Below are 144,179 nucleotides of genomic sequence, written 5' to 3' on the forward strand. Positions count from 1 at the left end.
GAGTTACCTGCCATGAACTAGGCACTACAATAATCTAATGCTCTGCTTAAAAAATTGACAGTTTTGTGAAACACTGGAGGAAATAGCATAAAATTCTATCAACTCACTAAGTTTTGTTGTATCTGAACTGGTGACAGTAGAAGTTTTCACACGTGTGTCGATACTGCATACATACATTTACGCTGCTTTTTAAGTAAAGGTAAAATTCAAAGGCGAAAATCAAGTCCAAAAACCAGTACATGATTCTGAGTCCAAATCAGTATTTTCTTCTGTTATGAGAAACTAGTGATTTATGAAGTGCGATGCAAATGAAAATCTAGTAGCTGTTTACCTATTAGAATACCGGGGAATACGTTACCAGCTTTTAATCAGATTTAGAATACGATGATGACATTCACATGAATCCAGAAAGAATATAAATCCAGAATTAAATCTCTAACAAACAAAACAAATCATAGTAAACTGACTGCAATTGCTATCGCAAGAGGAAATTTTGGCAGCAAGACTACTTGTGGAGATAGCACCAGACAGCACTAGATCGCGGGAGGATTGAAAGTTCAAATGGCTCTGAGCACTATGGGACTTAACATCTGTGGTCATCAGTCCCCTAGAACTTAGAACTACTTAAACCTAACTAACCTAAGGACATCACACACATCCATGCCCAAGGCAGGATTCGAACCTGCGACCATAGCGGTCACGCGGTTCCAGACTGAAGCGCCTAGAACCGCACGGCCACAATGGCCGGCAGTGAAAGTTCGAGAAATGGACTGAATCGTGATTGCGATCTTATACTTACGTATTAGTTGCAGTTGCTACATATGACCTGCACCCTAAAAAATATAGCCGTCCGTGTTTCACTGTTGCTAAAGCGCGTTACTACGAATAGCTTGAAGGAAGAACAGTGCAGAGATTGGCAACTTGGTCCAAATGTTCCGAAATATAAAACTTTGCACTTCACAAAACGAAGAAACATAGTATATCAGTGAGTCACTGCTAGAATCGGACAACTCATACAAATATCAGGGTGCGACACTTTCTAGCGATATGATCACATAGGTTCAGTCATGGGTAAGGCGGGTGGTAGACTTTGGTTTATTGGTAGAGAACTGAAGAAGTGCAATCAGTCTACAAAGGTGATTGCTTAGAAATCATTTGTGCGACCGGCTTTTGAATATTCCTCAGATGTGTGGGACCCATGCCAGATAGGACTGGCACATGCTATTGAAAGAAGACTATCAAGGACAGCATGAATGGCCACAGTTTTGTTTAATCCGTGGGATAGTGTCACAGAGATGCTGAAGGAACTAGAGTGGAAAACCCTTGAAGATAGATGTAAACTATCCTGAGAAAGTCTATTAACGAAGTTCCAATAACCGATTTCAAATGATTACTAATATACTACAACCCTCTATGTATCGCTCACATAGGGATCGTGAGGATAAAATTAGAATAATTACTGCATGCACAGTGGCATTCAAACAATCATTGTTCCCGCACTCCATACGTGACTGAAACAGTAAGTTTCTTGGGTTTCTTCAAAAAACCCTAACAAATGGTACAATGGGGCATACCTTCTGCCATGAACCTCACAGTGGTTTGCAGAATATAGATGTAGATTTGATTTGATTTATTATTGGTCCTGTAGATCATACAATTTGTACAGCAAAGCACATCATGATATAGGACAAGTCAATTTCACAAATTGTGTTAAGATGGTATATGACGAGAGAGGACAGTAGTGGTACATAGCTCACACAGCAGAATACATACAGGATATCTAGACAAAATATTAAAAAAAAAGGTGGTGTGTGATGAGAGATGACAGTGGTGCATACTGCACATAGCAGAATACATATAAGAGATACAGACAGAATATGAGTAACAAACAATAATTAAATTATCTTACTAAGTAGAATTATCTACAAGTGAATATACAGCTTAACAGAAACATATACGAGAAACAGACAGAATATGAGTGTAGTTGTTGTTGTGGTCTTCAGTCCTGAGACTGGTTTCATGCAGCTCTCCATGCTACCCTACCCTGTGCAAGCTTCTTCATCTCCCAGTACCTACCGCAGCCTACATCCTTCTGGATCTGCTTAGTGCATTCATCTCTTGGTCGCCCTCTACGATTTTTACCCTCCACGCTGCCCTCCAGTACCAAATTGGTGATCCCTTGATGCCTCAGAACATGTCCTACCAACCGGTCCCTTCCTCTAGTCAAGTTGTGCCACAAACTCCTCTTCTCCCCACTTCTATTCAATACCTCCTCATTAGTTATGTGATTTACCAATCTAATCTTCAGGGTTCTTCTGTAGCACCACATTTCGAAAGCTTCTATTCTCTTCTTGTCCAAACTAGTTATCATCCATGTTCCACTTCCATACATGGCTACACTCCATACAAATACTTTCAGAAATGACTTCCTGACACTTACATCTATACTCGATGTTAACAAATTTCTCTTCTTCAGAAACGCTTTCCTTACCATTGCCAGTCTACATTTTATATCCTCTCTACTTCGACCATCATCAGTTATTTTGCTCCCCAAATAGCAAAAATCCTATACTACTTAAGTGTCTCATTTCCTAATCTAATACCCTCTGAATCTACCGACTTAATTCGACTACATTCCATTATCCTCGTTTTGCTTTTGTTGATGTTCATCTTATATCCTCGTTTCAAGACGCTATCCATTCCGTCCAACTTCTCTTCCAAGTCCTTTGCTGTCTCTGACAGAATTACAATGTCATCGGCGAACCTCAAAGTTTTTATATCATCTCCATGGATTTTAATACATAATCCGAATTTTTCTTTTGTTTCCTTCACTGCTTGCTCAATATACAGATTGAATAACATCGGGGAGAGGCTACAACCCTGTCTCACTCCTTTCCCAACCACTGCTCCCCTTTCATGCCCCTCGACTCTTATAACTGCCATCTGGTTTCTGTACAAATTGTAAATAGCCTTTCGCTCCCTGTACTTTACCCCTGCCAGCTTTAGAATTTGAAAGAGAGTATTCCAGTCAACATTGTCAAAAGCTTTGTCTAAGTCTGCAAATGCTAGAAACGTAGGTTTGCCTTTCCTTAATCGAGCTTCTAAGATAAGTCGTAAGGTCAGTATTGCCTCACGTGTTCCAACATTTCTACGGAATCCAAACTGATGTTTCCTGAGGTCAGCTTCTATCAGTTTTTCCATTCGTCTGTAAAGAATTCGCGTTAGTATTTTGCAGCCGTGACTTATTAAACTGATAGTTCGGTAATTTTCACATCTGTCAACACCTGCTTTCTTTGGGATTGGAATTATTATATTCTTCTTGAAGTCTGAGGGTATTTCGCCTGTCTCATACATCTTGCTCACCAGATGGTAGAGTTTTGTCAGGACTGGCTCTCCCAAGCCCATCAGTAGTTCTAATGGAATGTTGTCTATTCCCGGAGCCTTGTTTCGACTCTCTTTCAGTGCTCTGTCAAACTCTTCACGCAGTATCGTATCTCCCATTTCATCTTCATCTACATCCTCTTCCATTTCCATAATATTGTCCTCAAGTACGTCGCCCTTGTATAGACACTCTGTATATTCCTTCCACCTTTCTGCTTTCTCTTCTTTGCTTAGATCTGGGTTTCCATGTGAGCTCTTGATATTCATACAAGTGGTTCCATTTTCTCCAAAGGTCTCTTTAATTTTCATGTAGGCAGTATCTATCTTACACCTCGTGAGATAAGCCTCTACATCCTTAAATTTGTCCTCTAGCTATCCCTGCTTAGCTATTTTGCACTTCCTGGCGATCTCATTCTTGAGACGTTTGTATTCCTTTTTGCCTGCTTCATTTATTGAATTTTTATATTTTCTCCTTTCATCAATTAAATTCAATATTTTTTCTGTTACCCACGGATTTCTACTAGCCCTTGTCTTTTTACCTACTTGATCCCCTGCTGCCTTCACCACATCATCCCTCAAAGCTACCCATTCTTCTTCTACTGTATTTCTTTCCCCCATTTATGCTCTCCCTGAAAGTCTGTACAACCTCTGGTTTAGTCAGTTTATCCAGGTCCCATCTCCTTAAATTCCCACCTTTTTGCAGTTTCTTCAGTTTTAATCTACAGTTCATAACCAATAGATTGTGGTCAGAATCCACATCTGCCCCTGGAAATGTCTTACAATTTAAAATCTGGTTCCTAAATCTCTGTCTTACCATTATATAATCTATCTGAAACCTGTCAGTGTCTCCAGGCTTCTTTCATGCATACAACCTTCTTTTATGATTCTTGAACCAAGTGTTAGCTATGATTAAGTTATGCTCTGTGCAAAATTCTACCAGGCAGCTTCCTCTTTCATTTCTTACCCCCAATCCATATTCATCTACTACATTTCCTTCTCTCCCTTTTCGTACTACCGAATTCCAGTCACCCATGACTATTAAATTTTCGTCTCCCTTCACTATCTGAATAATTTCTTTTATTTCATCATACATTTCTTCAATTTCTTCGTCATCTGCAGAGATAGTTGGCATATTAACTTTAACTACTGTAGTAAGCGTTGGCTTCGTGTCTATCTTGGCCACGATAATGCATTCTCTATGCTGTTTGTAGTAGCTTACCCACATTCCTATTTTTTGTTCATTATGAAACCTATTTGACTTTGTATATATAACCCTGGCCTTCGCCTGACCAAAAGTCTTGTTCCTCCTGCCACCGAACTTCACTAATTCCCACTATATGTAACTTCAACCTATCAATTTCCCTTTTTAAATTTTCTAACCTACCTGCCTGATTAAGGGATCTGACATTCCACGCTCCAATCCGTAGAACGCCAGTTTTCTTTTTCCTGACAACAACGTCCTCTTGAGTAGTCCCCGCCTGGAGATCCGAATGGGGGACTATTTTACCTCCGGAATATTTTACCCAAGAGGACACCAGCATCATTAACCATACATGCAATGCATGCCCTCGGGTAAAATTACGGCTATAGTTTCCCCTTGCTTTCAACAATTCACATTACCAGCCAGCAAGGCTGATTTGGTTAGTGTTACAAGGCCAGATCAGTCAATCATCCAGACTGTTGCCCCTGCAACTACTGAAAAGGCTGCTGCCCCTCTTCAGGAACCACACGTTTGTCTGGCCTCTCAACAGATACCCCTCCGTTGTGGTTGCACCTACGGTATGGCTATCTGTATCGCTGAGGCACATAAGCCTCCCCACCAACAGCACGGTCCATGGTTCATGGGGGGGGGGGGGGGGGGGGGGGAGAATATGAGTAACAACAATAATTTAATTATCTTGTTATTGTTGGTGTGGTCTTCAGTCCTGAGGCTGGTTTGATGCAGCTCTCCATGCAACTCTATCCTGTGCAAGCTTTTTCATCTCCCAGTACCTACTGCAACCTACATCCTTCTGAATCTGCTTAGTGTATTCATCTCTTGGTCTCCCTCTACGATTTTTACCCTCCACGCTGCCCTCCAATACTAAATTGGTGATCCCTTGATGCCTCAGAACATGTCCTACCAACCGATCCCTTCTTCCGGTCAAGTTGTGCCACAAACTCCTCTTCTCCCCAATCCTATTCAATACTTCCACATTAGTTATGTGATCTACCCATCTAATCTTCAGCATTCTTCTGTAGCGACACATTTCGAAAGCTTCTATTCTCTTCTTGTGCAAACTATTTATTGTCCATGTTTCACTTCCATACATGGCTACACTCCATACGAATACTTTCAGAAATGACTTCCTGACACTTAAATCAATACTGGATGTTAACAAATTTCTCTTCTTCAGAAACGCTTTCCTTGCCTTTGCCAGCCTACATTTTATATCCTCTCTACTTCGACCATCATCAGTTCTTTTGCTCCCCAAATAGCAAAACTCCTTTACTACTTTCAGTGCCTCATTTCCTAATCTAATTCCCTCAGCATCACCCGACTTAATTAGACTACATTCCATTATCCTTGTTTTGCTTTTGTTGATGTTCATCGTATATCCTCCTTTCAAGACACTGTCCATTCCATTCAACTGCTCTTCCAAGTCCTTTGCTGTCTCTGACAGAATTACAATGTCATCGGCGAACCTCAAAGTTTTTATTTCTTCTCCATGAATTTTAATACCTACTCCGAATTTTTCTTTTGTTTCCTTTACTGCTTGCTCAATATACAGATTGAACAACATCGGGGAGAGGCTACAACCCTGTCTTACTCCCTTCCCAACCACTGCTTCCCTTTCATGTCCCTCGACTCTTATAACTGCCATCTGGTTTCTGTACAAATTGTAAATAGCCTTTCACTCCCTGTATTTTACCCCTGCCACCTTTAGAATTTGAAAGAGAGTATTCCAGTCAACATTGTCAAAAGATTTCTCCAAGTCTACAAATGCTAGAAACGTAGGTTTGCCAGTCCTTAATCTTTCTTCTAAGATAAGTCGTAAGGTCAGTATTGCCTCACGTGTTCCAGTGTTTCTACGGAATCCAAACTGATCTTCCCCGAAGTTGGCTTCTACTAGTTTTTCCATTCGTCTGTAAAGAATTCGTGTTAGTATTTTGCAGCTGTGACTTATTAAACTGATAGTTCGGTAATTTTCACATCTGTCAACACCTGCTTTCTTTGGGATTGGAATTATTATATTCTTCTTGAAGTCTGAGGGTATTTTGCCTGTTTCATACATCTTGCTCACCAGATGGTAGAGTTTTGTCAGGACTGGCTCTCCTAAGGCCGTCAGTAGTTCCAATGGGATGTTGTCTACTCCGGGGGCCTTGTTTCGACTCAGGTCTTTCAGTGCTCTGTCAAACTCTTCACGCAGTATCGTATCTCCCATTTCATCTTCATCTACATCCTCTTCCATTTCCATAATATTGTTCTCAAGTACATCGCCCTTGTATAGACCCTCTATATACTCCTTCCACCTTTCTGCTTTCCCTTCTTTGCTTAGAACTGGGTTTCCATCTGAGCTCTTGATATTCATACAAGTCGTTCTCTTATCTCCAAAGGTCTCTTTAATTTTCCTGTAGGCAGTATCTATCTTACCCGTAGTGAGATAGGCCTCTATATCCTTACATTTGTCCTCTAGCCATCCCTGCTTAGCCATTTTGCACTTCCTGTCGATCTCATTTTTGAGATGTTTGTATTCCTTTTTCCCTGCTACATTTACTGCAATTTTATATTTTCTCCTTTCATCAAATAAATTCAATATTTCTTCTGTTACCCAAGGATTTCTACTAGCCCTCGTCTTTTTACCTACTTGATCGTCTGCTGCCTTCGCTACTTCATCCCTCAAACCTACCCATTCTTCTTCTACTGTATTTCTTTCCCCCATTCCCGTCAATTGTTCCCTTATGCTCTCCCTGAAACTCTGTACAACCTCTGGCTCTTTCAGTTTAGCCAGGTCCCATCTCCTTAAATTCCCACCTTTTTGCAGTTTCTTCAGTTTTAATCTACAGGTCATAACCAATAGATTGTGGTCAGAGTCCACATCTGCCCCTGGAAATGTCTTACAATTTAAAACCTGGTTCCTAAATCTCTGTCTTACCATTATATAATCTATCTGATACCTTTTAGTATCTCCAGGGTTCTTCCATGTATACAACCTTCTTCCATGGTTCTTAAACCAAGTGTTAGTTATGATTATGTTGTGCTCTGTGCAAAATTCTACCAGGCGGCTTCCTCTTTCATTTCTCTCCCCCAATCCATATTCACCTACTATGTTTCGTTCTCTCCCTTTTCCTACACTCGAATTCCAGTCACCCATGACTATTAAATTTTCGTCTCCCTTCACAATCTGAATAATTTCTTTTATTTCATCATACATTTCTTCAATTACTTCGTCATCTGCAGAGCCAGTTGGCATATGAACTTGTACTACTGTAGTAGGTGTGGGCTTCGTATCTATCTTGGCCACAATAATGCGTTCACTATGCTGTTTGTAGTAGCTTACCCGCATTCCTATTTTCCTATTCATCATTAAACCTACTCCTGCATTACCCCTATTTGATTTTGTGTTTATAACCCTGTAGTCACCTGACCAGAAGTCTTGTTCCTCCTGCCACCGAACTTCACTAATTCCCACTATATGTAACTTCAACCTATCCATTTCCCTTTTTAAATTTTCTAACCTACCTGCCCGATTAAGGGACCTGACATTCCACGCTCCGATCTATAGAATTCCAGTTTTCTTTCTCCTGATAACGACATCCTCTTGAGTAGTCCCCGCCCGGAGATCCGATCTTTATCTTACAATGTAGAAATATCTACAAGTGAATATACACTTATTACAAGTAATTAAAATATTGTGGTACATAGTTCACATAGCAGAATGCATAGGCCTATATGAGATAGACAGAATATAGATAAGATACAATAATTAAATTATCTTACTGAGTAGAAACATCTACAACTGAATAAACAGCTTCTTGCAAGTAATTAGAATTTTGTTTCATGAAATTCATGCACGGAATAGAAGCAGTGATTTAGTAGCAATTCCTTTAATTTAGTTCTCATTATTTTTGGGGTTTTGCTTGTTTTTATGCATGTTGGGAGGAGGTTGTATATTTTAATGACCATACATCTAACCCCATTCGCATATAATTTTCTGTTGTGGGCTATAATTTGTAACTGTTTTGTTTCTGGTGTCATGTGTGTGGCGGTCTGCATTTCTGTTGATGGCGTTCAAGTGCTGTACTGTAAAACAAGCTAGTTCCAATATATAGAGGCAAGGCAGTGGCAGGATTTTTGGCTGTTGAAATAGTGGTTTACAGTGTTCAGTTCTTTTTTTACATTTCATTATTCTTACTACTTGTTTTTGTAACTTGAAAATTGTGAGAGAATCAGAGTTCTTTCTCCAGAAGATTAGGCCATAGCTGAAGACAGACTCAAACAGGGCATGGTACACCAGCTTCAAGGTATCTACACCTGCTGTGTCTTTTAATGATCGTAACAGATAGCAGGTTTTACTAAGCTTTTGTGACAATGCCTCAATATGTGGTTTCCAATTTAGTGTGTTACTGATGGTAAGTCCAAGAAATTTGGTGTCCTGCCTGTACGTAATGTCATCTTTGTGGTAACTATAACTACATTGAAGGGGGTTAGATTTTGTGTAGTATGGAAGTTCATACTTACAGTTATTTGGGGGTTAGATTTTGTGTAGTATGGAAGTTCATACTTACAGTTTTTTGAGTATTTATGAGTAGTCTATTTGCTTCAAACCACGATTGTAAATGACAAGTAGTTTCATTAACTGCATCTTGCAATGTATCACCTCTACTGGTTATCAGGATATTTATGTCGTCTGCATACAGAAAGGAGCTGGCATTTGGTATGTGTTCTGGGAGATCATTTATGAACAATATGTAAAGAACAGGGCCAAGGACGGATCCCTGAGGGACGCCATTTGCTGTATGTAGTACATCTGACCTGCAGTGCTTGAATGTCTCTGATTTTCTTATTTCTACATATTGCTTTCTTTGACTAAGGTAGCTATGGAACCAATCGTGAGCTACACCTCTAACCCCATACTTATGGAGTTTCATAAGCAGCAGCTTGTGGTCGACCATGTCAAAGGCCTTGGACTGATCAAGAAATATACCAACAGCAGGTTGTTTATGGACAACAAAACTAGAGCACTTTTCTAGAAATGCATACAGAGCATTTGTGGTGGACCTATTTTTCCGAAATCCATATTGGGAAGATGTGATTATGTTGTTAGAATTTAAACACATTTCTAATCTAGTTAACATACAGTATTCAAATATTTTTGAGAAGGCAGATAGTATAGCAATTTGCCTATAGTTTGTCATGTCCGTTTTCTCTCCCTTCTTGTAGAGAGGTATAATTTTAGCAAGTTTTAGCTGGTTTGGAAATGTTCCCTCTAGAAGTGAGGTATTTATGATATTTGACAGGGGTCCACTGATGTAATTTGAACACTTATGAACTAAGAAGCAGGGTATCAGATCATGCCCTGCAGAATAAATCTTTTTGACTCTTTTTTTAAATAATATCTTCAATTTCATATGGTGTTGTAGGAGATAAGACAAAGGAGTTCAGAGGAGTATTATTTTTGAGACAAGAGTGCACAGTGTTTGGAGAGTTAGTCAGGAGATTTGTGGGAGGAGAGTGAACAGTATTTGAAGAGTTGGTTAGGAGATTTGTGGAAATTTCTAAAAAAATAGCTGTTGAATTTATTGGCAATTTTATGTGCATTTTCAGTCTTTTGTCCTTCTATATTTAGTGTGATTTTATCCTCTATCCTTAACTTTCTACCAATCTGTTCATTTACTATACTCCATATGGTCTTACATTTGTTGGAAGAGCACCTAATTGTTTTGTCATTATGAGCTTTTTTATCCCATTTGATAACTCTCCTGTATGTGTTTTTGTAATTTTTATAGTATACCTTGAACTCTCTGGATTTGCCACTGTCCAGTTTGCTAAGTCTGTGCAGCAGCCTCATCTTTCCTGGTGAAGTTTTAATACCTTTTGTGACCCAAGCATTCTGTTTTTTGTTAGTGATAGTCTTTGTTTTCTCTGGGAAATGGCAATTAAAGTAATATTCAAATATCTGCAGAAAATTATCATATTTTTCATTTGTTGTTGAGGAAGTAAATACACTTTGCCAGTCTTCTTTCTCTAAGCTACGTACAAAGTTGTTTATGTTGCTATCACTATAATTTCTACATTTAACAACTGTTTCTCCTGAGATGTGGATGCCACGAACTTAGCTGAGAGCTGTAATGCGGGTGGGGTGAGGATTTTGAGCGGGAGCTAATTTCGTCTTGCTGCCAACCATGGAAATCGTCATTGCGTACTTCTGCTTATTAGGAACATCTGCTATTTTTAAACTGCAGTTTACCTGAATCCATTTGTACTCGCAATCGATTTGACTTTAAAATTGGACAAATACTCAACAGTAGCATATATTTCTGCAGGAGATGCTAAAAGCTAAACCGGGGCCAGTGACGTGCTTACGTGTTTCGTGCAGCAATGGTGTTGACGCTCACACTGACGTATGACGCAAAATCTGGGGCGGCGTCAGATACTGTTTATTCGCAGGTAATGAGATGGCGGAGGGCTGACGATATACTTTTGTAGCAAAAGATGTTGTAACATTCTCACGTCAATTTAGAAGCGAAATCCGCCATGTGTTATGATAAAAAAATTGCAACATATTCTAAAGAAACAGGCAAATACTTGTGACGCGAAAGATACGTTTCACAACTACCCTGTTAGGATGATGACGATGATGATTAAAAATAGTGGTATCGCAGACGATAAGCTAAACAAAAGACGCAGTGAACGTAACAATTAACGCTTTGTTGGTGCTGACATTTTAGCGATTTTGATTGAGGTAAACTCACGCTGCAGTGTTCTTCTTCGGTACGTGAAAAATTTGTGCAATACGCACGTTTGTTTAAGTATGTAAAAACCGAGGTACATGTATTGCTTTGTGTAACACCGCGTGTCTAAGATGGTGTTTACTGTTCGAGTCGCTTCTGCGAAATCTTTAATTGATTGTATTAATAACTGTCTGTACTGTGAAATATTCCGAAGTTTCGAGCATTCGCGGATGCCGCGATAAACTCGTACTGTTGTCGTCATTTGTAGGCTTAAACTTAATTGTGCTGTTGTAAAATTTGTGAGAACAGTAGTAGGCATATCCTCGTTCAAAACAATCGTTCTCGTATTTTATTGTACAATTACTTGCGAAATAGGTTATTTTGAGAATTTTCGGACGCTTACAAAACTATAGTTCCGTAATTTACCGGTACGAGTGTTTTGGATACGTAATTTATTTCGTAGCAAATCAGCGTTTGTGGTTCACAGTTTAGCCAAAGAATACATCACACATGAGTTTCATTGTTGTCTACGCAGGTAAACGTGCGTTTTTGAGAATATGCGGAAGCTACCCTTGTCCGTTGCATAATATACGAGCAAATTTGTAGCAAATTGGCGTTTGTGATTTAGTTACTGTAGCAGATTTTCTAAAATCTGCATTTGTCATAAATTATCCCTGTTTTCGAGTTGGCTAACAACTATAACTAATCTTAATTTTTAACACGTTTTTGTTTTGCCTTAAAAGAAATCTAGTTTTGTGTATTATTTGCTACTTTTAATCCGTTAGATAAAAGGTTGCTAATTCCCTATAAGAATGCAACGGATTAAAAGATAAACAGCGGGCTTAATTTAAAGTTATTTGTTCACTGCCTAGTAACATATTGCACTAGGCAGAATGCAGCCCATTGTGAATACTGTTCTCAAACATGGGATGAGGTGGTTGCCACTCGTAAGAAGGTGGAAATTGTCCAGACTACTGTCAAATGATTGGCAGCTGCTGCGAATTGCTGCTGGAAGAGTTCCCGAGAGTCGTGTGTATGTGATACCTGTACCAGAGGTACCTCAAGTACTATCCTATTCTGTTGATCCTGTCTCCTCTGCAGAAAGTACAGGATCTACCATTACTAATCCACTTGCCTGTGAGTGGCATGTCAGTGGTATATATATGCATTGTGCACAGGGTGGAAGGGGGCCAAAACCCCAACCAACAAGTTTGAGGTGCTTTCACCGAAACTGACACTAACCAGTGGGAATCACTTTACCTGTTTTGGGGAAAACTCTTCTTCCCGGTGTCAGGAGGCGGCAGATGCAAAAGGGTAGGGTCTATTAATCATTGGCAGTTCAAACATACGGCAAATGATGGTACCCCTTAAGGAAATGGCAGCAAAGTGTAGGAAAGGACGTCAGGTGCAGTCAGTGTACATATCTAGGGGCCTCATTCAACATGCTGAAGAGGCTACTCCAGCAGCCATTGAGGGAACTGGGTGTAACCAACTGGAGTTAGTGGCGCACATCGGAACAAATGATGCGTGTTGTCTGAGCTCCTAAGTAATTTTGGGTTGCTCCAGTGTCTGGCAGAGAAGGTTGAGAAGACTAGCCATGCATGTGGAGTTCCAACGAAGCCCACAGTTTGAAGAATTGTCCCCAGAACTGATCGTGGCCCTTTGGTTCTGAATCGAGTGGAAGGATGGAACGAGATACTTCAAAGATTCTGTGACCAGCTAGGATGCAGCTTCCTGGACTTGCTCCATGGGGTTGACAACTGTGTGGTCCTCGTAAATAGGTCAAATGTGGACTACACATCAGAAGCTGGTGCACAGGTAGCTGACGGTGTGTGGCTGCAGTCAAGGCTTCTTAGATTAGGTGACTCTCCGTCCAATCCAGTAACAGTAGCTGTTGGATACCCAGAAACATCAGTGTAAGATCCAAAGAAATTCTTCTCACAGGTGAGAGTATTAAAATCCTAATGGTAAATTGCCAAAGCAGTCCCAACAAAGTGCCAGAGTTTGACGTGCTCGTGAAAAGCAGTGAATCCCACATAATAGTAGGTACAGAACGCTGGTTGAAACCTGAAATTGATAGCAGTGAGATTTTTGGGAAAATGTTGAGTGTATATGAAAAGGATAGTCAAATGGGAAGTGGAGGTGGTGTATTTGTTGCACTTGCCAAGAAGCTCAAATTCACCAAGATGGAAATTGAGTCTGTTTGGGCAAGACTCAGTATTAGTGGTGTACATAAAATGATAATTGGGTTTTCCTACCGCCCACCAGACTCATTTTCTGATGTAACCAAAAACTTCAGAGAAAACCTCATTTCACTTGTACTTCAGTCTCCCTATCATATTGTAATCAATGATGGAGACTTTAACAATCCAACAATCAGTTGGGAAAATTACAGTTTCGGGTCATTCCATATCAAATCACCCAATAAAAAATAAATTTTACACCCACCTCCTTAGATTTTCATGAAATTTGGCTCAAATGGTTCTAATACCATCCTGACAACACCTGCAAATTTTTTTTGCTGTATGTTTTGCGTTTTCCGAACCTTCGGAAATGGTAAATTTAATTTGTATTCAAAACTTTAAAATGGCTTATCTTAAAAACTCTTTAAGTTAACATCATGAATTTTTGCAGAAAGTTTATTTATTATATATATTTGAAAATAAAAATGATACTATTAAAATATATTAATATTTTCTATGAAAAAAAATTATATATGTATTTTTTTCTTTTTTTTTTAACGGATGTTTTGTTTTATAAGAACTGCAATATCTAGAGTCTCAGACCTGATGGAATGCTCAAATTTGTTTTAATTTACTCTTAAACATATAGGCTACTTGATAAAACAAAAATAATGATGGCTTTTTAACATGTTTAATAATTATAGTAGATTACATTAGAATTATGTACAAAGATAGTGTACTTACAACACTTATGTATAATCTGATTGCTTGAAACATTGAATTTTTTGAGTAATTTTGTCAGAATTTCTGCATCTTCTTCATCATTGAATATTGTTTTTACCAGTCCAAAGTACCAGTTACCATCATAATTTGCAGCCACATAGCTATTTATGGATGGTTCAACACGAACCCAATTAGAAGAAGAATGGAAAGAAAAGACTAAGGAGGGTTTTACACTATCTGTAGTCCTTCTAATTTCAAGGTTGTTTGTTGGAAGTGGTTTGAAGTTATGAAAACTTCTTGTTCCAGAAATGGTTCGGGTTGCTGAAAAACGTTTTTCTAGTTGTAACCATAGCAAATCAGCTTCTTTTTTGTCAATAAAGTGGAAATGAATGTTTTCAATATTTTTTTCACAAAACTTGTACACATCGATTGCTGTCATTATTTGTTCTTCATCTGAAAGCTGTAGACTGGCTTTCCTTAAAATTCTTTTAATAGTTCCTCCTAGGCCATCACAAATTGACTTCCCATGACTTGTTGCAAAAAAAGAGTGTTGGGCCTTCAAATTAAAGTCTCTGAAGTGTTCAGTCAAATTTTTAAAACTGTTTCTATTTGTGTACTGCCCAGCACAACCATCTGTAAAGTAGTGAACTGAGTCAATGTCAATGTGATTTAATGACAGCCACTTTGTAATTTCTTTTTGTACAAAGTTAACAAAACTAGTGTCATGTTCTTGGTCATCACTAATAAAACAGTGGTTGGAAACAAAAACATTGTCTTCCTTATTTCTTAGAAAAACTCCAACTGGGTGTAGAGTACAACCACCTCTATTCCAGTGGTAACTTTGGATCTCATTTTGTATAACAAAGGAATAATTTTCACTGAAATCCATCACAATAATTGCTGTTTAGGGTGGTGGGTCTTCTTTCAATCTTTTAAAGGCTGCTGATTGGGATTTTGCTATAAACGAGTGCGGGGTGAGCTTTTCCAATGACCTAGCCAATAAAGAAATGTAGTCTTCAACACTGATAGACTGTTTGATTTGATCATTTCTGCCCTGTCTGTGTTAACCCACTGACTGGTTACAATTTCTTCTTCTAAATCATAATCTTCACTTAGTTTTTCAGTTAAGTGCTTAGTTAGTGCAGTATTTGCAGGACAGCTGTGGCAATGATGTAGCATGCAGTTTTGGTTTTCCGTGTTGCACACAAGCATCTTAATTAGGTCTTTATAAGATTCTTCAATTTTCACAGCATCCACTAATAGTTTAACATTCTGGTGGATACTGCATACACATACAATGTGTGTGCCTGCAGCACCAGCAAGGATACACCATTTAGGTCTCAAGAAACAAAATGTTGAAAATCCTACTTCTACCTCAGGATTCTCCCATTTGAAAGAATAGTAGAGTTCTCTCAAGTTACACAAAATGAGTCTTTTTGCAAGTACACATTTTTTTGAACACTTACTTTGTCTTTTGTTCCAGGTAGCACTCTGGAACTTTCATCCTTTTCATAAAAATCTGTTACAAGTCTTACTGTATTTTCAGAAAGAGTTTTACCTTTTTTTGGACCAGGAGTTTCCAAAATACCCTTTTCAGATTTTAGCTTTCTAGCTTGTCGCACCATGTACTCACTTACATTAAATTCCTTCATCACTTTATTTCGACTCCAAGAATCTGGAGCCAAGGTCAGAATCTGGATTTTTCTAGACCTCCCAACAGATGAAATCTTCTCTTTCATAAGAGAAATCATTACATCAAAATCCTTTGCTTTCTCAATCACACTTGTATCTTCTTCGTCATCATCAGAACTTGGTGCATCATATTTTAATGCTTTTGAAACCGCCTTTTTTGCAGTCTTTTTCAATACTGCTAACCTCCCTTTTAAAATAAGACCCTTTGCTTTGTTCTGACAAGCCATAAAGCTTTATCGGTGTTAAACCTAAATTATCAAGAGCAATGCTTGTTTGTATGAGGGATTCATTTCTGGATTCCAATGATTCTAATTCAACAATGACTTCATCATCTGTTTCACTTTCATTGACGTCAACTCTTAATTTTTCCTCACAAAAGTTACAGCATGTTGAGCAAAGCTTTTTTCCAGGTTTTATGCTAATATTTTTTGTCAGTAATTGTTTAGAAAGATCCAAGCCTACACTTCTCAATGATTTTTTGATGAGCTTTTTGTGTTTTTTTAGTGGGTCTGCACATGTTGTTTGATACTTTTCAAAAACATTTAAAAAGTAGTAGCTGTGATGTGAACATATATTCTTAAATTCACACAGATTAATTCCAGATCGTAAGTGGATCAAATCCTTTTCTTCCTCACTCAATTCAGATACTGGTTGTAACTTTTTTGAAGGTGGGTAAGTTGTTTGGAAACAGTCAGATTTTTTAGATAACCCTACGCTACAGGTTTGAATATCTGACATACTGATTTCACTTTTGGTCTGATTACTGTTCTGGTTACTTTTATAGGATATTGGAAAAGAATCTCTGTAAACTACGTAACAGTACTTACTGAAAGTTCAAATAAACTTAATAAAATACTATCCAAGCACTATTTAACACTGTAATAATTTTTTACTTCAAAACACAGGAGTAACAAAACAAAATCCAAGCGTACATTGTTACTCCAAGAGGACAAAAACGTATTTTCGGTGTCTAAGTCACTTGGTACTTTTTATTTTTAAAATATAATTAATATTATTTTAAAAATTAGATAACTATTAAACAGGTTAAAAAGCCAACATAATTTTTCTTTTACCTAATATCCTATACAATTAAGAGTATTTTAAAACAAATTTGAGCTTTCTATCAGGTCTGAGACTCTAGATATTGCAGTTTTTGTAAAACTAAACATCTGTTAGCTAAAAAAAATATTAAAAAACTTGTAAATTTTTTTTCATTTGGAAGATTTTAATATATCTTTATGGTAATTTTTTTAACATTTAGATATAATACACAAACTTATTCTGAAATTTCATACTGATATCTTGAGTATTCTTTTATATACAAATTTTTTTAGTTGTGAGGACACGTTTAAGCTACGATTTCCGACTGCTGAAACAACGCCAAATCTAAAAATTTTAAAAATTTACATAAAAAAACTATAAGAGATAGACCAAAAAAATTTTACAAGTGCTTTCAGGATGATAAAAGAAGTAATTGTACCAAGTTTCATCAAAATCTGACATGGTTGGTGTCAAGGCCTGGGTGACTTGACATGGAATGACCCTTTCTTAGTTGTGGTTGTGATAAGACTTCCTGTGAAACATTCCTAAATGCCTTCTCTGAAAACTACCTAGAACAGATAGTTGTTTGTTAAACAGGCATTTTTCTGGTGACTCTTTATAGGGCAGTTAGTTCCTTGTCTTAGTTCATAGAAAACAGTGTAGTATGATGTAGATTAAGACTGCAGAGACAAATCAGGTACAGCTCACCGGTTAGCAGACAGAATATGATGGCACTGGTCGCCGCAGCCAACAGTGCACTGGCCACGCCACACCAACGGCGGCCAAACCTTGCTGCACAGTAGTTCACTATGTAGTAGGCGGGGAACTGGGCTGCACCCTGCGCCACTATTCCCAGGAAAGGGTTCACACTCAGCTGGCTCACTGCTATCACCGGTGAGTACATGGTCAGCAGGTGCACTGACCTAGTAACAACCAAAACATTATTTGGTCTCATTCAACAAATTTCAAAACGATGACACTCTTTTCAACACATTTTGAACATTTACTTTATTAGAAACGGGAATTACAATTTATTATAAGGCTAAATTTACAGCAACAGTAAACATAATGCACTGTTTTAGCATTATTTTAAAGATGGAACTTCTACAGTGACCTTTCCGCCCCACAAAGCGAGCTGTGGACACAGCTGTACTGGGAACTAACAAAGTCACCTAAGTAGGTATAATGATTCCAGCTGCATGTAGTGCACATTCTTGCATCACATTTCCAGCACTGAAAGTTGATCACAGAATATTCCTTTGTGAGCAGCTGTGATGACTTGTTAGTAATGTCATTAAATTTACTAACAATGAGAAGGAGAAAGAAATAACAGTGATGATGGAAAATGTAATGAGATGTGCAAGCAAAATGTTGAGTACAAGGGTGGTTTGATATACCATCTAAATTTCTGTAAAAGAATGGAATATTTTTGTTGCACCTTCGGGGTGGTAAGCTTGATTATTCCAAGGACTGTATAAAGAATTTCAACAATGTACTGCACACAGTTCATTGTTGACAGCTGTCTGAATTGGTCAGTGTATCGACTACAATTGAAGGAGGAGAAAACTTAAGTTTCGTGCTGCTTTAACATCTTCATTTGAAGGATTGGACTGCCGCACAAATCAAAACAGAATTGGATGAAGTTGACATGGACTCTGAACCATCATTGAATACTCGGTAATGATTTTAAACGTGGCCAGACAAGCACAGAAGATGAAGTACCCTCCTGCCATCCAGTTGAGGTCACTACAAAGGAAACCATTGACAAAATCCACAATATGGTAGTGCAAGAATGCCGAATGAAAATTCATGAGATTGTTGAGACTCTAGGCATTTCAACTGTGTTAGTGCATAATATCCAGCATGGAGAATTGGTTATGAAGAAGCTGTGTGCGAGTTGGGTGTGGCAATTACTTACAGTTGACCAAGAGTGCATCTGGCACAACATTTCAGTACAATGTCTGGAGATGTGTAATTGCAATCTACAATACTTTTTGCACTGATTATTGACTGTTGATGAAACCCGTATCCATCATTACACACAAGAGTCAAAACTGCAGTCAAAACACCGGCCAAAGGTGGGTGAAAGAAGGCAAAGACAACTTTGTCAGCTGGTAAGGTGATGGCCACTGTTTTTTGGATTTACAAGGCATAATCCTGATAGATTACTTGGAAAAAGGCAGACCATACCTAGACCCAATATGCTTCATTACTGTATCATTGGCTGAAAAGAAGACCAAGCTTAGAATACAAAACAGTGCTATTTCGCCAGGATAGTGCACCATCTCACACTTCAGCAATAACTATAATGAAAGTGCACAAATTAGGCTTTGAATTGGTTCCTCATCCACGCTGTTCACCAGACACTGCCCTAAGTGATGTCTTCATGTTCCTTTACTTAAAACTTTGGTTTTCTGGGAAGAATCAATGGGTATTGTACAGCGTTTGACAGGCTGGAGGATCGCTGGAACAAGCTTATATTCCTCAAAGGAGACTATTTTGAGAAGTAAGGTGAATTCTTTATGAAACTTTTTTTTTTTTTTTTTTTTTTTTTTTTTTTTGCCGTGTTTATCAAACCATCCGTGAAAGTTGATAGCATGCAAGTTACCGTACTCAGTGCTCAGCAGAGTGGGATCCAAGCATCCAGAAGCAAAGTGCACACAATAGTTATCCAAATGACTATATGCATGAATGTGTCATTAGGCAGCAATTACTACACTATTATTCACAATACAAATATCAATTGTGCAAAAACTTGACCTCTTTTGTCATTCAGAATTAGGATTGAGGGCTAGCAAGCAAACTCAGATAATTTATTCTGTGAATAGGACTGGGACTAAAAGAAGGCAGAAGAAATGAGCCATCATGTGCGAATGCAGTGCTTCTGTTTCCAAAAAGGTACATTACACAGTAAATAAGTGTTGCTACAATGATAGTCTGTGAGGAGTACTGTGAAAAATGTGTCAGTCAAAGTTTACATGTTGTGCTAGCATAGGTATGGATTCGGATTATGTGTGATCCACATCTTAGCTTGAGACTGATGTGTAATTTGCATCTTCAGATCGAAAGAGATACTGCAACCTTACATTAATGATGACTTCATACATACATTTTGATATCACAGAATTGTACACATAGCTTACATTTTATAATCTCATGGGAATATTGTTTTACTAGGTGCATATAATAACAGATTTGCTATATGTGGAACTAATAAAGACAAAGCAGAAACCTGTATAAAAGAAGACAATGTTTGAAAGGGAATTTAGAAATGGAAAATCTTGAGTAATTGTAACAAAAAGAATAATGAGCAGAGAGGCCATTCAAGTATTGTTAGTTGTTAGTTAGTTAGTCCCATGTTCCATGGATCATTTGCATGATAAATTTTAATGTTGTGGAATAAGTCATTTTACATTTACACTACAAATTAAATTGTAAATATGGCTACATATTGAACACTTGTAAATCTTTTTTTAAATGTTAACTCCACAGATGTGAGTTAGTAATTCCTATCCAATACCTTTTGCACATTACAATAATACAGATTCTTTTATGGAGTAGGAGGAGTAGTCAAGGACAAATTTTACTTTGCCGTCTGTCAGGCACTTAACATCACTGGGTAGGTTATTAGAATTTTAAATAGTGGCATTCTACACCCCTTTTTGTGTTTAAGACAACCTTAATGTGGAGTAATGAGTGTTCGTTTTCCTTCTGGTGTTGTAATTATGTACAGCATTGTCTGTTTTGAACTGTAGTGGATTATTTACAACATACTTCACAAAGGAATAAATATACTGTGAAGCAGTGCTGTAGTCAGAATGCCCATCTCTTTAAACAGATGTCCAAAGATGATTGTGGGTGATCAGCACATATTATTCTTAAAGTACATTTTTGAGCAATGGAGACTTTCTTTCTTAAAGAAAAGTTACCCTATACTATAATTTCACATAACATTGTTGAATGAAAATACCAAAATATGTCATCTTACTTATTTGTCTCTAATCAAAATTTGCAATGATCCTAAGTGCAAATGTGGATGAACTCATTTTGGGAGTTCCAAAATGTGCTTTTTCCAATTTAAATTCTCATTAATTGGGGCAGAAAGTAATTTTGAAGTTTCCATCCAATAAATTATTTCTTATCCACCCGTTACACTTATCATTGGTTTTGTACCCCTAGATGCCCAGAACGGAACATATTGTGTTTTCTTAAAATTGATGGTGAGACCATTCGCAGAAAACCAGTCAATGACACTTTGAAGAAAATTGTTTACTGTTTCTTCTGTTACACTATGTATGCCTTGACTGATTAAAATACTAGATCCATCGGCAAAATGAACTAATTCTCGTAGTTTTATATTAGATGGAAGGCCATTAGATATACATGGAACAATAGTGGACCTAAAATTATGCCTTAGGGAACTCCATATATGATTTCTCCACAGTCACAATAAAGTTCCCAAACTACATTGGTTGATTTACTAAGAACAACTTTCTACATTCTTTTGGTTGCATATGACATTATACATTGGCTGTGTGCACTGTCAATCCCCTAAAACTTCTGTTTGTCTAGGAGAATATTGCGAGTTACACAGTGAAATGCCTTCTAAAGGTCACAGAAAGTATCAACCAGCGTTGTTTTGTTATTTAAGACTTGTAAAATTCATTGAGCAAAAGGTAAATGGCATTCTCAGAGCAGCAACTCTACTGAAATCCTGTGATCTATGATTTGCTGGGGATATTGTTGTTGTTTAGGTGAGATACTATTATAGAATACACCACCTTCTCAAAACTTTTGGGAAATGATGTCAGTAGTTAAATAGGTCAGTAGTAACTGACACCTCATGACTGTGCGGCTGGTCCCGGCGGAGGTTCGAGTCCTCCCTCGGGCATGGGTGTGTGTGTTTGTCCTTAGGATAATTTAGGTTAAGTAGTGTGTAAGCTTAGGGACTGATGACCTTAGCAATTAAGTCCCATAAGATTTCACACACATTTGAACATTTTGAACAATGTCATATTTCAGTCTCTGTGGGAAAATGCCCTGAGTTAGTGACGTGTAATGTATTTCAAATAAAGCAGGGCTTGTTATATGGAAACATATAAATTTGTTAACATTGAGTATAGATTTAAGTTCAGGAATCTTTTCTGAAAGTATTTGTATGGAGTGTAGCCATGGATGGAAGTGAACCATGGACAATAAGTAGTTTAGACAAGAAGAGAATATAAGCTTTAAAAATGAAGAATTCTGAAAATTAGATGGGTAGATCGCATAACTAATGAGGAGGTACTCAATAGAATTGGGGAGAAGAGGAATTTGTGGCACAACTTGACTAGAAGAAAGGGATCAGTTGGTAGGACATGTTCTGAGGCATAAAGGGATCACCAATTTAGTATTGGAGAGCAGCGCGAAGGTTAAAAATCATAGAGTGAGACCAAGAGATGAATACTCTAAGCAGATTCAGAAGGATATAGGTTGCAGTAGCTACTGGGAGATGATGAAGCTTGCACAGGATGGAGTAGCATGGAGAGTTGCATCAAACCAGTCTCAGGACTGAAGACCACAACAACATATTTAGTAATCTATTGGAAGCACACTCCAAACCAGATGAATTTCTGTTCTTGAGAGAATACATAATTTTCTTAATTTCAGAAGAAGAATTTGGAATTCATTGATGCGAATGAATTTTATGAGACCACTTTGTCGACATACTGCTGTCATTTTTCTCTTGAACTGTTTGTCCTTGTACTTTCTACAACATTTAAGAAATGATTGTGAAATATATTTGCTACCTGTGACTCATCATTTATAGCCCTTACATGCATTTCAGTAGTGATGTTATCCTGTTCTGTGGCTGGTTGTCCTGTCTCTCGTTTCAATGTGTTCCATATTGCCCTAAATCTGTTGTCAGAATTACTAATTTCTGATGTGATCTATATGTTCCTTGATTTTTTAATAACTTTTGTTAGTCATTTTGAGTTGGTTTTGTAGTGTGCAACTACTACAGGATCTCTTACTTGCCTTTATGAACAGATAAATTTCCCTTTTCTTTCACAAGATGCAGTACTTTTCCCCTCCTCCTCACTCACTGCTCGAAACCTATTGCCCTCCATATAAATCACAGGAATTAAAAAATGGGTGATGGGTCATTGTGCTAGTGGTTGGGGATGTGGGCACAGCCTGCACAATTGACTGATTTTTCCAAGATGGCGAAACTATCACATCATATGGCAGCCAATATGTCAAAATGTTTTCAATATGGTGGCTGATCAGAAGATGGTGCTCTGTATGACTTAACTTGCCCTTATAAGTTCCCGTCCCCTCACCCTCACCCAAAGAGGAATCAGCTTCTGTACCTGATACCCACTCCGTCTACAGGCCACAAGTGGCCCATCGGGACCATCCGACCGCCGTGTCATCCTCAGAGGGGGATGCGGATAGGAGGGGCGTGGGGTCAGCACACCGCTCTCCTGGTCGTAATGATGTTATTCTTGACTGAAGCCACTACTATTTGGTTGAGTAGCTCCTCAATTGGCATCATGAGGCTGAGTGCACCCCAAAAAATGGCAACAGCGCATGGTGGCCTGGATGGTCACCCATCCAAGTGCCAACCATGCCTGACAGCACTTAACTTCGGTGATCTCACGGGAACCGGTATATCCACTGCGGCAAGGCCATTGCCTTCTGTACCTGATACCATGTTTCATTATTGTTACATGATAGAAAATGGAGGAGGCAACTAGCATACTTTTGCTAAGTAAAAATGACTCAAAATTAAAAATAGCCCAATTGTGCAAAGTAAAAATGAAGCAACCCACTTATCCCATTATAGTTTACTTGTTAAAACAATTACGGTCGTGTTTATTACATTGCAGTTGTTAAACACAGACAAGGAATAGTTTAGTGTATTAATGTAACAAATTGCTCAAGGACTCCCGTATGTGTTGTATATGCTTATTGCAGGCTGTATTTATTTAGACATTATAACAAGTTTGGCATTGGCATCATTAAACAGTCCGTATGCTTAGCTGATTGGTAACGTGCTTGCCTCCCATGCGGCAGGCCTGGGTTCGATCCCTGGCTGGGTTGGTGAGTTTCTCTGTTCATGGATCGGGTGTTATGTTGTCCTCATCATCATTTCATCCTCATCACTGGCACATAAGTCACCCAATGTGGTGTCACTGAAATATGACTTGCACTTGGAGGCTGAACTTCTCTGGATGGGGCCTCCCAGCAACAGTGCCATACGAACATTTCATGAAGGTTTCCATGTATTTGTTTCAACAAACAAACACATTAATATCCATACATCATACAGTTTCAGCCATTTGGTTGCATCTGCAGAGCTGCTCCCATTGTCTGTCCCATCACACAGGCAGCCTGGAGAATTCCCAACATGTATGCTCCACAGAGGACAGCCAGTGGATAAATGTGCTCTGACATTGGGCATGCTCAAGTCTTCCCCAGTTTCCTCTCCCCCCCCCCCCCTTTTTCTAACTTTTGTCTCCATACACCACTGACTCCCAGAGCCCTTCCTCAAGAAAGAGACACCAGCAAAAGACGAAAGATAACGAGGTGCTCCAACATCACCAACATCACCTACTTCAAACCTCAGAAACCAGGTTATGCTGGTAAAATTGTTAAAATGAGCATCATCAATAAACATATGTGTTTCATTAAGATACAACATATAAAATATAAGCATTTTCTCATGCTGATTACTCTTCCACCTTTCAAATCATTCTATCATGACTATTATAGCAGTTATCAACAAAAAACACTGAGTGGTGGCATCATGCACTATGTTAAAATGAATGAAATGTAAAGAAACATACATACTCAAATGACTATGGCATATAAAAAATATAAACAAACTTCTGCTCTTCCATATGATACATTCAGTTGAGAATTAAGACATGCCAGAATTAGATTGTGAATGATTTGCATATAATGATCTAATTTAAACTATGAACATAATAAATAATTTGGCAGATAAATTCCACAAATATTGAACATATCTTAGGAAAGGTTAAAGGTAAGAGGGGACACATGCTGACATCATGCTATGTATTCGGTGGATTACAGCTGGCCGAAACATGTTAATTAAAGTCATCATTACTCTACTAACACAAGAGTTTCAGGTAACCAGTTTATTATGTGGTTACTGTGTACAGGGTGTAGAAAAAAGTGTCAAATATTTTTAAAGGTGGTACTACCCAAAAAAGGGAAAAAAGTGTAGTAAACATAGGCTATAAAATGCATATCTTAAGAGCTATGAGCATTTGTTCCTCTTGACTTCTGTGAAATACATCTCTTTTGTTGATCATGGGCTCATAACTATTAAGTTATGCATTTTAGGGTCCATGTCTACTTGATGGTTTTTTTTTTTTTTTTTTTTTTTTTTTTTTTGTGGGTAGTACCACACCTCAAAATATTCAACACTTTTTTTAACACCCTGCAGATAAGCTTCACATTTACATATCAATGAAGGGTATAGTTGCCTTGGTTTTCCAGCAGTATAATTTTAAATGTCTGTTAAATTATAGTTTACAAGTAGCTTTGTTACTAGTGTACTAGTGGTCATAAAATTAAGTGCACTGTTGCTATGAACTCATGGCATCAGGATGTAAAATAAATATCTTTGTATTCTTTGAGAGCCCATTATATTCAATTTTAGTATTTTTTAAGTACTTCCAGTTATATTCAGTACCTGGTAGTGTCACTCACCAACAGGCATGCATGTCTCCTCCAGGACTGGAATTTCTCTTCCGTTTCCTGTCATCTATGTCACCTAATCCCGTTGTGCAATACTCTAAACTCTGCCATGTGACTTGCCCGTATTCCAGCTAAGACCAAACCAAGTTTGTAAACTCACAAGTCAGAGCCAGCTAGGCCGATTTCAAGGACAAATATTTTTCCCAAAACGGCCAGTGTTTTCCAATATTTCTTACAGTTCTCTTAGGAAACAGCACCTTATAGAAGCTCTATTAGCGGAAACAGGAAGTGGCCAATGAAGAGCTCAAATCTGATTGGCTGAAAAGCCTAGTGTTAAATAATTTCATGAAGTGACTTGGAACTGGTGATTTTCAGAAGTTGACCAGGTACCCTTGTGGGCTGTAAGAGTTGTGTGCCCTCTGGAGTGGAGGTGGTATTCTAACGTATGTTTCTGATGTCAGTAACTGGTGATCAGCTGAGCTATTTTTCCAGTATGGAAAGTCTACAAGAATTGGCTAAGCCAATGTGGATTTCTCCTCAGACATTTTCAGGTTTTTTTAGGAGAGTGTTGCCTTCAAGTGCATATGCACATGCCCAGTAGGCAGAGCCCTTACATCAGGTCATGGAACCAGTAGCTAGCTTGATGTTGGTGTTTCACTGAAGGTAACTAATTTGTTGAGGTTTTAATTTAAGCAGATAATTTCCATTTGTTTCTGTGGAAATTTGAGCATTGTCTTTTGTGAGATTTTTTCTGTTCTTGACAGTCAAATGCATTTCTGGTTTTGTTATGCGGGGATTATTGCAGAATTTGCTAAGAACCAGATGGAGATGGTGTAGAATTCCAGTTCAGTGCTTGGACCTCGAATTCTTTCTAAAGCAGTGGGATTGTTGTAGAGTTTTGATTTTTGACATTGAAGTAACTAGAAGCTTAACTGTGTCCCACAGGTCAAAACAAGACTGGTGACCCTTATTTATAGTTATCTAATTGAGTAGTAGAGAAGAGATTTAATTCCACTTGGCAAATAGACGTTTTTGATTAATGCCGTTAGTTTGTATCACACGCCACACATTGACGTGAGAGGGTGGATTCTGACCATGCCTATGAGTGTGATTTGATGCGACACAATGAAAGGAACATTTCAGGTCTTAGAACTTGTGTAACATAGTGTGAACATATATGTGCAATGTTATCTGATTTAGTATTATCAGACTTGGGATGTAAAAAGACTATACTAATCTGACTGTTATGCAGGCTATGTACTGTGGTCTCAGTGGGTGTTGGCAGCCAGACTCAGCACGAGGGAGTGTGATCTGCAGAAATGCTGTAGGGCATCTGTGATACAGCATTCTCTGTAAATACATTTATTTTTAGGATTCATTCAATGAACATGGCTTCTTCGTCCCATTGATCAAACACACCACAACACAGAAGCGAACACAGTCAGGAGTGATTGACTGGTTGCCAGTGGTGTGGCGCACTACTTTACTGAGGTACCCTTGAAGACGTCAGATTTCACAACCAGGTCAGTGGTTGCCAGTTCAACAAAGGCTGATGGTATCCATGCTGCTTTATGCCCTGGCCTCCCAACAAGAGGCGGCCAAGACTCCAGTAGCTGCACAGAGATGCTGCCATGGGCCATGGGGGCAGCATGAATGCATCTCTCCCAGACAACAGTGTGTGTGTGTGTGTGTGTGTGTGTGTGTGTGTGTGTGTGTGTGTGTCTGGCCAGCAGCTAGCAGGTCAACCTCGACTGATCCCCAGCAGGGTGCTGATTGAAATGCTCAGGTCTTCTCATCACTGGCATCAGCATTCCACAGCAGTGGAGTTCATCAGGGTGGCATGTATGTCGTGGCTGAAGTCACCAAAAAATATTAGTCATAGAACAGCCTCAACATGGATTTGCTTTAATTCACAAGACTTTCACACCAAGTGACGATTGGCTGCTGGCAACTGAATAAAATAGAATAAAATGTGCGCCTCATAAGACCCAGAATGTATGCTGGTTGGCTCATGCCAGTGATGTTATTGAGCTATGCCAATTAGTGAATTTGACCCTCATTTTGTAAGCTTGTCAGCACTTTTAACTGTTCTGTGGTATCCCATCTATGGCTTTTAATTCTTTAGCTTCACACTTTCTGCCATGTTAGCTGGCTGAAAGTCATTCTTGTGTGTGATTCACGCAGAATGACATTACGAAGTGATCATTCTGCTGTGGTCGCATGCTTCACTCTCTGGTCATATCTGGTGTGGCTATGCCCCAGTTATGTTCCTCACTGTTTGCTACAATGGGTTTTCTTCATAGTTATATTCTCATTGTGACACTGTACGCCCTGTCTTAGGTTAGCCCTGCACTTGCCAGGGAAAAGGCTTTAAAATTTTGACATTCACTGAGAATTTCTTTCTGTGGTCCAACAGTGCAGATGAGATGATTTGAATTAATAATAAAGAGAGGGTAAGAAATCAGAGAAAAAATACGACATCATCGAGTTTAAATGGTTTAACAGTATTTGATAAAAATTTTATAGCACTGCATTTCACAATCATTTTTATGCAGAATATACTGGAAAAAGTTAAGATTTTATGGTTTTCATGACAATCAGACTCTCCCTTGTAGCACCAACCTGAAGAGATTTACAAGGATTACTGAGAGTAACATGCTTGCTTCTAGCAGAACAAACAAGAGGCAGCCCGTTCTCGAGTAAGTCACCTGGCGATGATGAGGATCACGGTGTTCTTAAAGACGTTCCAGCTGGAGAATATACTCAGGAAGCCTGTCCTGTCTGCCTTGTTGTTGCCCACGGTCTGGATAACCTGCAAGGCAAATGCAGGCACAGTGGAGCCGTTGGTGGTCGCGATGTCACGCAACACTGCCAGTGCCTCCTGCTCGCGACCCCTGCATGCCAGCCAGCGCGGAGACTGTGGAAACCATCTGCACCAGAAAGAAAGTACAAGTCTCCTGTAATTACTGTTAGTAATTTGTTTATTCTTAAACCAGTCTTACTACAATGCTGTAGGTGCCAGATAAGTATAAAGAGGAGACAGAATGAAAAGTTACATAAGCCATACATTTGGGCATGTACACTGACTGCCTGACAAAAAATGTGTGGCACACAAAAGGGAATGAGGAAACAAAATGTTACTTTACAAATTGAAAGAGTATGTGATGTTATTTTAGTGATTACCAAATCAAGTCACATTTACAAAGAACTTGGCAGTAAGAGCCAACTTACAGTCTGATGTGATATCCCCACTGGCCTGGATGCATGCAATTATTCGGTTGGAAAGTCTGTCATAAATCGGTTTTATCCTCTTTTCATGCAGGCTGAGACACAACTGTTGCAACACATTCTTGATATCATCGATACTGACACTAGGATGGAGAAGGATAGCTGGTCCCACATACATTTTATTAGCGACAGATCTAGGGTCTTGCTGACCGCAAAAGTACTTCTACGCCACACAGACAGTTCATAGAGACATGAGCCATGTGTTGTAGAAGACTGTCCTGTTGAAACATGGCAGCACAATGCTGCCACATGTGAGGTAAAACATAGGGGTACAGGATGTCCATAACATATGGATGTATCATCAGAGTTCCTTCAGTCAGTACCAACTGTGACCTGAAGTCATGTACTGTGGATCTCCTCGACACGGCACCAGCGGGAACACTGCTATGTATCTTCAAAACACTAAAAGGATGGTACCTCTCCCCATGCCACTGCATTACTCACTGATGATGGTTATCTAGGACAGTGCAGAACTGTGTTTCATCACTCAATGCAATATAACACTATTCATCAGTTGACCGTGATTACTGATCACAGCAACACTTCAAAGGCAGCCATCTGTGTTGTTGTGTTAATGACAGCCTGTCTATGGGATAGTAATTCCCTATTCTGGCTGCTGGTAGTCTCCAAAAAATGGTGCAAAAGTGACACAGAATATTGCTCTTGGATGGGATGTGCAGTTGTGAAGGATTTACAGTGTGATTGGAGCACAACATGGTGGTCCTCCCCTGGAGTGGTCAGATGTGAACCTTGCCCTCACATTTCCATGCAATCCAGTATCAAGCCATTGTCACATCTGAATGCCCCACAAATCTGGAAATTACAAGGATTTGTCCAGCCACCCAAATGGAGCCCCACAATGGAGGAGTTTCTAACTCTGTCAGATACTGATAACGCTGTTTAACTCTAGTATGTCAAATCTCTGTGTCTTTCACAGTGATCACTGAACATCTGACATGCCTTTTAACCCTACCAGGCACGGTAACAATGCTAAACATGAACACTAGTGCATTCTTGTGGCCGTTCTACATCTCACACAGAATTGAAAGTCTAATAATTTAAATATCAGCAGATGGGGTGCACATCTCCGAAATAACATTGACATCCCTCCATGTCTTCTGGGTGCTCCACTTCTTTTGTCAGATACCATAATTGCTTGCACTAAAATGTCACACTCAAGGAAAATATTTGCAATGTCGCTGTTTTGTATCAATGCAAACCAAGTGAGTTTATAGTAACAAAACTAATGTCACACTATTTGTTCATATCTCATCATTGGCCAAAGCACGCACGCACACACACACGCGCGCGCGCGCACACACACACACACACACACACACACACACACACACACACACACACACACACACACACACACACACACACCAAGCATTGGAGCTACGATGCATCCCTTTATATATGAGCTAATTTTCTCTCTGTCCCTCTGAAGAACTGATTAAGTATCCCTCAGCGTTGAATGATACATTGAGATTAGGAAGACAAAAGAACAGTGGTATTACAAAACATATCTTGTTTATATGATTTCCAGTATAAATTTAAAAAATGAACATTGAGTGAAATTTAATTTAACAGAGATGAAAAGTGAAATTTGTTTTGACTTTTTAAAACAAAAGTAGTATTCTATTTCAATTGTTTCTTTATTTCAAGTAAACTTAATTTTAAATGGCCTGGCATTATTTCATTTTTCTCCAGTTTTTTTTCCAGGTTCAAATGTTGCTCAATGTGATGACCATTTGCATGCAAGTCAGCCTGGAATCATACTAGAGATGCCATTTCACAACTATTCACAGCACTTTTTGAACAGTGGACAATGGTATGTTTAGTTGTCATGACACAGCTCATGCATTGCTTGAAGACTGTACACTGCATCCAGTATTCTCTCAAGCAACAATAGCTTTCTCAACAATTTGTGGAACAATTAGCTGTCGGCCTTGAATAAGGAGCAATTCCAAAATTGCTAGTTAATTCAAACTTCCAAATCCTGTTTTTCAACACTGGTGTGAAAAGAGGATGTCTCTGTATTCCTGTAATGTATCCATACTCATGAACAGCAGCAGCCCATTACTGGTGTTTTGATAAAACTGCTTTGCGAGTAAAGCCCTGCACATCTTGTCCAGACCTGTGTTGACTACCTTCAGCTTTAATGCACAGTACTTGTGTTTCAACACTATGTTGCCGTATCAGTACCGGTGCCTAACGGCAAGTCGTATAATATGAACACTACTAACAACACAAATTCTGTAACGCACAGTCTGAACATCAATCTTAAATAGATTCTGTTTATACTGACTTAAGTAGCAGGAGTTTAATTACAACCTCCCTGTAGAATATACAGGGACAGATAGATGTTTGTGTGTGAAAATATACAGGGTGTCCCAGCTATCTTGTCCACCCAAAATATCTCTGGAACAATAACAGCTATTGGAAAACGACTTTCACCGGTATCAATGTAGGGTTTGAATGTACATATTTGGAAACATTCTAAAACGAAAGCATATGTGTTTTTAACACAAACTTATGTTTTTTTAAATGGAACTCCTATATTTTTTCTTCAGCAATCCATAGCATGACAAAGCACATACACAATGGTGTTGATTGCATCGCAATATTCCCATTACATCCCGAGATATTGAGACGTGAAGTTGCTGCTTGCAACACCCGACATGCACTGCTAGCGCACGTCCTGAGGCTCAGGCGTGAACCCCATGCTGCCCGTAATCGCGATGTGATTGACATGTGTAATCCCACTTCCATATTTATCAAGAGGTCCGAAACGAATAATGCGGTCTGCTGCCATCAACTCTCATAAGCACATAATGGTTTCCCTCTTGCACGTTTTACGTATCTACGTACACAGTATGAACTAGTACCGAGCAGTGTACACCCGTCAGGTTGTCTTATTTATCCTGCACACCCAAAATAAGGTTTATCTAATGCGTTATATGACCCATTGTGCCTGTCGCGCAGGGCCTGGCTCTACCTAGTCAAGTGTCCAATGTAGTTCCCACTACTGCCACAGTTACCACTTCGCCTTGTTTATGATTTGCGACCCATGCAAACTCCTGTACTCCACCACCCTCCGAGCATCCCATTTGTTGTTGCTTTGGCGTGCAGTACACCGCTTGCCAGTGCAGTCGTGTATCAGAGTAATCTAGTGACGGCACCGAGGTAGTACACATTGTGAATAAATGTTGTGTTGTGGAACTTATACTGTACAGTATAATGTACACACATGAAGATATGGTAGAAATGCTGCTGATCTATGGAGAAAGTACATTGACGGGAAATACGTTATGAGATTGCTTGTTTGTTGATAGTACTGTTAGCGAACATTATGGTTATTAAGTTAATATGTCTGTTTTCTACCCTACTCTACACACCTGTACTGTACCCTGTTGTAGGTGGACGAAATGCTGTTCAGGCAGAACGACTGTACAGAAGACGATTCCCTGACAAGCCATCGCCTTCGCGCCGGGTGTTTGGTTGTCTCACATCTCGTCTACATGAAACGGGAAGCTTAAATCCAAGACCTCGACATCGCCCTAGAACACGCACAGATGAACGTGCTGAAGTTGCTGTGCTCGCTACCATAGCTGTGAATCCTCAAATCAGCACACGTCAAATTGAACGTGAAGTTGATGTGTCAAAATCAAGTGCATAGCGTATTCTTAAACATCATAAATTTCATCCTTACCATGTTCATTTACACCAGGATCTTCATGGAAATGACTTCCACAATAGGGTAACATTTTGTCGGTGGGCTCAGCAAAAACTTCTGACTAATCCAAATTTTTTTGCAGAGTTTCTCTTTACCGATGAGGCATCATTCTCCAACAAAGGAATTGTCAATATGAGGAATATGCATTATTGGTCCGCAGACAATCCAAAATGGCTCCGTCAGTTAGAGCATCAACGTCCGTGGAAAGTTAATGTTTGGTGTGGGATTATTGGAGATACCATTATCAGACCTTTCTTTATAAATGGCATCCAAAATGGCAGACAATACTCCAGATTTATATGACACAATCTTCCTGTTCTCTTGGACACCGTACCTCTGAACCGGAGAATGGTCATGTGGTATCAGCATGACGGATGCCCTGCACATAACGCCTTACGGGCACGACGACTTCTGAACCGTAAGTTGCCTGGTAGGTGGATTGGACGAGGTGGCCCAGTTAGGTGGCCTGCCTGATCTCCGGATCTTAGACCGCTGGATTATTTTCTTTGGGGAGCAGTGAAGGATGCTGTTTACCAACATGAACCAACAACACCAGAGGACATGAAGCAATGCATTATTGATGCTTGTACAGCCATCAAAGAGGAAACAGTAGCACGAAGTAGGGCATCCTTCATCCGCAGAGTGGCCCTATGTATGCAAGCCAATGGGCATCACTTTGAGCATGAGATGTGAATGCTATTTTTAGTATGTAGTGCTGGTATCACAGTGGAAGTTTCTACAAAGGGCCATTTTACCCAGTGATGTTAAGAAACATTTGTTTGCAACAATTTGTCATTTAACGCATTAGATAAACATAACATTGATAATTATGTGATAATAAAACTAATTGGTTAAACATGTTTACATTCATCTTCTATGCCTACCTGGACTTCCCAAATCAAAACATTTTTACCTAAACAATGATAAAACTTTTAGTCCACTTGCTCGTTTCACTAAAACCATCAACATGAATTTTACTATTACGAGTGAATGATTGACTGTCACTTGCGCTAGATCTACAGTAAAGTAAAGTTTTAACGTTAAACGGCATTACCTTTTTAGTAATGGATTAACGATAAGCGAAGTTAACTTTGTGACTAATGTTGCGGTACACAGATATGTTACAGAACCGCATCACCCCTAGCCTATGGGATAAATACCTGCTGGAATCTACGACATTAATGCAGGATGGCAGCAGACCGTATTATTCGTTTCGGACCTCTTGATAAGTATGGAAGTGTGATTACGCATGTCAATCACATCGCAATTACGGGCAGCATGGGGTTCACGCCTGAGCCTCAGGACGTGCGCTAGCAGTGCATGTCGGATGTTTCAAGCGTCAACTTCGCGTCTTAATATCTCGGGATGTAATGGGAATATTGCGATGCAATCAACACCATTGTGTATGTGCTTTGTCATGCTATGGATTGCTGAAGAAAAAATATAGGAGGTCCATTTAAAAAAACATAAGTTTGTGTTAAAAAACACATATGCTTTCGTTTTAGAATGTTTCCAAATATTTACATTCATGGGCCCCAGCCCTACATTGATATCGGTGAAAGTCGTTTTCCAATAGCTGTTATTGTTCCAGAGATATTTTGGGTGGACAAGATAGCTGGGACACCCTGTATAGGATCAACATACTAATGCTCTAGAAAGTGTTTCGAATGTGGGATGAAGATAGCAAGTCCGGAATTTCTGGCAGCTGGATTGTTATGATACGCAAAATGGATACCTCCAAGATAGTTTACAGTCAAGAAGTGTTGTCTGGAAAGTGATCTTTTAAGTTTGTATTTTGGAGAGGTTCAACTGTAATGTTTCATTAACTTGGCTGGTGTATAAACAGTGGTAAGTTAATGACAACTGATGTAAAGTTCATTCGGTTTGCAAGTAAACATTTTTAAGTACCCATTGACGAAATTTTAACAATGGATTTGTAGGTAGAATTTATCCTTTTAAAAATATGTAGTTATAGTAGATATATGTGAAACAATGACGTATCTGAAAAAAATATTACACTTGTACCTACTTGTGGGAAAATCTTGAATCTTTTCTGTGTGATTTCCTCAAGCAACCAAAATGTTGCCTATCATTATTTACAGCCAATGTCTTCAGTTATACAAGGTGTGCATGCTGTAAGAGGTATGAGTGTTTGTTCATCTTCACTAGTGTGCAGCACATTGCTTCTACTGAACAAATACTCATAGCTCTTAAGGTATACATTTTAGTCTATATTTATTTGACATTTTTTCCTTGTTTTAGTCCATACTAGGTCCTGCCAGGGTGTGAAAAGCAAAGAACTGCTGGCAGTAGAAGAGATGTGTTTCATAATATCGAAGATGGAAAAGTGTTCATATCTCTTAAGATATATGCACTTTGTAGCCTTTGTTTACTAAACATTCATTTCTTACAAATAGTTTTCTGTTGAGGGCAACTGCAGCTGAAGTAGTCTGAAGTGAGTTTTCCTAACCATGGGCTGTCACTGTTGCTAGTTGGGGGTTTTACCTTTTCTTGTTTTGCTCTTTTCATTGTAGGTAAATGCACTTTTAACATATCAGTTTTTCAACTGGTCAATTTGAACTATGACACCATGCTTGTTGTGAGCAACAATATTTATTTTGGGACAGATGAGTACCCATCCTTACTGCATCAGGACTGATATGGTTTACTGACTTGTGAATATTTCATATTGGTTGTCATGGGAATTACAGAAGTGTCCGATTCCACCCATCTGCTTTGACCCATGACATCACCAATATGGCAGAAATGGCCATTCTAAGAGTCTCCAATGTGGCCTCTTATGACGTCATTACATAAACACGGCAACAAATACGAAAATACATGTAAATAAGACAGTAACATCTCCCTCCAAAAATAAAACCAAACTAATGGGACACCTGTGGGAAATGGGGGGTTTTAGGGTGGGGACAAATGAAATATAACAGTAAAAAAGCACACTAAGATCCCAAAACACACAAAATGATGGAAAAAATTACAACATTCCGCTACACCAATAAAATCTACTGGTATTGGACATTTCCCTTGACCTATATAGCTCAACCGCAACTGTCGATACCTACAGCTACAAAAATTGGAATCGGACATTTCCCTTGACCTATTTAGGTCAACCATAGCTGACAATACCAAAACACCAATGGCTACAACTAAGAAAATTGGAATTCGTCATTTCCCCTGACCTACATAGGTCAACAAAAACTATTAATACTAGAAAACCAACACCTACAACTACAAAAAAATAAAACAGAAACCACAGGACCTCAAAAACCCAATAATTAAACATTCCTACATAAATTAAAACACAATCAATATACTGTAAATACACAAAACATCACAACTCGAGTAGAATAGACACAAAAAAATAGTTACTACCAACAAATTCTGGCAGTGCAAACTAGGTCAACCCCCCCAACCCCACCCCCACTCCCTCATACACACACACACACACACAAACTGCCACATGTACCTGTCCCTGGTCCAAGATGTTGGAATTCTGGTTAGCCTAATGTTCTTGGGACAAATACTACACTTCACAATCTCAACAATTATTCCAAATAACTGCAGGAGTTTAATAACAGACAACATGTCCTCCCCCATGTCCGATCGTAACATGGGATTGTGTATTTCTTCATATCTGTACCCAACAACAGAAGCCACACAATAAATAAATTGTCTTACCACACGACAAACAGTAAACCAATAACATTAACGAAAACACCAAACACATAATCAAAAAATTATTGATAACTCACAGAAAAAACTTCTAAACCTTATGTCCTGAACTACAAACACTGCTAATGAGTTCACAGATCCAACACCAAAGCTTAAATGAACCCAATACAATACATTACACTCAGCACATACACACACACCACTAGAGGGCACCAGCAAACACTACAAGACGACATCTACAAACACAACAAACTCATAAACTCCATGCCGTAATGACGTAACATATCACAACACCCTTGTGTCACGTCAAAGCAGATGGGTGGAATCGGACACTTCCATTGACCCAAATGTCAGTTAGATTTCAGTTTTGACAGCACTTGGTCACAACAGTGAAGATTAGGTATTTTGTGTATGATAAATTTATTAAAAGTGCATAACAGTGTTTCATTCAGACTATGTATTAATTCTGTAAATATTATCAGTCCCAGTTCACTGTTCACCTATTGTGACAATCTCCGAACAAACAATCAGGGTAGTATTATATTCAAATGTTTTACGTTTTTCATATAATACTTTCTGACATGTTCCACACCCACAAGCATCATCTCATTTTTTGGGTCTATGGAACAAACACTGAACAAAAACTGAATCTAATCTAATCTAATCTAATCAAAGATATTGGATGGTAGTTTTGTGAATCACTTCTACTACCTTTCTTGTAGACGGGTGTGACCTGTGCTTTTTTCCAAAAACTACGACAGATTGTAGTTAGAAGAGGGGATAACTCAACCATAAATTCAGTATACAATCTGACAGGGATTCCATTGGGGCCTGAAGTTTTGTTCAGTTTTAACAATTTCAGCTTTTTATCAACACCACTGAAACTAACACACTTATTTCATTGATCTTTTCAGTGGTGGATTAAATTGGGGCAATTCTAAAGGAACTTTTGAAAATGGAGTGAAGCATTTCATCCTTTGCTTTGCTACCCCCAATTCCAGTTCCTGTCTCATTCGCTAGGGAATGGACACTAACTTTGGTGCTACTAACAACCTTCACATATGACCAGAATTTCTTTGAGTTTTATGAAATATCATTTGATAATATTCTGCTATGGTAGTCATTGAAGGCATCACACTTTGTCATGTTGATAGCCAGACATGTTCCAATAGCCAGACATGTTCCATCCAGCATGTCTCTATCTATAGCCCTACACTTTGTTTTACACATATTGTGCAGTAATCTTTGTTTCTTTAGAAGTTTCTTTACAGTGACTGTATACCATGGAGGGTCCCACCCATTACGAACTGTTCCACTGGGTACATACCTATCCAGAGCACAGTAAACTAGTCTTTTAAACTCGAGCCATAGTTTCTCTATGTGCTCCTGCCCTGTGCTGAAACTTCCAAGTTCTTCATTGGAATATAATGTTTACTGAACATATATATCTTTCTGCTTGCTTTAGTTGTCCTTCGTACTTTGGTAATCATTGTTGCCACAACTGTGTCATGGTCACTGATACCAATTTTGATGTGGACAGCCTCAAGGAGGTCAGGTTTGTTTGTTGCCAGTAGATCCAATACATTTCCCCATGAGTGGGGTTCCTAACTGTCTGTTCTAGGAAGTTTTCAGAGAAGGCATTTAGTAATGTTTTGAAGGATGTATCATCACGACCACCACTAACAAAACTATCATTTTCCTAGTTAATTGTTATATGATTAAAGTCTCTGTAGATGATTATAGTATGATTGGGGAATTTCTGTAGAAGTGAACTGAGGTTTTCTCTAAAGTTTTCAGTACATCAGGAAACGAGTTTTGTGGGTGATAGAAGGATGCAGTTATCATATTATGCCCAGCCCTAATACTGAGCCTTGCCCAAACAATCTCATATGCAGTTTCAGTTTCTACCTTGCTGGACTGCAGTTTCTTGTCTATTGTGACAAGTACAGCACCTCCATTTCCATTTGCCTATTCTTTCAATATACACTTAATTATTCCCCAAAAATCTCACTGTTATCAATTTCAGATTTCAACTAGCTTTCCGTATCCAGTGTTTAAGTGAGCTTCACAGCTGTTCCAGAGCACTTCAAACACAGGCACTTTGTTGTGAATGCTTTGGCAGTTTATCATTAGGATTTTAATACTCTCAGCTGTGGGAGGCATTTCTTTCGATCTTACACTGATACTTCCATGAATCCTGCTGCTATCATCATCTGTATTGTATGGAGAGTTGCCTAATCTAGAAAACCCTTGTATTCAGCCCAAACACAGTCAGGTACCTGACCCATTTAGGGGGACCCTACAATTCTCAACCCCATGGCGCAAGTCCAGGATGTTGCAGCCTAGCTTGCCACATAACCTCTGAAGTCTCGGCTTCTGTTATTTGCTTCAAGTCAGAACCAGAGGGCCATGATCAGTTCTGGAGACAATGCTGCAAATTGTGAGCTTCATTGAAACGCCATGTGCAAGGCTGATCTTCTGTCTCCTCAGTCAGTCGCTGCAATGACCCAAGAATGACCTCAGAGTCCAGACGACAGGCATTATTTGTGCAATGTGTGTCACAATCTGCTGTTCCCTCAATGGCTGCTGCAATAGCCTCTTCAACATATTGAATGAGGCCCCCAGGCATACACACTGAAGCACTTGGTGTCCTTTCCTGTCTCTTCCTACCATTTCCTTAAGGAGCACCATCATTCATCATACATTTGAATTGCCAGTGTTTAATTGACCCCTACCCTTTCATGTTTGCCTGCTCTTGACACCAGACAGGTGAAGCGAGTACCACTGACTCAGTTTCAGTGAAAGACAGCACCTCAAACTTATTGGTTAGAGGGATGAGTACAACACCCTGAGTCCTCCATGGTTCCCGTCCAACCTCCACAGGATGTCTAGATCTACTGTTGACAGGCCACTCTCGGTCAAATAGATGAGTAATGACAGATCCTGTGCTTTCTGCAGAGGAGACAGGATCCACAGGAAAGGATAGTACTTGAGGTAGCTCTGGTACCGGTAGCACAGGTACACAAATCTTGGGAGATCTTCCATCGCAATGATTCACAGCAGCTGCCAATCATTTGACAGTAGTCAGCGCGGTTTCCAGCTGTTTATGAATGTCAGCCAAGTCATCCCATGTTTGAGAGCAGCATTCACAGTGGGGCAGCATTTTGGCAGTGAACAAACAACTTTAAATTAAGTCTGCTGATTATCTTTTAATCTGTTGAGCTAAAAACTTGTGCGAATTTCCTGTAAGAATTGAAGCAAATACCCAAAAAAAAATTTCTTTTAAGGCAACACAAAAACTTGTGTTAAAAATTACTAGTATCTAAAACGTTTTGAGGTTGCCTACAGTTGTTAGCAAACTTGAAAACAGTTAATTCACAATAAATGCAAACCAGCATCTGGCCATTTAGATTTAGGTTTTCCATTATTTCCCTTAACTGCTTAAGGCAAATGTCTGGATAGTATCTTTGAAAGGGCACAGCTGACTTGCTTCCCATCCTTGATACAATTCGAGCTTGTCTCAAATGACTTCAATGTCGAAGTGACGTTAATCCAATCTTCCTTCCTTCCTTTTACAATGCAGATAATAAATACTGCTACTCCTCTTTTAGGAAACAGCTAGATGTAACACAGTATGTTAGTTAGAATATCTGCTGCAGTAACTAAACCACAAACACTGATTTACTATAAATGTTTGTGTGTGTGTGTGTGTGTGTGCTTATGGGTTTTATAATTGCATTTTTTGTTGATGCTTTTTATTAACGTACATCAAGAGTTTATCTATGTGTCATACAAGTTTTGTCTACTGCACTATGTTGCTCATCCTGCTGTTATATGACGTCTGATTCATGGAACTACTGGGTGGGTTTGAATCCTGCTCCATTTCTTGTATTCTCATTCAACTCCAGAACTCAACTCCACTCTTGTTGACATTTGAATTGTATTAAGCAAGTTAATGGTGGCAAGAAAGTCTGAAAAGTTTGTGAGAGTTTTGTAGTGTGGGCTGCACTGAGTAATAGTTGTTAAGAAAAAAATTCGATATGTCACATTGTTTCTGAATAAATTAGCATTGAAGTTAGCCAATTAGGCAATTGCGCACGAAAATTCATGTGGCCTACCAGACGCAATTAGTGTCATTATTCTCATTGCTTAGATAACAGTGCATGAGATTGCTCAGCCTTTGGCTCAGGTTCAATCCTTACTACCATCCCATTTCCAATGTTTGTACTGCTGCCTTGTTCGGTTTTAGGAAACCAAATGAAGCACACATTTGGTGGCTCTGTGTCCACCAGGACACTTGAATTTGTGCACATAATGGTCTGATTGTCTAACTTCAATGACAATTAACTCAGAAATTGCTCAACCTATCAGTTTATTTTATTTATTTATTTATTTGTAACAGTTATTTCTTGGCACAACCTAACCTGCAATAACCTGACCAGCTGTTCAGATTGTTTCTGATCACAGTGCAACAGTAATACCAAGTTCACGATAATGCAGCTGCTTTTTAACCATTGTACTATTCCAGTGTATTGTGAACAGCAACGATAAAGGTCTCTGAAGTGACTGGCCATTCATGTGGTTTTGTACTTTGTGTCAGATTGTTATGCATTCTTTGCTCTTGAAAATCAGTCTCCTGATGAACTGCCGCTTCCAAACAATATTCGCTGACACACACATAAACTGCCCACATTTTTATCATCATTGTATTAAAAAACAAGTACTCCTTCACACCTTTCATTTTATATGCATCACCTGAAGAAGAAGAACAGGGCAAAACAACTGAGGGCTGCAAATGACATGAAATAGTTCCAGTTGGGCAGTGCCCAAGACACCAGACCAGCAAGCATCATTCCAAGGGCCATGCTACAGGATGCGTAGCGGTTGATAACAGAGCGGTGCTTGATGTCTGTAAGTTCCAGGCCTGAAACAAGTGAGAACTATATTAAATTATTTCAGGTACCAGGTATCAAACATTACAGATTTTGTGTCAAAGTTTCTTCGAAATTTCTCATAACAAAAGGACTAAGGCAAGGCTGTGTCCTGATCCAATCCCATTTAAAATGTATATTGAGGAACTGACTCAGAGCTGACATTGAATTCACAGCAATATGGATGTAGTTGTGAAAAATGAAGTTTAGTTCACTCTTTATGAGCAGTTTGCTACAGTATTAGCCAGAGAAGATTGTTAATAATGTTCCGAAAACTTAGAGGATAATGTAAGTAATGTAAACTGGCAAATTATCTATTGAAAATTCTATAGTAATGCAGGGAATTAAGCCACAGTAATTTTAATCTGCCATCCTCCATAAAATTTCATGGTGATCCCAATAAAACTTGAATGTTGATTGTATCTATAATAGTTTAGGATTTACTGTTAAAGTGAAATCAACAAGTTTTTTAACAAAGACCTGAATGCTAAAAACTGCTTTGGTCAATCTTAATGATCAACATTTCATATAGAAGCGCACCATTAAAATGACAAATGGTGTAAACATCAACCCTGTAACTTTATTTGTTTAACAGATATAGTAAATTTAAATTATCATTATTTACAGTTAAGCATCAGATCATCATTTCCTCCACACAAAACACATTGAACAATGACAGCATGACACCGTACTGAACCATTAGGTAACAGAATATTTACTGTAAAGCTTAATGTGTAATAGTTACTTTTGTTCTGTATTTATTTATCGGAAAGCACATTGGTGCAAGACTACTGGCCGTGCCATTCAAAGTTAAGAAGGAAATTATATTGGTTTTATGTAAAAGAATTTAATGTTTCGTATGTAATGGATATTATTGTTACTTTATTTAGAATGTGAAAGTGGTCAAGCTTTGATTATTTAAATATGGTATGTTAAAATGTAAATGTATAATGTAGAATAAGCTGTAGCCAATTGGATGGATGGCTTCAGGAAAGGGAACTGCCCTAGTCAGTTGTATGAGTATGTTTGGCGCATGGGAAGTGTGGCCGGCGACAGGCGTAGGGACAGTGCTGATGCAGACGTGAAAGCGGACAGTTCTGGTTGAGACATCAAAGGGTACAGTTCGGATTTAGGCATCAAAGCGGACAGTTGGTCTTTATGCAGCTAGGAAGTGAAATGACTTAGAAAATTTCGCGTTGTGTTGTATTGCGGGACATAGTCTCTGAGCGGTGAGCAGCTGCACTCCTGTGTGAAATATAACTTTTTGTGTAAATATTGAGCTGGAGTTTTGGACTTGTTTTGAGATGAGGTTGTGAATGATCGAACTGTGTCAAATAGATATGCACTCGAGTGTAACAGTAACTCTAAATACGACCACTTTCGCTATTATTTTGCTTTCTGAATAAACATCATTCTAAACAAATCACAACTGTGTGGCCTACATCGTTTATGGGTCGTTAATTTAGCTCCCGATATTATTATTACTGTTATTATATGTTATGTTAACTTTGTATTTCGCAAACTTGCCATCAGCCAGACAATTTATCCAAAGGGTCACAAGAGTCTAATTTAGGGCGTGTAATGCGACACATGCGGTTCAACCCCTAGTCAAGTTTGAGCCAAGAAATTTCAATGAAGAGGAACTGCATGTGAGCCCAAACATGTTTGGGATGTTAGCTCGCGATTGAAGAATAGTGAAGGCTTAGAAACAACACAAGAGAATCAAAATATCCACGGGTGTGCTGCCGGTCTACAGTGTCCAACGGGCACAATATTTCGGCGATCATATATGTCGCCATCATCAGGTGAACTGACGGACTGAGCTCCTGTGAACGTGCCAGCACGGAGATCCGTGCGCTATGGCTGCTCAGAGGGAACTGGGTTCGGTCGCGGCGGCGGCCGATTTAAATACCCGGCGGAGGGAGCGCGCCGCGGGCGGAGGGTATTTAAATCGGCCGCCGCCGCGACCGAACCCAGTTCCCTCTGAGCAGCCATAGCGCACGGATCTCCGTGCCGGCACGTTCACAGGAGCTCAGTCCGTCAGTTCACCTGATGATGGCAACATGTATGATCGCCGAAATATTGTGCCCGTTGGACACTATAGACCGGCAGCACACCCGTGGATATTTTGATTATCAAATAGGCCGGGAGAAACTCAAGAATCACAACACAAGAGAAAATCAAGGCTGTAAGGTATGCAAGCAGCTGGAAGTGAATTGTACTAAACTTAGTAAATGTACATAATATATAAATAGGAAAACTGACTAAGAGAAAAAATAACACAACTGAACTCCATATCAATTCTCCCGTCTTCTTTTTGGTTTATTTGTTGATCAGTTCTACACACCTACAGTATAGGCTACTTGGATTTCCAATAATTGTTACAAACTAATCAACTCGGCAACGCTTCACAACTGCTAAATACATATGAGAATTGGATATACATAATTAAATCCCCCCTCCCCTTTTCTCTCTGCCTCTCTCCTCCTCCCCTCTTTCCTTGTCCATCTCCTCCTCATTCCCTCTGCCTACTTTCTATATCCATTTACTCCTTTCCCTCTGTCTCCCTTCTGGATCCGTGAGGGAAGTAGCTTCAATGGTAGTTTTCACATAGTTTAATCTCTGAATGGGTAGGATTGCAAAGGTTTGGATGATTTAGATTCTGTAGTAGCATTCTAGTCATAAGCTGGTAAGCTTTAAATACAACTTTCTTGTTTTCTGTAAAACCAGTGGTGAGGGAGAAAACAAACAGCACATCACTGTGTATACCATTTTTGTTTGAAAATATATGTAAGGACAGAGAATAAATACAAGAGAAACAATTTGTCTAGTGTCTTACATGCCCTCCTTTCATAGTTGAAGCACTGCAAGAAATAAATCAAAACCGCAAATTTTGCAGCACAGTGTGGCATTTTATTTCTCACATTCGTCTTTCTAAACCTGTACACTGTCATTTAAAACTGGAATAATGTACAGTGTATACCTGTTTGAAAGTTTATTAAAGTGTCAGTAAAAATTGGAGTAGAACATTTTGAGACTTTTGGTAACGTTTCACCTTTCATATATTAAATAAATAAATATATATATTAGATACATTAAAAATATATCTAAAAACAAAGATGATATAACTTACCAAATGAAAGTGTTGGTATATTGATAGACACACAAGTAAACACAAACATACACACAAAATTCAAGCTTTCGCAACCAACGGTTCCTTCATCAGGAAAGAGGGAAGGAGAGGGAAAGACGAAAGGATGTGGGTTTTAAGGGAGTGGGTAAGGAGTCATTCCAATCCCGGGAGCGGAAAGACTTACCTTAGGGGGAAAAAAAGGACAGGTATACACTCGCACACACACACACACACACACACACACATCCATCCGCACATATACAGACACAAGCAGATATTTGTAAGGCAAAGAGTTTGGGCAGAGATGTCAGTCGAGGCGGAAGTACAGAGGCAAAGATGTTGTTGAATGAAGGGTGAGGTATGAGCGGCAGCAGCTTGAAATTAGCGGAGGTTGAGGCCTGGTGGGTAACGGGATGAGAGAATATACTGAAGGGCAAGTTCCCATCTCCGGAGTTCTGACAGGTTGGTGTTAGTGGGAAGTATCCAGATAACCCGGACAGTGTAACACTGTTCCAAGATGTGCTGGCCGTGCACCAAGGCATGTTTAGCCACATGGTGATCCTCATTACCAACAAACACTGTCTGCCTGTGTTCATTCATGCGAATGGACAGTTTGTTGCTGGTCATTCCCACATAGAAAGCTTCACACTGTAGGCAGGTCAGTTGGTAAATCACGTGGGTGCTTTCACACGTGGCTCTGCCTTTGATCGTGTACACCGTCCGGGTTACAGGATTGGAGTAGGTGGTGGTGGGAGGGTACATGGGACAGGTTTTACACCAGGGGCGGTTACAAGGGTAGGAACCAGAGGGTAGGGAAGGTGGTTTGGGGATTTCATAGGGATGAACCAAGAGGTTACGAAGGTTAGGTGGACGGCGGAAAGACACTCTTGGTGGAGTGGGGAGGATTTCATGAAGGATGGATCTCATTTCAGGGCAGGATTTGAGGAAGTTGTATCCCTGCTGGAGAGCCACATTCTGAGTCTGATCCAGTCCCGGAAAGTATCCTGTCACAAGTGGAGCACTTTTGGGGTTTTTCTGTGGGAGGCTCTGGGTTTGAGGGGATGAGGAAGTGGCTCTGGTAATTTGCTTCTGTGCCAGGTCGGAAGGGTAGTTGCGGGATGTGAAAGCTGTTATCAGGTTGTTGGTGTAATGGTTCAGGGATTCCGGACAGGAGCAGATTCGTTTACCACGAAGACCTAGTTGGACAGATGGAGGTCAATGTCAAGGAAAGTGGCATGGGATTTGGAGTAGGACAGTGGCCAGCTTCCCACATCCGTCCACATCAAACCCACCAACAAGCAACAGTACCTCCATTATGACAGCTGCCACCCATTACACATCAAACGGTCCCTTCCCTACAGCCTAGGAAACAGGTGGCAAACGAATCTGCTCCAGTCCGGAATCCCTGAACCATTACACCAACAACCTGATAACAGCTTTCGCATCCCGCAACTACCCTCCCGACCTGGTACAGAAGCAAATTACCAGAGCCACTTCCTCATCCCCTTAAACCCAGGACCTCCCACAGAAGAACCCCAAAAGTGCCCCACTTGTGACAGGATACTTTCCGGGACTGGATCAGACTCTGAATGTGGCTCTCCAGCAGGGATACGACTTCCTCAAATCCTGCCCCAAAATGAGATCCATCCTTCATGAAATCCTCCCCACTCCACCAAGAGTGTCTTTCCGCCGTCCACCTAACCTTCGTAACCTCTTGGTTCATCCCTATGAAGTCCCCAAACCACCTTCCCTACCCTCTGGCTCCTACCCTTGTAACAGCCCCGGTGTAAAACCTGTCCCATGCACCCTCCCACCACCACCTACTCCAGTCCTGTAACCCGGACGGTGTACACGATCAAAGCAGAGCCACGTGTGAAAGCACCCACATGATTTACCAACTGACCTGCCTACACTGTGAAGCTTTCTATGTGGGAATGACCAGCAACAAACTGTCCATTCGCATGAAAGAACACAGGCAGACAGTGTTTGTTGGTAGTGAGGATCACCCTGTGGCTAAACATGCCGTGGTGCACGGCCAGCACAGCTTGGTACAGTGTTACACCGTCCGGGTTATCTGGATACTTCCCACTAACATCAACCTGTCAGAACTCCGGAGATGGGAACTTGCCCTTCAGTATATCCACTCTTCCCGTTACCCACCAGGCCTCAACCTCCGCTAATTTCAAGTTGCTGCCGTTCATACCCCACCTGTCATTCAACAACATCTTTGCCTCTGTACTTCCGCCTCGACTGACATCTCTGCCCAAACTCTTTGCCTTACAAATGTCTGCTTGTGTCTGTATATGTGCGGATGGATATGTGTGTATGTGTGAGTGTATACCTGTACTTTTTTCCCCCGTAAGGTAAGTCTTTCCACTCCCGTGATTGGAATGACTCTCTACCGTCTCCCTTAAAACCCACATCCTTTCGTCTTTCCCTCGCCTTCCCTCTTTCCTGATGAAGCAACCGTTGGTGCAAAAGTTTGAATTTTGTGTGTGTGTTTGTGTTTACTTGTGTGTCTATCAACATACCAATGCTTTCGTTTGGTAAGTTACATAATCTTTGTTTTTAGATATATTTTTCCCACATGGAATATTTCCCTCTATTACATTCATATCATCAATTAGATACATTACAACGGTTATAGCATATATCTGGATGAATGCTTATTAGAGTATCATGTTGTAGTTGTTGTGTTCTTCAATCCAGAGACTGGTTTGATGCAGCTCTCCCAGTACCTACTGCAACTTACATCCATCTGAATCTGTTTAGTGTATTCACCCCTTGGTCTCCCTCTACGATTTTTACTCTCCATGCTGCCCTCCAATACTAAATTGGTAATCCCTTTATGCCTCAGAATATGTCCTACCAACCGATCCCTTCTTCTAGTCAAGTTGTGCCACAAATTTCTCTTCTCCTCAATTCTATTCAATACCTCCTCATTAGTTATGTGATCTACCCATCTAATCTTCAGCATCCTTCTGTAGCACCACATTTTGAAAGCTTCTATTCTCTTTTTGTCTAAACTATTTATTGTCCATGTTTCACTTTCATACATAGCTACACTCCACACAAATACTTTCAGAAAAGACTTCCTGACACTTAAATCTATACACGATGTTAACAAATTTATCTTCTTCAGAAACGCTTTCCTTGCCACTGCCAGTCTACATTTTATATCCTCTCTACTACGACCATCATCAGTTATTTTGCTCCCCAAATAGCAAAACTCATTTACTGCTTTAAGTGTCTCAATACCTAATCTAATTCCCTCAGCATCTCCCAACTTAATAGGACTACATTCCATTATCCTTGTTTTGCTTTTGTTGATGTTCATCTTATAGCCTCCTTTCAAGACACTGTCCATTCCGTTCAGTTGCTCTTCCAAGTCCTTTGCTGTCTCTGACAGAATTACAATGTCATCGGCGAACCTCAAAGTTTTTATTTCTTCTCCATAGATTTTAATACCTACTCTGAATTTTTCTTTTGTTTCCTTTACTGCTTGCACAATATACAGATTGAATAACATCGGGGAGAGGCTACAACCCTGTCTTACTCCCTTCCCAACCACTGCTTCCCTTTCATGTCCCTCGACTCTTATAACTGCCATCTGGTTTCTGTACAAATTGTAAATAGCTTTTTGCTCCCTGTGTTTGACCCCTGCAACCTTCAGGGTTTGAAAGAGAGTATTCCAGTCAACATTGTCAAAAGCTTTCTCTAAGTCTACAAATGCTAGAAACGTAGATTTGTGTTTCCTTAATATATCTTCTAAGATAAGTCGTAGGGTCAGTATTGCCTCATGTGTTCCAACCTTTCTACAGAATCCAAACTGATCTTCCCCGAGGTCAGTTTCTACCAGTTTTTCCATTTGTCTGTAAAGAATTTGCATTAGTATTTTGCAGCTGTGTCTTACTAAACTGATAGTTAGATAATTTTCACATCTGTCAACACCTGCTTTCTTTGGGATTGGAATTATTATATTCTTCTTGAAGTCTGAGGGTATTTCGCCTGTCTCATACATCTTGCTCACCAGATGGTAGAGTTTAGTCAGGATTGGCTCTCCCAAGGCTGTCAGTAATTCTAATGGAATGTTGTCTATTCCCAGGGCCTTGTTTCAACTTAGGCCTTTCAGTGCTCTGTCAAACTCTTCAAGCAGAATCATATCTCTCATTTCATCTTCATCTACATCCTCTTCCATTTCCATAATTTTGTCCTCACATACATCACCCTTGCATAGACCCTCTTCTTCTTCTTCTTCTTCTTCTTCTTCTTGGACTCTTTTCTTTTTCTTCTTGCATTACGGCCTCTATAGGACCTTGGGTAGCCCCTTCATGGACTGTATTTTCCTCTTCTTCTCCCAGAACCTCGTCATTCTTTCTCTTCTTCTCCCCGCTCTTCTTCCGAGATCTTCAGTGTCCTTTTCTCCTGTCGGCTCCACTGGTGACACTCTAATCTTTTCCTGTATTCTTCTCTGTCACTGATCTCCGGCATATTGGTCGGTTTATATTTGTTCCTCCAATTTTCCTTTCCTTCGACCTTGATCCCCAATTCCAACCAGTCCTTCTGAAGTTTAACAACCCACTTTGTTCTGTCTTGCCCCTTGTCCTCCCTGTTGTTTCCCAGACTCTCTTTATCATTCTGTCCATACTCATCCCAACTACATGTCCAGCAAACCTTGCTCTTTTGAGTCTGATTTCCCCAGATATTGTTCTCAACTTCCGGTACGATTCTTCCCTAGGTCTTCGCATTCACCTCTCTCCACCTCTTTTGGGACCTAGTATTTTTCTCAATATTTTTCTCTGTTCTTTCTCTAGTTTTTCTGCCCCATTTCTTCCTAGTGTCATTATCTCAGCAGCATATAATACTGCATTCCACACTGTTGCCTTGTAGTGGCTTATCTTTGCTTCTGTGGATATATTCTTTTTATTGTATCTCTCTCTTGTCATACAGGAGGCTGACCTCATCTTCTTTATCCTCTCTGTTATTCCCTCCATGCTCCTGTTCCTTCCTGTTATAAATTCTCGTAGGTATTTAAATTTGTCCACCATTTGCACAGTGCCTTCCGGTGTTTCCCAGTCTGCAGTGGTGTTTAATGTCTTTGTCTTGTTATAGGCGATTCTCAGTCCCATCTTTCTGGCTACCTTACTTAAGTTGTCGAGTTGTGTCTTTGAGTCTTCTTCCGTCTCACTTACTATTGCTATGTTGTCTGCAAAGGCTAGGCAGTCCACATGAGCCCTGTTGTCCTTTTTGTCCCCCACATGGATCTTTGGTATTCCCATTTCCTCGTGTATTGCTCTCCACTGCCTGATCGCTTTGTCCAGTGCTATATTGAACAACAATGGTGACAATCCATCTCCTTGTTTAACACCAGTCTTGATCTCAAAATCTTCTGACAGTGCTCCTCTGAATCTCACCCATGCTTTTGTGTCTGTCGGAATTTCTTTTATGAGATCTTGTGTAGTTCCATCAAGTCCTCTGTTCTTCAGGATCCTAACAAGAGTCTGCCTGTCGATGGAGTCGTATGCCTTTGTGAAGTCCACGAAGGATATTACTGTCTTTTTGTTTTTTAAGGCCCTATGTTTGATCAGTTGCTTCAGGATAAATATCTGTTCTATATAACCTCTTCCCTTCCTGAATCCCGCTTGGTAGTCACCAATTGTACTTTCTACCTGTTGTTCTACTCTCTTGAGCATTTTGTATCCAACCTCTAGAAGCGATATTCTTCTGTAGTTGTTTGCATCTCTCTTGTCCCCCTTCCACAATTGCATTCTTCCATCCTTCTGGCAACTTATTTGTTCTCCAGATCTGGTGGATTATGTTGGTCATGTTGTCTATTGCTTTGTTGCCTCCCAACTTTATCATCTCGGTTGCTATACCATCTTCTCCAGTTGCCTTATTATTCTTTAGATCGCTTATGGCATGACCGACTTCATCCCTGGTTGGAGGGCACGGCTCTCTCTCTTCTGTGTCAGTACTCAGTTCCAGTTCGTCTTCAGGTGGTTCACAGTTCAGCAGGTCATGAAAGTACTCTGCAAAAATCTTACAGTTCTCCTTCGCGCTAACAGCCAGCTCCCCTTTCTTATCTCTTGTAAACAGTTCTCTACCCTTGTATCCAATCAGACTCTTTTTGAATTTCCCGAAAAAGTCTCTGCTGTCGTTTTTCCTGACGTTGGTCTCAATCTCGTCCAGTTCCTGCTTCATCTTCTGTCTTCTGGTCCATCTTATTGTTCGGGTCGCTTCCTTTCTTGCTCCTAAGATAACTTCCCATTTTTCCAGGTCCTTCTTGCTGCTCCAGTCTCTTCAGGCTTTCCTGTGCGTCTGTATATCGCTTCCTCACATTCCTTGTTCCACCACCAGTTCTTCCGTTTCTTTTCTTCCATTCTCCGTACTTCAGCCTGTTTTGCCATATTTTGCTTCATGTCGTCCCATTCATTGAATGATTCAATTCCTTTCTCATATCTGGATCGATTGTGTCTTAATTTGTCTCTGCCTACCTTTATGTTTTCTGTTCTTCTATTCATCTGTGGCAGTCTGTCCCTGTTTGGAATCCAAAGGCACTTAACTTCTGTAAGATAGTGATCCGGTTCTATTCTTGTGTTCTTCCTGACCTTTGTGTTCATGATCTCTTTAGCGTTTGTCCAGCTGACTGCTATGTGGTCAATTTGGAATTTGCCGAGGCAGGTGCATGGGTTTGCCCCTGTCTTTTTCTTACACGGTTTGGCCCTGAAGTGTATTGTTATCAATCTCATTTTGTGTTCTCGACACAGTTCAATTAGTCTTTCTCCATTTTTGTTTATCCACTGGTGTACAGGGTACTCACCCACCACTCGTTTATGTTGCTTCTCTCTTCCAATCTGCGCATTAAAATCTCCTACGAGTATCTTTAAATGTTTGTTATTCAGTGTATCATCTAGCTCCTCCCAGAAACTGTATGCAACTTTCTTGTCTTTCCTGTTCTTGTCATTTGTAGGTGCGTGTCCGTGTATTATTGTATGCTTTTTGGTTCCTGCTAGAAATGTCAGTGTTGATATCCTTTCTGACCTGCTCTTCATTTCAGTTATGCCATCCTCATATCTCTTGTCCTCTACCTGAACCAAAGCGTCTAGGTGCATGTCTTTCCTTTCCCATTCTAACTCTCGGTTTCCCTTTCAGTACTATGGAGCCTTCTGACTCCACTGTATATTAATCAGTGTATCTTGTTTCTTGCATCGCTAATATTCCATTGCTTTTCTCTTTCATCTCATCTATTACCTGTTTAAGTTTACCAGTCTTTATCATTGCCTGTACATTTATGGTTCCAATTCTGAAAGTCTTTTTAGTTTTAATCTTCTTTGAGGTTCTTGGGAGCTCCGACTCTTCCCTTATGCACTTTTTGGCAGGTCCCCCAGAATCCAAATGCCTGCTTGTGTTGATCTTGGTCAACAGGGGATTGTCCCCTTGGGGTAATCTCGATTCCATAGTGCGATCCATTCCATGAGCTAAGAAAATTTTTTTTGATGGGACGGCTCGTGTCCATCCAGTTATGCAACTGAAGTTGTTAGACCCAGAAGATGTGTGGGGATACAGACGCCTTTGGTAGCCGCCCCTAACATGGAGTACAGCTGCTACCTGATATGTTTCAGTGGCCATTCTGCTCTCTCTGCCGTTGGGAAGTGACGTTCCTCTTCTGCCTTTGAGACCATTGGCCAGGATTCACCTGTATCCCTACGTATGGGCCCTAACTGGGTGCTACCATCCGGAGCCAGATGTACCCAGGTTATTTTACAAAGCTGTTACTCCTCCCCCTCCTCCTTCCCCATGAATTGCAAGATGGGGCCCCGGGCTTGGGACTGGCAATGGCGGAGTTTGTATAGACCCTCTATATACTCCTTCCACCTTTCTGCTTTCCCTTCTTTGCTTAAAACTGGGTTTCCATCTGAGCTCTTGATATTCATACAAGTGGTCCTCTTTTCTCCAAAGGTCTCTCTAATTTTCCTGTAAGCCGTATCTATCTTATCCCTAGTGAGATATGCCTCTACATCCTCACATTTGTTCTATAGCCATCCCTTCGTAGCCATTTTGCACTTCCTGTCGATCTCTTTTTTTGAGTCGTTTGTTTGTAAATAAAGCAGGCAAAGAGGAGTACAAAATTTCTGTATGTGAACTTAATAAATGTATGTATGTTAGATCCATGCATACCAGCCATGGCCTGCATTTAAATCACAGTGGGAAACAATTTTTGGTTGAAGAAATCTGTCGTTTAGAAAATTTGAGCCATAACAGGCATAGTATGGAAGCAGTCCAAAGTACTTTGGACAAATGGGTCATACAGATCACGAATATGACATTTCGTAATGATGTGGAACGTGTCACTTTAACAATAATTTTCTTTACACAAAATAATTAATAATTTTTTTACAGTAACTACTTCATATCTAAGAATTCATCTATTGAGTAGAAGGAGTTGTCATGCAGAAATTCTTTTAATTTGCTTTTAAATGTTGGTTGGCTATCTGTCAGACTTTTAATATTATTTGGCAAATGACCAAAGATTTTTGTGGCAGCTTAATTTATCCCTTTCTGTGCCAAAGTGAGATTTAATCCAGAGCAGTGAATATCATCCTTTCTTCTAGTGTTGCAGCAACGCACGTCGCTGCTATTTTTGAATTGCAATGGGTTATTAATGACAAATTTCATTAGTGAATATATGTATTGTGAAGGTACTGTGAGTATCCAAAGTTCCTTAAATAAGTGTGTGCAAGGTGATCTTGGGTGGGCTCCAGCAATTATCTGATTACACACTTTTGTGCAATGAATACTTTCTCTCTTAATGACGAATTGCCCCAAAATATGATGCCATATGAAAGCAGTGAATGAAAATAGGCATAGTAGGCTAATTTACTGATATGTTTATCACCAAAATTTGCAATAATCCTAATAGCATAAGTAGCTGAACCTAACCATGTCAGCAGATCGTAAATGTGTATGGGTAAGCGTTGTAGGGTTGCCGAATCCAATGATGCACGCTACACCACATGTAATAATCACTATTTTTATTTCTCTTAAGCACACATATACAGTTGTTTACATTCTGAATTCTCGGTACACGTCCGTACACTTTCGCGCGCGACCACAGACTGGGGCAAAGAGCTTGCCAAAAACAAAGATATTAACCGCGACTTGGTCGATAGTCGCCACATTAGCCCCCCCCCCCCCCCCCTAGAGTGTGGAGCACAAACATAAATATTGGGGCATACATGTAAAGGGAACACCCAGGGGGAGGGAGAGGGTGTTTAATCAGAAACCATACCTTACATTACATTACATTAGTAATTGAAGTCTTCGAGCCAGCGAGGGGGCCGGATGGTCCTGCCTGACCGGGTGAATCCTCGTACAGCAGTTGAGGGATCTGGGGAGGGGATGGTGGGTTGTGAGGGGCCAGGATAGCGGATCTGAATGCCTGTGGTGGTACGTAGGACTTTGACCGTTGATGGGTCAGTACCAACAGGCAAGGGGACAGACTGGAGGAGATGAATGTGAGTTAAGTTGTCACTGGGGAAGCTGGCTTGTTCGTAGAAGATGTACACATTACCCGGCTGCATAACAAAAAACACATTAGAGCTGCAAATAAGATCTGTGTTGACATTCACTACCACTTCCTGATACGGGTTGACAGAATCTCCACACGAGTCGTCATCGGTGACATCACACGCTCTGAGGCTGGTCCCTGATACATCACTGAATCCTAACAGGGGAGAGGCGAGGGGCTGCCTGTAGGAGGGTAAGTCATCACACGCATCACTCTGCCTAGGAATGTCACACGCACCTGTAGCACTGTCACACGACTGGGAGTGGGGAACATCACACGTGTGGGAATGGGCGTCGCTCATCCATGGACTGTCGGTAGATGCCTCATGCGAGGTGGGTGCAGCAGGGGATGGGGTCTGACTGGGAGGGGTATCGGGCAGTTCTCCCAGAGTCCATGCAGGTTTGAGGCGGCAGACAGATACCGTTTGAGGCGTGCTGTTAATAAGCGCTTCGAACGTGTTGGTACGCCGTGATTTGACTCTGTGCGGGCCCGTATATGGAGGTCTGAGTGCCGGTCGGATGGTGTCGTCACGCACCATGACGTGAGTGCACGACGCCAAGTCCTTATGCAGAAATACGGGAGGGGGCGTGTGTGGTCGAGGAGGCGGCACGCGGATGTTAGCAATTAGCTCCTTGACCTGCCCGACGAATGTCGAGTCGCAGATTTGATCTGGAGGAAGTGAAGGCTCGACTAACTCTGCTGGGAGTGTGAGGGGTTCTCCATACAGTACCTCTGCCAGGGATGCGCCAAGGTCCTCTTTGTACGCGGCCCGAACGCCTAACATTACCCATGGTAAGGCATCGGCCCACTCACCTCCGTGGCACATCAGGGAAGCTTTAAGCGTTCGGTGCCAGCGTTCCACAAGCCCATTGCCCTGGGGGTGGTATGCTGTAGTCCTAAATCGTTTCACCCCACACAGTTCACAAAGCTGTCGGAAGAGGGCAGACTCGAACTGGCGGCCCTGGTCGGTGGTGACAGAGACTGGGCAGCCGAAGCGCGAGATCCACATTAACAGCAGGGCTCGGGCCACTGCATCGGCTGTGATAGTAGTGAGAGGAATTACCTCTACCCAGCGGGTAAACCTGTCAATTGCGGACAGTATGTAACGGAAGGGGCCTGAGGGGGGTAAGGGCCCGACGATATCAATGTGTATGTGCTGGAATCTTCTTTTTGCCACATCGAACGTACCCATGGGGGGCTGTGCATGACGTCCTACTTTTGCGCGCTGACAAGCCACACATGCTCGTGCCCAACTGCGACACTGTTTTATCACCCCGGGCCAAACAAAACGTTCAGATACCAGACGTGCGGAGGCGCGAATGCCAGGGTGTGCCAAGTCGTGGATACTATTAAATATGTCCCGGCGGAGAGGTGCAGGAATCACCGGGCGTATGCGTCCTGTTGAAATGTCGCACTAGATGGGTGATGAAAACCCAGGAAGTGTCCGTAACTCTAGTTTGAGTCCTGTTTTGATATCGGAACGCAATGCTGCGAGTTCAGTATCCTCTGTCTGCAATTTAGGGAGCTCACTGAGGTCCAGTTGTGAAGATAAAACCGACACCCGAGACAGAAAATCAGCGACGACATTGTCTGCGCCTCTGACGTAACGTATGTCATTCATAAACTGACATATAAGGTCCATATGCCTAAAACGTTTCGGGGATGAGTCCTTACCTGGGTTACGGAAAGCGTAAACCAATGGCTCGTGGTCGGTAAATACCACGAGATGGCGACCTTCGATATCGTCTTGGAAATATTTGATAGCAGCGTAAATAGCAAACAGTTCCCGGTCGAAGGTCGACCATTTACGTTGGGAAGCGGTCAGTTTGTGGGAGAAAAATCTGAGCGGCTGTACAACAGAACCCACGGATTGCTGAAGTACTGCCCCCACTGCTGTATCACTTGCGTCTGTAGTAAGCGAGATGGGAGCATCAGGAATGGGGTGAGCAAGCGTAACAGCTGTCTGTAAGGCTGACTTTAGATTATCAAATGCGCGACGCATATCTGGAGTCCACGTGACCGCCCGAGACCCTGATGTGTTTTTTCCTGCGAGGGCATCCGTCAGTGGGGCTTGTATGTCGGCGGCACGGGGAATGTGTTTACGGTAGTAATTTACCGTACCAAGGAAGCGGCGGAGGCCCTGAAAATCTTTGGGCAAAGGCACCGTACTAATGGCCTCCACCCGTTCAGTTAGGGGGCGGATGCCGTCGCCCGAAACTCTGTGGCCCAGAAAAGTGACACTGGTGCGGCGGAGTTGTGACTTAGTATTGTTCACTGCGATACCGTTTGCTTTTAATAGTTGGAGCACTGTATTTAAATGTTGTTCATGTTCCTCGAGGGAGGAAGAAAAAATTAACAAGTCGTCCAGGTACGCATATGCAAAGTCCAGTTTTCCAACCAGCGAGTCGATGAACCGTTGCCACGTCTGTGCAGCATTTTTAAGGCCGAATGGCATAAACAAAAACTCGAACAACCCGAACGGGGTGATGATAGCGGTCTTTTCAACGTCCTCAGGTGCCATTGGCAGTTGGTGGTACGCCTTATGACAATCGACTACACTGAAAATTTGTGCCCCATGCAGCTGGGAAGCAAAGTCTTGAATATTTGGGACGGGATAATTATCTAAAATTGTTCTGGCGTTAAGCGCCCGATAGTCACCGCAGAGGCGGAAAGTGTCATCTTTCTTAGGCACCAAATGAATGGGTGACGACCAACAACTAGAAGAAGGGCGGATAGTCTTATTATCTAAAAGTTCCTGAACAATAGCTTTGGCGTGTTTAAGTTTTTCCGGATTTAAACGCCTAGCCTTTGCACGTACCGGTGGGCCTTCTGTGGTATTTATTCTGTGGACAGTACCGTTATTGATCGCGAACACCGATGGGGATGCTGGACCAGCACCCGTTGCACTGTGACTAACCTGTAATGCACACGTGTGTGTGTCCAAGGCCGGCAGTTCAGCAGCAGTGGCGGTGATCCACTGGTAGTCCTTGTCGAAGAGCTCGGTGGGGTACCTGGTAGCGTCGCGGGTACAGCTTCCGTCCGGCAGTAGAAATGTCACGCGGCGTCGGCTGCAGGTGCGAGGAAGTGGTGCGGGGGTTGGGGGCGTGGCCGTGTGCGACAGCTGGGCGGTCTGCTTACGCGCGTCCGTGAGCTTGGCTTGCATGGCGGCGATGCGTAAGCGGAGGGCCCCATTGCTGTCCCGAAGTTCGTCGTTGTGTGATCTAAGAGAAAGCACTGCAACAGCAGTTTCCGCTAGCTCACACAGCAGAATGGCGCTTTCGGATGAGAGGGGTAAGATATCTGAACCGGTGGTACGGTCTCCCGAGTTAAAGGTTAGTGTACCTCGTTGTAGGTCGGGTGACAGTGCGTGGGCTAAGAGAAAATCTACCCCAAGCACGGGTTCATCCACATCCGCGATAACGAAAGTCCACTGTAAGGGCGTATTAATGTCCTGCAGTTTAAGGCTTAAATTCGTTATTCCATGAGAGCGGATCAGGGAATTATTGGCAGCTCGAAGCGGGGGGCAAGGCTAAAGCTCGAATTTAATACCTGCGGACAAAGGTATCACACTAACCTCGGCCCCCGTGTCGACTAGAAATGAAAGGCAAGACACTGCATCTTTCACGTACAAGCGTCCTGGCGCGTGAGGAGAAGAAGTATTTAGTGATAGGCGTCTGTGCGGTTCAACGCGGCCCGTAGCGCCTGAATTGGGTCGCGTTATTAGTTTGGGAACGCGCATGGAGAACGACAGTTCTTAGCCGCGTCGCCAAAGCGGGAGTGGAAATAACACCAAGCGGGGCGGCGCGTGGCGTCGCCCGTCGTGCTGGTTGAGGTCGAAGCGGCAGTGGAGGGGGACTTGTTTGTAGTTTCCTCCGATGGCGACGCTGCTGTAGCGCTGGTAGGAGAGGAGTTACTGCGGCGGTTGTCAGGCGGCTTTGGCTCCGCGCGCATGCGTGGAGCGAGTCGTGCGCACTCTGTACTGCAGGATGGGAACTGCCGCGCAGGTGTGCCAACCCCTGAGGCCTGAGGGCACCCTGGGGGGGGCATGCGGGGGGGGGGGGGGGGGCAGAATGTTGTAAACCTGGTCTGCGATCTTCAGTTTGGCATCTAGTGGGGCCGAAGTTACATGTAGAAGGTGAAGTTGAACTTGCGGGGGAAGTTTCAGCAACTAGATGGTCCAAAGTGTAATGTCCGGCATGTGATGCGTGTCAATCATAGCGCGGAGATGACGCCAGAGTTGCGGCGGGGACCTGGATCCCAGCGATTTCTGACTGATGAGGCGGATAGCTTCCTCTGTCGATGTGGATAGTCGCTCGAGGATGGTGCGTCGGGCGAACGCATATTTGTCCGTAGCGGGGGGCGAAGCCACAATGTCGCAGATCAGATCCAGTTCGTCATGGAGGTGACACAGTAAGCATAGGAACTTCGAATTGTCGTCGGCGACGCCGTGTAGCTGCAGGACGTGGTCGACCAAGGTAAACCATGTGCGTGGGTGATCCTTGCGAAGGGGTGGTAGCTTCGGCCAACGGGTGGGAAAGTCTTGACATAAATGTTTATCAGAAACTGTCTCTCCCTGTCCATAGTTCTGCAACGTAATTGTCTCGGGTGCAGTAGCGGTGCACCAGCTTCCGCCACTGTCAGTGGCACGCGGCACGGTAGGCGCGGCTGGCTCGACCTTGGTCGAGAAATCAACGAATCGAGCGGTCGACGGAGTAACGCCGACGGGCGTAGAATGGACCGGCGCGGTAGAATCGACCGTAGTCGACCGATGTGCGGCGAACGACGGAATACAGTTTCCGGGCCCCTCCCCTACAGGTGCATTAAAATAGTTAAAATCACCTAATGTTTGTGGAACACACGCGGCAGGAACGGCGTGTGCCGTCGGAAACACTCGTAAAGCGGACGCTGATGGTGTAGGGGGGGTTGGTGCAAAATCCGGAGTTCCGGCAGAAATATGAACTCTCCTGTCTTGAGCGTCCGGCTCGATTTGTACAGTCACTGATTCGGGTGGAAAATTCACACTTGCACTTGGGAAACCTGTAAACATAGTCACTGGGGTTTGAGCACATTGTGTCGGCTGTTGAGCACTCAGAACACGTGGCTGTGGAATTGTATAAACACTGTCCTGTTGAGTACAGCTAATCGATGTGTTCGGAAACTGCGTAGAGCTATTGCGGACGCCCGGTGGATAATTGTAAAACCATGCCGAAGCGTCCGTTGGAACACTTAGTTGGCACGTGGTCGGTGTAGCAGGCGGCAAGCGCTCCATTGTGTACTGTTCGACGGTATAAGATTTCGTTGTAGCACTCGCGAACAAAATTCGGGGTCACCAGTATGGGTAAGCGTTGTAGGGTTGCCGAATCCAATGATGCAAGCTACACCACATGTAATAATCACTATTTTTATTTCTCGTAAGCACACATATACAGTTGTTTACATTCTGAATTCTCGGTACACGTCCGTACACTTTCGCGCGCGACCACAGACTGGGGCAAAGAGCTTGCCAAAAACAAAGATATTAACCGCGACTTGGTCGATAGTCGCCACATGTGTTTCTTCAAATTCAATTTCTCATCAGTACACACACCCATAAATTTTGAGTATTCTGCCTTAGCAACAGACTTCTGTTCATATTCTATATTTATCAATGGTGTTATGCCATTTACTGTACAGAATTGTATAAACTGTGTTTTCTCAAAATTTAGTGAGAGTCCATTTGCAGAGAACCACTTAATAATTTTCTGAGAGACATTATTTGCAATTTCCTCAGCTGATTCTTACTTCTTGGGTGTGATTACTATACTTGTATCATCAGCAAAAAGAACTAGCTTTGCATCTTCATGAATATACAGTGGCAAGCCGTTAATATGTGTTAAGAACAATAAGGGACCCAAGACTGAACCCTGTGAGACACCATTCTTGGTACCTCCCCAATTGGAGGGCTTTGCTGATTTTTGCAGACTATCTGTACTGTTAATTTCAATCTTTTGCATTTTTCCAGTTAAGTATGAATCAAAACATTTGTGCACTGTCACGCTCATACCACAATACTTAAGCTTATCGAGAAGAATTTCATGTTTAACTCAATCAAAAGCCTTTGAGGGATCACAAAATATCCCAATGGGTGATGTTCGGTTATTCAGTGCATTTAATACTTGATCAGTGAAAGCATATATAGCATTTTCTGTTGAAAAGACTTTCTGAAAACCAAACTGACATTTTGTTAGTACTTCATTTCTACAAGTATGTGATGCTACTCTTGAATACATTACTTTTTCAAGAATTTTGGATAAAGCTGTCAGAAGTGAGACTGGCGGTAGTTGTTAGCATCAGATCTATCCCCTTTTTTATGCAATGGTTTAAAAATAGCATACTGAAATACGCTATCTGGAAAAATGCCCTGTTTCAGTGAGCTACTACATATGTGGCTGAGAATCCTACTGATTTGCTGGGAACAAGCTTTAAGTACTCTGTTGGAAATGCCATCAATTCCATGTGAGCTTTTACTTTTGAGTGAATTTATTATTTTCCTAATTTCAGTAGGAGAGATGGGTTGAATTTCAGTTTTATCAAATTGCATAGGTACTGCCTCTTCCATATACTGCCTTGCATTTTCTAATGAATAGCTGGATCCTAGTTTCTCTACAACACTTAAAATGATTATTAAAAATGTTTTCCGCTTCTGACTTCTTGTTAGCAAATTTTTCATTGTGTTTGATAGAAATACAGTCTTCCTGTGCTCTCGGTTGCTCAGTTCCCCTTTTCAAAATATTCCAAATTGTTTTAATTTTATTATCAGATGTGCTAATCTCAGACATAATGCACATACTTCTGGATTTTTAATAACTTTTGTTAATACAATGCAGTAGTTTTTATAATGTTTCACTGTTTTGGGATCACTACTACTCCTAGCTGTAAGATACATTTCCGTTTTCTGTTTACAAGACATTTTTATCCCTTTGGTAAGCCATGGCTTTTTATATGGTTTCTTACGGTTATATTTCACTGTTTTCTTAGGGGAACTGTTTTCAAATATATTCACAAAGTTATCATGAAATACCTACCCCCATGAACCATGGACCTTGCCGTTGGTGGGTAGGCTTGCGTGCCTCAATGATACAGATGGCCATACCGTAGGTGCAACCACAACGGAGGGGTATCTGTTGAGAGGCCAGACAAACGTGTGGTTCCTGAAGAGGGGCAGCAGCCTTTTCAGTAGTTGCAGGGGCAACAGTCTGGATGATTGACTGATCTGGCCCTGTAACACTAACCAAAACGGCCTTGTTGTGCTGGTACTGCAAACGGCTGAAAGCAAGGGGAAACCACAGCCGTAATTTTTCCCGAGGGCATGCAGCTTTACTGTATGGATAAATGATGATGGCGTCCTCTTGGGTAAAATATTCCGGAGGTAAAATAGTCCCTCATTCGGATCTCCGGGTGGGGACTACTCAAGAGGACGTCATTATCAGGAGAAAGAAAACTGGCGTTCTACGGATTGGAGTGTGGAATGTCAGATCCCTTAATCAGGCAGGTAGGTTAGAAAATTTAAAAAGGAAAATGGATACGTTAAAGTTAGATATAGTGGGAATTAGTGAAGTTCGGTGGCAGGAGGAACAAGACTTTTGGTCAGGTGAATACAGGGTTATAAATACAAAATCAAATAGGGGTAATGCAGGATTAGGTTTAATAATGAATAAAAAAAACAGGAGTGCAGGTAAGCTACTACAAACAGCATAGTGAATGCATTATTGTGGCCAAGATAGACACGAAGCCCATGCCTACTACGGTAGTTCAAGTTTATCTACATCTACATTTATACTCCGCAAGCAACCCAACGGTGTGTGGCGGAGGGCACTTTACGTGCCACTGTCATTACCTCCCTTTTCTGTTCCAGTCGCGTATGGTTCGCGGGAAGAACAACTGTCTGAAAGCCTCCGTGCGCGCTCGAATCTCTCTAATTTTACATTCGTGATCCCCTCAGGAGGTATAAGTAGGGGGAAGCAATATATTCGATACCTCATCCAGAAACGCACCCTCTCAAAACCTGGACAGCAAACTACACCGCGATGCAGAGTGCCTCTCTTGCAGAGTCTGCCACTTGAGTTTGCTAAACATCTCCGTAACGCTATCACGGTTACCAAATAACCCTGTGACGAAACACGCCGCTCTTCTTTGGATCTTCTCTATCTCCTCCGTCAACCTGATCTGGTACGGATCCCACACTGATGAGCAATACTCAAGTATAGGTTGAACGAGTGTTTCGTAAGCCACCTCCTTTGTTGATGGACTACATTTCCTAAGGACTCTCCCAATGAATCTCAACCTGGTACCCGCCTTACCAACAATTAATTTTATATGATCATTACACTTCAAATCGTACCGCATGCATATTCCCAGATATTTTACAGAAGTAACTGCTACCAGTGTTTGTTCCGCTATCATATAATCATACAATAAAGAATCCTTCTTTCTATGTATTCGCAATACGTTACATTTGTCTATGTTAAAGGTCAGTTGCCACTCCCTGCACCAAGTGCCTATCCGCTGCAGATCTTCCTGCATTTCGCTACAATTTTCTAATGCTGCAACTTCTCTGTATACTACAGCATCATCCGCGAAAAGCCACATGGAACTTCCGACACTATCTACTAGGTCATTTATATATATTGTGAAAAGCAAAGGTCCCATAACACTCCCCTGTGGCACGCCAGAGGTTACTTTAACGTCAGTAGACATCTCTCCATTGATAACAACATGCTGTGTTCTGTTTGCTAAAAACTCTTCAATCCAGCCACACAGCTGGTCTGATATTCCGTAGGCTCTTACTTTGTTTATCAGGCGACAGTGCGGAACTGTATCGAACACATTCCGGAAGTCAAGGAAAATAGCATCTACCTGGGAGCCTGTATCTAATATTTTCTGGGTCTCATGAACAAATAAAGCGAGTTGGTTCTCACACGATCGATGTTTCCGGAATCCATGTTGATTCCTACAGAGTAGATTCTGGGTTTCCAAAAACGACATGATACGCGAGCAAAAAACATGTTCTAAAATTCTACAACAGATCGACGTCAGAGATGTAGGTCTATAGTATTGTGCATCTGCTCAACAACCCTTCTTGAAGACTGGGACTACCTGTGCTCTTTTCCAATCATTTGGAACCTTCTGTTCCTCTAGAGACTTGCAGTACACGGCTGTTAGAAGGGGGGCAAGCCAACTGGCTCTGCAGATGATGAAGAAATTGATGAAATGTATGATGAGATGAAAGAAATTATTCCGTTAGTGAAGGGAGACGAAAATTTAATAGTCATGGGTGACTGGAATTCGAGAGTAGGAAAAGGGAGAGAAGGAAACATAGTGGGTGAATATGGATTGCGGGAGAGAAATGAAAGAGAAAACCGTCTGGTAGAATTTTGCACAGAGCATAACTTAATCATAGCTAACACTTAGGTCAATAATCATAAAAGAAGGTTGTATACATGGAAGAATCCAGGAGGTACTAGAAGGTATCAGATAGATTATATAATGGTATGACAGAGATTTAGGAACCAGGTTTTAAATTGTAAGACATTTCCAGGGGCAGATGTGGACTCTGACCACAATCTATTGGTTATGAACTGTAGATTAAAATTGAAGAAACTGCAAAAAGGTGGGAATTTAAGGAGATGGGACGTGGATAAACTGAAAGAACCAGAGGTTGTGAAGAGTTTCAGGGAGAACATAAGGGAACAATTGACAGGAATGGGGGAAAGAAATACAGTAGAAGAAGAATGGGTAGCTCTGAGGGACGAAGTAGTGAAGGCAGCAGAAGATCAAGTAGGTAAAAAGACAAGGGCTAGTAGAAATCCTAGGGTAACAGAAGAAATATTGAATTTAATTGATGAAAGGATAAAATATAAAAATGCAGTAAATGAAGCAGGCAAAAAGGAATACAAATGTCTCAAAAATGAGATCGATAGGAAGTGCAAAATGGCTAAGCAGGGATGGCTGGAGGACAAATGTAAGGATGTAGAGGCTTATCTCACTAGGGGTAAGATAGATACTGCCTATAGGAAAATTAAAGAGACCTTTGGAGAGAAGAGAACCACTTGTATGAATATCAAGAGCTCAGATGGAAACCCAGTTCTAAGCAAAGAAGGGAAAGCAGAAAGGTGGAAGGAGTATATAGAGGGTCTATACAAGGGTGATGTACTTGAGGACAATGTTATGAAAATGGAAGAGGATGTAGATGAAGATGAAATAGGAGATATGATACTGTGTGAAGAGTTTGACAGAGCACTGAAAGACCTGAGTCGAAACAAGGCACCGGGAGTAGACAACATTCCATTAGAACTACTGACGGCCTTGGGAGAGCCAGTCCTGACAAAACTCTACCATCTGGTGAGCAAGATGTATGAGACAGGCGAAATACCCTCAGACTTTAAGACGAATATAATAATTCCAATCCCAAAGAAAGCAGGTGTTGACAGATGTGAAAATTACCGAACTATCAGTTTAATAAGTCACAGCTGCAAAATAGTAACGCGAATTCTTTACAGACGAATGGAAAAACTGGTAGAAGCCAACCTCGGTGAAGATCAGTATGGATTCCGCAGAAATGTTAGAACACGTGAGGCAATACTGACCCTACGACTTATCTTAGAAAATAGATTAAGTAAAGGCAAACCTATGTTTCTAGCATTTGTAGACTTAGAGAAAGCTTTTGACAATGTTGACTGGAATACTCTCTTTCAAATTTTGAAAGAAGCAGGGGTAAAATACAGGGAGTGAAAGGCTGTTTACAATTTGTACAGAAACCAGATGGCAGTTATAAGAGTCGAGGGACATGAAAGGGAAGCAGTGGTTGGGAAGGGAGTGAGACAGGGTTGTAGCCTGTCCTTGATGTTATTCAATCTGTATATTGAGCAAGCAGTAAAGGAAACAAAAGAAAAATTTGGAGTGGGAATTAAAATCCATGGAGAAGAAATAAAAACTTTGAGGTTCGCCGATGACATTGTAATGCTATCAGAGACAGCAATAGACCTGGAAGAGCAGCGGAACGGAATGGACAGTGTCTTGAAAGGAGGATATAAGATGAACATCAACAAAAGCAAAATGAGCATAATGGAATGTAGTCGAATTAAGTTGGGCGATGCTGAGGGAATTGGATTAGGAAATGAGACACTTAAAGTAGTAAAGGAGTTTTGCTATTTGGGGAGCAAAATAACTGATGATGGTCGAAGTAGAGAGGATATAAAATGTAGACTGGCAATGGCAAGGAAAGCGTTTCTGAGGAAGAGAAATTTGTTAACATAGAGTATAGATGTAAGTGTCAGGAAGTCGTTTCTGAAAGTATTTGAATGGAGTGTAGCCATGTATGGAAGTGAAACATGGACGATAAATAGTTTCGACAAGAAGAGAATAGAAGATTTTGAAATGTGGTGCTACAGAAGAGTGCTGAAGATTAAATGAGTAGATCACATAACTAACGAGGAGGTTTTGAATAGAATTGGGGAAAAGAGGAGTTTGTGGCACAACTTGACAAGAAGAAGGGACCGGTTGGTAGGACATGTTCTGAGGCATGAAGGGATCACAAGTTTAGCATTGGAGGGCAGCGTGGAGGGTAAAAATCGTAGAGGGAGACCAAGAGATGAATACACTAAGCAGATTCAGAAGGATGTAGGTTGCAGTAGATACTGGGAGATGAAGAAGCTTGCACAGGATAGAGTAGCATGGAGAGCTGCATCAAACCAGTCTCAGGACTGAAGACAACAACAACAACATCATGAAATAAGTTAAATTTTAAATTAGCATATTTCACTGTTTTCTTAGGGGAACTGTTTTCAAATATATTCGCAAAGGTATCATGAAATAGGTTAAATTTTAAATTAGCATCATGTTCCCTGTACACCTCAACCAAGTCTAAGTGTTGCAACCTTTCCCTAAAATTTTGAATTGTTAAATCGTTAATATTGCATTTTAATTTTGCAAACTGCTTTTGTAAAATGGAATCGAAACATGGGGGAACTTGTATATATGTAAAAGAAAATGTAGATTATAAGAGTAGAGTCTCTTTTTGCAAACTAGGGTGTGAAACAGTCTTTGAAATCTGAGCTGTTGAGTTAATGTCTGAAAAAACTTAATATTTTGTGTGTCTATAGATCTGTTAACAAAATAAGTATTTTTTTCAAAAAACTGGACCTTGCTTTAGGCAAACTCAAGACAACTGGGAAAACAGTGATAATGTGTGGAGATTTTAATACTGACTTTCTGAGCCACAGCCTTCATAGGGGCTGCGGGTCTGGGCCCCTGTAATTATTATCATGTTGTTCTTGTTTTGATTTCTCTTGTAAAAGCTTATTCATTTCACAAATGTGTCAATTGTAAAAAAAAAAAAAAAAAAACAAATTTATGATTATATATTGTTAAACAAAGAGGTTGCATGAAAATAAAGTTACAGTGGTAGGTCCTCCCTTCCGTGTTTTCCTTAATACCAGTGTGGCAGAACTGCCAGAAAATATTAATATCTTTCCAGAATGAGATTTTCACTCTGCAGCGGAGTGTGCGCTGATATGAAACGCCAGTACCTCGTCTCCTACCTTCCAAACTTTACAGAAGCTCTCCTGCGAACCTTGCAGAACTAGCACTCCTGAAAGAAAGAATATTGCGGAGACATGGCTTAGCCACAGCCTGGGGGATATCCTTTCTTTCAGGAGTGCTAGTTCTGCAAGGTTCGCAGGAGAGCTTCTGTAAAGTTGGGAAGGTAGGAGATGAGGTACTGGCAGAAGTAAAGCTGTGAGTACCGGGAGTGAATCGTGCTTCGGTAGCTCAGTTGGTAGAGCACTTGCCCGCGAAAGGCAAAGGTCCTGAGTTTGAGTCTCGGTCGGGCACACAGTTTTAATCTGCCAGGAACTTTCATTAATATCTTTGCCTTTTTTGTACTTCATTTTACTTTACTTTGGTTGTTGACCAGTTGGTGTGAGACATTCGTCATGACTGTTACCATGATTGTCGAAAACTATTTCTTTGTGTTTTGATTTATCGTGTGCCAATAAAATATTACGTAGTGAAAGAAAATGGTGTTTTCTGTGTTATAAGTATAACACCCACCATTCTGGTGACCTCGACATGATCTGAGCACGCAACCTTCTGATCTGGAGTCAGAAGCGCTACCGTTGCGCAACGGAGTCATAGTGCGTTGTGATGCCCTGACTGATGAATTGCGTGGGTTTAGAGAGGAGATCAAGATTAAAAGTAATAACACGCACGAAACTACATGGGACCTGCATACCGCACCACTGTTTATACGCAGCCACAGCAGCGCATGCCACGACCCAGACAGCGAAGACGGCAACCCGCCCAGCAACCACCCTCCCTGCACTTCACCATCCGCCTCTCATCAAAACACAGAGGCGACAGCTGTTAAGGCGGGTCTTCATACTTACCGCGCACCGACGATAACGTCGCGCCTTCCTGCGTCCCTCCACTTATTTCAGCCACACCTTTTCACAAAATCATGGCCATTACTACGGGCGTCTGTCACCAGCTTAACACAACTGAGGGACCGCCTGTCCATTCTCGCCCCCGTCGCCTCAATGCAAAAAAACTGATCACTGCCAAAGAATGTATTAATGAACTTTTACGCTTGGGTATAGTCCGCCCCTTGGACAGTGCGTGGTCTTCCCCAATACATGTCGTTCCCAAAAAGGACAATTCCTTTCGACTCTGTGGAGACTATAGGCATTTGAACGCCAGAACAGTACTTGATAACTACCCTGTCCCACACCTACATGACTTTTCACAATCCATGTTCGGTGCCAACTTTTTCTCTGTGTTAGACTGAAAAAAGGCATACCATCAGATTCCGATGCACCCAGAAGATATCCCCAAAACCGCTATAATCACCCCATTTGGACTATATGAATATTTGTTTATGCCTTATGGATTGAAGAATGCCGCTCAGACCTGGCAAAGATTCATTGACACCATTCTACGTGGCCTTAATTTTTGCTATGCCTACCTAGACAACATTATTATTTTCTCCACAAGTGCAGAGGAACACAAACAACACCTCCAACAGGTTTTTGATAGATTGGCACAACACGGAGTTGAGATTAATCGTGACAAATCCCAACTGGAGAAGCCGGAGGTTATTTTCCTGGGACATTTGGTCAATAATGAGGGCATTCGTCCCACCTCAGATAGAGCACAACAAATACTTGACCTTCCTCTCCCTCAAACCTATAAAGAGTTACGTAGATACCTCGGAATGGTAAATTTTTTTAGACTCCACATTCCACATGCGGCATCTCTTCAAGCCCCTCTCACTGAAGCCTTAAAGGGAAAGAATACCACAGGCGACAGACACATAGAATGGGATCAGATCATGCAGTGAGCCTTCGACTCGCTTAAGTACGCCTTAGTGAACGCTACTACCCTGTCTCACCCTCACCCTGATGCCTCCCTGACAATAACCACAGACGTTAGCGATAAGGCCATTGGCGCAGTTTTGCAACAGACCCTACCAACAGGTACTACACCCCTGCATTTCTTTTCAAAAAAGCTCACCGAAACGCAAAGAAAGTGGTCCGCATTTGATCATGAACTTTACGCCATTTATGGGGCTGTAAAGTACTTTTGTACAGATATTGAGCCCGACTTGTGACAGTTTACACAGATCACAAGCCCCTTGTCGAGGCTCTCCGCAAACCAGCATTAGATGTACTACCCAGAAGGTTGTGCCATATGGATTTAGTATTACAATATGTTTCAGACTTTCAATATATCAGGGGTAATGACAATGTTGCAGCAGACTACCTGTCACGCCTGTCCTCCCTGAAGACAGCTATTGATCCTCACCGCTTACACGAGCTCCAGCTATCTGACCCAGAGATACAGCACCTTCTCTCTGACTCTGATACTTCCTTACAAATTACTCTACTTCCCTTCCCTAATGATGATTGCTCTTTGTATTGTGACATTAAAACAGGTCATCCTCGTCCTATAGTCCCTAAAGCTCTTAGGAAAGACGTTTTCGACACAATCCACAATCTCGCTCACCCGAGCATTCGCACGAGTACACGCCTCATTACGGAGAGATACGTTAGGCCTAATGTAAAAAGAGATTGTAATCGGTGGGCGAGAGCATGTATACGTTGACAGAGAGCCAAAATACACAAACATACTAAGCCCCAATTAGGCAAATTTACTGTGCCCTCAGGTAGATTCCGTCATGTCCACTTGGACATCGTCGGTCCGTTACCGATATATAACAATTTCCGTTACTTACTGACCACGACAGATCATACCACACATTGGGCCGACGTTATCCGCATCGCGGACATTATGGCCGACACTGTAGCTAATGCTTTTGTCCACCATTGGCTTTCTCATTTTGGTTGCCCTACTTCACTTACCACAGACCAGGGGAGACAATTTGAATCTAATCTGTTTAATCGCCTCTGTCAACTGTGTGGTATCAACAAATTCAGAACTACAGCCTATCACCCGCAATCTAACAGCCTAATAGAATGATGGCACCGTACCCTGAAGGTCGCTCTCATGTGTCATTCTTCCTCTTGGACTGAGGCACTCCCCTGGGCCCTTTTAGGGTTGAGGACGGTTTTCAAAGAAGACCTTAAAGCGTCAGTTGCTGAGATAGTATACGGAGAAAACCTCGCACTTCCGGCGGATTTTCTTGATGATCCTCCTCTACTTCCTGAGGATCAACTTCCCGAGTTGGTACGACAGGTTCGACAGCATATCACCAAGTTACGTTTTCCGCAACCTCGATCGCATGCTACCCCTCCGGTTTTCATTCACCCACACCTCAGTTCTTGTAACTATGTGATGCTTAGAGAAGACACCGTGCGTCCACCCCTTGCTCCACCCTACACTGGCCCATACCGGCTCCTGTCACGCTCTGAAAATACTTATACGATCCTCCTTAAGAACAAACCATCTGTCGTGTCCATTGAGCGATTGAAACCAGCATGGATCCTTAACGACACAGACACACACGATAATGAATCTGTTTTGCAAGAAACTTCAGAGGCCTGTCCTAACCCTTCTCCACAAGCTAATCAAACACTCTCTGTAAGTCAAGGACCCCCTCTTCTGTACTTCACGCCTCCGAGTGCCAGCAGTAATGAACTAGTGTTTCAAGTGAACTTGAGTGACTATGATGTGGACTCTATAAAAATATAACTTGTGGACACTTTTCTTTTTTTATTTGAAATTCAAAACAATTCTGTGCCATCTGACCAGAAAGACATTAAGCTATTACAGTGCTTCAATGTGGCTCCTGGTACTTCACAAAATGACATTTCAGCCTATGTAGACTCCAATAATGTTTTATTTATAAGAGTAACCACCCCTTCGCCTTCATCTTCCCCGAATCCTCCTACCCCTATTGCTATCACCCATGCTGGCCGCACCGTACGGCCACCTCTCAGACTTCAAGATTACGTCATGCCTTAAATGTTTACCTTCCCTTTATCACTTACTCCTCATCACTCCTCGTCATATGCGCTCCGTGCTTCCTGGGTGGGGGGGAGGGGGGGCGGCTCTGTGGCAGAACTGCCAGAAAATATTAAGATCTTTGCCTTTTTTGTACTTCGTTTTACTTTACTTTGGTTGTTGACCAGTTGGTGTGAGACATTCGTTATGACTGTTACCATGATTGTCGAAAACTATTTCTTTGTGTTTTGATTTATCGTGTGCCAATAAAATATTACGTAGTGAAAGTAAATGGTGTTTTCTGTGTTATAAGTATAACACCCGCCATACCAGTAATTACCACATCTCAATACATTTATATTTATTACTTCTTTACCACTAACTCTATTCACAACACATTTAGCAGACAGTATCAACATGTGTCTCTGAAAGTATATACAAATTTGTATCATTGTAAGACCCATAGTTCAGAAGATTTGAGGGAAGGAGTAGATGGACAGAGTTGGGGAGGAGGTGCTGAACATAGAAAGAAAGAGGAGGAGATGGCAGGGGGGGGGGGGCAGGAAATGGACATATGAATGAAAGGGGATGAGATGGACAGAGAGAGGGAGAGGAGGAAGAGATGGACAGAGAGAGAGGCAGGAGTTGGATGGAGAGTGGTGGATGAAGGAGGTGGACAGAGAGAAGGGGAAGGAGGGAATGGACAGGGGAAGGGATAGTGGGATAGTGGAGGCGGGTAGAAAGAGGAGGATGGATGAGTGGACTAATAGAAATGAAATAAATACGTACCAGGGTACTGATCTGTTGTCGAATATAAATTTAAATGTTGAGGATTTTTTCTGAAGATCTTTGCCTGGAGAGTATCCTACGATGATGCAAACAGTGGACGAGGAGTAGTTTGAAGGGGAAGAAAATGAAAGCTTGTGAAATGTGGGGATACAAAGGCATATTGAAGATTACATGGATAGATATAACACCTGATGAAGTGGTACTGAATCAAAATAGGTAGAAAGTATTTTATGGCACAATTTGATTAAAAAAAGGGACCAGGTTATAGGACAGATCCTGAGACATCAAGGAATCATTAGTTTGGTAATGGAAGAAAGTGCAGAACAAAATTGAAGAGAGAGAGAAAGGACTTATTACAGTAAACAGGTTCAAATGGGTGTAGGAAGCAGAAGTTGTGCAGACATAAGGACGCCTGCATAGGATGGACTCGCATGGAGAGCTACATCAAACCAGTCTTTGGATCATAACAATAACGACATTGCTGAAATTCCTGTGAAGTTAAATGTGTGATGTGATATCTCAGATTTTCGGAGATTTATCATTGTTGTGCATCCAGATGATCATCAGAGTAGTTGTTTCCATTTTTAGAGCAATATTTGGGTAACAGTAACTCATCTGAATGCCTGGAAGTGCACCATTAACAAATGTGTGATGCTTTGGCACTCACCGACAGCCAATAAAGACTCCTCCATTGGCCCGGCCGCACCAGAGACGAGTGACTCTGCCAGGATGAAGAGCGGCAGCACGTGCGGAGCGAGCATGACCAGCAGCCTGCTGACCACGTGGGCTGACAGGTACAGCAACTGCTGGGGGCGTCGGCCGTACCTGTCATCGGCAAGAGTCATCTGAACCACCTGTGTAAGCGTTAGACAACACAAAGACAGAAAAAACCACAACACCAAAATTACAATTAATGAGGAGCAATGAAATTTTGGAAATATATTTGTCTACATAACACATTTAACTTGTATCTAAAAAGAAAGATGATGAGACTTACCAAACAAAAGCGCTGGCAGGTCGATAGACACACAAACAAACACAAACATACACACAAAATTCTAGCTTTCACAACCAATGGTTGCTTCGTCAGGAAAGAGGGAAGGAGAGGGAAAGACGAAAGGATGTGGGTTTTAAGGGAGAGGGTAAGGAGTCATTCCAATCTCGGGAGCGGAAAGACTTACCTTAGGGGGAAAAAAGGACAGGTATACACTCGCACACACACACACACACATATCCATCCGCATATACACAGACACAAGCAGACATTTGTAAAGGCAAAGAGTTTGGGCAGAGATGTCAGTGGAGGCGGAAGTACAGAGGCAAAGATGTTGTTGAAAGACAGGTGAGGTATGAGCGGTGGCAAATTGAAATTAGAAATTAGCGGAGATTGAGGCCTGGCGGATAGCGAGAAAAGAGGATATGCTGAAGGCCAAGTTCCCATCTCCGGAGTTCTGACAGGTTGGTGTTAGTGGGAAGTATCCAGATAACCCGGACGGTGTAACACTGTGCCAAGATGTGCTGGCCGTGCACCAAGGCATGTTTAGCCACATGGTGATCCTCATTACCAACAAACACTGTCTGCCTGTGTCCATTCATGCGAATGGACAGTTTGTTGCTGGTCATTCCCACATAGAAGGCTTCACAGTGTAGGCAGGTCAGTTGGTAAATCACGTGGGTGCTTTCACACGTGGCTCTGCCTTTGATCGTGTACACCTTCCGGGTTACAGGACTGGAGTAGGTGGTGGTGGGAGGGTGCATGGGACAGGTTTTACACCGGGGGCGGTTACAAGGGTAGGAGCCAGAGGGTAGGGAAGGTGGTTTGGGGATTTCATAGGGATGAACTAAGAGGTTACGAAGGTTAGGTGGACGGCGGAAAGACACTCTAGGTGGAGTGGGGAGGATTTCATGAAGGATGGATCTCATTTTGGGGCAGGATTTGAGGAAGTCGTATCCCTGCTGGAGAGCCACATTCAGAATCTGATCCAGTCCCGGAAAGTATCCTGTCACAAGTGGGGCACTTTTGGGGTTCTTCCTTGGGAGGTTCCGGGTTTGAGGAGATGAGGAAGTGGCTCTGGTAATTTGCTTCTGTACCAGGTCGGGAGGGTAGTTACGGGATGCGAAAGCTGTTTTCAGGTTGTTGGTGTAATGGTTCAAGGATTCCGGACTGGAGCAGATTCGTTTGCCACGAAGACCTAGGCTGTAGGGAACGGACCGTTTGATGTGGAATGGGTGGCAGTTGTCATAATGGAGGTAGTGTTGCTTGTTGGTGGGTTTGATGTGGACGGACGTGTGAAGCTGGCCATTGGACAGGTGGAGGTCAACGTCAAGGAAAGTGGCATGGGATTTAGAGTAGGACCAGGTGAATCTGATGGAACCAAAGGAGTTGAGGTTGGAGAGGAAATTCTGGAGTTCTTCTTCACTGTGAGTCCAGATCATGAAAATGTCATCAATAAATCTGTACCAAACTTTGGGTTGGCAGGCCTGGGTAACCAAGAAGGCTTCCTCTAAGCGACCCATGAATAGGTTGGCGTACGAGGGGGCCATCCTGGTACCCATGGCTGTTCCCTTTAATTGTTGGTATGTCTGGCCTTCGAAAGTGAAGAAGTTGTGGGACAGGATAAGGCTGGCTAAGGTAATGAGGAAAGAGGTTTTAGGTAGGGTGGCAGGTGATCGGCGTGAAAGGAAGTGCTCCATCGCAGCGAGGCCCTGGACACATTTAACTGATTAACACTGCAGGATCACAAGTTAATGTAAGTGGGAGATAAGCCGTTCCAAATGTGAAATGCTGATACATTAATCAGTGGTGTAATCAACAGACTCTTGAATGCAAATGTGCATGAATTGTGTTGTACAGGTGCCAGATGTAAGTTTGTGGGATGGAGTTCCAGGCCTGTTACATTCAGCATTCAGTTGGTCTGTGCAGGGATGGTTACTGCTGTTTGTGGTTGACGGATGATGTCTCACATGTGCTTTACTGGAGACAGATCTGGTGATCAAGTAGGGGAAGGCAACATGTCAACACTCTGTAGAGCATATTGGGTTACAGCAGTGGTTTGTGGGCGAGCATTATCCTGTTGGAAAACACCCTGTGGAATGCTGTTCATGAATGGGAGCACAATAAATCACCAGATGGACATACAAATTAGAAGTCAGGGTGTGTGGGATAACCACGAGAGTGCTCCTGCTGTCATACAAAATCGCCCTCTAGACTTTGACATCGGCTATAGGTCCAGTGTGTCTTTCATGCAGGCAGGTTGGTTGCAGGCCTCTACTGGTCTCCTTGTGTCCAACACACTGGCCCCACTGGCACGAAGGCAGAACCAGCTGTCATCAAAAAACACAACAGACCTCCACCCTTCTTTTCAACGAGCTCTCACTTGACACCACTGAAGTTGCAGATGGCAGTGGTTTGGGATCAACGCAATGCATGCTGCATAGCATCTGAGTCCAATTTGTAACAGTTAATTGTATCACTGTGGTGCCAGCTGCTGCTGCAGATGTAGTACGGTGTGCCAGAGCCATGCACTGAAAACACTGGTCTTCCTTCTCGGCAGTGCCACGTGGCCATCTGGAGCCCCGTCATCTTACAAGTGTACGTTCTCGTGACCACTGCTGCTAGCAGTAATGTACAGTGGCCACATTCCTGCCAAGTCTTTCTCCAATACCGCAGCTTCCTGTAACCGTATTACACGACCTTGTTCAAACTCAGTGGACTGTTGATAATGGCGTCTTCATCGTCTTGAAGGCATTATTGTCAAACATCAACTCACCACGTTCAATCTCAGAGTCTCGAAGGTAAATAGTGATCACTACGATTGCAGCACATATTTAAAGTGAACTTGGATTTGCGTCCTCATACTACTAGTGCCATTCTTATGCGACTGTCATAAAATTTTAACAGACGTGTGAAACACGCCTACTACTTTTTGTTTATGTCACAAAACTTCTTGGTAGTGCAATATTTTTTTTTCCGCAGTGTACAACTGGTAGATACAATCATTAATCATATGATTATAATTTATGAAGAAAATATCCTATTTATATGTTGATGGACCAAACAGTGTCGGATAAAAATAGTTGTATAAGGTTTACTCATGACGCTGAACAGAGAATGAGAGTCTTAGTGAACACAGTTGTGTAGTTATCATCCATTTGGCAAAACCTTTTTAAGAAGACTGAAGAAGAACTGAAACCAACCATAATTCACAGCCCACTTAATCAAACCTACGTTTACACTTTTATTTTGTCATGGCAGAGTAGGTAGCGGTGTGTCCATCTGCACTGGTCACAATACTTGCAGAATTTTCATTAATTTTCTCAAGAACTACAGCTGGCAATGCACCTAGCTGGCGAACGTTGCCCGCACGTTGTTGCCAAAGCCTTCCTAGGCACTGATGATTAAGAACAGAAGGTGAGGATGAAAAGGGTGCACCACGAGTAGCAACATGATTTAACTTCTGAGGTCATCAGTCCCCTAGAACTTAGAACTGCTGAAACATAACTAACCTAAGGACACCACACACATCCATGCCCGAGGTAGGATTCGAACCTGCGACCACAGTGGTCGCGCGGTTCCAGACTGTAGCGCCTAGAACGGCTCGGCCTCTCCGGCTGGCTGAAAGGTGCTACAGAATGCAAAAATATGTTGTTAAAGTAGTCATGATTTTAAAGTTAACAAACTGCTACTGCTGTGAAATATGCAAGGCAGAATTTGTCGATCTTGTCAGTTATGTTTTTTTAGAGTTAATGTGTAAGTAACTCAGTAGTACTAAAGGGTTACTAGAATGGCTATGGTTATATATGAAGACACACCAGGCAGTATGGTGTTTGAGACTGATGACTATTAGTAATGTACGTTATTTGTCTTGTGTCAATGCTTTGCCTTTATAACGACTTAACTCTGCTGTGAACACATTCTGTGAGGTGTCTGAACATCTGTGGAGGAATTGCAAGCCATTCGTCCTCAAGAGCCAAAACCAGAGAAGGAAGTAATGTTGGATGCTGGGGGTCTAGAGCCTAAAACACTCAAGACAAGCCACAAATGCAGATATACATCACATCACAGCAAAAGTAATCCAAGCATTGCTATGTCCAATTGGACCTGTATGACATCCACTGAAAGAGAACTTACCAACCAACAAATACATGAAGATCAGAATGGAGGGAGGTTTGTTCAGTCACTTTCACTGCTTTATTATTAATTGTCACACAGCCCATTGTCAAATCAAGGCTCTTTATCAGCTTGAAAACTCATCACAAAGGTGTTCCACTGGGTTCAAATCAGGACACTGTGTAGACCAGTCTATTTCAGGAATGTTATTGTGCATAACCATTGCCTTACAGATGATGTTTTATGACAGGGTCCATCAACTGTAAACTGTTCCTTAACTGTAGGAAATGCACAATGGTGTAAAATCTGTTCATATCCATCTGAATCTAGTGGTTTCTTCAGCACAACAAGGAGACCACACTCATTCCATAAAAGGCACCACCTCACTGTAACACCGCCTCTTTCGTGCGTTACGGTTGGCAGTTAACGTTCTTCATACATTTGCCATATCCAAACATTTGCATCAGAATGCCACAGTATATAGTATGATTCATCACTCCAAATCACTTGCTTCCGGTCATCCACTGCTCAGTGCCACACCTCTTTACACCACCTCAAGTTTCGCTTAATATTGTCTACAGGAATGTATGGATTATTAGGACCTGCCTGACCATTGTACCCCATTCTTTTTAACTCCCTATGCACAGTCATTGTGCTAGTCGGACAGCTGCTACACTTCGGAACTCGTGAATTATTCCTTCTGCTGATTTCATGCGATTTTATTACAACCACCTTTCGTAGTGCTCAATGGTCCTTGTCCCTCAGTACAGGTCTGCCTGGTGTTGGTTTAGCTGTGTATGTTCCTTCGCATTTCCACTTTACAGTTGACTTTGGTAGCTTAGAAGGACTGAAATGTCCCTGATGGATTTGTTACAGATGTCATTCATTGACTGGACCATGATCGAACTCACTGAGCCCTCCCCTTACAGACTCATCTGCTGTTACTGTTTCTCTACTGACAACACAATACAGCTAGCCGTCCTTTATGCTGGAGGCCCACCTCTCGTGACATCTAGTCATCAATTCCATATTATGTGGAGGTGTCCAGATAATTTTATTCAGATAGAGTATGTTGGAAAGCAGGTTTAGACTGGCCGTCGGAGGATTTGGACTTACCTCTGTACCAGCAGAAAAATGCTCTTGTTAGAACAAAAGAGACAAGTATATTCCTCTTTAAAAGACTCTCACAGCAAAGTTGGGAACCAGCTGCCACAATCCTCATTCTGCCTTCCTCACAAAAAATTTTGGCATGCAAACATTTTGCGCCTCTTTGACATGGAACATTCTGAATCCTTTTACCCCATCTCTCTTTGTATTTAAATTAAACCTTTGTAGTCCCATCTTGCTCTCACTGACACTGTCTATGTAAACATGTCTCTCTCCAATTGTCTCCTTTTTCTCCCACTAATTTACAACATATCCCATTGCCAATGTCTCCTCTCTCTCTTTCACTGCCTCTTTTTGTCTTTCTTCCCAACTACTTCTGTCTCCACCATATCTCGACAGCTCAAAAGTTCGGAGGGGGGGGGGGGGGGGGGGAGACAGACAGAGAGGGAGAAGAGAGAGAGAGGGGGCTTCAACTTACTTTTCCCCATACAACCTCATGCTTAAAATTTTGGTACAGTATGTACCTTCCCCTACACCTGCTTGTTAAAGGTCACCAGTCTGAGAGGGTGTAGACCCCCCCCCCCCCACCCCAAGCCTATTTGTGGACCTCACTTAACTGTATTTTTCATTTCCACTGTCTCATCTCTCTTTTTCTCCAACTACATCTATCTCAACCCATCTCTCTTTCTCTCTTACTGCCACTGTCTCTTACTGACCAGTGTTATCTCCTCTCTTTAACACCCACTGTTACTGTCTTTATCAGTCTCTCTTTCTCTTTCCTTGCCACATTTTCTCTCCCACCATCAATGTCTCATCCCTCTTTCTCTCCAACTGGCATTGTCTCCTCTCTCTTTCGGTGTCCCCATCTCTCTCTGCTATTGTCATTCAGCACAAAAAGCACAAATATGTTCATATGCCAAAATTTTTAGTGTGAAGTGTCTGAGGCAGTTGGTTTCCCAGTTTTCTGTCAGAGTCTTTTTAAGAGGAAAATATTCACCTTTTTTGTGCTCAGGCAGGAAATATTTCCGCTGGTTCCCATCTTTCCCTGCTACAGCAGTGTATGCTACTTACATAAAATGAATTCTGTAGGTCAGTGATGTTCTGACAGTTTATATATATAGATCCACACATTTACATACTTTGACACATATTAAAAGTAATTAAGTATGCAGAATATAAGGTTAACCCAAAATTGTTTGCTTTACATTTTTTCTTAATAATTTGCTCATTGATCACAATTCATCGAAAATGCCCAGCTTATGATTTGCATTGTAAAAGAGTAAAAAAGTTATTAGAAATATTTTAATGAATTTTCTGTCTTTCCAGTTTTAAATAATTTTGGCAGTCATTTTAAGTTCTTTTTAGGCATGTTAAGACCTTCTTTAGCCTATTTTTTGAATCTACTGTACTACTCTGGGCATATCTGTAGAGGTGAGAAGTGCCCATTATACAGGGACTGCACGTCATGAAGTTTTATTAGTGAAAAAATACTGATCAAAAACATCATGTTTGGTGGCATCTGCACCCTTGCGATGACCCTTAAACTCTTGCCACGTATTCATTGCGTCAGTGAAAATGACATTTATGCTCCAAACTGGATATTACATAAGTACAGTAACTTTGAACCTCTTCTCCTCGGTAAGGGATAATGATATAAAAAAAGGTTTTGATATTCCTTGAGAATACTATCTTAAGAATATATGGTAAAAATTTTGATAACCTGCCACGAATAGAAATTATTATAAGCCGCCTAAGGCCCACCCTATGCCACACGTAATGCTAAAGGGCAACTGATTTGCAAAAGTATGTTGGCTGGAGGAAGTGTGAAATGTTTTAACATTGATCTTGTGCTATAGGATAGCTGCACTATAGCCACTGTTCCAATAGTCATACAAATGGCTGCTAGGCCAAGGGCTATGAAAACACCTGATCTATTATTTCTGTGATCAATAGAACCTGAGATATGACCCTCTGAAAAATTGCACTTTTGCACACAGTTTTCTGGAACATGTTGGTAATGATATAGTATGGAGAATAAGAACCTGACAGTATAGTCAGAGAGGGTAGGAAAAGTCGAATGAATCAAAATTTTCCAGATGACCACAGGTCAGAAGTGCAGTGTTGTGGGGCTGCAGCCATAAAACAATAGCTTTAAACTCACTTGCTCCAGTTAATACCAGTCACACTAAAAAGTCTGATACTAACTGCATGATTTCAGCAGAACAGGCAACATTTAAACTCCTGTACAAGGCTGTTTATGTGAAATGCAAAATTTTCTGTGGTGCTTACAATGTAAAACTACACTATTAAAGTAGGCTAAAAGTCCTATATTGAAACTGATTTCTGAAGCTAGTAAGCAAATTACAGCAGCATGTGAGGCAGACAAAACCACATGGCTAGACTTAATTAAGAACATGTTCACTTGACGGAAACACTTCCGTACTCCATTCACTGGGCGGCTGTCATTTTATAGCTGTAGTCCCACAATAGTGCTTTTCTGACCTTGAAATATGTCAGTGGCTCTGGTTATTTGCTTCTGTACCAGGTCGGGAGGGTAGTTGTGGGATGCGAAAGCTGTTTTCAGGTTGTTGGTGTAATGGTTCAGGGATTCAGGACTGGAGCAGATTCGTTTGCCACGAAGGCCTAGGCTGTAGGGAAGGGACCGTTTGATATGGAATTGGTGACAGCTGTCAAAATGGAGGTACTTTTGCTTGTTGGTGGGTTTGAATTGGACGGATGTGTGAAGCTGGAGAAGAAAATAACCAGAGCCACTTACTCATCCCCTCAAACCCAGAACCTCTCACAGAAGAACCCCAAAAGTGCCCCACTTGTGACAGGATACTTCCCGGGACTGGATCAGACTCTGAATGTGGCTCTCCAGCAGGGATACGACTTCCTCAAATCCTGCCCCAAAATGAGATCCATCCTTCATGAAATCCTCCCCACTCCACCAAGAGTGTCTTTCCGCCGTCCACCCAACCTTCGTAACCTCTTGGTTCATCCCTATGAAATCCCCAAACCACCTTCCCTACCCTCTGGCTCCTACCCCTGTAACCGCCCCTGGTGTAAAACCTGTCCCATGCACCCTTCCACCACCACCTACTCCAGTCTTGTAACCCGGAAGGAGTATACGATCAAAGGCAGAGCCACGTGTGAAAGCACCCACGTGATCTACCAACTGACCTGCCTACACTGTGATGCTTTCTATGTGGGAATGACCTGCAACAAACTGTCCATTCACATGAATGGACACAGGCAGACACTGTTTGTTGGTAATGAGGATCACCCTGTGGCTAAACATGCCTTGGTGCAAGGCCAACACATCTTGGCACAGTGTTACACCGTCCGGGTTATCTGGATACTTCCCACTAACACCAACCTATCCGAACTCCGGAGATGGGAACTTGCCCTTCAATATATCCTCTCTTCCCATTATCCATCAGGCCTCAATCTCCGCTAATTTCAAGTTGCCGCCACTCATACCTCGCCTGTCATTCAACAACATCTTTGCCTCTGCACTTCCGCCTCGACCGACATCTCTGCCCAAATTCTTTGCCTTTGCGAAAGCTTTAAATTTTGTGTGTTTTTATATATATCTCTCTCTGCTTGTGTCTGTATATGTGTGGATGGATATGTGTGTGTGTGTGCGAGTGTATACCCGTCCCTTTTTCCCCCTAGGGTAAGTCTTTCCGCTCCCGGGATTGGAATGACTCCTTACCCTCTCCCTTAAAACCCACATCCTTTCGTCTTTCCCTCTCCTTTCCTCTTTCCTGATGAGGCAACAGTTTGTTGCGAAAGCTTGAATTTTGTGTGTATGTTTGTGTTTGTTTGTGTGTCTGTCGACCTGCCAGCACTTTCATTTGGTAAGTCACATCATCTTTGTTTATATATATAACAGAGGGAAACATTCCACGCAGGAAAAATAAATTTAAAAACAAAGATGATGTGACTTACCATACAAAAGCGCTGGGAGGTCGATAGAAACACAAACAGACACATACATACACACAAAATTCTGCTTTCGCAACCAACGGTTGCTTCGTCAGGAAAGAGGGAAGGAGAGGGAAAGACAAAAGGATGTGGGTTTTAAGGGAGAGGGTAAGGAGTCATCCCAATCCCGGGAGCGGAAAGACTTACCTTAGGGGGAAAAAAGGACAGGTATACACTCGCGCACACACACATATCCATCCGCACATACAAAGACACAAGCAGTGTGTGTGTGTGTGTGTGCCTACAGTTTAGAGCACCGCATAGATACCAAACTGTTTTTGCTACATAGGAAACTGTTCACAAAGATGGCCATATTATGGATGAAACAATGCAAAGACTTTGTCTCTCAGATTTGTTACAATATATACATTTATGAGACAGCAGAAAATTTACAATTATACATGTTTCATTACCTGCAATTTAGACTGAATGAGCACTGGCTACAATTAAAACAAACAAATAAAGAAGATTGTTTGTTACAAAATGTTGCTGAAATAGATATTATGTAAATACTGTGGTATAGAAAGGGGACAAAATAAATAGTAAACAACTATACACAAATAGATATCATGACAGTGGACATTATGTGAGAGCTAACTGAAAGTTTAAATTAATTCAGCTATTGTATTAATGTATAATTAGGCACGCTATTATATTTTAGCATAGTACAGGGTGTCCATAAATGTTCACACTGATTTCTAGATTAAATGTTAGTTATATTTGTGATGGTAGAGGTTGTTTTTGTTACATGTCTACTGGAGACACCATGAAGTTGCACAGCTGTGTCTCATTCAAGACTTTGGCCACAATGAGTGCTGTGTGTGCTATATTATAAAAATAGCTTCCTCCTCAGGAGAAAACTTATTCTGTTGTGTGGCTGCCAGAAACCAGATCACTGAGTATTGTGCAGCAAAAGTTTGTCTCTCATTATGGAAAGAAAGCTCATTATGGAAAGAAAGCACCTGATGTCAAGTTAATCAGAACATGGATGGATACTTTTTTAGCAATGGGGTTGATTCAGAAACAGACAAGCAGCTGCAGACCACCTGTTTCAGAGGAGACAGTGCAGGCAGTTCAATCCGCATTCATGAGGTTGCCACAGAATTCGATTAGACAAGTTATCCTGGGAGCTTCAAGTGCCAAAGAGTACAGTGCATAAAGTGTTTTGTAAACGTCGTAAATTGTATGTGTACAAGGTCCAAACTGATCAGGCATTACCACCAGGTGATTGCTCAAAACATGAACAATTTGCAGTGGACATGCTGAACTGTTTGAATAATGACAATGATTTCTCGAAGCTGGTGTGTTTCTCCAATGAGCTCACATTTCATTTCATGTTTGTGACTCAGTTAACTGCCATGATGTCCAGAACTGGGTATCAGAAAAATACTCTTATCATATATTTGGGACAGTCCAAACGTTAATGTGTGGTGCGGGTATATCTGTGACTGGTCCATTTTTCTTCCTTGAAAGCAAGGTAAGTGGATATGTTTACCTAGGCATGTTGGTGAATTACACCATTCCCGGCTGTAGGATATGGAAGATACTATCATCTTTCAGCAAGATGGAACTCCCATTCATCAGGCTCTAGAAGTCTGCATTTTTCTTAATGTGATCTTCCCTAACAGGTAGATTGGCAGTGATGGCCCATTTCTGTGGCACCCGACATCACCTGGCATTACCCACTGAGATTTCTTTCTTCGAGGAAATGTGAAAGATATTCTGTTCAAAACAGTAGTTCCTGATGTCAGATATGCCATGTGCACAATCACACCAGTCATGTTGCAGAATGTGGGGCAAGAGATTAAATACTGACTTGATATTTTGAATGTTACCAGGGGTGCACATGAAGTGACTTAATTGTTGAAGTGTATTATATAGGTTAAATGTTTATCTAAGGTTTAAAACTTAATAAGTAGAGGCATTTGTGGTATAACACATGTTTCATTTATTGTATTCAATGAAGAAATATTTATATTGTTTTGTTTTCAGGGTAGACATTTGTGGATACCCTGCATTTCTTGTTGGGTTAGCGTATATACATGTTACTATTGTCAAATGGAGTAGTGTGTATTTATGATGAGTGGAATGAGAAAGAGAAAAATTGTTACGTACATGTCACCTACATAGCCAAAGAGTAAGCCTAATGCCACTCCAATATTCTGTGAGTAGAACAAGATGGTATTAACAGTCTGCTGGTTGTCACAGACCCAATTCATCTGTGATGTCGCTGTCAGTGAGAACCAGGTGTTGTCATACTCCCAACTATGCTGGCACTTCACAGGTTCCCTCCTGTTGCTGAAGTCCCTCACATCACTCTGGTTATACATCAAGCACTTGCTGAATGCAGCTCCTTCCCTGCAACAAGGCAGAAATTTGTGGATGAGCATGAGGCATCAGTGAGGTGCTCACTTCATACTCAAGGAATGAGAAAGCAGTGGAAAAGGAAATACCTGAAATACTTGACTCTATCCAAAAAAGGGAACTGTCCACATTACTAAGAACTATTTCTCGTGTTACATTAACATGCTACTGTTCATGGTACAACATAAAAGTAAAACAAAAACAGTGGTCTGTTGTCAAATCAAAGTTAGCTGTTAGAGCTAGCAGTAATGAAATATCTAGGATTAAAATAGATGATAGCTTTATTGTAAACCTGGCACAAATATCAGTGTGTTTAAATGAATTCCTCATAAATGTGGCAAAGTCAGATGTTGATGTAGCAGAGTATCAGAGTAAAGTAAATCCCTTTGGAATCCTCCAAGAAGCTGAGTATCTTATGGATTTAAGAAAAAGCACAATAAAGGACATGGAAAATGTTGTTGTTGTTATGGTCTTCAGTCCAGAGACTGGTTTAATGCAGCTCTCCATGCTACTCTATCCTGTGCAAGCTTCTTCATCTCCCAGTACTTACTGCATCCTACATCCTTCTGAATCTGCTTAGTGTATTCATCTCTTGGTCCCCCTCTACGATTTTTGCCCTCCACATTGCTCTGCAATGCTAAATTTATGATCCCCTGATGCCTCAGAACATGTCCTACCAACCGGTCCCTTCTTCTAGTCAAGTTGTTCCACAAACTCCTCTTCTCCCCAATTCTATTCAATACCTCCTCATTAGTTATGTGATCTACCCATCTAATCTTCAGCATTCTTCTGTAGCACCACATTTCGAAAGCTTCTATTCTCTTCTTGTCCAAACTATTTATCATCCATGTTTCACTTCCATACATAGCTACACTCCATACAAATACTTTCAGAAATGACACTTAAATCTATACTCGATGTTAACGAATTTCTCTTCTTCAGAAACGCTTTCCTTGCCATTGACAGTCTACATTTTATATCCTCTCTTCTTTGACCATCATCAGTTATTTTGCTGCCCAAATAGCAAAACTCATTTACTACTTTAAGTGTCTCATTTCCTAATCTAATTCCCTCAGCATCAACCAACTTAATTCGACTACATTCCATTATCCTTGTTTTGCTTTTGTTGATGTTCATCTTATATCCTCATTTCAAGACACTGTCCATTCCATTCAACTGCTCTTCCAAGTCCTTTGGTGTCTCTGACAGAATTACAATGTCATTGGCAAACCTTAATGTTTTTATTTTAATACCTACTCCGAATTTTTCTTTCGTTTCCTTTACTGCTTGCTAAATATACAGAATGAATAACATCGGGGAGAGGCTACAACCCTGTCTCACTCCCTTCCCAACCACTGCTTCCCTTTCATGTCCCTCGACTCTTATAACTGCCATCTGGTTTCTGTACAAATTGTAAACAGCCTTTCGCTCCCTGTATTTTGCCCCTGCCACCTTCAGGATTTGAAAGAGAGTATTCCAGTCAACATTGTCAAAAGCTTTCTCTAAGTCTACAAATGCTAGAAATGTAGGTTTGCCTTTTCTTAATCTAGCTTCTAAAATAAGTCGTAGGGTCAGTATTGCCTCAAGTTTTCCAACAATTCTATGGAATCCAAACTGATGTTCCCCGAGGTCGGCTTCTACCAGTTCTTCCATTCATCTGTAAAGAATTCGTGTTAGTATTTTGCAGCCGTGACTTATTAAACTGATATGAAACTTCCTGGCAGATTAAAACTGTGTTCTGGACCGAGACTCGAACTCGGGACCTTTGCCTTTCGCGGGCAAGTGCTCTACCAACTGAGCTACCCAAGCACGACTCACGCCCCGTCCTCACAGCTTTACTTCTGCCAGTACCTCTGCTCCTGCCTTCCAAACTTTACAGAAGCTCTCCTGCGAACCTTGCAGAACTAGCACTCCTGAAAGAAAGGATATTGCGGAGACATGGCTTAGCCACAGCCTGGGGGATGATAGTTTGGTAATTATCACATCTGTCAACACTTGGTTTCTTTGGGATTGGAATTATTATATTATTCTAGAAGTCTGAGGGTATTTCGCCTGTCTCATACATCTTGCTCACCAGATGGTAGAGTTTTGTCAGGACTGGCTCTTCCAAGGCCGTCAGTAGTTCTAATGGAATGTTGTCTACTCCGGGGGCCTTGTTTCGACTCAGGTCTTTCAGTGCTCTGTCAAACTCTTCACACAGTATCATATCTCCCATTTCACCTTCATCTACATCCTCTTCCATTTCCATAATACTGTCCTCAAGTACATAGCCCTTGTATAGACCCTCTATATACTCCTTCCACCTTTCTGCTTTCCCTTCTTTGCTTAGAACTGGGTTTCCACCTGAGCTCTTGATATTCATACAAGTGGTTCTCTTTTCTCCAAAGGTCTCTTTAATTTTCCTGTAGGCAGTATCTATCTTACCCCTAGTGATATGCACCTCTACACCCTTACATTTGTCCTCTAGTCATCCCTGCTTAGCCATTTTGTACTTTCTGTCGATATCATTTTTGAGACGTTTGTATTCCTTTTTGCCTGCTTCATTTACCGCATTTTTATATTTTATCCTTTCATCAATTAAATTGAATATTTCTTCTGTTACCCAAGGATTTATATTAGCTCTCGTCTTTTTACCTACTTGATTCTGTGCTGCCTTCACTACTTCATCCCTCTGAGCTACCCATTCTTCTTCTACTGTATTCCTTTCCCCAATTCTTGTCAATTGTTCCCTTATGCTCTCCCTGAAACTCTGTACAACCTCTGGTTTAGTCAGTTTTTCCAGGTCCCATCTCCTTAAATTCCCACCTTTGTGCAGTTTCTTCAGGTTTTATCTACAGTTCATAACCAATAGATTGTGGTCAGAGTCCACATCTGCCCATGGAAATGTCTTACAATTTAAAACCTAGTTCCTAAATCTCTGTCTTACCATGGAAAATGTTATCATTAAAAAATAAAAACTGTGCTGGGTGGGATGGGTTACCCATTAAAGTGATTAAAACAGCTTGTGGCATAATAGCACCTCCCCTAACTAAAATATTCAACCTGTGTTTTGAACAGGGATGCTTTCACGATGTTTTGAAGTATGCTGAAGTCAGACCTCTGTTCAAGAACGGGTTGAGGGAAGACATAGGAAACTATCAGCCTATTTCTATTCTTCCAGTCCTGTCAAAAGTGTTATAGGAGGTACCTCGAAATCAGATGAAAAACTTTATATTAAAAATGATATTATTATAAGTAACCAATTTGGATTTCAACCAGGCAAAAACACCCTGGATGCAGTGAATAACATTATTGAAAAGATAGGCAAATCATTGGATCAGAGGAGTAAGGTTGCACGTATCTTCTGTGATCTCATAAAAGCATTTGACCCCCTGAACTATGACTTGCAGTTATACAAATTAGACAAATACAGGATTAAGGACAAGGGCTAACATCAGAAAACAGTGGCTAACAACAGAAAACAAAGGGTAACTCTCACCTCAGATACAGTGAATTATTGTTGTAAATGGAGTATAATATCACAAGGTGTGCCTCAAGGCTCTGTTTGGGGTAAGCCCTGTTTTTATTCTACGTAAATGACTTACCCATAAATATAAGTTCCCCTCAGTTCTGTTTATAGATGATTATTTTGTTTTAATTGAAGATGAAGATGCAGAAAAAATTCTGAGCTCCATCGTAAGCACACTGGATACCTTAGAAAACTGGTTTAGTTAAGTGGATTGAAACTGAACATTGCAAAAACCCATATGGTACATTTCAAAACAAAACATTCGAAATGTGTGGAACTTAAATACAACATAAGAATCAACTTATGAAAGAAGTTGACAGGGTCAATTTCCTGGGACTAAATGTGGACAAGAACCTAAACTGGAATACACATATTGACTTCCTATAAAAATGAACTAAGCAATTGGCACTTTCAAATGCAAATACTAGCAAATTCCATTGACTTGAGAACACGGAAAATTGCTGATCATAGTTATTTTGAATCTGTCATTAGGTATGGAATAATTTTTTGGAAAGTTTAAGTAGTGTATTTCGAATACTGAAATTGCAAAAGAGAATTGTCCAGTACATGTGTACTGCACAACAAACAGAGTCTTATTGCCCATTATTTTGGAAACTCCAAATCCTAACTGTTACATTTATGAAATTGTAATCTTCCTATACAGCAGGCAAAACTTATTCGAGGAGAATCATTTTAACCATACATATAACACAAGAAATAAAAGTAATTTTATGCTACCCACACACCAGTTGAAATTTTGTGCATGGATTCCACAGTATATGGGGACGACGATATTCAACAAGGAAACACATATTTAATATGAAGTCAGAAATTTTAAAAACGAGGCTACAGCAAATTCTGTGGGAGAAATGCTACTGTTTAGTAGAAGGATTCATAGAGTGAAATGATCATTTGCGAAAGGGGTAGTTAAGTGTTAGATTCTATTGTATCTATGCATAACAAAATTGTATTATAAGATTATTATGAGGCTGTCTGTTAACATCAGCTATTTTTTGTTTATGGTGAAATTTTACCACAATTTGAGATGTCTCCTGTATCTCAATCAAATAACTTAGGTTATGTACATTGTGAGACAAAGAAAACACAATTCACAAAAAGTCTCCATTTATTTATTTATCATAACCCATTTTCCTGATGACAACAAAGGAATGTTACATATATATAGAATTACATTTACCTGAATCTTCACGATAGTCTGTTACTACTTCTTTCTTTCCTTTTCTTCTTTACTGAATACTGAATTGAATTTACAGCCCCTGAGAGTGTGTGAGATGATCATGTGTGCAGAAGCTAGATGAGGAAGCTAGATGGATAAATAGGTCTAACCCAACTACATAAAAAATAACATTTTGATTCCAAAACAATGGTGTTAATACAACACGGAAAAACGAAAGGCTTGGAAATAATGCAACTGTACAAACTAACTTAACCAGGGGAAATAGGCATTGTCGGGAATGCCAAAGGAATGTGCGTTAGTACCACTGTTATCTTCTATATGCATAAATGTTCATGAGGACAGGATGGGCAGCAATCTGCGACTGTCTGCTGACAATGCTGTGATGTGCAGGAAGCTGTCACCATTGAGTGACTGTAGGAAGATTCAGGATGACTTAGACAAATTTTCTAGTTGGTGTGATGAAGTGAAGCTAGCTCTACATGTAGAAAAAGGTAAGTTAACGCAGATGATTAGGAAAGAACAAACCTGCAAGGTTCAAATATAGTACTACTAGTGTCCTACCTGACACAGTCACATTTATTAAATATCTAGGCATAACGCTGCAAAGCGATATGAAATGGAATGAACATATAAGGATTGTAGTGGGGTTGATGAATGGTCAACTTCTGTTTATTGAGAGAATTTTAGAAAATGTGATTCATCTGTGGAGGTGAAAGCATATAGGTCACTAAGGTAACTGATTCTTGAGTACTGCGTGAGTGTTTGGGATCTGCACCACATTCGATTAAAGGAAGACAAGCAGTTCAGAGGTGGGCTTACAGACTGGTTACTGGCAGGTTCAAATAACACACAAATATTACGGAGATGTTGTGGAACCTCTAATGGGAATCCCAGGAGGGGAGGCGATATTCTATTAAAGCAACATTATTGGGAAAATTTAGAGAACAGTGATTTGAAGCTGACTGCTGAACGATTCTACTACTGCCAACATCAATTTTGCTTAAATAGTACGAAGATAAAATAAGAGAAATTAGGATTCGTACAGAGGCATACAGAGTCATTTTTCCCTTGCTTGTTTGCGAGTGGGACAGGAAAGGAAATGACAGATAGTGGTACAGGCTACCTTACCCGAAGCACTGTAGGGTGGCTTGCAGAGTATGTGTGAAGGTGTAGATGTAGAAAGACAGATGCTGCCTATGTATTTTAAACAAAGCCTTTGGGAACAGAGAAACAGCTGTATGAATGTCAGCAGCTTAATTGGCAAGCAGATACATACGCTAATAGTATTGTGTGTACAAGGTATAAAGGGCAGTGCATTGGTGGAACTGTCATTAGTACTCAGGTGACTCGTGAAAAGGTTTCCAACGTGATTATCACTGCATGATGGGAATTAACGCACTTTCAACGTGGGATGGTTGTCGGAGCTAGATGAATGGGACAATCCATTTTGGAAATCGTTAGGGAATTCAGTATTCCAAGATCTGCAGTGTTAAAAGTGTGCCAAGAATAGCACATTTCAGGCATTGTCTCTCATTGCAGACAACCCAGTGGCTGACAGCTTTTGCTTAACGATCGAGAGCAGCTGTGTATGTGTAAAAATTGTCAGTGGTAACAGACCACAAGGACTATGTGAAATAGTGCAGAAATCAACACGGGACGTATGATGAATGTATGTGTTAGGATAGTGTGGCAAAATTCGATGCTAATGAGCTATAGCAGCAGACATCCAACGCGAGTGCCTTTGCTAAAAGCACGACAGCACCTGCAGTGACTTTTCTGGGCTTGTGACCATATCTGTTGGGTCCTAGATGATTGGATAACCATAGCTTGGTCAGAAGAGTCCCAGTTTCAGTTAGTAAGAACTGATGGTAGGCTTTGAGTGTGACACAGACCCCATGAAGCCGTGGACTTATGTTGTACAATGCACTGTGTAAGCTGGTGGTGGCTCCATAATGGTGTGAGTTGTATTTACATGGAATGGACTTGTTCCTCTGGTCCAACTGAACTGGTCGTTGCCTGGAAATGGCTGTATTTGGCTACTTGGAAACCATTTACAGCCATTTATAGAACTCATGTTCACACCTATGTCATGTCACTGAGTCACAATTGTTTGCAGTTGGTTTCAAGAACATTCTTGGCAACTGAAGTGAGTGATTTGGCCCCCCAAATAACCTGACATGAATCCCACCTAACATTTATGGAACGTAACTGAGAGGTCAGTTTACACACAAAATCTTGCACTGGTAACACCTTTGCAACTATTGATTGCTATAAAGGTGGCATGGCTCAAGATTTCTGTAGGGAACTACCAACAATGTGTTGAGTTCTTGGCAATCAAGTTGTTGCACTACGCTGAACAAAAGGAGTTCTGATTCAATATTAGAAGGCATCCTATGACTTGTCACCTCAGTGTACTAAGCAAAGAAGGGGACACAGAAAGATGGAAGGAATTTAGAGCAAGTTTATACATGGAAAACATGCGAAGGCAGTATTACAGAAAGGAAAGATGATGTAGATGAGGTTTGAGTGATACCATTCAGAGATGAGAATTTGCAGAAAACTGAAAGACAAAAGTGAAAATAAATAATAATAATAACCCTGTTGTAGATGACATTCCCTCAGATCCCTGAGATTCCCTGAGATCTTTGGGAGAGTCTGCCATAAAAAGCCCCTAGGCGCAAGATACACAAGACAGGCAAAATATCCACAGAGTTCAAGAAGAATATAATAATTACAGTTCCAAAGAAGCCAAGTGCTGACAAGTGGAATAGTACTGGACTATCAGCTTAATAATTCATGGTTACAAAATGCTTACACAAATTGTTTACACACGAATAAAATAACTGATTTTAACCGACCTTGGGGGACATCTGTATGGTTCCTGGAGATATGTAGTATCATGTGAGACAACACTGATCCTATGACTTCTCATTGAAGATAGGTTAAATAATAGCAAACAAACCTTTGTTTATAGCATTTAATCAAAGCTTTTGACAATGTTGACTGGAGTACATTCTCGCAAAGTACTGAAAGAGGCAGTGATAAAATACAGGGAGGAATAGGATCTTTGAAACTTGTACTGAAACCAGACTGTAGTTCCAGGAGATGAAGGATATGAAAGGAAGCACGGTTCAGAATGGGGTGAGACGTGGTTGTAGCCTATCCCCGGTGTTGTTCAATCTGTACATTGGGCAACCAGTAAAAGAAACCAAGGGAAAATTTCAAGAGGGAATAAATGTTTAAGGAGAAGAGGTACGAAACTTTGAGGTTGACTGATGATATTGTAATTCTGTCTGAGACAACAAAGGACTTCGAAGAGCAGTTGGACAGAATGGATGGCATTTTTGGAAAAAAAAATAATATCAACAATAAAATTCTCTCGAGTTTTCAGCCGCATCAAGTGGTTTAAAATCCATATATTTTAAACCACTTGATGCAGTTGGAAGCTTGAGAGAATTTTATTGGTACATATCGCCAAAAAATTATCCATATATAATATCAACAGTAGAAAAACTGGAATAATGGGATGTAGTCGAATTAAATCAGGTGATTTCGAGGGATTTAGATTAGGACATGAGACACTAAAAGTAAAACTCTTTCTAGTTCATAATGGGGGTGGTACAGCAATAAGTATGCATGATATGAAGAAACAAGCAGTCTTGTTTCCAGTGTTAGAACCTTTTTTTTTTTATTATTTCCCAATGACACATTTAATCTTTATTTAGGCATCTTCAGACTGGCCTATTGAAGAAAGAGAGAATTTCATAATAGTGGCATGACTGCATTTAGTGAGACTGGGTTCTAAGAAAATATTAACAAACTTACTGATATTTCATTGCGATGGATCAAGTACGTAGCCAAAGGGGCTGTTCAGGGGGTCCGGACACCCCCACCACCAATTGTTGTTGTTGTTGTTGTTGTTGTGGTCTTCAGTCCTGAGACTGGTTTGATGCAGCTCTCCATGCTACTCTATCCTGTGCAAGCTTCTTCATCTCCCAGTACCTACTGCAACCTACATCCTTCTGAATCTGCTTAATGTATTCATCTCTTGGTCTCCCTCTACGATTTTTACCCTCCACGCTGCCCTCCAATACTAAATTGGCGATCCCTTGATGCCTCAGAACATGTCCTACCAACCGATCCCTTCTTCTGGTCAAGTTGTGCCACAAACTTCTCTTCTCCACAATCCTATTCAATACTTCCTCATTAGTTATGTGATCTACCTATCTAATCTTCAGCATTCTTCTGTAGCACCACATTTCGAGAGCTTCTATTCTCTTCTCGTCCAAACTATTTATCGTCCATGTTTCACTTCCATACATGGCTACACTCCATACAAATACTTTCAGAAATGACTTCCTGACACTTAAATCTATACTCGATGTTAACAAATTACTCTTCTTCAGAAACGCTTTCCTTGCCATTGCAAGTCTACATTTTATATCCTCTCTACTTCGACCATCATCAGTTATTTTGCTCACCAAATAGCAAAACTCCTTTACTACTTTAAGCGTCTCATTTCCTAATCTAATTCCCTCAGCATCACCCGACTTAATTTGACTACATTCCATTATCCTCGTTTTGCTTCTGTTGATGTTCATCTTATATCCTCCTTTCAAGACACTGTCCATTCCATTCAACTGCTCTTTCAAGTCCTTTGCTGTCTCTGACAGAATTACAATGTCATCGGCGAACCTCAAAGTTTTTATTTTTTCTCCATGGATTTTAATACCTACTCCGAATTTTTCTTTCGTTTCCTTTACTGCTTGCTCAATATACAGATTGAATAACATCGGGGAGAGGCTACAACCCTGTCTTACTCCCTTCCCAACCAGTGCTTCCCTTTCATGTCCCTCGACTCTTATAACTGCCATCTGGTTTCTGTACAAATTGTAAATAGCCTTTCACTCCCTGTATTTTGCCCCTGCCACCTTTAGAATTTGAAAGAGAGTATTCCAGTCAACATTGTCAAAAGCTTTCTCTAAGTCTACAAATGCTAGAAATGTAGGTTTGCCTTTCCTTAATCTTTCTTCTAAGATAAGTCGTAAGGTCAGTATTGCCTCACGTGTTCCAGTATTTCTACGGAATCCAAATTGATCTTCCCCGAGGTCGCCGTCTACTAGTTTTTCCATTCGTCTGTAAAGAATTCGTGTTAGTATTTTGCAGCTGTGGATTATTAAACTGATTGTTCGGTAATTTTCACATCTGTCAACACCTGCTTTCTTTGGGATTGGAATTATTATATTCTTCTGCATTTTTGTATTTTCTTCTTTTCATCAATTAAATTCAATATTTCTTCTGTTACCCAAGGATTTCTATCAGCCCCCAACTTTTTACCTACTTGATTCTCTGCTACCTTTACTATTTCATACCTCAAAGCTATCCATTCTTCTTCTACTGTCTTTCTTTTCCCCGTTCTTGTCAATCGTTCCCTAATGCTCTCCCTGAATCTCTATAACCTCAGCTTCTTTCAGTTTATCCAGGTCCCATCTGCTCAAATTCCCACCTTTTTGCAGTTTCTTTAGTTTTAACCTACAGTTCATAACCAATAGATTGTGGTCAGAGTCAACATCTGCCCCTGGAAATGTCTTACAAATAAAAATCTTGGTTCCTGAATCTCTGTCTTACCATTATATAATCTATCTGAGACCTTCCAGTATCTCCAAGCTTCTTCCATGTATGTGTAGGGGGCAGTATATCTGTCAAAAAGCACCGTTGGTGAATGGTGCGACAAGGAGTGCTGTTGCTTCATGATAACACATGTCACCATATCGCGAATGTAACTCAGAAATTATGCCGACTCAGATGGGAGACACATGAGCACCCACGCTATAGTCCTAATCTCTTCCCATGCAATTATCATGCTTTCGTCCATTAAAAAAGCCCTTGAAGAGTCGACAATTTTTGTGGGATGTGGATGTGTGGCAAGCAGTTACAGATTTCTTCATGCAGCAGGAGCCATTGTTTTACCAAACGAGTATCTTCAGCCTAGTGCGGCGATCGGATGATTGTGTCAGTGGCGTTGGTAGTTTTTCCTGAGTGGCATATCGATTCTGGACTGTATGGCAATCAAACAGAAAATTTTTCATCCCCTCTTATATTTTGATTTCCAGTCATATCACGGGAAGGGGAAATGTCATATCAATAGTCAACTAGACCATCGATACATTTAAACTTGATATTTGCTGTCTAATTTGAAATGGAGTGTCAAGAGCGAAAGTATAAATTGAAGTTCAGTTTCATTTTTTGTATTGAGCATCCAAAAATTTACGAATTTGACGATTGGTTCTGTGGAACGTTTGAAGAACCAGAAAAAGACTTTTTGGAATGGCATATGACTTCCTGAATAACGTATACACTGTGAAATTGAGGAATGAGGAAATCTGCCAAAGGATTATGTACATGACGAACGGCGGTGCGGAGTACAAGACAAGCACAGGTGAGGTTGAGCCGTGTTACTATGACCTACACTGGTTTCGGTCAGGCCCTTTGGTAAATGTGGTACCGTGTACACAGTCACTGGCAATCGCGGGAGGGGGGGGGGGGGCTGCGGTAACATGCGCTACAAAGTTGATAATAATGGCGTGAAAACCGCTAAAATTGATTTACAATGTCACATATTGTCTTTTATCAATTACTTCGAAGCTCTCGTAGTTTACGAGGGGCAACCAAGTACTTGTTCTGCCTGTACCATACCTGGTCACCTTAGGGAGGAGTGTCTGCGAAGACGACCGATACAGCTCTCTGCCGAGGTAGATGTGGAAGGTAGGCCGCGGGCGCAATATGCCACAGTCGCCAGCTGTTTGTTTACGTGCAGCGACAGTGTTGTGTACCCTGCCGATGACGTAGCACTCACTGCCACAGCAGCAACAACTGAAGTTTCGCCAACTGGTGCAACCACTTTGAGCACTGACGAGGAAATCTCCCACTCTCAAACAGACGTTGCAATGACAGCGCAATCTAATGTTGCTCCTGAACTTACTCTGTCCTCACGCAGCTTCGTGTATGATTCAGTTCTGAAAGAATCTGTTGCAGGGGAAGAAGGCACATCTTGTTCACAGTTGGACAACACTACTGTCATATGCAACATTCTGGCAACTGACTCTTTGAATAAATGTAATAGCACTAACAACAACGACCGACAAGTGACGTTACACCTTACAGACAACGTCACAGACACAGTGAGATGCGTGACGAACATTCGGACACCACTGTACAAGCAATTCCTACTTTAAAAAAATCTAAAAAGTTCGTATGGGAGTCCCAGAAAGATTTCAAAGGCTACCTGACAAAAAGAAACTTTGCATTGCTCACGGAGAAGCTATTGAGGCAGCACAAAAATTAAGGCCAGTAGTTCAATTAGGCAGCAAAACCGAAAAACAGTCAACCTGAAACAACGGCAACGTTGTGAACTGCCTCATTAGAACCCATGGACTCCGGCAACAATCTAAACATACAATCCGGTTGGTCCTTGATGGATGGACGATGAAAGGGACAGAAATGAGGGCCAACGGTAGCTTTATACTGAAATCTTAGTGTGAATGTGTGTGTATGGACAGAGCGGCATTTAGCAGGTCGGCTATTTCTCCTTCTTAAGGACCGATACTTTGACGTACAACAGAACAACGATTAATATTAACGGAATTCAGAGTGATAGAAAATTCAGAGCAGTCACAGATTTCCCATACACCACTAATGTAAGCATCGGGCTGTTAGAAGAAATTTGTGTATAGAACTTATATGCACCATCCGGCAGTAACTGCTAACAGAAACATTCTTACTTTTATAAAAATGATTTGCCTTGTTTAATTAATGGATATGATGTGAATTTTACCGTAGGGGAAGATTTTAACTGTGTTATCTCATTATAAGACCAAACATCGAACTTTAATAAATGGATGGAACTCTACCCCCTTGTCTCTGGATTGACACTACTTGACACTTGGGAAAAAATACATGGAGACCACGTCGCTTTCACACATATAGCCTGCAATTCCGCCAGTTGGATAGAACGCATATACGTCTCTGCCGCCCTTGACCGTAACGTAATGAACAGCGATATTGCTCCCGTCAGCTTTTCTGACCACAGTGCTCATCAATGCTACGTAACCTCGAACGCCTAGAAATGTTCCGTAGGAGAGGCCACTGGAGAACGAACGTCACCCTGTTGCAAGGCAAGCAGCTGGATGTGGACATCCAACGGGTGTGTGATCAAGTAAAGCACTCCAAAACCCAATACAGATCGACTATTGAATGGTGGCTACACAGAGCTGAACTGAAACTTAGATCAGCAGTAAAAAGTTACGCTGTTGGTTCAAACAAAAGAGAGAATTTTACTTCTCATGTCTCTGTGAACCATACCGAACCGCCAACATCAAAGCTGATGGCGCTTATCACTGCATAAAGAAGTACAAGGCGAAAATTATGAACCTGTATAGCAAAGAAATCTGAACCAAAGGACTTCAAATCAGAGGAAACAGCCTCACTGTACCACACTTTACGAACAATGCGGCGACAGAAAGTGAAGCTAATTGAAGAGGTAGTTGATGGGACAGGGACTGTAGTTACAAGACAACGCGATATCTCATTGTTGATGGGACAGGGACTGTAGTTACAAGACAATGCGATATCTCATCACATGTGTATAACACTACAGAGAACTTTACGGCAGGCAGGAGATCAATGACGCGCTTTCCACTGAAGTACTCAATTAAATACACTCCTGGAAATTGAAATAAGAACACCGTGAATTCATTGTCCCAGGAAGGGGAAACTTTATTGACACATTCCTGGGGTCAGATTCATCACATGATCACACTGACAGAACCACAGGCACATAGACACAGGCAACAGAGCACGCACAATGTCGGCACTAGTACAGTGTATATCCACCTTTCGCAGCAATGCAGGCTGCTATTCTCCCATGGAGACGATCGTAGAGATGCTGGATGTAGTCCTGTGGAACGGCTTGCCATGCCATTTCCACCTGGCGCCTCAGTTGGACCAGCGTTCGTGCTGGACGTGCAGACCGCGTGAGACGACGCTTCATCCAGTCCCAAACATGCTCAATGGGGGACAGATCCGGAGATCTTGCTGGCCAGGGTAGTTGACTTACACCTTCTAGAGCACGTTGGGTGGCACGGGATACATGCGGACGTGCATTGTCCTGTTGGAACAGCAAGTTCCCTTGCCGGTCTAGGAATGGTAGAACGATGGGTTCGATGACGGTTAGGATGTACCGTGCACTATTCAGTGTCCCCTCGACGATCACCAGTGGTGTACGGCCAGTGTAGGAGATCGCTCCCCACACCATGATGCCAGGTGTTGGCCCTATGTGCCTCGGTCGTATGCAGTCCTGATTGTGGCGCTCACCTGCACAGCGCCAAACACGCATACGACCATAATTGGCACCAAGGCAGAAGCGACTCTCATCGCTGAAGACGACACGTCTCCATTCGTCCCTCCATTCACGCCTGTCGCGACACCACTGGAGGCGGGCTGCACGATGTTGGGGCGTGAGCGGAAGACGGCCTAACGGTGTGCGGGACCGTAGCGCAGCTTCATGGAGACGGTTGCGAATGGTCCTCGCCGATACCCCAGGAGCAACAGTGTCCCTAATTTGCTGGGAAGTGGTGGTGCGGTCCCCTACGGCACTGCGTAGGATCCTACGGTCTTGGCGTGCATTCGTGCGTCGCTGCGGTCCGGTCCCAGGTCGATGGGCACGTGCACCTTCCGCCGACCACTGGCGACAACATCGATGTACTGTGGAGACCTCATGCCCCACGTGTTGAGCAATTCGGCGGTACGTCCACCCGGCCTCCCGCATGCCCACTATACGCCCTCGCTCAAAGTCCGTCAACAGCACATACGGTTCACGTCCACGCTGTCGCGGCATGCTACCAGTGTTAAAGACTGCGATGGAGCTCCGTATGCCACGGCAAACTGGCTGACACTGACGGCGGCGGTGCACAAATGCTGCGCAGCTAACACCATTCGACGGCCAACACCGCGGTTCCTGGTGAGTCCGCTGTGCCGTGCGTGTGATCATTGCTTGTACAGCCCTCTCGCAGTGTCCGGAGCAAGTATGGTCGGTCTGACACACCGGTGTCAATGTGTTCTTTTTTCTATTTCCAGGAGTGTAGTTTCACGAAAATGATGCGCTTGAGGTCCCATCCAGTGAAGACGATGTTAAATAGGCTGTGTTCAGCTCCACGAAACTAAAATCTCCTGAACCCGACGGTCTTGGCAGGGAATTTTATCAACATTACTGGAATATCTTGGCCCTAACATTAACTCAATTTGCTAATGAAGTGTGGCAGCTTGAATCGGTACCAGAGGAACTCAAAGAAGGCTTCGTTGTGCCTTTACCCATAAAAGGAAACATCAAAAGGATACATGAAATGCGACCTATTACCCTACTTAATTCAGACTTTAAAATCATATCACCGACTACGAAACAGCGAATGCAACTGTTGTTACACAAAATACTAGGAAAGTACCAACATGGTGCTGTACCTGAACAGAGTGTAGTATCAGCTTCCTGCAACCTATGGGATGTCATCTGTACTCTGGCAGACAATAACGACCCCGATGCACTACTATTTTTAGACTTCGAAAAAGCATATGACCACATGAACCATGAATTTATGATTAAGGTACTGACGAATAAGTGTTTCTACCAACGTTTTGTCAAACTATGCAGCACTTCATTTCCAATGCCATATCACGTATTTTGATTAATGGCCACCCTTCTGACAAAATTTTAATTAGGACGTCTAGCAGGCAAGGTTGCCTTCTATCAGTGGCGTTGTATGCCATCGTGGTAGAACCCTTACTTGTACGCTTAACCCAGCAGTCACTTGGAATCACCATCAGAACGGAGAAAGTGGCTTGCATTGCTTATGCTGACGATGTGTGGTTAGCGATACAATCTTAGTAAATTTGACGGAAATGGGGAACCTCGTCAGTGACTTCATCGCGGTCATTGGTGCAAAACTAAACAAGAGAAAGACAACTTTGGTTTATGTAGGAAGGAGCATTGGTGATGCTATCCATCTCAACTGGTGTGAAATAAGGGCACAGCACAAATCTCTCGGAGTATACTGGGGTGCAATACGAGACAGAGACATTATGGTGACAAAAAACTGGACAGACATGCTGCACAAGATCAGAGCCACAACATGCATTTCGTCACACAGGGAATTAGATCTCCTGCAAAGATTACACACAGTCAGAATATCTGCAGCGAGCAGAGTGTACTATCTGGGCCAAATCCTACCAGTCTCAAATCAGCTAGCAGACAGTATACAGAAAGCCTTCTGTTGGTATGTCCTCAGAGGTCACAGTTTCAAAGCAAGCTTTGAAATGTTGGCCTTACCAGCCTCACGAGGCGGAAGCTACTCATCAGTGCCCGACATGTCTCGGATCTTTCTGATCAACCGCATGCATGAAACTATCACCAATGACACACCGAGATTAATTAAAAACTTCACACTAAATTTAAGACCATGCAGTGTAATGCTCCTAATTAATGAAGCTGTGATACCAATAACCTTTCGCTATGTTAGACTCTACTACAGCGAGCTCAGTTACATACGACAAACTGACAAAATCCACCTAATACCGATGCGAAAATCTAAAGTTTTCTCAGAACAGATGATAGAGAAAACAGACTCATTCAAAAATATTCGCAAACTAAGTGGAATACCATCTAGCGAAATATCCATAACTTTGTACTGCCCTCAAGCATCCGGTCTACATGGTATTTAATAACCAACGACAAAGTTCCAACCAACACCTGAGCGCCATTCCTGCCTGTACAGTATGCAGCCACATGGACACCTTAATTCACAGCTTCACCTGTGGTACAGCTGGACTGATCGTATGCGAAGTAGACTTTCGATAACTGACTGCACAGTTCCGCACAACGTCGACGTCATGGAATTAACCAGGCCACAAAAAATACCATAACCCGCAGGAAGCAAGATGTCGCCATTTGGATTTTAGGTTACACCGCTGCTTCTATCATCAATCATGTCATACAACACTTAAAGAATACGGTGCATATATGGAATATGAACATGCAAAGATAAGAGAACAAAGATAATATGTTGACATGTATAGTAACATATTGAAAATTATGGTGCAAATGTGAATCAATTTATTTACGTCAATACATAGTACAAAACAATGTATGACAAGAACATAGAAAAAAAGAGAACAGTACAGGTGTCAACGAGCTGTTCACTTGGGAGACAACAGATTTGCACCCTCTCATCGGCATGATGCAGAGCATTCTTCAGACCATACGTCATGCCATGATGCCAACATCCAGTGCCTATGGTCATGTGTCCATTTCAGATGTAGTTGCCGATGTTGTGGCATTAACATAAGCACATACAGGAGTCATCAGCTGCGGGGCGTGTCATTAGGAGCGTATGGAGCACTGTGTGTTTAGACACACTTGTACTCCACCTATCATTAAAGTCTGATGTTTGTTCTGCCACAGTTCATCACCTGTCTAGTGTTACCAGACTGCCCAACCTACGTTGTCCGAGATCTTTAATGAGGCACGGTTACCCAACCCCACGATGTCTGGATGTGGTGTCACCTTGACCTTACCACATCTTGAAGACACTTACCACAGCACTCCTCAAATTCCTGACCAATCGTGCAGTTTCCAAAATGCTAGAACTGAGCCTCTGGACCATCACAATATGCCCACAGTCAAACTCAGATAGACTGTGTGTCTTCCTCTTCCTACATATAGACAGTATGCTCACTTATACTAACGCACCATATGTGTGTCTGACTAGCATTCATTCCTCACCAGAGCTGCCCTATGGCCTGGACAGGCTTATATTGATAGGAGGACAGTAGTCATAATGTTCTGACTGAATAGTGTATAGCATATTTGTAGGTGTGACTGCCTTGATAATTTCAGTACAGATGCACAACAGGGTCTGAGCGTCTTGCAGGGATACAGGACTCAGTGCGAGCAAGTAGGCGAATGCACAGTGGATGCTACTAGCGTGTGACAAGTTGAGAGTATCGGTCACCCAGGAAGCATGTCTGGATGGCCAAGGCAGTTAATTCAACTGCTCGTGTGAAGTGTGAGATCCGCACTTGTGTACTGGTTTGGCAGAAATAATCGCCTTTTACCATCAAACTATTTCAATTTCTGATTGCAGCTGTCATTGGTCTTTCCTTCAGAATTATTACAAATCATACTAAATTAAAGTCGGGGCATAAAAATAGACTTCGATTTGCCTGTGTCGCCCAAAAATTGTGTTGATCAACAAAATCTTCGCTCAAATAGCGATAGAATTTATACACTATCAAATGAAGAATCATGCACAATCAAAGGAAAAACATGCAATATCTGTGTTCCATTTTTTTCTGATGCATTCTGTTTTATTTCAAAATAATTTACGACAAGTTTTTCCAAATTTTCCACAGACTTACTTTGGGAGGTGAGGTGGTTTGATCCATCTGCTAGCAACCTTTAAAATGATGTTCTATGGTTTCTCATTTCCGATTTAGGCAGATGTCATGTTTGGTCCATTAATATAGGAACACAGCCAATTCCTTTCTTTCTGAGAGATTACAGTTACTTTATAGATGCAGTCTCTCCACTTAAACAAAAAGAGCTGCATTGAAGGTGAGTCGAACATCCTTTTGGAGATTCCCAGATCCCAGCAATAAAAACCGTATATTGGAAGGGAGCTAGCAATCGCCATTTTTTACTGTGCACTCGGATCTGTACACAAAGATGGCTCACTTGTAGAATGACTATATATCATGTCTTCAAGTTTTACTACAACAACGATGTTCTACTGTGAAATGTCTTATTTGTAATAACCTTGGGACAGTGAGTCCAAGTGTACAACTCTAACGTATTTGTAAATAAACATCATGTGAATGACAATGTATGTCGAACATCACAGAGGAGTTTATTAACATCAAAGTCTGTATAGTCATATCACGATGGACAATTACAAAATCATTTATGACATTACATGCTTTAGAAGAGTAATTGAAATTAATGTGTGAACCAATGTTAAATCCCCAAAACTGTAGTTGATAGTATTTGTGTGTTCAGTTTTGTTTTATAAATAAATTTGGGTGCTATAGTTCCAAGTTGACTGTTGAAATAATAATTTTCTAAACATTCTTGATCACTTAAGCAAACTGAAGAATTTTAGTGAAATGAAGGATACTTTAATAAATATGCAAGCATGTACAAGGGAATTTTGCATCATAATTTGGAATAACACAGGCACTGCAACATCGTAATATTATAATATTCACAAGTGTGGGTGTATTTTTAAGTATGGAGTTTAATGTACTGGACTTCTATCCATTGTCTTCTGTTTCAACACTAGATTGATATAAAGCTTGAACTGAGCAGTTAGGTTTGTCCATTGACTTTACGAATTACCAGGGCCTTGTGATAGATTTTTTTCAAGATCTGGCTGAATTTTCGTAGGCTACACAAACAGGCCGTATTATTGATGTATGATTTACCATTTCCGCAGTTGCTCTAAATTCTCGTTGATAATGAGAACATAATAATAGTTGTTTTCAAAAACTTCTCTTAGTGGTACTACTAAATGCAGGTACATCTCTGATTATTTTCTTTCCTTTTCTGGTATGTAGACTCTAGGATCCAATTTAGGATTTGTTTGATATTTATGGCATGTTTCATCTTTTGTAAACCAGTAGGACAACTTGTAACAGAGGAAAGTTAAAAATTAAACATAGTCCCTACTGCAAACCTGGGAACAGTGAAGTTCTTCCACTCCTCGAGTGACAGGTTGGTGTGTTCTCGACCAGGTACATGGCACCAGTGATCAGGAGTCTGCATAGCAATGTAGAACATATTGACGCTCATCAGGTTGAAACATGATGCAAAACAAACGAAAATGTTCAGTCTCATCTGGAATTTCCCTCTGGAACCAATTGAGTCCAGAACTTCCTCAAATGCCAGAGCACCCTTCACCTTAGAGTTGTTTTCCTGCAACTGAATCATGCAAATTGCTGTTAAGGCAAGTTACCCTAAGGGAAAAAATAGTGAGCTCAAAAAATGTGTACACTTATTTTCTGCACCTATTGACTTACATAGCAGTAGCATTGTCTACTGCAGGGGTTTTCAAAGTCTCCATCACAGTTTCCTAAGGGTTCATGGCCTTACAGTATGGGTGTCACTGTGGTTACATAAAAATAATTATTTGGTTTATTTGAATTCTGAGTTAAATAACAACATGCATCCTTGTAGTAATATCTAGCCGGTTGTCTAGCGAGTTCTATAACTATGGCAGTGCAGCATATGGCAGTCAAATCATAAGACATAATTATTTTGTTTTATTCAGTAACAATCACTGTGAAATTAGAGATTCTTCAAATGCAGATTGTTTGTTGTGTGTCTTCTGTAATTTGTACTCTTCTGTCAGAATACATAAATTTTTAAATGTAAGCACAGTACTTTATTTCAGATGTATCATGCAATTCTAAAATCATGAGTAAATGAGCATGCAGTAAGTATGGTGACAGTTAATTGAAATTCGGTTTTAATCACACTACTAAATTTAGTTCAAAGTCATAATTACTGCAAGCGCGCATCTTAATAAAGTGAAGTGACATTTGGAGCCAAATACAGTAGTTTGGTAAACAAACCATGAGAATGTATTTCTCATAAGTTAAAGGAAAAGACATAACAAAAAAAAAGAAGCTCTCAATAAATAAACTATGATTCACAAACAGATTCATCTTTAATATGTGAATCCAGTCCAGTAAGGCTGTTGCCAGGTAGTCATACAGAAAGACCACAAATTCACAAGCTGAAAATTTGCATCATTGGCATATGCAGCTCTGGTGATATGCACATCCTCATGATGCACTGTCTCAGTGAGTTTCTGAAGAAACACATTCTTGAAGCAGAAGTGGAGATTTAATTTTGGCATGGATCAACTCGGAAAATAAAATGTACTTTTTAAGATGTTATGGAATGTGTAAGGGGTCCGTAGGCCCTTACTATAACTTTGCACTCGGCACAGGTCGATAGGGCGAACAATCGATTGTGACATGTTGCGAGAGCGAGTGTGGAGATGCGCCAGAGTGGTTGGCGGGAGTGGTGTGTGTGTGGAGGACATTATTGAAATACTGGGTCTTTAACCAAAAAGGGTGTCACCATCGCCGTGGTTAGACCCCTAAATGATAAATTAATAACGGGAAGTGATGAAGTATCATTATGAAAGTGATCAGTGACGTTACTAGTGCCGATATTTGGTTTCGCGTCTACCGCGCCAGCCTAACCTTGGATTTCAGTGTTGGATGCAGTGATGGATTAGCGTGTGACGATAATGGAAAATGAAGAAAGCCTGTGCTGAGATTAGCCGTAGTTAGATATGTATGACGAAGGCAGTGGCTATCTCCTTTTTGTTGTTTTGAGAAGAATATAAGTTCGTGATGAGTAAAACTGTGTTGGTGTTCCTAATTACCATACATTCAGTATGATGGTATTGAACAGAACGAACTGGAAAGTAACAACTTCTGTAGCAGTCAATTCCAATTACCAGCCCTATTAGGTTCACGGTCATGTTAATAATAAATATTGGGCTGCTATTCGATCAGATCAGGTCGGGACAAATACGGAGGTGTTACAAATGACGCTGATGCTGTCATCTTTCAAGCCGGAACCACCCAAGTGCTCAACAAGGAAGTAACCGTCGAACATGCTCCGATTGTGAAAGTAGACGGCTATGTGTCCTGGCAGTTGGAACTTCAACTTGCATGCATTGTGGGCTGCGTGCAGAACCTCCTTCTTAGATTAGAGTGGTCTCTTTGTGGAGTTTCCACTTTTCTGTCCAGTGGCAGTCCACAGATATAACCATCAGCTGCCCACTTGTATGATGCAGCATTCTCCTGCGACTCATTCATAGGAACATTGTTGCAATAAACCTCATCAACTTCTCCCATATGATTGCCTCCAACATATGATTCGATTCTGTTACAATCGGAATCATACGAACATAGGTTATGATACGATGCTGGGTATGGTACTTGCCATTCTGTGAAGGTAGTACAAGAGGCATTGGGGCCACTTTCACAATGCACCTCAGGAACCAGGTGGTACTCGAAGTCTGCATATACAATAAAGGGACATCACTGCTGTTCATGACCGTTCTTAAACTTTAAGAGTTTTGTATCGTTGGTGGCATTTCCACAGGTACCAATTCCTAGCTTTAGTATTCAATGAGGTGCTTTTCTAGAACCTCCCTCCTTGTAAAAGGGTTGAGGCATTTATGGAACAACTATCTTGCTCATTTTTTGTGCTTGATTGGGAGGAAAGTAGGCTTTTCATACACATATAGGTTGCTTCTCACTCACAGTGAATAGCAACAAATTTACAAGTTTAGTGTGCTAACCAGCGATTTCACTGGCCCTGTTTCCTTCGTTTCAGAAAAATTGCCCATTATGATATTCTTGCCACAATTTCCATACCACTGTGCAATTGACTTGCTCTGTATATCACGCCATTTCTCCCTCAAATTTGGACAGTGTCCCTTTGCTAAACAGCAGAAGTACATCATCTAAATTTGAGAGAGAAGTGGCATCACTGCCCACCATAAGAGGATGTGCCAGCCCACAATACAGAACTGATTTACACTTAATGGTGGGATACTGCTGGTCGTTGACTGCTTCAGGGCATATCCTTTCCAAAATGCCTGGGCATGCATTGAGAAAAGTTGCAGGATCTCGGTTGTCCACATTCATGTCGTTAACACAGCCCTTTGAGGTCCTGTCCCCAAAACGCCAGCAAACACACGGTAGTTCAGTGCAGCTGTGTGATTTACCAGAAGATCTCTAATAGAGTGGGCTGTGGGGCTGATGCTGCTAGGTACATAGTGATGTTGAAACGATGCCTGATGCTGTGAACATCCATGATGGTTGTGAAATGATCCAGGTGATAGAAAGCATGACTGCATTAACAGATGGGCTGGTGTCATCAGCATTTACCACATTTATGATGCTAACAGCTACAGCAAATACATCATTGACAAACCAGGCTGTCTGCAACAGAGGAAGAATTTAGTCATCAGATCCGAGCTGCAGTGAACACACACATACAAATATCGAAAAACCCCACCTTAATAATACCTGTAGGGTCACTAGAGTCAAATTGGTGTCGTTTATTAGCTTTGATGAACCATAATCATAAAATTTCCATTATGATGCTTCATTTCTCCTGATTCTGTCGACACTGTTGAAGTTGCTGCTGGCAGATCTTAGACCAGAATGACTTTTCTTGTTGAAATGACTCATATTTATGGCTGAAAAGTACATTACTTTTTCTACTTAAACCAATAAGAATACGCTTATCTCTACTCACATGGTATTAGACTAGATAGCACAGGCTCCCAGCTGTGTGTAGACAGTACTATTTTACCACAGTTGACCCGGAGTTACAATACATTAATTTCAGTGCAGTAGCATGTGCTAGCACATCATATGGATAGTGGTGGAATGCAACATACTCAGTTACAAAATAGAAGAACAATTTTCTGATGCTTTGAGAATTGCAGCACACAATGACAATTATCTGCAGATTACTATCCACACACCACACGCCGCCTTGGCTCTGTTCAAAGAATGCCAAACGTATTTTAAAAACGCGCCTGTTGCAGGTGATTACTAGCTCAGAAGCCACCAGTATCATTTTTAAGCATCTGGTGACGCCCAGAGTCCAGTACCTATCACATTGTGCACTGAGTCTGCAATAGTAGTAACAAAAGGTAGCCAGAACAATTTTTCGCACTGTCAGCAAGATGACACCTTAGAACTGTGCAGCATCCAGTAGTGCACTTGCCTGGCTCGCTGTCTGGAGGTAGAGGCGCTCAGCTGTTATCAAGACATCACTAGCCTCTGGCATGTGTTAAGAACATGATAAAAACTTGAATGTTTGTTGACTAACAGCACTCTGCAAGGAGTGTTTATAAATCATTCTATGGTATTTTATACAAGTACACCAACACCATACGTTTCAAGTTAAATAGTTAAAATTATAAGTAGATAGATAATATGTTGCATTAGGCCACCACCAGTAAACACAATTTAGTCGATTATTTGTATGGGTAGTAAAAACTGTGAGTACAGGCACAAGATGGCAGCATTTTCAGTCATATCCTCTAAGTGCAGATTTAATTGTATTACAGTTACACGATTTTGTCTGACTGTATGCCATGACGTGGGTACCCTAGGACCAGGGGTAGGGTTGGCACGATTTTTCTTGTTGCATAGCATTCCTCAACGCACCAGTATGTGTACTAATGGACGAAAATAAATTTTAATGTCACCCAATTGCACTTTATAGCAAGAGTGTATTTGTTTATTTACAATAATAATAGTAATAATAATAATAAATGTGTGATGGTAAAATGTAAAACATTAAGCCGTAGAACTATGACAGAAGCTCACAGTTGGCAGATATCGATAGTGGGCTAGCCCGATGAATCAGCGTAGGTAGACCTTGTCTTCCACGCCACAGCAATGAGATATGAGCAGCAATCGAGCAGACAGAATCTCCAGACTCCTCTCTCTTCAGGGTGTGTTAACTCTTCTCCAAAACAGTCAGTTGTATATGTGTCAGAAGCAGTACATTTCGCACAGCTGATACTGCCAGAGAGAATAATCAAAAAATGGTTAAAAGTAAGATACATGGTTTAAAAAATTAGATATTTGCCAAGCAATAGTGTTAGGTGCTAATATAAGTCATTCTGATAAAATGTATGCAATCTGTGATCAGCAAACTTCTCATTATCTCAACTGTACTAGTATCAATAAATGATACATGTGTAATGCTTTTTGTTTATTGAATCATGCCACTCTAAACTGCATCCAAATATTGTACAATTCAAATTACAATGACTTGCAACTCTCATGTATTGTTGGAGAATACCATAGCATTTAGAAGTCAAATAAATAACATTACCACTTCTTCACGCACACAGAACTAGGTAAGCTCGACATGGGGAGCATGTGCTCACTCGACGGAGTGCGTGAGACTGGAGTAGAGGGCGAGGTCGGAGAAGAGCTTGACGATTGGAGCTGGAAGTCACTCCATCGAGTGTGTAAGTCCGACGTGGAAGGAGTGGTCGGAGTGTGAAGTGGGGTAGAACCGGGCTCGACATGAGCAGGCTTAAGTCTATTGAGAGAGACTGTAACAGCTGAATCTTTTATCTGGATGTCATGGGTGATGGCTGAGCGCCTGAGAACACGGTACGGGCCGGTATATGGGGGTTGCAGGGGAGCACGTACATTGTCATCTTGGAGCATGACGAACTCGCAATTGTTCAGAGATTTCGGGACGTGAGCCTTAGGGCGGGAGTGGCTGGCGGGCGGAGGGACTGGAGGTTGATGAAGTGGCGTCTGACGCGGTCCATGAAGGATGGTAAGTCAGACTGAGGGAGAGAAGCGGAAGGGCTCACAAGTTCGCCAGGGAGAACAATGTTCTGGCCATATATGAACTCGGCTATTGTGCCTTTGAGGTCTTCCTTATAGATCGCACGAGTGCCGAGTAGCACAAGGGGAAGGGCCTCCGTCCAAAGAGAGTCGTGGCATCGAAGAGCCGCCTTGAAAGTGCGGTGCCAGCGCTCAACTAGCCCGTTACTTTGCCGGTGATATGCTGTGGTATGGATGCGCCATGCTGAAAGACTCCCCTACGTGGTATTCCACGCTGTGACTGCAGAAACTCGATGCGCTCAACGTTCGGATGCACGGTCCGCTTGTCGACGGGTTTAAATTTGTCATATACGATCGAGAACGTGAGTCTGTTTAAACGCCCAACTACGAAGTATTACAATGGTCTCAAATAGCAACGCGTTTGCTGTTGGAGACTGTCCCTGCAGCTCATAAGACCTGGAGTATCATGTGCTGTGACGTACGTGCCACAGCGTGTCTTTCTCTTGGGCATCACTAGCAGACTGCACGTCGCCAGCGAGAAGTTGACCACAGAGTATCACATTCCGCGCACTCAGCTATGCACTAAAGTGAAAGTAACAACGGACAATGCCAGACACGTTCATTCGAACTATGATGTCTACATGCCAGCTTGCATCTGGACAATTGGCATTTTTTTTGTTGTTCAGTGACTCAGTAAATTGAATGTATCTTGCTCCTGCACAGGAAATCCTGGATAAAGCTAGTTCACTTCGTGGGATAACGAGGGGAGCATTTTAAGGCAATTGTTACCCAATAAGAAGGCATATGTGAATAGTATTAGTGACATTAAGAAACCAGGCTATTGAGGTCTGTCACTTAAGAGAACATTTCATGTACACAATACTAGGCATTTCAAGATGAGGTAGTAATTTGAGCTGTACTACTCAAGAAAGTGAAAAGACTAAGTCTCGCTTGAGCTGTTCATAAACCTTGTGGTGCTGTTCACATGTACACACGTTTGTATATGTATTAAAGATGAGTGATACCAGAAATTGTCTGTAACTTCATAACATTCATATGGTGTTGTGGTATTCTTCAAGGTTATTCAAAATGATCTAGACATATACAAGTTATTGAAAAAACAGTTTCCATTTAGGTAGGGTACTGGATGATTATATCTATGGAAACAGAAATTAAAAAATTCAAACAGAAATTAAAAATTTTTTTGTTGCTGTAATATCCAGCAACAGGGTTGCTAGGCCAATGGAGAAGGCATTTTTTGCCATCAAGTTCTGTAAGAGTGAGCCAATAACAGTATAAAAATGCAAAACTGTTTCTGTAAATGTGCCTCGCGACTTGTAGTGGCTTGGAACTGAATCTGACACGGTTTCGTTTGCAGGAATTTTCTCAGCACTCTCCAAACAGCTGACTATGGTATTCCTAGTTTGCGACTGGCACGAGACATTGATTTGGACTTTTGTGGACTTCTGAGGAACCTCTATCCGCCCTCTGCTTTCGTCTTTCCCATTCGTAAATGGATTGTCTGGTAGATGGAACCTTGTTAAATGCCTTCGCCAGTGGTCTAGGAGTCACGTTGATGGAAGTCACTGTAACATAGAAAGACGTGTTGAGTTGCTGTTCCCGCACACATAATCTGATAATACCTTACCTCCATACCAAAATTTTTTACAGGCACTTAAATGTATCTTGATCATTCTGAATAACCATATACAGAGTGATGACTATGTGCTGAATGACTTGGTGTTGTTCTCCAGTGGGAGTAAGCTAGACAAACATTGAACGGAACTGAGCCTTGGGAAAATCAATTTGAACTAAATTTCATCTGTTAGACACTGAAAGTGAAATTCTCCCCAACTAAGTGATCACTAACTGCGTGTCGTCGTCTCATGCAAAGTGAAATACGATGAACTACTCTTGTGTGACAAACTAAGAGAGGCCTTGAATATAATGAAAACGCCACCTAGAATAGGTGATTCATAATGTGTGTTGCTTATATTTCTAGAGCTGACATCTACATCTTGGTAATTAACATTGACACATGTATATGTATATGATTTACTATGTGATTGTAGACACTATTATGACTACCAGTCTGGTAAGACATTCTTGCCAACATCGCTGTGGTGTGATTTTAGTCATTATTTTATTCCTGTGTAAGCCGTGTAATGACTGTATAGTCTGGTATCTTTGTTGTGTATTTTATGTCAAGTCTTCCGATGGTGAGAATGTAATTCATGTTCCATAACTTTAAAATCTTTTATGTTCATTCTCACATGTTTTTACTTCCCATTCGTAATTTGATTTACAACTATGTATTTTTACTTTTTGGGCACACCAAACAATTAGCTAAATGCCTTTATTTCATGTAGATGGTTTGATATGCCACTTAATTGACATTATGTTTAAAATTATCTATTTTTTACGATTTTTTCAATATGTAATCCTGATGTTGAGCATGTTTCATTCTTTTGTAATTGTTTTCTGTTTCATCGAGAAAATGAAGCTCAGACTGTATTTCCAGTTTCTTGTGACGAAACTATGTATTGACAGTTCATGATCTGTAATTGAATTTTTAAAGGTCTCAGTTCCAATAGCTGTTTATGTTATTTGCCTTATCTTGTGCAGTGGGAATGTGCGTGAATCTTCGTAGAGAGAGTAAACTTTTTAAGTAAGGAGTGAAAGTGATTTGTTAATAATTGCTCTAATAAAGAGTGAATGGGAATAGTCAAGTATCTGTCACTGGAGTGAGAGGGGGAACGAGTCAGACACAGTAAGATACGCACATTAGTAAGAGTATCTAAGAATGAGTGTGGGAGATGTCTATATTATAAACGTTGTAAAGTTTCGTAAATGGGATGAATGAAGTTTGTAAGCTGGTTCTCCCTAAAATCAAGTTTTCAGCCCCCTTACATCAACATTTGGAGTGAATGGATGTGGTGGCTTTCATAAAGAGTGGATGCTATGAGTGTTAAGCTGTTTCCTTGAGAATAGGAGATCTGTGTGACAAAAATTTCCTGGATGTAGTCACAATGATTAGTCCCATTGCAACTACGTCTACACAAATTTTTCACTAGAGATAGCTGTGAAGGTACATGGGAGTCTGTTTCCCGACTGCCACGTCTCATAGACTTATCATAATTGGATTCATAGTCATAACTGTCCGTGCATAGTTCCCATCGCTTTATAAAATGGGTAACGAATAGTCAGTGATTGCCAGAAGTAAGAGGTCTTCCTCTATACCGATTCCTTCTCTTTACTATAGGAGGTTCCGCATGCAGCTTTCTCTGCAGCTCAGCTGAGTGTATACTGAGTCAAGCTGGATGTGCTACGCCAGTGACACAATGTGAGAAACGACAGCAAACACTGAAGCCTGTGCGGCTCTCCCCACTCCTCACACCTTCCAACAGCTGCTTTGGTGTGGCCAACGATAAATACAGGCCTGTGTCACGTCAGCAATGTTGTGTTCGTAGCCCATGATAAACACTCATTCAAAGTCCACAGACATATGTATGTCTGTGTCAAAGCCCTTTGATCAAATCTTTTGACAATGTAGTAGAGAAGCTTTTAGCAAAGATCTTTGATAAAAGTTAAAGTGAGGCCATTGTTTATACGTCACTTCGCCTGCGTTGGTGCATTTAATCTATAAAATGACGAAGTATATTTGGTGCATGGCGACCACCACGGTGATCGTTGCGAAGTATGAAAAATACGAAAGTCTTCATACCACAAAGGACGCTGACTACAAAAACCGTAATAAGCTGTTGCGGCCTTACAAAGAAATAGTTGCAGCAATCAGCTGCATTCGAATTTGCTTTACTGCCAGTGACGTTAAGCTTACATATAAAAAGAAAGGATGTGGAAGGAGATGGAGATGTGAAGTGTGTTCAGAGTATACTTAAGGGAAATAAATGTCTTTATTTGTACTCCAAATGACCTGACATAATCTTCATAAATTCCTCATTAAGTGATTTAGATATATTGGTTCACATGTTTCTGGAACAAAACGTAAAATGGTACATTGTGCGATTCGAGTACTATGTTGAAAGCTGGAATAGCTTTCACATATAGCTAAAAATCTTAAATTAGCCATGGGACATTCATTAGCAGTAATAGCATTCATGGTTTAACACACTGACTGCCACGTGAGCCAATGTTGGCCCCAGTTACACAGGTTGTGACTCCACGTGAGCCATATTTGTTTACGTATACATTGTACTGTGGGCTGCGTGATCCATAACTGGCTCTCATGCAGAGTTGTGTTAGAGGCCTCGTGAGCCTCATAGGGCTCACATATAATGCGTTTCAACTATGGGTTTAAGAGTTGTGGCTCCACTGAACACTCTCATGTTCACAGCACTCTATATTTTTACAATTGGTAGCCATGGTGATGCCTAACTAGGGCGTATGGTTAATGGTACACAAAGATCGTTTCTGAAATCGTTTTTGGAACATCTGTTGTAAATACTCTAGCGCTGTACAACTTGTCAAACAAAGGACTTAGGTTATAATTGTGTTAAAATGTAGTTGTTTGGCCACGTGAGCCATATATGGCTCACATCTGTTATCAGTCCAGATCAGTCATAAATTGACATTTTATCAAGTAACTTAATCCTACATGTTCTAAAGAAGACATCTGATGCAAAAAATCAATTTGGCTTCAGAAGTAATATTCGAGATTTCAATGTGTATAGCAATGCATGATCCGAATTTCACCATGGCAGTCAATGTGTTAAAGAATGAAACACAACATCATATATATAGTTTTTCACAATTTGCATTATGGTTTGCGAGAGTTCGTTCTCACGATAAAATACAAATATTTGCATAGGTATTTTATGCGATATTTCGGAAACTCGTTGAAAACAAATCGGTCCGATTGCTGTTGATCATAATCAAATAACTGCACTGCCAGAAAGGCAGAACATCACACATACGAACGCCAGATAAAATGCCTGAGTGAAAATTTCCTTTTGATAACGAGAATAAATTCTCGAAAAGCATGATATGAAGCGTGAGAAAATGCGGAACTAGTGCTGTGTTTCGTTATTTAAAATGTGAATGACATTGTTCCAGGCTATCCAAAAACATCGATTATGATGAATGAAATTGAGGAATGGCATTTCTTAAACTAATATCGTGTACAGAAACATGAGGGGCCACTTTCATGAAGGCAAATTGAAATGTATGTTCGCCCATTGTCAAATAAGTTTCGCTATTGCTTACGTCCTCACACTGTAGCTCACGAAGCAAATTCTTCTGAACACTTCGAGTTCCTACACTCCCTATCCACGGTTTCGCCCACAATCGTTTCCATTTCTCTCTTTTCCAGCAACGTGCTCGCCATCAGATTATGGCGTTGTTAAATGTTTGGCATCCGTTCCAGAACAACTATGACGAAATATTTTACGATCGTGTAATAGCTCCACTGAATTAGTTCTATCAAAGAAGTTTCACGAAATCTTTGACAAAGCGTGCATTTGCATCGGCCAGCTGTTAACACTACATTACTGACGCCACACACACGCGCGTTTAGGCCTGTATTTATCGTACGCCACGCTGCTATGGAAAGTGACGTCATACCAGCGTGATACTCGATGCGACATTCGCCATACTAGTTTCACGGCGTTTTGCTGTTTTGTATTATAACTTGCAGTATGCCGTTTCAGGGGAATAGCCCATTGAAGATTTATACTCAGGCCCATCACCCATGAACCAACTTCTCGTAATAAAATGTCAATTAATGACGCATTGGCAGTAAAAGGCTTCAGGACATCTTAAGATAAACAATAATGTTGGATATCCAAAGTGCTCACAGTGGCCATGTGACTAAGGACGTTGAGATATTGTATCGAAAGACGTAGCTACGCGTCCAGCTATACTGTATGCTCGGTAATTCCCGTTACAAACTTCTAGGACTTATAGAGGAGAGAGAATACATGATAGTTTGAATATGATCCCATGTGTGGGAACGTCATCCAACGAGCTACAAAACCTCGAAGTTTACGAAATTTCAGTCACCAACTTTCTCTTCCGAATGCGAAAATATTTTATTGAGCCCAACCTACATAGGTAGGAATGATCATCAAAGTAAAATAAGAGAAATCAGAGCTCGAACAGAAAGGTTTAGGTGTTCGTTTTTCCCGCGCGCTGTTCGGGAGTGGAATGGTAAAGAGATAGTATGATTGTGGTTCGATGAACCCTCTGCCAAGCACTTAAATGTGAATTGCAGAGTGATCATATAGATGTAGATGAAGTTACAGGCGTTAGCGCTTGTAAATGCATGTAGAGGGTGATTCCGTCATGACGCTACAAACTTTCAGAGCTGATGCAGAAGAATAAATTTATGAATTTGTGATAAGATTCCTTGTACCAGAAACGAATGAGTCGAAAGTTGCGAGCGAAAACCGTTCTGCTACCTCTGATAGTGGAATACATGTACCAGTACTGTTGCTGCTAAGATTGTACGGTTGGCAGCTTTCACGAATGGTAATGCTTTTCGAGCTATGAGCGCCTGTTCAATCGAGGAGATGGTGTTTCACACTATTGGAGATGAGCAAGTTCTCATAGGTCCTAAAGGATGCATTTTAGATCCCATGTTTGCTGGACATTTTTTCTTGTTTCGTTCCGTACCACCACATCTGAAAGTTGCCTACCATACATTATTAGCAACAATAGTACCGGTACACGTATTCCGCTGACAGAGGTAACAAGATGATTTTCGCTTGTAACTTCCTACTCGTTCGTTTCCACATCAGGAACCCTTACAACAAATTAATACATTTATCCGTCTCCATCATCTTTATGAGTCTGTAACATCATGACGCAATCACCCTGTAAACATATTCATTTACAGGCGCCGGCGGCTGTAACTTTGATGCTCTGCAGCGTCGTTGGATGACTTTTCCGGACATGGGTTCTTATTCAAAATATTATGTACTAACTCCCCTCTGCAAGTCCTAGAAGTTTGCCACGGGAATTTCCGAACAGTCTGTATGTAATTTTTTTTTTTTTTTCATCTTCACCTTTTATAACAGATCCTGGGACTTTCTTATTTAGCGTATGGCTAAAACAGACGTATCATAAAATTAGATTACGTATACATATGTACAGATTTACACACAAGAAACTTAAGGTTGGCTTTGCAACTGAATATCCAGTCCTTCAATCCAGCGCATTGCATCTGGAGTTGCTAGCAGGAAGTCGTCTTCGGCTCCGTGGTAGATCGAATCCTACATTCACTGACAATGTGGTGGACAGTCTGGTATGGAGCCCCGCAGTCACAGGCTGGATCAGGCAGCTTCTTCCACTTAAAGAGAGCATCCCTGCATCAGCCATGGCCGGTACGGATTCTGTTGAGAGTAGTCCAGGTCTTGCGTGGTAGGTCGAATCCGCTTGGAAGTTTAGCATCTGTCACTGCTTCCCACCAAACTTTCCATTCTTTAAGGAGTTTGAAATCCTTAGCAACCATGTCAGCAGCATCGCACAGAGTTGGATGGCGTGATTTCAGTCTCTTACGATTTAAAACTGGCAGATCGCTATGCACGGGTAGGTTAGAATTCCTGGAGATCATGTGGAGTTCCCTCGTAAGGACAGTACAGTTGCCAATAAACTGGAGTAGATCTGATTGCGCCAGATATTATGCGCATTGTCGTTTTCAGCTGGGTGTCAACAAGCCTTGTATGATGACTGTTCGTCCAAACAGGTGCAAAATACTCAGCACTTGAGTGCACCAAACCCAGAGCTGAAAATCGCAGTGTGGTTGCTGAAGATGCCCAGGTAGTTCGTCATAGCTTATGGATGATGTTGTTTCGAGTCCTCAACTTTTGAGCTAACTTAAGAAGGTGTTGTTTGAAGCATAGTGTACGCTCCATGCTGACACCAAGATATTTTGGGTTCCAAGAATTCTGCCTCTGAAACTGGACTAACATTCACAATGTATTCGTACTTGTGCGAAGCTAATGTGCCATATTTGGAGGTTTCCGTATTTACGCTTACGAATTACCAAAATACGCCGTTTTAGTGATACACCTCATTAAAGATCACTGGAAAACGCTTCATTCTGTAGTATCGGTACGGTTTGTTCTGCTAAAACGTCGGGAAATGTACTAAAGGTGAAAAATGTGCAGGTAACACACTGAGCACTGAACTGAAGTTAGAGCTTAGCATTCAACACAAGTATGTTGACACTTTTTGCTGGGTTCTAATTACAACTGAGAAGGAAATTTAAAAGCAGAACAGTAATTACTGGCGAGTGACATAACCTTAAAACGACTAGCATTAATACTCTGGTTATTAGCAACAGCAGACATTTACGATAGTCATTGTTTTGCATTTCAGTACCCGCTTCAAATGAAGTAGTTTTTAAAGTCTGCAGTGACGTATGCGAAGCAGTTTAAAGATTTTATTAAAGTAACTTGCTTATCAACGAGATAATACAAACAAAAAATGACTAATAAATTGTGAAATAGACATGCGACCTGTCATATAATTTATTTGATATAACCTGCTATATGGTTTGTTAGGGGCCAGATAGCGTGATCCTGTGTAAACGATTTTTATTTATCATCAAAAATCTCTAACATAACAGTGATACATCAGGCCTTGTATTTGCAGACAGCACGAATGTATGCAATGAGGATGATCAGATTTTCGTATATTTTTAATTTTAATCAGCATAATAAATACATATTCGCACTTGTTTACATTCACGGAAATTTATTGTGCTTTTCCTTTTTAATAACAGCTTGTGCTTATTTACTCCGTTTCTGCCTGATGCAAGCCTCTATAATGAAATTTATGGCATTTCTTACGTCCCTGATTGGATCAAATTGCTGCTAGTGAAGTGTTCAGCTGTTGTTTCTGCGATTTCTGAGGTATCAGTCAACAGCGTCGTATCACTGTCACTCTCAGGTTACTGGACTTGCGCTGCTGGACACTTACAGAGTCACCGAAGCTGTACAGGCTTGAAGTTCGTGTCGGAAAGATCGCTTGGAGAGCGTAGTAATTCTTACAAGAAGAGGTATCGTGGTATCGGGTTCAAGCAGGCTTCACAGGAAGTTTGTTTTGGGCCGAAACCTCGCACTCCAAGAAGTCAGCAATATATAAACAACTTAGAGTTTCGTGAGAAGTGGCTGACCTCTTTTCTGAAAAGAAATTCTTTTATATTTTTAGAGTACAGGGCCGCCTCTTTTGTCACAACCTTCAGCGAGGTGGAGGACCTCTGACCTAAAACGTTCCTAATATAAGCAAGTAACAGAGTCAAGTAATTGAAGACGCAACGGCTAAAACATCAAACTGGGTGAAGAGTGGGAGAGAAATTCGGAATTGTTTAAGGACTACCAACTGCTTATAAGTATATCATAAGACTCAATTCGCAGAGCCGCTTAGCGATGCGTGCTGTATTTACACCAGGAGAGACTATGCACACCAGAGGTACTTCAGATACCTTTGGTGTTTCTGATACACAACCCTTGGCAGCCCTCCCAACACACCCATCCAAAGTAGCCTGTGAACACCTGGCAGTTAGTCAGGGCGATTTCCAGCCGTCAACTCAGCAAACACAGTGGGGCTGTATTATACCTGCTGCAATATCTTAAGGAACAGTAAACAAATAACTTATGCCTGGTGCAGTGTTTTGCAGAATAATAAACAAATAACTTTATACTAGGATTGCCGATTCTCTCTTAATTTGTGCGTCTGATATGCTACAAGTTTTCCCAGTGGCGTTTTGGAACTAAAGTGATTTATAGCCAAAAACGAGATATCTTCCACAACTGAAATGGGTACAAGTTTTATTGTTTCTCTTCAACAACTGAAAAATTGGTACAAGTTTTATTGTTTCTCTTCAACGTTTTTCGCGTTATGGACGCTGAGATAATACGGCAGCAATGTACGATAAATGCGGGCAATATACACTCCTATTAAAATAGAGAACAATGTGAGACCATTTGTTACTTATTTGCAGTAACTCTAAATCACAGACACCGATTCATTGTGGAACAGGTTAAGCAGCACACTCGTAAATTAGGAAAATCTTTGCAAGCATCCCAGAACTTCTCAAAAATATGTCTTTTTCACGTAAATATGTGATGGAATTTGGAAACTATTAATTGTGAACGAGGATACTGTGGCCAGAGTGCATGAAGAGAACAGCTGAAGTTACAGTGGGCGATATAGTACTACACAATATATCACGTTCCTGAAAAGAACAGGTTAAGTTCACAATCGACGTACAAATACTACTCGTCATATCACGATACCCACACGAGTTTTGCTATAATCAACATGGAAAACACGTTTAAATTTTACATCAAGTTTTTGTACCCAAGTTTTCGAAATCAATTTATGTGACGCAAGTGATTAAGGGAAAGGAAATTCCCGGAGTCAGCGTATAAAGGTAAGTACATTTAAACAGCCATGCGAATTCCACAGATTTTGCTACTTAGCTGGTTTTTCGTTCCTTTTTCCACGAACGTGCCAAAGATGAGCACTGCAGCTTCAGAATATCTCACGAAAACGATGTGAAACGTAGAGTACAACTAATGCACATCCGCTTCAGGTGGCTAACTCGTCACACGTGCAGAATTTGCAAAAGCGCTTGTAAAATGGAAGTGCGCTTTTAGACATAATGTAAGACGTCGTGGTCTCCTGACCTTCATTGCTTACATATTCCGCCCTCACAATCATATTCCGCACATCAAGATGCTTCATTCGAACCCAAACTCGATAAGATAAAGTCAATGTATGAACTCATGAAAACGATATGCAAATAACTAATAAATCGCAAATGCGCTCCGAAATTGAAATACTCGAGGCTGGCATACACACACACATTCAAGACAAGACGGTCACAGGGGTTTTTTGTTTGAAATACTTGAGGCTGGCGTACACACACATTCAAGAAACGATGGTCGCAGGGACTTTTAGTTCGGGAGACGCAAACTGCATGCCGGGGGGCTGGTCCCTTCAGAGGACGACTTAGCCTATCTATGTCGGCCAGTGACCGCCCATAGAGCAGACAGCATTTGCCCAAGTGAAAGGAAGAACGACCCCGTGTTCGGCTTAATAGCAAATTCCGCTGCATTGTGTGGGAGCACCCAGCCTACGCATTCTTTACAACATAGCACACAGTTTCAGAGATTTTCACAGGGAGACAGCAAACACCAAATGCCGATGATACAGATTTCCGGATTGGTCGCCTTAAACTAAATGTCATTCTCCCATTTTAGAAGAGCAATGCTGATTGTCAGACATATTTCTGACGCCTTCAGCTGAAGGAGTAATGGAAGAGACTGAAAGATATACCCCTTCACATCTGGCGTGGAGAGGGGCCGTTCCGTTGTCGCTCTTGCAGTGAGAACATGTAACGAGAGCGTGCGCGCTCGTACGTGTACTCAAAGAGCGAGGAACAAATCTCTCCTCAGTACTTAACTGGGAGAGCACCTCTGTTGAGACCGAATCAGAGTGCGACTCTATATTGAGTCCTTGCAATTAAGCATTGTTCACTGTGTTGGCCACCACACTTATTGCGTGGTGTGACCGGACAGAGTTATAGCTAAACGCCTGTGAGCGAATTTTTGAGGCCGGCCGAAGTGGCCGTGCGGTTAAAGGCGCTGCAGTCTGGAACCGCAAGACCGCTACGGTCGCAGGTTCGAATCCTGCCTCGGGCATGGATGTTTGTGATGTCCTTAGGTTAGTTAGGTTTAACTAGTTCTAAGTTCTAGGGGACTAATGACCTCAGCAGTTGAGTCCCATAGTGCTCAGAGCCATTTGAACCATTTTTGAATTTTTGAGTGGCATCGCGGTGGAGTGGTTATCTGGCTGGTGTACCACGCCAATAGTTAGACTAGGGGCGAACAGGAGTCCTTGACTTCATCTAGGCGTAGGGAGAGTTTGATTGGCGAAGGTCAATCCAGATAGAACGAGAGTTATCTTATTTGTCAGCAGCGAGCGGCCCAGACAGCAATCATCGCAGCTTACGGTATTGTGCGCTACAGCTCTTGTGAGCCCCATATTTCCTCCACAACAGTACACTTCACTGCATTTCACACGCAACAGCCTCGATCGTACCTAGCAACATTCTAACGGATAATTACTCAAGTTGAGTAGGTGCGGCTCCTAGCTATTCTGCCAAGTCAATAACAATCTTAAACTTTGTATAGAAATTTCATTAGCGAATCCTATCCTTAAGAGGTAACTTCACGTTCCGAAAAGAACCCGGAAATAATTTGTTCAGTTCATAACTAAAAGTGACATTGTGATTTCTCAGAATTTTTGCAAAATAAATAATAATTTTCGTTAGTTTCATGTTTTTCTTACACTAACTAGCACTACTCCAGTACCCAAGTATCTCACTAGTTACATAAGAAATTTTGTGAATTTTTGTGTAATTTCCTTACAGCGGACGACTCCAGAAGATATTTATTGCTGAAAGTTTTTCAGGCATTTCTCTTTAGAACGTTAGGAGCGTCTGTCTGACTTCTGTAGTAGTGTGGGGGTGGAAATTGCATCTTGCAGGAGCCACAGGGTAAAAGGTACATCTCAGATTAATACGTTGTGCAGAATGACAGAATAGCACCCACGCCACTCACAATAAGCGATAAGAACATTGTATGTACCTTTAGTGTTTGCATTTCGCTGTTGTGACAGTCTTTCTCCATCCCTACAGAGAGAATGCTATAGTCAACACTCACACAACTGCTCACTTCCGAAATGGAGAGGCCTGTGGCACAGGAGACTGAAGCCTCGTATCACTAACTAATCGTCAGTCTTGTGTCTGTTGACGCCACATGAAATGGGACAAACATTCCGCACTGGTGTTTGTAAGACGGCACTGTAACATAATTCTCATTTTATTGAGTCTTGGAGTAACAAGCAAACGAAGGTGGCGCTTGTCTAGCTATCTGGCAAGTGAATGGCACGATAACCTATGAAGACATGTTTGTCCAAACAGAACCTTGTTCACATAATGTCAGTCTTCGACAACCAAGACAACCCCTTCGAGTAGAAAATTCACTTAGATTTATTAATTTCCAAATCATGGATAGATTAGATTAGATTTATTTTCATTTCAACTGATCCATAGTGAAGAGGTCCTGCAGGATGTAGAACATGTCAGAAAAACAATAATACATGACAAAATTTACAACTGAAACAAATAAGCTAATGTACCTTCCACAGATTCCAAGTGGAATGATCGTCATTTTTTTAATGAATACTGTGGTGTCACCGCCAGACACCACACTTGCTAGGTGGTAGCCTTAAAATCGGCCGCGGTCCGTTAGTATACGGCGGACCCGCGTGTCGCCACTGTCAGTGATAGCAGACCGAGCGCCACCACACGGCAGGTCTAGAGAGACGTACTAGCACTCGCCCCAGTTGTACAGCCGACTTTGCTAGCGAAGCTACACTGACCGATACGCTCTCATTTGCCGAGACGATAGTTAGCATAGCCTTCAGCTACATTTGCTACGACCTAGCAAGGCGCCGTATTCAATTGATAATTAATATTATGAAGCATGTACCGTAACGAGAGATGTTCTACAATTGTGGATTAAAGCTAAGTATTATATCAACTACGTACTTTATTTGCAATTCTCAAGATATTGTCCTGTTCCAGACCTCACGCCAGTCAGCGTGTAATTAAACGCGTGCATTTCGGCCTCCTCTAGAAACACAGTGTTGGCTCTTCTGCCAACACTACAAATACTACATGAAAGAATCATTTTGTAAGCACTCATTTACTAAGATCATATTAATGCACTGAATTTAAAATTAAAAAAATGTTTTTTATTTATAAGGTAAGAAACATATGAAGGGGTCGGAGAGATATAGTCATAAGCCACATCGAACTAGTTTTGAGATACAGCGAGTTTAAAGTTCCACAAAGGTCTGAAAATGTGTAATACAAGATAGGAACCTTATTTCTACTGCAAACACTTGCTTAATACTTGCAAAGCATGTTGTTAAATAGTCAACTCTCTGCATGCTATAAAATATTAATTTTAGAATGATTCTAATTAAGATGTAGTCAACGGTGGCTTACGACTATATCTCCCAAAAAATTGTTTAAAACATAAAGTATGAGTTTGTAAGGATTTATTTTAACTACTCTTACACAGCAAGCAGACTATATAATTTTTACACATTAAGATATACGTATCAGGTATCTGAGATATATAAATTACTTTTTCATTGATACAGTTACATCAAGGAAGTTCCTCTACCTCATCATTGTTCACGTTATTTCCAGTACATGAGAGAAAGAAGTCTTGATTTGCTGCAGGTATGTATGGCATAAGAGACAGTTGTTGTTGTTGTGGTCTTCAGTCCTGAGACTGGTTTGATGCAGCTCTCCATGCTACTCTATCCTGTGCAAGCTTTTTCATCTCCCAGTACCTACTGCAACCTACATCCTTCTGAATCTGCTTAGTGTATTCATCTCTTGGTCTCCCTCTACGATTTTTACCCTCCACACTGCCCTCCAATACTAAATTGGTGATCCCTTGATGCCTCAGAACATGTCCTACCAACCGATCCCTTCTTCTGGTCAAGTTGTGCCACAAACTTCTCTTCTCCCCAATCCTATTCAATACTTCCTCATTAGTTATGTGATCTACCCATCTAATCTTCAGCATTCTTCTGTAGCACCACATTTCGAAAGCTTCTATTCTCTTCTTGTCCAAACTATTTATCGTCCATGTTTCACTTCCATACATGGCTACACTCCATACGAATACTTTCAGAAATGACTTCCTGACACTTAAATCAATACTGGATGTTAACAAATTTCTCTTCTTCAGAAACGATTTCCTTGCCATTGCCAGCCTACATTTTATATCCTCTCTACTTCGACCATCATCAGTTATTTTGCTCCCCAAATAGCAAAACTCCTTTACTACTTTAAGTGCCTCATTTCCTAATCTAATTCCCTCAGCATCACCCGACTTAATTAGACTACATTCCATTATCCTTGTTTTGCTTTTGTTGATGTTCATCTTATATCCTCCTTTCAAGACACTGTCCATTCCATTCAACTGCTCTTCCAAGTCCTTTGCTGTCTCTGACAGAATTACAATGTCATCGGCGAACCTCAAAGTTTTTATTTCTTCTCCCTGAATTTTAATACCTACTCCGAATTTTTCTTTTGTTTCCTTTACTGCTTGCTCAATATACAGATTGAACAACATCGGGGAGAGGCTACAACCCTGTCTTACTCCCTTCCCAACCACTGCTTCCCTTTCATGTCCCTCGACTCTTATAACTGCCATCTGGTTTCTGTACAAATTGTAAATAGCCTTTCGCTCCCTGTATTTTACCCCTGCCACCTTTAGAATTTGAAAGAGAGTATTCCAGTCAACATTGTCAAAAGCTTAAGAGACAGCTTAAGAGACAGTACATCATCATTTTTTTTCTCGTTAAATGGTAGTGGCTTTCTGTATTTTATTGGCAGCTGATATGGATCTGGTTCAACTAGCCTTCCTTTCTTTTTGACACGAATGTCCACTGACATGAAAGCTCCTACGTCTGAATAAGAGTGCTTTACTCTTAGCTTGAAGGGATCTTCAGACTAACTTAAATTGAGTAGCTTCACTGAAATGATGGGGATCTCCAGACGTGGATTCTATACGTTTTGAGATTAACGTCTTCAGGCTTTCCAAACTTCTGAAGTCTTCTCTTTCTATTTAAGTTATAATGAAATGTTTTGGTCTCGCAGATTTTATAACTTCTGCCCATTCATCTGGAGTGTACAATATTGGACGTCTGTTTCTTGCATACCGTTCAATGCGACCAAAATCACGATAGCAAGGTAGCATGGTGTGACCTACCACAGGGAAGTAATGCTGGACAGAATCAAATCTTTTGGTAGCAACAAGGGACCTTTCCCAAGCAATAACAGTCCAATTCTTTGCCTGACCCTTGCAGTCGTCTGTGATTATGTGGAGATGTTTTTTCTGAGGATTAGTTATCTCCAAGTACTTCAATAAGCAGCTCCCAACCTTATCTGAACCCAGTCCTCCATCTTTCTCGCTCCACAGAAACACATAAACCTTATTTGACTCACAGTCGTGGATACCATAGTTGTATGTCGATATTTTCCTCTTGTAAAATGCTGGGCGAACTGTCAGTTTAGGTGTGGGGAACGTTTGCTGCATGTCCATTGCTATCACATGATGCTGTTTCGAATTTTCTTTAGCCACAGCAGTTAAAGACGCAATCATATTTTGTCACCTGTCTGCCTTTTTGAGATGCAGATCATATTGTTGTTTCTTTTCTGTGACTTCTTCTGCACATAATTCTGGGTTATTTATTGCAATTAGAAATCCATCACATTTTGAATAGGTGTCACTTTTTGGTAGTTTGATGCCTATGTTACATTCAGATACGAAAATTTCTCTGAATTTACTTTCAGATACTGCAGGAACCTGGTTTTCCTTGCAGTATTCTGAGTATTTATCTCGAAATAAGGAAGCAATTGCGAGCTCACAATCTAAATACACTTTATTGGGGTTCTGTTGCCTACTGTAATGACTGTTATACTTCGGTATGGTGTTGAGAAATTCTCTAACACTTTGTACAGCTTCATCTTGAAATTTATGTGGGTAGTTTCCATGTTTTCCTGAAAGTAAAAAAAGATGAGCTTATATCCTCTTCCTAATAGAAATATTTGTATAGTACTCAGTTTGAGTACATCCCTAACTTATAGCACAGAGTAACATACAAACCTCTTCCATCTTCTTTTGGCACTGCAAATCCAGGCTTCATTTGATGTTGTAAATTCCTCACTCTTCGTGCATGTATCTGTTAGCCATGAACCCTTAATAAAGTTTCCTTGCAGATCATGACTTCTATTCCGCATACCCTCACATTATAAGAAAATGTAGCATCCCAGGATGATATTTTCTTGGAAGTCTTTTTTGGATAGCTTTGAAAGAAATTATGACAAATATAACAAAATGAAATAAATATACAAAATATTAAACCATTTGTGTTTAAATAGTGAACAAACCTCCGCTTTTTCGGTTCCATTTTCATACAGCTCATCAGGTAAGTATTCTGGGCATTAAAGTTTCCTATATCCCAAAATTAAAAATGTTTTCTTCCTCTCCAAGCGGTTTCGTGAAGTATTTATTTAAACAAGTACAGGGACTTCCTATAGTAGCAGCCTGAACAGTCTTGTGGGCTTCTAAAGACTTATACTGCTGACCAGCATTTCGTCGACGTTTTCCTTTATTTTCTTCCACTGATCAATATTTCGCTTTATTTTCCGTGAAGATTTTGGTTTCTCGGGTGATTCTTCATTTATTCTACTTATTTCAAGCTATAATATGAAGAGCAAAATAGTCTAAGAATTTGCGTGAGATATAGTCATAAGCCACACAAAACATTAAATTTCGCCAAAATCGCATTTATGAGAAAATATTTTTTACACATCTATTGCCTTTGAAACTACATTATTGCACCATTAAGCAGTAATATAAATGTGCCCATCGAGTTTAATCATTAACACACAGGATGGCTGTCAAATGCGTTGGCAATGTTGAGAGAAACAAAGTCACAAGCCACAGGAAATTAATCACCAGAAATAAACCGTTTTATATACTTACCGAAATATCATCTGAGTTGGAACTGGTGGTCGATGGATGCCAAGATTCATCACTGTCAGGATCCAACGGGTAAAGCTCTTCACTTCCACTAATGTCTGTGTCAAATATGTGTTGAAGCCCCGAAGACACTTCAAACGTTCCTGACCCACGAGCCATTTTGCTGTGGCTTGTGACTACGTATCTTCTGAAACTACCACCAGATGGCACAGCATAGAACTGCACTCCGTCATAGCCTGCCGTCTGTTGCAGTAACACGGAACTTTTTCAACACATTGTGAAGAAGACATTGTTAAGAATGCCGCAACATGAAAAACTCAATTTCGTGAAAGTTGTGGCTTATGACTATATCTCTCCGAGCCCTTCATATAATAGAACTGCTACAATACGTATTTACAATGAACACATTACTGCACTGAAATGACGCAGAAGTTAGATTGTACTTACATACAGGACGTTTCACTAAATGTGTTTGCCTCTGTACTCGTAAGTTACGAAGTAATAGACGACGGAAATATTTATTGCAGTACGTCACCATAAGAAACGTTACACTGTCTGCGGAGCTATGAACATAGTTTACTGTGCTATTATCCAAAGAGTTACAGCAAAAAGATACAATTTTTTAAGTGGAACAAAAGTTGTTTCTATCATGCTGTGTATACATCAGTTTAAATTACATTCCTATTACTTTTAGTTCGGGAACTGCAACCCTTCAAAGTTTCAGGGGCAGATACCATACACGCTGCACATAATGCAATGCACCTTCTAAATGTGGTGCGGCCGAGTTGTAACGTCGCCGGTGTCACAGGGCAAGAAGCTTCCTCGATGTGCTGTTAGACTGCCGACTGCCACCGCACACGGCTGTATAACCGACAGTTCGAGCCACACAAACAAACGGGGCTCAACACACCACAGTTACTGACATGGGGTGAAGATGGCACACACAAAGAACGAGTACGTTGACATGTTGCTGATCTTCGGCGAGAGCCAACGCGATGCCACTGAACCAGCCATGGCGTACGCTGTAAGATATCCTGGGTGATGAGCACTGGCAGTCATTATGTTCTTACGTGCCGAACGACGACTTCGGGAAACAGGCAGCTTGGTAATGCGCCGCAGTAACAGACGAAGAACTGGAAGAACTGCAAGAAGTGAGGAGACAGAAGTGTTTGTTTTAGCTGCAGTACACTAAAGATCCTCATGTTAGCTTACGAGCCGTTGCTGCAGTCGCTGGTGTCAGTCTCACATCTGTGTGGCGCATTGTACACAGTCACAGGTTACACCCGTACCGCCTGTCACTGACCCGGGAGCTGCATGGGAACAGTTTCCGTGCGAGAGTTACATTCTGTGAATGGGCCATGCGTAATTTTGCGCTGGAGTCTTTACAAGGAGTTATGTTCTCTGATGAGTCTATGTTTACAAATTATGGTGCAGTGAGTCGCCATAGCGTGTACTACTGGGCCGCAGACAATCCTCGGTGGGTGCGACCTGTTGACTGTCTACGTAGGTGGTCTATTAATGTGTGGTGTTGAATCCTTGGGGATGAAATCATCGGTCCACACTATTTCCCAGGCAGGCTGACAGGTGAGTTATATCACGCATTTATAGTCGACAGTTTGGGTGGGTCCGCAGCTCGTGGTCGTGCAGTAGCGTTCTCGCTTCCCGCGCCAGGGTTCCCAGGTTCGATTCCCGGCGGGGTCAGGGATTTTCTCTGCCTCGTGATGACTGGGTGTTGTGTGGTGTCCTTAGGTTAGTTAGGTTTAAGTAGTTCTAAGTCCTAGGGGACTGATGACCATAGATGTTAAGTCCCATAGTGCTCAGAGCCATTTGAACCATTTAGTTTGGATGGTCTCCTTGAAAATGTGTGTTTACACACGGGAGTCCATATGTGGATGCAGCACGATGGTCACCCAGCCCATTCTGCGTGTACTGTTGTGGAAGAACTAAACAACAGGTTTGCAGGAAGGTGGCTGGGGCGCCATTGTCCTCATTCATGGCTCGCAAGATTGCCCGATTTAGCACCATTATATTTCTTTTTGTGGGGATATCTAAAGGATCCTGTTTATATCACTGAGCCCACATCCCCAGATGGTCTAATACGGTGCATCGAGGACGCATGTTGCTTTGTGACACCGGCGATGTTACATCTCGTCTGCAGATCCTTTAGAAGGCGTACTGCATTGTGCATTCAGGAACATGGACACACATTTGAACATCTCATTTAAATCAACTTCCCACCGCCAGAATATCCATCACCCACCACACAGCCATGTGTTATATACAGCGTGTGGTGTCTGCCCCTGAAACTTTGAAGGGTTGTAGCTCCCAAACTAAAAGTGATAGGAATGTAATTTAAATTCATGTATACACAGCAGGTGTTACTGATTACAGTGCATGTTAGAAACAACTATTGTCTTTAGTATACATAAATAAAAAAGTCAATATCCATGGATATGTTTTAAAGCAAAAAGGAAAGTATGGTGTCCAAATAATAAGGACTTTGGCTTAAAAGAATTCCATTTCAAATATCATCATCGTCATAAACTAAAGGTTATGTCTCGTCGATTTAGCCACGTCCCTCTCTCCATTGTCATCCTCTGCAATTCTTCATAGGATTTTATCCCCATATCTTCTTTGACGTTATTAAAATGCGTTGCTCTAGCCCTGCCTCTTGGTTTTTTCCCTAAAACTTTTCCTTGAAATACATTGTTCAGAAACTGGTTGTGTCTCATTATGTGCCCTAGCATTTTTGATTTTCTTCTTCCTATATAATTTAGCAGCGTTCTGTTCTCATTCACTTCTCTTAAGACCTGTTCATTACTTTTTCTATCTACCCAGCTTGTTTTCGTCATTCTTCTGTGTATCCACATTTACATTGTTTCCATCCTCTTTTTCTCTGCCTACCCAGAGTCCACGCTTCACATCCGTATGTTAAGACGCTCCAGACAAAAGTTTTGGCAAACTTTTTCCTACTTTCTAGGCTTATATGATTGTCAGTTAGTAAATTCCTTTTATTTTGGAAAGCTTGCTTTGCCAAGGATATTCTTCTCTTTATATATGTAATACATTTATTGTCATCAGTGATTGTGCTCCAATAACAGAAGTTCGCAACCTGCTCTAGAACATCATCTTCTAGTTTAATATTAACTTTACTATTCTCATTTGTCTTCCCCACTACCATATTTTTTGATTTCTTATTTATTTTTAGATTAAATTCTCTTAGGATTTTGGCAAATTTTAGCATTATAAACTCCATTTCCTTTACTGAGTCAGCAAGTACTACTCTATCATCTGCAAAACGGATACAATGTATTCATTCCCTGTTAATTTTAATTCCTTTGGTTATTCTTTCCAATTTTTCTATGGTTTTTTCAATAAATAATTTGAACAAATATGGTGATAATGGGCATCCTTACCTTACTCCCCTCCTTATTTTTGCTTTCTTTTTCACACCATTCACTTCTATCTCTGCTTCCTGCCTTTTATAAAGGTTCCAAATTAATATTCTGTCCCTCCAATCAAGATTTATTTCCTTCATTGTTCGGAATAACAATTTCCAATTAACCAAGTCAAATGCTTTTTGTAACTCTATAAAGGTCAAATAGGTTTTCCTATTAACTCAATTCGTCTTTCTAATACCATCCTCAGAGCAATTACACAGAAATGTAGATTTGAAAAAGAAAAGTGGATGCACAACAAACTTAAGGAAATATAACAAGATCTAAGTGGAGGTCAAATTGATAGAGCCCACTCTAAAATGGAATCAATGCAGATAAAGTCAAGAACAATAACAAACATGGTCAAGAATAAAAACGGTGAGCTACTTTTCGAATTAGAGGATGTATGCGAAAGATGGGAAGAGTATATTGAGGAACTATATGAAGGAGAAGATATTGCTAATGAGGGGGAAATTCTGGAAGAAGAGAGCAGTGTGAATATCGACATGATAGCGCCACCTACATCGAAAGAGGAATTCAACAGTGCTTTGAATGATCTAAGTAATGGCAAAGCGACAGGCACAGATAACATCCCAGCAGAAATACTGAAGGAAATTGGAGACTCAACAAAAGAGTACTTATATAAACTTATTAAAGAGTACTATGAAGATGGAAAAGAACGACCTACAGATTTGCTTAACAGCAAAATAGTAATAATCCTCAAAAAAAGGAAATGCTCTGCACTGTGAGAACTGTAGAACTATCTCCTTACTATCCCACACTTCCAAAATAATGTTAAACACAATAAAAAATCGAATAAAAAAGAAAATTGAGGCAGACCTAGGAGAAGACCAATTTGATTTCAGATCCAGAAAAGGAACTAGAGAGGCATTTCAAATAGTGGGATACAAACTGACTGTAGTTCTTCACAGAAGATAAAAATTATTTCATCATTCTCGTCTTTTAGTAAAACTGAGAGGTCATTCTTACTTTATCACTGTTCCTATTCAGTAGCAGAATCCTTACAACATATGAAATACAAAACTTTAAAGAAAGATGTGCTAAATATGTTACTGCCAGTAGTTGTGATGAAACAAGCGCCGTATCGTTTGAGAGATACAGAGGTGAGCCAATATGCTGGGACTCACCCCAGTTCACTGCTAGCAGCGCCACGTCACCTTAACGCGTCTGTGAGTGGCTTACAAGTATTGCACCACAAATTAAAGTTGCTTTTCCTAATTTTGTCAGCATGTGTTATAGTGCATTAATGTTTAGTGTCAAATCTGACTGATCAGACGAACATCTTTCCCTAAATACATCATTTTAAGACAAAAATAAGTGGCGCTAGATAATAAAGCTAGGAGCCCAAAAATTGGTGAGAGCATGCAAATGTGTGTCAAAATTAGCTGTTACAAATTTCGGTTTGATTAGAGCAAAATTTTGGTCAGAATCCAAATTTTTAAGAAAAATTTAAGGCACTAAATATTAGATTTAGAAATATGAAAATCTGTATGAGGTTCAGTTCAACATAAAAATAGTAACTACGTGGCCCCACTAATCTATCTCTAGTAGTTTCCGAGTAATTTACTGAAAACTAAATTTGGACCAAAAATGTCCTGATTTGTAGTAGTATAAGTATCTGTTATATTGTGTATTGAACTGGGGACCTAGAAACGATGGATAGGCATCGTCCCACCGTATTCCCCAGTGGTTCACAACCCCAAAATAGGCCACAGCAGTCCACACACCCTTCCGCCACCCTACACCGAACCCATGTTGATATCTGTTTTATTAATCTACAAAGTTCTTATCGTGATGAGACCTATTAAATAATAGAGCTATAACAACTTTCAAGACCTTGATGTTAATGACAACCAATACAAGGTTTCTTAAAGTTGTAGTTCAGAGGTCGTGTTCTACTGTCAGTTCCGTTATAAGAATTCTAGACGGCAAAGTTTTAATGCAGGCGAGTTAAAAGTTTTTCTGTGATTTTAACCAACTTAACTTTAGAGCCGTTTAGAGGATGCTACCCTGGGCATGGATTGCATAACAGCAGATGTTCCCTTGACCGTCCGCTGCGTACGTGTATAAATACGGCCTGAGAGGCAGAACTTGATTTCACTTCGCGCCCAGCTACCATACGATGCCTCTGAAGACGTCACAGCCCGACCGCAAATAAACTCATGTTTTCGGTACAAATTGGAAGTGGAATCGCGAGGACTGTACGCCATCCTGCATCGCTTAGATTTCGCGGAAGCAACTGTAACCTTAAAAAATTTGTAATGTTAACAAATGCGTGTGGCAAGTGGTGATAATTATTCTCCGCTTTTGCGGCATGCGACTATTTTGATTATCAGAAGTCAGGGCGAAAGATCATTTAATGTGAACTTACCGTAGAGGTCGCCTCTGAACTGCTCATAGTGCTGTCTAGGATAGAGAGATTTATTATTAGTATTAACACAATGAATATTACGATGTCGTGCGTGCGAAAATTTACCAAATATATCTATCAATTAGAACTCAAAATCTTCATTTATAATCATAGTTCTGATCCCGCTGGAGGAAACAGAGAATAGAAACATTTCTTTCAGTGGGCTGGACAAGAATGTGGCCTTGCAGACTGGGAACTATGGTCAGTAAGTTCTCCATCTCTTTCTGGCTGACCACAGAAATAGTTTCCAGCCTCTCATAAAAGACGGCGAACAATATTCTAATATTTCCTATGATTTATTATTGTCATAATCCCGCCGCCCCACATAATTCAAGCTGTCCTGTAGATAAAACCAATCAAACAGACTCACTCCACAAAAGGAGCGCAATTATAATAACATAACATCGAAAGCAAGTATTAGAACCTATTAAAAACGCGAAGATTAGTAAAAAACAGTATTTGGGTGTAGTGGAAAGCAAACCTCCAACACATCACACTTTTTGTTACGAATCAGTAACGCAACTCATTTCGCTAAAACAACCACCAGTGTTTGATGATCATACTTACTACCTTATCATCTCCCGAAAGTATTCATCGTAGCTACATTACTAACTGAAATTTAACTATAACAAATTTTACCAATAACAATGCGATTTTGATGGTTCCTCAACGACATACTCTCATAATATGCAAGTAACAATAATTCTCTAACCACAAACTTGACGTTTCTCGTCATTTTATTACAACATATCATACAACTAATGACAGGTTTTCGATAGATCCTCAATTTGCTGGTGCTCAGAAACGGCTGATATGCATATGGGCTTCAACTGAAAGTCAATACTGCGCCTCACAACTCATTACTGAAGAGAAATGGCGTGTCATGTAAGGAAGGTGCAGTTCTGCCACCTCATTAGTCAACGCTCAAACTCACGTTCAGGATATCTGACATGCTAGATGTCGCACTGCCCGATCGGAAAGCGTGGTATTACACTCTGTGGCCACAGAAACTCGGTACATTCAGAGCTCCACGTTCGGATGGATGGTTTGTGTGTCGACGGCTTTGTCACCTATGATCGAGAGCATGAATGTGTTTAAACGCGCAACTACGAAGTATTACAGTGGTTTCAAATAGTAACTCGTTTCCTGCCGGAGACTGTCGCTGCAGCTCGTATGACCTGGAGTGTCACGTACTGTGCGCTGTCGCAGGTTCGAATCCTGCCTCGGGCATGGATATGTGTGATGTCCTTAGGTTGGTTAGGTTTAAGTAGTTCTAAGTTCTAGGGGACTGATGACCTCAGAAGTTAAGTGCCATAGTGCTCAGAGCCATTTTGAAAGCAAAATTTTGAAATGTGACCTACGCCCGGCCTGTCTTTCTCGTGGGCATCACTGAGGCTTCCGAGAAAAAAGCGTCCACTGGTAGTGACTGGGCCAAATATCTCACGAAATTACATCAAACAAAAAAAAGCAAACAAGAACAACAAATCTGTTCGAGCGTGGCGGGGGAAAACAGATGGCGCTATGGATGGCGAACTAGATCAGACTTAGAGAAACAACTTTTTTAGAAATAGGTCCCCCCTTTTTTTACGAATTCGTATAGTACGCAAATAAATAGGAATGTTTGATTTGGAACATGTGTTTCGCTTTGTGATGGATTGCGCTGTAGAACTCCAACACATACAATGTGCCTCACCCACTCAGATGAACAGTTGGTAACACTGTTTTTTTTTTTTTTTTTTTTTAATTAAAATACAAAACGTAGTTACGTTTGGATTTTATTTCTGTTGTTCCAATATGATACGTTTACTTTTGTGATCTTATCATAAATTATGGGAACGCATGCTGTTTCTGCATGAGCAACTGTAATAACCTCACTAACGTAATAAATGCTCAAAATTATGTCCTTCAACTTAAATGCATTTGACAATACGCGTAACGAAATTCCTCTCAACAGCGAGTAAATCGCCTTCAGTAATTGTCGCACATGCATTGACAATACGCTGACGCATGTTTACATGCGTTTCGATGGATCACGGTAGCAAATATCCTTCAATTTTACACAAAAAAAGAAGTCCAGAGATGTATGGTCCGGTGAACGTACAGGCCATGGTATGGCGCTTCTACGACCAATCCACCTGTCATTAAATATTCTATTTAATACCACTTCAACTGCATGCGAGCTATGTGCCGGGCACCCATCATGTTGAAAATACATCGCCATACTCTCATGAAGTGAAACATCTTGTAGTAGAGTCGGTAATACATTAATTGAGAAATCGGCATACATTGCACCATTTTGATTGCCATCGATAAAATAAGGGCTAATTAGAGGTCCGCCCATAATTACACACCATACATTAACCCGCCAGGGTCGCTGATATTCCACTTGTCGCAGCCATCGTGGATTCTCCGTTGCCCAGTAGTGCATATTACACCGGTTTACGATACCTCTGTTTCTGAATGACGCATTGTCACTAAATAGGACTCTTGAAAAAAAAATGTTATCGTCTCGTAATTTATTTTGTGACCAGTGGTAAAAATTTGCGCAACGTTCAAAATCATCGCCATGAAATTCCTGGTGCATAGAAATATGGTAAGGGTGAAATGTATGATGACGTAAAATTCTAAAAACCGACATTTTTTAAATTCCCGATTCCCCCTCAATTTTTCTGCTATTGATGTGCGGACTAGCTTCAACTACAACTAAAACACTTATTTGGGCATCTTCATTTCTTGCAGTTCTTGGTTCCGTTTTCTTCTTTGGCTGAACATTTCCGGTTTCTTTAAATACATTAACAATCCGATGAAAGGTCTGGACACTTGGATGCTGTCTGTCAGCATAATGATCAACGTGCTTAACACATAGCACAAGCTTGTTTCGTATTTTGGACACAATAGCCATAAATAAACACCATATCTACCTTTTCTGCGACAGTTAAACGTTACATTTCAAGAAGATTATGTCTTGCACGTAATTTTTTGGACTGGACAAGCATTTTTTTTTCCTTTATTGTGTTTCAGCGCCCCGTCTTTGGCGGCTTGCAGCAGCATATGCGCTGCTCTTCAGACGAAAGACAGTAATTATACAAAGAAGACATTTAAAATAACAGAATGGAGAAAATATGGTCTAGTTGGATATAAAAAATGGGGAACAGTACGAAAGAGAACAGATAAAAAGGAGGCGACTGTAAAATCGATATACAAACAGGAAAAAAGTAGTGCACACACAAAAAAATACACACACTGGGACAATTAATTTGTTGTTCCTAATTTTGTCGTTTGATGTTAATCTTGTGATATATATATATATATATATATCTGTCAATGTGACTCAGTAAACCGAATGTATCTTCCTCCTCTACACGTAATGCTGGACAAACATAATGCACTTCATGGGCTAAGGAAAGGAGGATTACAAGACAATTGTTACCCAGTGAGAAGGCATCTGTGAATAGGGATCACTGACATTTGGAAACCAAGCTGTTGAGATCTACTACTTGAGAGGACATTTCACGTTTTTATTTATTTATTTATTTTTTACTGTGATATCTAGTAACAAGGCTGCTAGTCCAACGAAGGAGGCATTTTGAGTGTTGACGTTCAGTAAGAGTGAGTCCACAACTGCTTGTGAATGCAAAACCGTTTCCGCAAATGTTTCTCGCCAGGTGTAATGGCTTGGAGCAGATAAATATGATGCAGTTTCAGTTGCAAACATTTTCCCAGCACTCTCCAAACAGCTGACCTACACTAGACATTGACTTTTGTGGACTCCTGAGGAATGTTTCCTTGCCCCGGCCTCTGCTTTTTTATTTACAAAGTTTTCCTGTTCTCTTAAACTTCAATTTCCACTCGTAAATGGATTGTCTGGTAGATGAGGCCTTGTTAAATGAGGTCCAGAAATTTCGATGGACTCTAATGGTGGACTCGCTCTTGCAGAGCTCCATCACACAAAATGCCTTGACCACTGGTCTAGTGGTCGTGTTGATGGAAGACCTCTAGAGTTGCTGTTACCATATACATAATATAATACTTTACCTCAAAATATATCTTAATCATTCTGAATAACCCTATATAGAGAGAAGACTACGTGCTGAACGACTTGCTGTTGCTCTCCAGTGGGAGTACGCTAGACAAACTTTGAACTGAACTGAGTCCTTACAAGCTCATTTTGAACAAAATTCATCCGTTAGACACTGAAAGTGACATTCTCCCCATCTACAGTGATCACTAACTGTGTGTCTTTGTCTCATACAAAGTCAAATGTAATGAACTGCACTTGCATGACAAACTAAGAGAAACATCGAATATAAATGAAAACACAACCTCGAATTGATGTTTCACAATGTATGTAGTTGTCTTATATTTCTAAGCCTGACTTTTGTTGTTGTTGTGGTCTTCAGTCTTGAGACTGGTTTGATGCAGCTCTCCATGCTACTCTATCCTGTGCAAGCTTTTTCATCTCCCAGTACCTACTGCAACCTACATCCTTCTGAATCTGCTTAGTGTATTCATCTCTTGGTCTCCCTCTACGATTTTTACCCTCCACGCTGCCCTCCAATACTAAATTGGTGATCCCTTGATGCCTCAGAACATGTCCTACCAACCGATCCCTTCTTCTGGTCAAGTTGTGCCACAAACTTCTCTTCTCCCCAATCCTATTCAATACTTCCTCATTAGTTATGTGATCTACCCATCTAATCTTCAGCATTCTTCTGAAGCACCACATTTCGAAAGCTTCTATTCTCTTCTTGTCCAAACTATTTATCGTCCATGTTTCACTTCCATACATGGCTACACTCCATACAAATGCTTTCAGAAATGACTTCCTGACACTTAAATCTATACTCGATGTTAACAAATTTTTCTTCTTCAGAAACGCTTTCCTTGCCATTGCCAGTCTACATTTTATATCCTCTCTACTTCGACCGTCATCAGTTATTTTGCTCCCCAAATAGCAAATCTCCTTTATTACTTTAAGTGTCTCATTTCCGAATCTAATTCCCTCAGCATCACCCGACTTAATTAGACTACATTCCATTTCCTTGTTTTGCTTTTGTTGATGTTCATCTTATATCCTCCTTTCAAGACACTGTCCATTCCATTCAACTGCTCTTCCAAGTCCTTTGCTGTCTCTGACAGACTTACAATGTCATCGGCGAACCTCAAAGTTTTTATTTCTTCTCCATGAATTTTAATACCTACTCCGAATTTTTCTTTTGTTTCCTTTACTGCTTGCTCAATATACAGATTGAACAACATCGGGGAGAGGCTACAACCCTGTCTTACTCCCTTCCCAACCACTGCTTCCCTTTCATGTCCCTTGACTCTTATAACTGCCATCTGGTTTCTGTACAAATTGTAAATAGCCTTTCGCTCCCTGTATTTTACCCCTGCCACCTTCAGAATTTGAAAGAGAGTATTCCAGTCAACATTGTCAAAAGCTTTCTCTAAGTCTACAAATGCTAGAAACGTAGGTTTGCCTTTCCTTAATCTTTCTTCTAAGCTAAGTCGTAGGGTCAGTATTGCCGTATGTGTTCCAGTGTTTCTACGGAATCCAAACTGATCTTCCCCAAGGTTGGCTTCTACTAGTTTTTCCATTCGTCTGTAAAGAATTCGTGTTAGTATTTTGCAGCTGTGACTTATTAAACTGATAGTTCGGTAATTTTCACATCTGTCAACACCTGCTTTCTTTGGGATTGGAATTATTATATTCTTCTTGAAGTCTGAGGGTATTTCGCTTGTTTCATGCATCTTGCTCACCAGATGGTAGAGTTTTGTCAGGACTGGCTCTCCCAAGGCCGTCAGTAGTTCCAATGGAATGTTGTCTACTCCGGGGGCCTTGTTTCGACTCAGGTCTTACAGTGCTCTGTCAAACTCTTCATGCAGTATCATATCTCCCATTTCATCTTCATCTACATCCTCTTCCATTTCCATAATATTGTCCTCAAGTACGTCGCCCTTGTATAGATCCTCTATATACTCCTTCCACCTTTCTGCTTTCTCTTCTTTGCTTAGAACTGGGTTTCCATCTGCGCTCTTGATATTCATACAAGTCGTTCTCTTATCTCGAAAGGTCTCTTTAATTTTCCTGTAGGCAGTATCTATCTTACCCCTAGTGAGATAGGCCTCTACATCCTTACATTTGTCCTCTAGCCATCCCTGCTTAGCCATTTTGCACTTCCTGTCGATCTCGTATTTGAGACGTTTGTATTCCTTTTTGCCTGCTTCATTTACTGCATTTTTATATTTTCTCCTTTCATCAATTAAATTCAATATTTCTTCTGTAACCCAAGGATTTCTACTAGCCCTCGTCTTTTTACCTACTTGATCCTCTGCTGCCTTCGCTACTTCATCCCTCAAAGCTACCCATTCTTCTTCTACTGTATTTCTTTCCCCCATTACTGTCAATTGTTCTCTTATTCTCTCCCTGAAACCTTGTACAACCTCTGGGTTAGTCAGTTTATCCAGGTCCCATCTCCTTAAATTCCCACCTTTTTGCAGTTTCTTCAGTTTTAATCTACAGTTCATAATCAATAGATTGTGGTCAGAGCCCACATCTGCCCCTGGAAATGTCTCACAATTTAAAACCTGGTTCCTAAATCTCTGTCTTACCATTATATAATCTATCTGATACCTTTTAGTATCTCCAGGGTTCTTCCATGTATACAACCTTCTTTCATGATTCTTAAACCAAGTGTTAGTTATGATTATGTTGTGCTCTGTGCAAAATTCTACCAGGCGGCTTCCTCTTTCATTTCTTAGTCCCAAACCATATTCACCTACTATGTTTCCTTCTCTCCCTTTTCCTACACTCGAATTCCAGTCACCCATGACTATTAAATTTTCGTCTCCCTTCACTATCTGAATAATTTCTTTTATTTCATCATACATTTCTTCAATTTCCTCGTCATCTGCAGAGCTAGTTGGCATATAAACTTGTACTACTGTGGTAGGTGTGGGCTTCGTATCTATCTTGGCCACAATAATGGGTTCACTATGCTGTTTATAGTGGCTTACCCGCATTCCTATTTTCCTATTCATTATTAAACCTACTCCTGCATTACCCCTATTTGACTTTGTGTTTATAACCCTGTAGTCACCTGACCAGAAGTCTTGTTCCTCCTGCCACCGAACTTCACTAATTCCCACTATATCTAATTTCAACCTATCCATTTCCCTTTTTAAATTTTCTAACCTACCTGCGCGATTAAAGGATCTGACATTCCACGTTCCGATCCGTATGACGAAGTGGTGTATTGACAATTCTTGATTTGTAACTGAATTTTTAAAGCTCTGTGTTTCCATAGATGTTCTCGTTATTTGTGCTGTCATGTGGAGCGGGGATGTGTGTGAATACTTTTACATCTTGATAATTAATATACGTACACGATTTACTTTGCGATTGTAGACATTGGTATGACTACCAGTCTGGCAGACATTCTTGGCAACATCGCCAGTGATGTGACTTTAGAGGTCGTTATTTTATCCTGGTATAAGCCATGTCATTAGACTGTAAAGTTTGGTGTATTTTTGTTGTGTATTTTATGAAATGCCAGGTCTTCTGGTAGAGAGACTGGAAATCATGTTACATAACTTTAAAATGTTTTATGTTTGTTGTCACAGGTTTTTACTTACCATTCTTAATTTGATTTACGTATATGTACTATTACTTTTTGGGCACGCCAGACGCATACCTAAATGCTTTGATTTCATGAAGATAGTTTGGTAAGCCACTTAATTAACTTTATGTTTAAAATTCTTCTTTTTTATGATAGTTTTTTATGTGTAATCGTGATGTTGACTATGACTCATTCTTTTGTAATTATCATCTGTTTCGTGGAGCAAATGACACTCAGACTAAATTACCAAATCCTTATGACGAAGTGGTGTATTGACAATTCTTGATTTGTAACTGAATTTTTAAAGCTCTGTGTTTCCATAGATGTTCTCATTATTTGTGCTGTCATGTGGAGCGGGGATGTGCGTGAATATTTGTAGAGAGAGTAAATTGTCTAATTAAGGAGTGAATGTGACTTGTTAATAATTCCTCTAATAAAGGTGAATGTGAGTACTCAAGCCGCCATCACTGGTGGGAGAGGGATTACGAGTCAGAGTCAGCAAGATGTGCACATTTGTAAGAGTATCTAAGAATAAATGTGGGAAATGTCTAGATTATAACCGTTGCAAAGTTTCATAAATTGGATGAATGAAGTTTGTAAGCTGGTTCTCCCTAAAATGAAGTTTTCAGCCCCCTTACTTCATCATTTGGAGTGAATGAATATGGTGGTTTTCAGAATGAGTGAATGTTGTGAGTATTAAGCTGTTCCCCTGACAAATAATCCTTTTCCGCTCATCCCGACCATCTAGTTCCATTGAGAACGGGAGATCACTATGAAAAAATTTTTCTGCCTGTAGTCACACTATAAAGAGTCCCAGTGTAACTATCATCAGGTCACCTTCCATTAGGAAACAACAGAGAACTGACATGCATCGAGACAAGAAAATAGTGCATCGATAATGGCTAGGCACTAGCCGAAATATGGATTTGCCAAATAAAACCTGCAAAATAAAAAAAAATGGATGACTGATTGCTGCACTCTATAATTTATAAACCAGTGCAACAATGTCTACACAAATTTTTCACCAGCTGTAGGAGTGAAGATATCTGGCAGACTATTGCCCTACTGGGACAAAAAAAAAATGGTTCAAATGGCTCTAACCACTATGGGACTTAACATCTGAGGTCATCAGTCCCCTAGAACTTAGAACTACTTAAACCTAGCTAACCTAAGGACATCACACACATCCACGCCCGAGGCAGGATTCGAACCTGCGACCGTAGCGGTCGCTCGGTTCCAGACTGTAGCGCCTAGAACCGCATGACCACTTTGGCCGGCTACTGGGACATCTCATGTACCAATCATAATCGAATTTATAGTCATAAATGTCCGTGCTTCATTCCCATTGCTTTATAAAACAGGTAACGATGTAATGAAAAACTTAAGGGGACTTTGTATGTCATATGCCGCCAATGTTAAATTATCGAATTTTGTGACCCATTAGCATGGAAACTTTTTAAGACACCAACTTACAATATCCCATAATTATTGTAATTTGTATATACACTGAACTAGAATTATTACTAAAATTGTATTGTGTGGCATGTTATCTTTTTTTTCAAACACTCAATTTTTTGACATAATTTTGTAAATAAATGAACATAAAAACAAAAAAACTCAGGATATTTTAATTGTTCCAGTTCCATATGTGTTGAATCTCACGTTTGGCATGATGTGAAAATTTCATATCCCTACAGTCAGTACTTTTTTTTAGAAAATGGGTCATTTATTGCAAAAAATGTAGTCCAAAGACATTGAGGTTGAAAACTTTTTTGTTACAGATTCTTATACAGACTTACATTTCTACGTCTTTTATGCAATAGAATTGCATAGTCTGTGTCTACTTCAGTGTCACAACAATCCAGTGCTTGCCTCTTCCTTTTCTTTCTTGCTTCTTTTGTCATTTGCTGAGGAGCTAACTCTGCTTCATGTACATGAATTTCATCCAGTACTCGCAGTCTTTTAGCTGTGTTCTGTCCAAATCTTACCCCTAACTTCTCCAGAACCTTAAGTCTTTCATAGTTCCCTCCATTAAAAGTTATTACAGCATCAGACACCGCTAACTTTAGAGTCATAAGGCCAACAAATACATTTCATTATTGAAGGGCTCATTCACATTCTGGGTCTACCCATGTAAACACTTCTTTAGTAGCTCAGGATTTGCCAAATCTCTGGAAATAGGTTTGATTGCCTCCATTACTGCCAAAGTAAGAGAGTGTTTATGTGTAAATTCGTGCAGAGTGCCACAAAATTCAGAAGTGACCACACCCCCTAGTGCATTACTTCAGAAACATTATCGTGGTTTCTTTCACTGCTAGCACACGTTTTTTCAAGTACTTCAGAAGAAAATGCAGATCTCACTTATCTGTTAGCCGCAAATTTGCGTTTCTTGAAGTTACTTTTACGCTTAGTCATTTTATTTACGTATAAAAAGCAATAGAAGTTAGCTTACTACAAAAATAGCCGAAAACCACTCTGCTTTCAACGAAAACGAGTATCAGAAGCGAAGGACTGATTTGTTTATTCGTGCTGCCAACTTCTGAGTCGTAGCAGTAGGCATAAAACAAAGTAATTCACAGCCTTCCAGACTGTATTGTTCCCAAGATATGACTGCTCAACTGTGGTAGTATATGCGTAGCCGCAAAATTTGACTGTCGCACGTTAACATTCAAAATATTATTTGAAGGTCTCACAATTGTCTGATTTTAATGTATTATATACCAAAGTGTTCAGGAAAGTCCAAAATACAGTATGGAGTAGAAAATAGAAAATGCCAAATTTCAAGGAATTTCATGTGCAATGTCCCCTAAGTGATTGCTAAAAGTAAGCCGTATTCCTCTATACCAATTGCTTCTCTTTACTGGAGGAAGTTTTGCGTTAACTTTCTCTGTAGCTCAGTCTCGTATATGATGAGTCAAGCTGGATGTGCTAGAGCAGTGACACAATGTTATGAACTACAACAAACATTGAAGCCTGTGGGGCTCCCCCCACACCTCATCCTTTCTGGAAGCTGCTGTGGGAAGTGACGTCATACCGACGTGTGACACTCACATTAGTATCGTGGCGTTTTGCTCTGTTGTATTATAACTTGCAATACGCCGTTTCAAGGGAATGGAGCACTGATGATTCATGCCCAAACCAGTCACCCTTCGATCGAATTCTCGTAATCAAATGTGAATTAATGAGGCATTGGCAGGAAAATGCTTCAGGACATTGTATGGTCAATAACAATGTTGGTTACCCGAAGTGCTCACTGTGGCCATGTGGATAAAGACATTGAACTAGTGCACCGAAAGACGCAGGTACGCTTCGACATAAATGTAACTTTTTTTTCCTTTTGCTCCTTTTGTAAGAGTTTTTGGAACCAACAATCACACTGTATTCGCTCTTGTGTGAAGCTAACATGACGTATTTGGTGTATTCCGTATTTACACTTGCGTACTACCTCATTAAAGATGTCTCCAAAACGCGCATTTTTTAGTACCGGTACAGTTTGCTCCGCTAAAAAGTCAGAAAATGTACATAAACGTGAAAAGTGTGGAGCTAGTGCAGTGAGCACTGAACTGAAGTTAGAGCTTAGCATTCAACACATGTATGTTGACACTTTTTGCTGGCTTCTTCTTACAACTGAGGAGGAAATTTGAAAGCAGAACACTAATTACTGACGATCAACGTAACTTTAAGAAAGAACAACATTAACACTCTGGTTACTTGCAGTCAGAGACATTTACGTTAGTCACTGTTCTGCATTACAGTAACAGCTATAAATGAGGTAGTGTGCAGTGACATAAGCGAAGCAGTTCACGGATTTTATGAAAGTAACTTACATATCAGAAAGATAACATCAGTAAAATATGATTAATGAAATGAATGAAATAATGAATAGACATACGCCCTGTCACATAGATTATTTGGTAAAATCTGCTTAGGGTTTGTTAGTGGCCAGATAGTGTCATCCTGGGTGCACTACATTTATTTATCATCAAAAATCTCTGACGTTATAGTGATAGGTCAGCCTTGTTATTGTAGAAAACATGAATGTTCACAACAGATATGATCACGTCTTTCGTATTTTTTTTCACTTTAGTCAGCATAATAAGTACATATTCA

The 144,179-nt window shown here is 41.0% G+C and overlaps 1 protein-coding gene, 1 non-coding gene and 1 pseudogene across 2 annotated transcripts; all 3 read right to left on the reverse strand.

Moving 5' to 3' along the window:
• Nucleotides 1–23,516: 23,516 nt before the first annotated feature.
• Nucleotides 23,517–23,634, reverse strand: LOC124790339 (annotated as a pseudogene).
• A 4,737-nt stretch (nucleotides 23,635–28,371) lies between these two features.
• On the reverse strand, nucleotides 28,372–103,400 carry LOC124789243 (solute carrier family 22 member 7-like). The gene is made up of 5 exons (XM_047256537.1): nucleotides 103,297–103,400; nucleotides 83,576–83,807; nucleotides 71,910–72,096; nucleotides 41,140–41,308; nucleotides 28,372–28,597 (listed from the first exon to the last, which is right to left on the reverse strand). The coding sequence occupies exons 1-5, from the start codon at nucleotides 103,398–103,400 to the stop codon at nucleotides 28,372–28,374; spliced, it is 918 nt and encodes a 305-aa protein (XP_047112493.1).
• On the reverse strand, nucleotides 85,548–85,622 carry Trnas-cga. The gene has a single exon. It is a non-coding gene; the product is annotated as a tRNA-Ser (tRNA).
• Nucleotides 103,401–144,179: the final 40,779 nt, after the last annotated feature.

Source organism: Schistocerca piceifrons, chromosome 3, assembly GCF_021461385.2.
Source record: "Schistocerca piceifrons isolate TAMUIC-IGC-003096 chromosome 3, iqSchPice1.1, whole genome shotgun sequence".
In the NCBI taxonomy this organism is placed as follows: Eukaryota; Metazoa; Arthropoda; class Insecta; order Orthoptera; family Acrididae; genus Schistocerca; species Schistocerca piceifrons.

Coding starts and splice junctions, on each gene's coding strand:
- LOC124789243 (XM_047256537.1), bottom strand. CDS start 103,400: ATGTTCTACATTGCTATGCAGACTCCTGATCACTGGTGCCATGTACCT. Junction 72,097..83,575: donor TAGGCTTACTCTTTGGCTAT/GTAGGTGACATG, acceptor ACGCTTACACAG/GTGGTTCAGATGACTCTTGC. Junction 41,309..71,909: donor GGAGTCTTTATTGGCTGTCG/GTGAGTGCCAAA, acceptor CACTTGTTTCAG/GCCTGGAACTTACAGACATC.